This window comes from Bos grunniens, chromosome 15, assembly GCF_055505025.1.
Source record: "Bos grunniens cultivar Pamir isolate PY7600 chromosome 15, Bosgru_T2T1.0, whole genome shotgun sequence".
In the NCBI taxonomy this organism is placed as follows: Eukaryota; Metazoa; Chordata; class Mammalia; order Artiodactyla; family Bovidae; genus Bos; species Bos grunniens.
The window spans coordinates 5,071,319-5,215,497 of record NC_141179.1 but is presented as its reverse complement, the minus strand read 5'-3'; the positions used below and the strand labels follow the sequence as shown (position 1 = coordinate 5,215,497).

Genomic DNA, 144,179 nt, shown 5'->3' with positions numbered 1-144,179 from the left:
AGAGTACTGGAGTGGGGTGCCATTGCCTTCTTCAGCAAACTGAACTAGATGTCTTCAAATATTACCATTTTAACAGCTAAAAAGCGTTGGTAATTTTTTTCACTGTGTCTTCTATCACTAATCAAATAGCTAAATGGTAAAATGTATGTATTACCATATATATACCATATATACACCATAAGTGTATCATATGTTCTATTAATTCCCTTATAGGAATCACCAGAGGTGATTTAACTTCAATTTGAATTAATATGTAATTCATAAGTATTTTATTTTTTCTTAAATTAGCCATAAAAATACATAATAATGCTGTTTCTTACTTATGCATTTAATTGGTGAAAAGTGTCAGTTGTCAGAAGGTTCTACTCTGTTTAAATTAACATATTCTTTCTTATAATTTTTGCCCATTGAGCTTATATTTGCCTTCTTAAATAATGATTCTGCTTCTTCTAGGAACTAATTTTGTTGCAGAGACTAGCTCTGGGACATGAGACAAAAATATCCACAACAGGAGACAAGGGTCTAGAAAAGGGGAACTGAAGCAGGTATTACATCTGAATAGGACAAAAATGGTAATAAAAGTTGTGGAAAAAACCTGATTAGTTGGCTTATAGTAACTGCCTGACTCTTTAAGGGCACCTTCCCTTTCACCAGGCCTGTTTCCAAGCACACAGAATACTGGGTCCAGTGCAACAGAGGTCACTCCATAGATAGGTGGAGGGAAGGCTCCATGGCAGATCAAGATTAGGTGGGCCTAAGTTAGCATAATGTAAGGGCCTCAAAGATAACTGACATCTGTGTTTACTAGGAAATAACACTGTAAGTCTAGTTAACATGTCACCATACATGGGTACAGAATGTTTTTCCCGTGATGAGATCTACTCTCAGCAACTTTTAAATTTTCAATGCAGTATTATAACCATGAGTCACCATGGTGTATATTACAGCCCAATGACTTATTTCATAAATGAAACTTTGTACCTTTTGATATGTTTCATCCATTTTGGTCATGTTTGTTCTCTAAATCTATGCTTTTTTTTTTTTTTTTTAACTCCACAGATAACTGAGATCATATGGTATTTGTCTGATTTATTTAACTTAGTATAATGTCCTCCAGGTCCATCCATGTAGTCACAGATGGCAAAATTTCATTATTTTTTTATTACTAAATAGTATTTTATTGTGTATGTAGCTATGTATCTTCCATTTTCTTCATTGATTCATGTGTCAATGGACATTTAAGTTTTTTCTGTATCTTGGCTGTTGTAAATAATGCTTCAATAAACACAAGGAGGAGGGCTTCCCAGGGGGTTCAGTGGTAAAGAATTCACTGGCCAATGCGGGAGACACAGGAGACATGGGTTTGATCCATGAGTCTGGAAGGTCCCCTGGAGGAAGAAATGGCAATCCACTCCAGTATTCCTGCCTGGGAAATCCTATGAACAAAGGAACCTGGTGGGCTACAGTCCATGAGGTTACAAAAAGTAGGGCATGACTGAGCAACTGACCAGCTGCAAACATGAAGGGGTGAATATATGTTTTTGAATTAGTATATTCATTTTTTCCAGATATATTCCAGTAAGTTAAATGACTACATCATATGATAGTTCTATTTTAAATTTTATTTAAAATTTTTATTTAAAATAGATTTAACATAATAGATTTATTATGTTAAATTAAAAGAAAACAAATTCCATAATATTTTCCATAGTAGCTGTATCAATTTACATTCTGACCAATAATACACAAGGATTTCTTTTTCTACACATCCTTGCCAACATTTGCTACTTGTTGTCTTTTTGATAACAGCCATCCTACCAGATGTGAAGTAATATCTTGCTGTAGTTTTGATTTGCATTTCATTAATGGTTAGTGAGGTTGAGCATCTGGTCATATACCTGTTGGTTACCTGTTTGCCTACTTTGGAAAAATGTCTATTCAGATTCTCTGCCCATTTTTAAATCAGTTTGGGTTTGGTTTTTTTTTTTTTTTATGTTGAGGTATATGAGTTTTTAAAATATATTTTGGATATTAACCTCTTAGCATATCTATAATTTACAAATATTTAATTCCATTTAAGTAGGTTTCCTTTGCATTTTAGTTTGATAAAGTCCCACTTGTTTATTTTTGCCTTTGATTTTGAGTCATATTCAAAAGATCATCATCAAGACCGGTTTAAAGACCTTACTGTTTAGCTTTCCTTCTACGAGTTTTATAATGTCAGATGTTACATTTAAGTCTTTAGACTGAAAGTGAAAGTCACTCAATCATATCTGACTCTTTGAGACCCCATGGACTGTAACCTGCTAGGCTCCTCTATCCATGGAATTCTCCAGACCAGAATACTGGAGTGGGTAGCTGTTCTTCTCCAGGGGATCTTCCCAACTCAGGGATTGAACCCAAGTCTCTCATATTGCAGGCAAATTCTTTACTGTCTGAGGCACCAGGAAAGCCCAAGAATAGCCTATCCCTGCTCCAGCAGATTTTCCTGACCCAGGAATCGAACTAGGATCTCCTGCATTGCAGGTAGACTCTTAACCAGCTAGCTGAGCTACCAGGGAAGCCATAGCCTTCAGTGCATTTTTAGTTAATTTTTCTGTTTAGCCAGATGGTAATCTAGTTTGTCTTTTGAATGTGGCTGTCCAATTTTTATTCATTGAAAACACCATCCTTCCACCATTGCCTATTCCTGTCTTCTTTCTTACAAATTAACTGGTCATACATACATGGGTTTGGGCTTCCCAGGCAGTGCTATCAGTAAAGAACCCACCTATCAGTGCAGGAGACATAGGAGATGTGAGTTCAGTCCCTGGGTTGGGAAGAAACCTTGGAGGAGGAAATGGCAACCCATTCTAGTATTCTTGCCTGGAGAATCCCATGGACAGAGGAGTCTGGTGGGCTACAGTCCATAGGGTCACAAAGAGTCAGACACAACTGAAGTGACTTAGCATGCCAGCATATGGGTTTATTTATGAACTCTCGATTCTGTTCTAGGGATCTGTGTTTCTGTTTGTGAGCCAATACCGTGTTATTTTGGTTACTTTAGCTTTGTAGTATAGTTTAAAATCATGGCATGTCACCTCCAACTTTGTTCTTTCTTAAAATTGTTTTTGTTCATCATTTCCCAATATGTGCAGAATGTGGTAGTTTGACAACCACACAATCCCTGAGGAGGAACCTGTAGCTATTAGTCATTGATCTGTCTATTAATGAATGTACATTTCTGCCTCAGAGGTCCTTCACCCGAACTGTTCCTTTGAAAGTGGGATCATTGTGGGAACTGTTTATTTGGCAGTGAGCAACTAGTGTTGGATTCTCAACATTTTGTAATGCTCTCAAGCAGCTTATTCCTTGCGCCTTCTCCAGCTGTTTTATTCTTCCACATCTATCTTGGAAAATTAAGTTCTATTTCTTTTCTTTTCAGTTAGATATCAAATATATTATTGTATTATAATATTATAATAGTATCACTGATTAGATGCTAAAGTGATCATAATTTACCTTTGTGTTTTAAAAAGTATCTTATTATTCACTATTTTTTTCCCCTCACATACATAGAACCCAATGTCTATAAACATGGACAGTGCCTCAATATGTTTGACTCCTATCACTGTGAGTTCCCCGTGGAAGGAAATAAATGTGTATGAGAGTAATAAATCAGTTTCCTCCATTAAGATTTTACAAATTAGAAATTAAACTACACAGCATTCACACCAGGGAGTATAAATACCAAGATGGACCAGAAATAAGTTTTGTCCATTCATTCATTATGGGTACTAGCTGAGTCGGCCAGGCCCCGCACTAGAGTCTGTGGCTACAGCAATGTGGTCCTTCCTTTCAAGGACCTTACGACATGATGAGAAAGACAGACAATGGACATGTCTGAAGAGACAGTGGGAAGGACAACATTATGATGGAAATTATTGACATTTAAAAAATTGTTAATGGTTGTAATCTTACTGTCTTAATATATAAAATAAAAATGTGTCCAGACTTAATTACATGTAATTAATGAAGGCTATGTACCCAGTGTAAACTCCTTCTGTTTTAATACCTTTTTTTAATATTTCAGAGAATGTCTCCACCAGATGAACTTTGACCTCTTTCTCCATACTAACCCCAAATTGAGTGCAAGTTTTACATCATTTTATCTGAGAAATCCAAAGCAATTCAAAGTAACCTGAATTAAGAATGGCATAAAAGCTGAGGGTTTGTCTGTGTACATTCTGTTCAGTTCAGTCAGTCGTGTCTGACTCTTTGTGACCCCATGGACTGCAGCATGCCAGGCCTCTCTGTTCATCACCAACTCCTGGAGTTTGTTCAAACTCATGTCCGTTGAGCTGGTGATGCCATCTAACCACCTCATCCTCTGTCATCCCCTTTTCTTCATGCCTTCAATCTTTCTCAGCATCAGGGTCTTTTCCAATGAGTCAGTTCTTCACATCAGTTGGCCAAAGATTTGGAGTTTCAGCATCAGTCCTGCCAATGAATATTCAGGACTGATCGCCTTTAGGACTGATTGGTTGGATCAGTCCCAACCAGTCCCAAGGGACCTCAAGAATCTTCTCCAACACCAAGTTCAGAAGCATCAATTCTTCGGCACTCAACTTTTTTATAGTCCAACTCTCACATCCATACACGACTACTGGAAAAACCACAGATTTGACTAGATGAACCTTTGTCAGCAAAGCAGTGTTTCAGCTTTTTAGTATGTTGTCTAGGTTGGTCATAGCTTTTCTTCCAAGGAGCAAGCATCTTTTAATTTCATGGCTGCAGTCACCATCTGCAGTCATTTTGGAGCCCTGCCAAAATAAAGTCTATCACTGTTTCCATTGTCTCCCCATCTATTTGCCATGAAGTGATGGGACCAGATGCCAAAATCTTCATTTTTTGAATGTTTTAAGCCGGCTTTTTCACTCTCCTCTTTCACTTTCATCAAGAGGCTCTTCAGTTCCTCTTCTTCTGCCACAGGGGTGGTATCATCTGTGTTTCTGAGGTTATTGATATTTCTCCTGGCAATCTTATTCCAACTTGTGCTTCATACAGCCTGGCATTTCACATGATGTACTCTTCATTAAGTTAAATAATCACTGTGACAATATACAGTATTGACTTATGCTTTTCCCAGTTTGGAACCAGTCTGAGGTTCCATGTCCAGTTCTAACTGTTGTTTCTTGACCTACATACAGGTTTCTCAGAAGGCAGGTCAGGTGGTCTGGTATTCCTATCTCTTGAAGAATTTTCCATAGTTTGCTGTGATCCACACAGTCAAAGGCTTTGGAGTAGTCAATAAAGCAGTAGTAGATATTTTTCTGGAATTCTCTTGCTTTTTTGATGATCCAATGGATGCTGGCAATTTGATCTTTGGTTCCTCTGCCTTTTCTAAATCCAGGTTGAACATCTGGAAGTTCACAGTTCATGCACTGTTGAAGCCTGGTTTGGAGAATTTTGAGCATTACTCTGCTAGTGTGTGAGATGAATGCAATTGTGTGGTAGTTTGAACATTCTTTGGCATTACCCTTCTTTGGGATTGGCATGAAAACTGACATTTTTCAGTCCTGTACCCACTGCTGGAGTTTTCCAAATTTGCTGGCATATTGAGTGCAGCACTTTCACAGCATCATCTTTTAGGATTTGAAGTAGCTTAACTGGAATTCCATCACCACCAGTTGCTTTGTTGGTTGTGATGCTTCCTAAGACCCACTTGACTTTGCATTCCAGGATGTCAGGCTGTAGGTGAGTGATCACACCATGATGGTTATCTGAGTCATGAAGGTCTTTTTTGTAGAGTTCTTCTGTGTATTCTTGCCTCCTCTTCCTAATATCTCCTGCTTTTGTTAGGTCCATGCCATTTCTAGCCTTTATTGTGCCCATTTTTGCATGAAATGTTCCCTTGGTATCTCTAATTTTCTTGAGGATATCTCTAGTCTTTCCCATTCTATTGTTTTTCTCTATTTCTTTGCATTAATCACTGAGGAAGGCTTTCTTATCTCTCCTTGCTATTCTTTGGAACTTCACATTCAGATTCATTTATTTTTTGCTTTTTCCTTTAGTTTGATTCTCTTCTTTTCTGAGCTATTTGTAAGACCCCTTCAGACAACAATTTGTCTTTTTTGCATTTCTTTTTGTTGGGGATGGTTTTGATTACCATCTCCTGCACAATGCTACGAACCTCTGTCCATCAGATCTAATTCCTTGAATATATTTGTCACTTCCATTGTACAATCGTAAGGGATTTGATTTAGGGCATACCTGAATGATTTAGTGATTTTCCCTACTTTCTTCAATTTAAGTCTGATTTTGGCAATAAGGAGTTCATAATCTGAGCCACAGTCAGCTCCCAATCTTGTTTTTGCTGACTGTGAAGAGCTTCTCCATCTTTGGCTGCAAAGAATATAATCAATCTGATTTCAGTGTTGACCATCTGGTGATGTCCATGTGTAGAGTAGTCCCTTGTGTTATTGGAAGTGGGTGTTTGCTATGACCAGTGCATTCTCTTGGCAAAATTATGTTAGCCTTTACCTTGTTTCATTTTGTACTCCAAGCCAAATTTGTCTATTACTCCAAGTATCTCTTGATTTCCTACTTTTGCATTCCAGTCCCCTATAATGAAAAGGACATCTTTTGGGTGTCCTTTATAGAAGGTCTTGTATCTTCATAGAACCATTCAGTTTCAGCTTCTTCAGAATTACTTGTTGGGGCACAAGCTTGGATTACTGTGATATTGAATGGTTTGCCTTGGAAACGAACAGAGATCATTCTGTCATTTTTGAGATTGCACTCAAGTACTGCATTTTGGAATCTTTCATTGACTATGAGGCTTACTCCATTTCTTATAAGAGACTCTTGCCCACAGTAGTAGATATAATATTCATCTGATTTAATTTCACCCATTCCAGCCCATTTTATTTCACAAATTCCTAAAATGTTGATGTTCAGTCTTGCCATCTCCTGTTTGACCACTTCCAATTTGCCTTGATTCATGGGCCTAACACTCCAAGTTCCTGTGGCTTATTGCTCTTAACAGCATCAAACTTTACTTCCATCACCAGACACATCCAAAACCTGCCCCTGCTTTTGCTTTGGTTCTGTCTCTTCATTCTTTCTGGAGTTATTTCTTCATTGATCTCCAGTAGCATATTGGGCACCTACCGACCTGGGGAGTTCATCTTTCAGTGAGTTCATCTTTCAGATATTTCAAAAAATATCTTTTTGCCTTTTCATACTGTTCATGGGGTTATCAAGGCAAGAATTCTGTGTACATTAGAAAGTGTTCTTTCTGTACAAGGAATCAGGGCCTAGGGACTTCACTTGCAGCTATGGCTGTGGGAGTTTAAGCAAGTTCTTTAGCCATTCTAGTCCTTGGAATGAAACATAATGCAGATGGATTATAACATTTTTAATTTCCTTGCCATTCTAAAAATCAATGATTCTGTGACTTTTAGGGTCTTGAAGATATAACAAGAAATGCAATTTCATAGCAGAGCAAAAGCAACATTGTCAATATTTTCTCTTGGGAATCTTGAGGTGGTGCTATGATGTATATTAGAAAAAAGTCTCCTCACTCAGGGTCTTTCTACCATTTCTTCTTGCCTTTACTTTCTGATTTCAGAACCCAATGCAAGACCTATCTCTTGATGACAGTTACCCTTCTGTGCCCCAGATGGCTAAAAGAACAATGTGAGTTCTAAGTAATTTTCCTTTCTCAAAAGAAGGTATTCTGCCTACGAGATGTGCCAGAGTAAGAACAGTTAGTATACTAGGTAGATGGGTTGGAAAGCACATATAATTTTTAGACCTCCATGGTAAGACTTATTCTGTTTTCATACTTATTTAGAGAGATCATACCTTAAATGTATTTCTTTCCAGCCTTTCATCTGCATAATGTAAACAATCTGGTTTCATCAGGATCAACAATATCTGTTTGAATCTTGATTTTTTAATCCAGTGTATTAATTTCACTTAATCTTTGTTTCTTGTGTAAGTTTGGTCTTCTGTTTTATATCTGGCAAAATTCCATCATATTTAAGGCTCTTGGAGGATAATGTAAGGGCAAACTGGGCATGTATTTCTAGATTAAAATAAGTGAAAACTTTTGACTTGTGAGAGATACCTTATTTTAACATTTTGAAGCTCTATTCCCAATAGAAGAGCTACTTCTACATAATGGTTGAGGCTGGATAAACTCATGGGGTCTTCAAGTATATTTCTAAGCAGTTACTATGTGTTCAGCACTGTTCTAAATCTTAAGATATAGCAAACAAGGTCTCTACCTTCCTGATACCTAATATCCTACGTCAGGGGTCAGAAAGGTACATCTCACAGGCCAAACATGTCTTGCTGCCTGTTTTTGTACTACCCGTGAATAAGAATTATTTTTTCTATTTTAAGATACTTGAAAAAATCAACAGAAGAATAATTTCTTGTGGTGTGAAAACTATGTAAAATTCAAACTGGTGTCCATAAATAAAGCTTTATTGGAAAATAACCATGCTTATTTGTTTACATATTGTTTAGCACTATTTTATTGAAATGGCAGAGTTGAGTAATTCTAACAAACTATATTTAGCCTGCAATGCATAAAATATTTTCCATTTTTTTTGTTGTTTGTTTGCCATCTGCTATTCTAGGGGTAGGACAGATTATAAGCAGGTAATCAGTTAAACAGGATAATTATGGAATTCATTTATGTTAAACCCTTTTTCTGTTTTCCCTTTTTCTCAAACACAATTTTGAATGCCACTTTTTTAAACTTTCCATTTTTAAGGGCTGCATAGTTTTCCATTTTATAATTTATTTTATTTTCCCTGTAATGCTTGATGTCATTCATTTTCTGTGCTCTGACATATAGAAGAAAAAGGAAAGATGTAGGTGATGCTTCCAAGGACCTTGACTGAATGGGAAGCACAAACTTATCTCACAGAGTTGCAAAGAGCATTGAAGAGAATGTACTATGTCTTTATGTGGCAGGTTCACAGCTGGTGTTCTCTAGTAGGTGGCCAGATTATAAGAGGTAGCATGCAGAGTGAAAAGAACATGGTCCTTGGAAGCAGCCCGATCTAGGTTTGAACACAGAGTACTCTGCTATATGGCCTTGGTCAATTTAGTTATCATCTCTACTTGTTTGTGACAATTACAGAGGACATGAATAGAGTAGAAACCTAATAAATGGCAGTTATTATTATTACTGTTAGTCTAGAAAATTATGATTATACTGATAGTTATTTTACACACAAACATCAAACGTGGTTTCTGTCCCTGGATGTGAGGCACGTTTGTGCAGGTGAGTAGGTTGGTGAATAAGCTTTACATATTTGTAAATTGTGTAGAAATAGACAGTAGAGCAGAGAAGGCGATGGCATCCCACTCTAGTACTCTTGCCTGGAAAGTCCCATGGGCGGAGGAGCCTGGTAGGCTGCAGTACATGGGGTCGGGAAGAGTCGGACACGACTGAGCGACTTCACTTTCACTTTTCACTTTCATGCATTGGAGAAGGAAAATGGCAACCCACTCCAGTGTTCTTGCCTGGAGAATCCCAGGGATGGGGGAGCCTGGTGAGCTGCCGTCTCTGGGGTCGCACAGAGTCAGACATGACTAAAGCAACTTAGCTGCAGCAGCAGCAGCAGATAGTAGAGGGAGGGAGAAAACAATTGCTTCTACTTAGCCATTTTTATCTGCAACGATTTTACCCCCATAAATGACTGGGGTAAGCTGCATAGTGGAGAGAGCCCAGGAGAGGGATGGACGAGGCCAGGAAGCCAGTGTCCCAGGCACCGCTGGTTAAAGGGCGGGAGACACATGTGCTGCTTTCCACTTCTGTTTACAGCAAGGTCTATGGCCCACTTCTTCATGAATCATTTGCCGTATTAATTTCCAGGCTTCATTTGGTGGAGGCAGCAATGACCAATACCTGTACGTGCTATATTTACAGACTTCATCAATCCTCAGGTGCCTTTAATCTTTGCTGGGTAATGCAACTTTCATTCTTAGCTCTCACAGAAAGCTGAAAAAATGCAAAATAAAGTATGCCAACTCCTGTGTAGGAAAGAAGAAAACATTTTACAAGCAGCAATCATTTTGCCACTTTATAGTGTGGTAATAATCCTTTTTAGGAGCAGATATTTATATTTGTATAATTGGGGATATAGTATTGCACTTCATTGACTGATGTGTTAAAATTATCTATACTTTTCACTTTTCTGCATGGAAACCTAAATCCTGGATTAAGCCAGAATCAAGGGCAGTCTTGACAAATGCATTATGTTTTGCAATGAGCAAAAACAAACCAACCAAGAAACAGGCTTTAGTATTAGAGAGACGAGTCCTCAGTTCTGCTCATACCATTGGCTAGCTTTGCAGCCTTGAGAAATCTGAGGCTCAGTTTCTCATCTGTAAAAATGAAATATATTTAAAAGTCCCCATAAGAATGTTGTAAAAATTATATATAAGGTAACTTAGCACAGTGCCTGGTCCACTGAAATTTCTCAATAAATGTTTTCTTCCTATTTCACCCTCCCTCCCTTCCTTCCTTGCAACAATTTCTACATGTAAGGCCATTTGTCTACGAGCAGAATTGAAGAGCAGTATTCTCTGTAGCAGCAGGCACTGTTTTGACACGTTTTCCCATAGTGGACGTGGGTCCATTAATTACCTCTTTTAATTTTCCTTTCTATAAAAAGTGGGAACAATACCAGAGTGTCTGGCAACCTAGTTACTGAGGCCTCAGTGTTTCAAAAGAAGAAATGAATGACAAGGTACCTTTTAAATGGTAAAGTCATGATTGCTGTGGCTTTTTAAGTAATCATTCAGGGGCTACAAAAATGTAGCAGATCTTTTCTCTCATAATCTGTTAAGGATTGAATGTTTGTGTCCCTCTGAAATTGCTATGTTGAAGCTATAACCTCCAATGTCATGGTTTTGGAGGTGGACCTTTTGGGATGTAATTAGGGGTAGATTAGGTTTTGAGGGTGGGAGCCTCAAGATAGTGTGAAAGTGAAGGTCACTCAGTTGTTTCAACTCTTTGTGACCCCATGGACTATGCAGTCCATGGAATTCTCCAGGCAAGAATACTGGAGTGGGTAGCCTTTCCCTTCTCCAGGGGATATTCCCAACCCAGGGATTGAATCCAGGTCTCCAATATTGCAGGCAGATTCTTTACCAGCTGAGCCACAAGGGAAGCCCAAGAATACTGAAGTGGGTAGCCAAACCCTTCTCCAGTGGATCTTCCCAACGCAGGAATCAAACCAGGGTCTGCCGCATTGCAGGTGGATTCTTTACCAACTGAGATATCAGGGAAGCTCCATGATAGTATTAGTGCCCTTAAATAAAGAGGAAAAAAGAGATATATATCCTCCACACACACATATATACTGAGGAAAGGCCAAGCGAAGGCATACCCAGAAATCTGCAAGTCAGGAAAAGGGCCTCAGCAGGAGCCAAACTGGTGGCGCCTTGACCTTGTACTTCCCTACTTCTAGACCTGCGAGAAATAAATTTTTGTTGTTTAAGCCACCCCAGTCTGTGGTGTTTTGTTATAGCAGCCCAAACTGACTAATACATGGTTTATTAAATTGCTATTCATTTCCAGTGAGAATTCTTTCAGGGGAAGCCCCTGATGTTTAAGTCTCTAGGGCAGCAATTCTTAACTTTAGCTGTGCACTGGAATCACTGGAGTGCTTTAAAACAAAACAAAACAGAAAAACCAAAACCATTACTTGGGTCCCAGTTCTAGTGATTCTGATCTGAATGGTCTGGGTGTGCCCTGACCATGTAAGGGCTCCTCAGGTGACTACCACGCAGGCACGGCTGAGGAGCTTGTACTCACACAGTCTGAACTGTTGCTTAGACAAGTGCTTTTCAAACTTTTAATGCACTTACAAATCACCTGAGCATCTTGTCAAAATTCTGATTCTGTTCTAGAGTGTTTGTAGCAATGCCTAAGATTCAGTATTTCTAATAGGACCCCAGGCGTTATCCATGTTGCTGGTTTGTGGACCATACCTTGAAAGGCAAGAATTGAGCAGAGGTTGGTGAACTAGGGCCCATGGGCCAAATCCAGCCTGCTGCCTGCTTTTTGTGGCTCATGAGCTGAGAATTCTTTTTACATGTAAATGATGTTTTGAAATTTATTTATTTTTATTTTGTTTTTGTTTTTTTGTTTTTTGTTTTTTTTTAATTTTTTTTTTTAATTTCAGGTATACATGTGCTCCCCATCCTGAACCCTCCTCCCTCCCCCCTCCTCATACCATCCCCCTGGGCCATCCCAGCGCACCAGCCCCAAGCATCCAGCATCGTGCACTGAACCTGGACTGGCATCTCGTTTCATACATGACATTTCACATGTTTCAATGCCATTCTCCCAAATCTTTAATTGGAGGATAATTGCTTTACAATACTGTGTTGTTTTCTGCCATACATCAACACAAATATACATATGTCCCTTCCCTCAATCACAAGAATAAGAATATTTCTTGGCACATGAAAATTATACGCCATTCACATTTCAGCATCCTTAAACAAAGTTTTATTGCAACCTATCTACTTCACTCATTTTTGTGGGTCTACACCTGCTTCTGTGCTGTAAAAGAGTTGAATTGCTGCAACAGAGACCAAATGATCTGCAAAGACTGAAATATTTACTATCTATCTGGCCCTTTGCAGAAAATGTTCACTAGTCCCTGGATTAGGGGGTAACTTGGACTCAGAGAGGATAAATATTATCCTCCCTTTTTTTTTCCATTCTCCATCAGGTTCTCACATCGTCAACCTTCTGCTTGCTGACAGTAGGCTTTGAAGATACTGATCTTTTTCTTCAGGGCTCCATGCTGGGCACATCAGGTGAACAGGTCTGGAAGGATATGTCAGGGTATCTGCAAAGTTTCCTCTCTGGGGAATGACTGATCAGATTGAGTTACTCTATCTTGCTTGTGGTCAGCCTCATACCATGGTGTGGTCTGAATGTCTGTGTCTCTCCAAAATTCATATGTTGAAACCCTAACTTTAAATGTGATGTTATTAGATAGGGGGTCCTTGGGAGGTAATTAGGCCATAGGGGTAAACGCTGCATGCATGGGATTAGTGCCCTTATTAAGAAGACCCTAGGCACCAGCTCATCCCTTCCACCGTGTGAGGGTGCAGGACGCAGTCAGCATCTGCAGCCTGGAAGAAGGCCTTCCCCAGAATCCTGTGTGCTGGCACCTGGAGCCAGCCTCTGAAACTGTGAGAAATAAACTCATATTTTTATAAGCCACTGAGTCTGTGGCATTTTGTTTGAGCAGCCTGAACAGGTTAAGATGTACATCATATCAGCAAGACATTCTCTTTCAATGAGACTTGTCTAGTATACAAAGGAAAACTTTGACAACAAAAACAAATACTTCTATCTACTAATCTACAATCTCTTAAAAACAGACACTAAAATTTATGTCTTTCTGCCTAAAAACAGATTAGCCTAACCTGCTTTGACATAAAATGATAAAACAACTATGGGGATTTTTTCATCATATGGGAGCTTGCTGTCCTCAAACCGGACCCTCAAATTCAGTTCTTTCTTCAGCCTAGATTCTTGGTTTTTCACCACCATGGTAGGCAATGATTTAAGGCTTCTCACTAATATCTTAGTAAATAAATATATTTAGAGAAATTTGTAAGTCAGAACTGTGGAAGAGAAGATTACAGTTAATAAATAAGTGAAAAATAATCTGTGAAGTAGAAATGAGGAAAAATACTGTGTTCCTTAAGTCATAGAATTGGCTACAGTCACACAAACAGTTTCTCTCTTCTGTATCAAAAGGGATGAAAATGCTAATTTTTACAGTGTGGTTACCTTGAAAGTACCTTAAAAAACTTGACTTATGAAAAATCTTGAATCACACCAAAGCAAATAAACCTGTTTTAGACTTTCTCCCTAATGGCTCCAAGTCAAGACTAATCAACATGATCATCTCTTGTTTCAGGGATTGTCAAGAAATCATGACCGCAGCCTTCAAGGGTGAGTTCTCTATTATTTTTGGCTCTCAACAGCCATAACTAGTCCGAACATGTTGACTTAAGCTAGCCATAATAGGGCAGCTTACTTCCAGCTGAATCACTGTAAGATTTAATGTGTCAAGAAAGATTTAGTACCCCATGTTTTCCTCTGAATCCTTGGTTTCCTAGGCACACACTGTTCTTTCTTTGTTTCAGGTACTTGCACAGTTAATAAAAATAGTCATTAAAAAATAAATAAATCATTTATTAGGTAATTTAGGCATGCATTTATAATGATGATCCTCTGTAATAAATGTAATTATTCACATGATAGTTTAGTGACTTGCCCAGGCCATACAGTTATTTCATGGTAGGGGTAAAATTCAAACCCCACGATCAAATGACTCCATAAATGAAACCTTTAATTTGAGTCTGTGCTTACCCCCTCTCACAGAATAATGCTCAAATCCTATTGGAGCCTATTGTCATACTTGGGAAATTCTATGGTCTCTGTCCCCCTCTTGAAGATTATACCCTAGTAATGGGTCCAAGGTTTGAATGGCTTCTCTATATAAATATATTTACTTAACCCTGCATTTCTTTTTCTTTTTTTAAATTATTTTTATTTATTTATTTATTTTTTACTTCACAATATTGTATTTGTTTCGCCACACATCAACATGAATCCGCCACAGGTATACACGTGTTCCCAATCCTGAACCCCCTCCCACCTCCCTCCCCATATCATCCCTCGGGATCATCCCAGTGCACCAGCCCCAAGCTTCCTGTATCCTGCTTCGAACCTGGACTGGCGATTCATTTCTTATATGATATTATACATGTTTTAATGCCGTTCTCCCAAATCATCCCCCAACTCCCTCTCCCACAGAGTCCAAAAGACTGTTCTACACATCAGCACTGTTTATAACTCTGCATTTCTTAAATTTGTTTTCCTATGGGCCCACTCCTCTCTCTTACCTTTTTTCACATAATGACTATTAACAATCTGCACAACACACTTGGGGAAATGTTGCCCTGTATCATTTGGGTCCTGGTGTTGATTCTGTCAGTATTTGACATCAATTGAGAAAATATGCCAAGATGAAAAATTAAGAGAGGAGACAGAGAGAATAAAAGACAAGAGTCATTGTGTTTTCCACAATGACTACAGCAATTTACAGTCCCCTCAACAGCTCACAATAGTTCTCTTTTCTCATATCCCCTCCAATACTTGTTTCTTGCCTTCTTGATGATAGCCATGCTGATAGCTATGAGGTGGTATCTCATTTGGTTTTGATTTGCATTTGCCTGATCAGTGATGTTGAGCATCTTTTCATGTGACTGTTGGCCATCTGTATGTCTTCTTTAGAAAAATGTCAATTCATGTTCTCTGTCAATTTTTAATCAGGTTGTTTTTTTGATATTGAGTTGTATGAGCCTTTTAATATATTTTGTATATCAACTCCTTATCAAATATATCATTTGGCAAATATCTTCATTCATTCAGCAGGTTGCCTTTTTGTTTTGTTGGTGATTTACTCTGCTGTGCAAAAGCTTTTCAATTTCAAGTAGTCCTATTTGTATCTATTTTAAATTTTATTGCCTTTGTCTAGGGAGACACATTCCTCCAAAACATTGCTATAACCAGTGTTAAAGATCATACTACCCATGTTATCTTCTAGGACTTCTATGAATTAATTTTAATTTATTTTTGTATGGTATAACAAGGGGTCCAGTTTCATTCTTTTTCAGTTTTTCCAACATTATTTATTCCCAATTCTGACCTCCTTTGAGTATTCTTATCTCCTTTGTCAATGATTAACTGACTGTATTAGTTTTGAGTTTATTTCTGGACTCCCTGCTAAGTTCTATTGATCTATTTGACTGTTTCTGTGCCAAAACCATGCTGTTTTGATTATTATAGCTTTGTAGCATAGATTCAAGTTTGGGAGCATGGTACCTCCAGCTTTATTTTTCTTTTTCAAAATTCCTTCTGCTATTCAAGATCTTTTGTGGTTCCATATAAATTTTAGGATTATTTCAGTTCTGTGAAAAATTCCATTGATATTTTGATAGAGATTACATTGAGTCTGTAAATTGCATCAGGTAGTATGAACACTTTAACAATGTTGATTCTTCTAATCCACAAGCACAGTGTAGCTTTCCACTTATTTGTATCGGTTTCTTTCTTCAATGTCTTATGGTTTTCAGAGTTTGGGTCTTTTCATCTCCTACTTTTCTATTCTTATTGATTAAAGGGGATTGTTTTCTTCATTTCTTTTTCTGATAGTTTATTATTAGTGTATAGAAATGTGACAAAATTCTGCAATATTAATTTTATATCCCACAACTTTACTGAATTCATTTGTTAGAGGACCGAAATTGACAACCATTAGCCTGACTCATCAAAAAAAAAAAAAAAAAAAAGAACTCATATAAATAAACTCAGAGATGAAAAAGAAGTTATAAGTGACACTATAGAAATATCATTTTGATATTTGGCAAAACTAATACAATTATGTAAAGTTTAAAAATAAAATAAAATTTAAAAAAAAAGAAATACATAGGTTCATACGAGAATACGATAAACAATTATATGCCAACAAATTAGACAATCTAGAAGAGATGTATAAATTCTTAGAAACATACAGTCTTCCAAGACTGAATCATGAAGAAAGAAAATAAATCTGAATAGATCAATCACCAGTAAGGAAACTGAATCAGTAATCAAAATGCTCCCCAAAAGTAAAAAATCCGGACCAAATGGCTTCACAGGTGAATTCTATCAAACATTTAAAGGAGAATTAATGCTTATGCTTCTCAAATTATTCCAAAATATTAAAAATGAAGAAATACCTTCAAACTCATTTTATATTACCCTGATACCAAAACATGCAAAAATACCATAAGAAAAGAAAACTATAAGCCAGCATCCCTGATAAACACTGATATAAAATTCTCAACAAAATATTAACAATCCAAATTCAACCACACATTAGACATATTGCATACCATGATCAAGTGGGATTCATTACAGGTGATGCAAGGACAGGGATGGCTTTAATCTATAAATCAATGTGATTGGCTTTAATCTATAAATCAATCAATCAGTGGCAGATAAAAATCCTATTATCATCACAACAGATGCAGAAAAAGCATTTGACAAAAGTAAACATCCATTTATGATAAAACTCTCAACAAAGTGTGCCGTGCTGTACTCAGTAATGTTCAGCTCTTCACGACCATGTGGACTGCAGACTGCTAGGCTCCTCTGTCCATGGGATTCTTCAGGCAAGAGTACTGGAGTGGGTTGTCATTTCCTTCTCCAAGGGATCTACCAGACCCAGGGATTGAACCGTGTCTCTTGTGTCTCCTGCAGTGGCAGATGGATTCTTCACCACTGCGCCACCTAGGAAGCCCCAGAGGGAATATATTTCAACATAATCAAGGTCATATATGACAAGCCCATAGCTAACATCATACTCAGTGGTGAGATGTAGAAAGTTTTCCTCTTAGTTCAGGAAGAAGACAAATGTGCCCATACTCAGCACCTTTCTTCAATATTATATTGAAAGTTCTAGCTAGAGCATTTTGTCAGAAAAAGAAATAAGCAGCATTAGAATCAGAAAGAAAGAAGTAAATTATTTGCTATTTGCGGATGACATAATACTATATATTAAAAAACCCAAAGACTCCTGCAAAAAACTATTAAACTGAATTTTCAATATGCCAACATTTTGCTATAACAAAAGATTTTGCTAAGTGGCCAAAATACGTTTCATCATGTTTTGAGTTCCTGATGGAGGCTCAATCCACGGTTTATCACTTCTTAGCTGTATGTCCTTAGGAAACTTACTTAACCCCATTTGTGCCTCAGTTTCCTTATCTGCAAAATGGTGATAACAAGAGAACCAATCTGATAGGGGTGATATAAAGGCTAAAGTGCTTAGAACATTCCTGGCACATAGTATGCTTTATAAATATCAGTTATTATGTTTTAAATTACAATTTTAGAGTAAATTGGTTTAAAAAACTGAAATTTGAGAAAGAAAGAAAAGCCTTGGGAATGCCATAAAAAAACTAAGATGTGCAAAGCTGTAAGTCACATTCTGTCCCGACTTGGGAGGAATTCAGTGTTTGAATGGCTGGAGAGAGGCATGTAATTCTAAAACTGCAATATGGCAACTCATAGAAGATAACCAAATGACCAAGTTTCCCCAGTATTGTAGCTAGAGCTGTGCGTAAGTTGACCAGGAACTTACTGGTCAGTTGATTCCTGGCCAGGTAACCAGGAACTTAATGGGTAATAGGCCAGTAAGAAATATCACTTTTATGAGTCCAAGCTATTGAAATCACCTACTTTTAACTATAAGTCCAGCAGCATTGTGCTGATTCCAGCTAATTGCATTTGTGTAAAAAGAAGTGGAGGAGAAATGTAGAGCTCCCCCCACAAACCTCACCTCCCCCCACCAAAATACAAATGCTGTCAGAGGGTGCAGATTTGGAGGAAAAATCATCCTCTCAGAAATGGAGGTTGTCTTGATTTTATTTCAGAAAACAAGAAATATGTTCAGTCAAGAGGAAATTCTGTTTGTATCTTTTGTTGGCAGGGGGTGACTTATCATTGTTTGTCCCACAGATGTGTCTGGAAATTGCCAACCAATTAAAATGCACAAAATGAGCAAAACTGGTTACTCATTTTCCCAAAAATGTATACTGAATGTGCTAAATGAGCTTGTTTTCAAAAGTTCAGTGAAGTATACAGATTCCACTTACTGGTAATGACTTAAAATAAAGCAATAAAAATGCCACAGCTGAGTGTGGTTTTTACCCTTTACTTAAGGTTCTTGATGTGGCTCACTAAAAACTATAATTGAAATGACTAGTTGAGTTATGAATTCCAAAATCTGCCTTTGTTAACATGGAAGTAAGGGAAGGTATGGTGTTAGGGATCAGGAAAAAGGTAGGAGCTGGGGGAGGGAGCAGACTGCTATGGCGAGAGAGAAGATTTCCTTATTTCTGGATTCCTCCTCAAAATTCAGTTCAGTTCAGTCGCTCAGTCATGTCCGATTCTTTGTGACCCCATGAATCGCAGCACACCAGGCCTCCCTGTCCATCACCAACTCCTGGAGTTCACTCAGACTCACATCCATCGAGTCAGTGATGCCATCAAGCCATCTCATCCTCTGTTATCCCCTTCTCCTCCTGCCCCCAATCCCTCTCGGCATCAGAGTCTTTTCCAATGAGTCAACTCTTCGCATGAGGTGGCCAAAGTACTGGAGTTTCAGCTTTAGCATCAGTCCTTCCAAAGAAATCCCAGGGCTGATCTCCTTCAGAATGGACTGGTTGGATCTATCTTGGGGGCTCATCCGGGATCCTTCAGGACAAGATGGGAGCTAACAATTCCAGCCTCACTCCTTTGAACTATGTCTGCCGTAAGCTATTAAAACGGGTGTATGGATCAAATCCCAAGTCCAAGGAGTGGTGGCTGTGTGGGCACAGGAGGGCCTAAAGGAGCTATTCCACATTCAAGGTCAGGAGGGGGGCAGTGAGGAGATACCTTCATCCAAGGTAAGGAGCAGCAGCTGTGCTTTGCTGGAGCAGCCATGAAGAGATACCCCACGATCAAGGTAAGAGAAACCGAAGTAAGACGGTAGGTGTTGCAAGAGGGCATCAGAGGGCAGACACACTGAAACCATAATCACAGAAAACTAGTCAATCTAATCACACTAGGACCACAGCCTTGTCTAACTCAATGAAACTAAGCCATGCCCGTGGGGCCACCCAAGACAGGTGGATCATGGTGGAGAGATCTGACAGAATGTGGTCCACTGGAGAAGGGAACGGCAAACCACTTCAGCATTCTTGCCTTGAGAACCCCATGAACAGTATGAAAAGGCAAAATGATAGGATACTGAAAATGGAACTCCCCAGGTCAGTAGGGGCCCAATATGCTACTGGAGATCATCGTAATTAGTGGTTGGTAAATTCCTGGGGTTTCTTGACAATCTGTCTGTGTCAGAAAGACTGAGATTCAGTTCACTTCAGTTCAGTTCAGTCGCTCATTCATGTCCAACTCTTTGCAACCCCATGAATTGCAGCATGCCAGCCTCCCTGTTCATCACCAACTCCTGGAGTTCACACGAACTCATGTCCATCGAGTCCGTGATGCCATCCAGCCATCTCATCCTCTGTCGTCCCCTTTTCCTCCTGCCCCCAATCCCTCAGAGCATCAGGGTCTTTTCCAATGATCAACTCTTCTCATGAGGTGGCCAAAGTACTGGAGTTTCACCTTCAGCATCAGTCCTTCCAAAGAACACCCAGGACTGATCTCCTTTAGAATGAACCGGTTAAATCTCCTTGCAGTCCAAGGGACGTTCAAAAGTCTTCTCCAACACCACAGTTCAAAAGCATCAATTCTTCGGCGCTCAGCTTTCTTCCCAGTCCAACTCTCACATCCATACATGACCACTGGAAAAGCCATAGCCTTGACTAGACGGACCTTTGTTGGCAAAGTAATGTCTCTGCTTTTGAATATGCTATCTAGGTTGGTCATAAATTTTTCTTCCAAGGAGTAAGTGTCTTTTAATTTCATGGCTGCAATCACCATCTGCAGTGATTTTGGAGCCCCCCAAAATAAAGTCTGACACTGTTTCCACTGTTTCCTCATCTATTTCCCATGAAGTGATGGGACCAGATGCCATGATCTTAGTTTTCTGAACTTTGAGCTTTAAGCCAACTTTTTCACTCTCTTGTTTCACTTTCATCAAGAGGCTTTTTAGTTCCTCTTCACTTTCTGCCATAAGGGTGGTGTCATCTGCATATCTGAGGTTATTGATATTTCTCCCAGCAATCTTGATTTCAGCTTTTGCTTCTTCCAGCCCAATGTTTCTCATGGTGTACACTGCATAGAAGTTAAATAAGCAGGGTGACAATATACAGCCTTGACATACTCCTTTTCCTATTTGGAACCAGTCTGTTGTTCCATGTCCAGTTCTAACTGTTGCTTCTTGACCTGCATACAGATTTCTCAAGAGGCAGGTCAGGTGGTCTGGTATTCCCATCTGTTTCAGAATTTTCCATGTCTCTCTAATATCAGCTAGTTCACTCTGCAATTGCATTCCATTTTGAAGTATCTCCTCTTGAGCAATGTTACCAAGACTTGCAACATAAAATTTGCAATAATTGTAAGAGAAATTTGACTGTTTCTCTGTCTGCATAGGTCCATGTATCCATAGTACAAAATAAAGAGAGATTCATCCCAGTGGATTTTTAAAATAAATTACTGAGAAAACTGGAACAGAATGCTGTAAAGTAAGACAATAGAAAACTCCAAAAATTATACTTGAAGAAAGCTACTCCAAAAAATTGTAACCAGAGCAAGCAATGCCTCCAGTGTTTATCTCTTTAAATGAATGTTTATCAACTGGTAGTCCTACTGGGGGCAGGGAGTGTTACTGGAATCTAGCAGGCAAAGGGTTGAGATCAGAGATGCTGCTATTCACAGGACAGCCTCCTACAACAAAAAACAATCCAATTATCCAGTCCAAAATGTCAACTGTGCCAAGTTGGAGAATTCCTGTTTTATATTATAAAAGATTTATCCAAATCCAATGTTCTTCTAGGTGGAGAAACATTATTGCAGCTATATCATGCAGGTCATTCATAGAATTGTTTCCTTCTCTCTATTTCTTATTTTTTAACAGAATTGGGTAGCATAATATTATATAGAAATTGCTTATTATAAAGAAACTACATAAACTGGCATTAATGAATTACTGTGTAGTGGACACTTACATAACCACCAGTCAGGTCAAGAAAAAGAATTTTGCCAACAACCTAGAACCCTACCCCCTACTCCCAGTGTTTCTTGCTGGGCAGGATCCCTTCTTTCCCCTCATTTTTCTGACTCAGCTCCTCAGTTTTATTTGTAAATTCTGACCCAACTAGTCACCCCTAACCATTTTAATTTTGCCTATTTTTGAACTTTGAACTTTATAATGAAATTATATAGTATGTATTCTTTTGTGTCAGTCTTCATTATTTTGGTGAGTTCCATTTATATTACTCAATGTAACAGTAACATATTCACTTTCATTGCTGTGTGATATTCTTTTGTGTGATGATAATTCATCATTCTTTTGTTAATTGGACATCTGGGTTATTTTCAGTTTGGGACTTCTACAAATAATGTTGCTGAGACATTCTTGTCTACACACTCTGAAACATATATGCACACTGTTTGTTTAGACTTAAGAGTAGAACTTCAGGGTCATAGGGTATAAGGTATTTAACATTAGTAGATAATGCCAAGCTCTTTTTGTCAGTGGTTGTAAAAATGTGTGCTTTCACTTGTACTTGAGAGCACCAACTGTTGCATATTTTCTCCAGCACTTGGCATTGTCAGTCTTTTTTTTTTTTTATCATAGCCACTCTGATCATATGCAGTGGTATCCTATTATGACTTTAATTTGCATTTCTCTGATTATTAAGAGAGTTTAGTAACTTTTAGTATGTTTCAGTTCAGTTCAGTTCAGTCACTCAGTCATGTCCAAACTCTTGTGACACCATGAATCGCAGCACGCCAGGCCTCCCTGTCCATCACCAACTCCCGGAGTTTACTCAAACTCATGTCCATCGAGTCGGTGATGCCATCCAGCCATCTCATCCTCTGTCGTCTCTTTCTCCTACTGCCCCCAATCCCTCCCAGCATCAGAGTCTTTTCCAATGAGTCAACTCTTTGCATGAGGTGGCCAAAGTATTGGAGTTTCAGCTTCAACATCAGTCCTTTATGGATCATTTAAGTGTCCCTTTTTTGTGAAATGCCTTTTCATGTCCTTTGCTCCTGCTTCATAGCAATGTCTTTTTCTTTGTAGTCCTATATATATTCTTGATATGAATGAGCTCTTTGTTTCTTATTAAGCTGCATATATTTTCTGCTCATCTGTGGCTTGCCTTTGCACTCTCATAATGTGTCTCCAATGAATAGAATTTCTTAACTGCAATGTCATGGTCAGTCAAATGTATATATAGGTTTATATCCATTTAACCAATTATTCCTACCTTGCAATCGTGAGAATAGTCATTCATATTATTTCACATAACTGTTATTATTTTTGTCCTTCATATTAGGACTGTAATCCACTTTGAACTGATTCATGTATGGTGTGGGATAGATTTGCTTGTTATTTACTTTATTGCACAGCCTCAACAAAATTCATTGAAAAAAATTGTCCTTTCCCCACTGCTCTGCTCTGCAGTGACAAGGCTGTCATAAATCAAATGTCCATAAATATGTAGATATGTTCTTTTGGCTTCAATTCTATTTCAGTGGTGCATATATTTTAGAGCTAACCCTATACAGTCTTAATGACTACATCTTTATAGTAATTTTAACATCTGTAATGCAAGCCATGACACCATCTTTTCAAGAATGTCTAAAGCTCTTCTCAGCTTTTTTATTTTCATGTGAATTTTAAAATCAGCTTTTTGGTGTTTGCACACACACACAAACTTAGAAATGTTGATTCTACTGCATTTAACCAATAAATTTTGAATATTGAGCTTTCCAGTCCATAACACAATAAATCTCCATTAAGAATGTTTTCTTGAATTTATCTCAATGTTTTATAGTTTGTTGTACAGAGGCTTAATATAAGGATAGAATTGTCAACTCAGACTCACATGAATTGTATATCTTAATAGCAAACATTACTAATAATTCAAAGGATACAAGATAAAGAATATAAGACTCAGGCAAAGTGTTCTTCCTTTGGAAGAATCCAAAAACCATCATCACAGCTCTTCAAGGATTTTTCCTCTTCTGTGGTAGGGTGTGTTCTGGCTCAGATTTAAAATATAATGTTTAAAATTGATGTGGAATAGTGCATATGCAGAAGGGACCATTTTGGCCAGAGACCATTCTCATTTTATATTCAACTGATTATCCAGCTTATGTAACATTTTCCAGTCTGATGTGCCCTTAAAAAGCTGTTTCAGATTTTATTTACAATTGGTAAATAATGATAAAAAGCATTTTATTAGAAAAGTATTCTCAGTTATCTTTCTAGTAAATACCAGTAACATATTTACCAGGAGGTAGGAGTACTACTATGTTTACAAGGAGATTTACATGGTCATTCCTTTTTTGCTGGGCTTCCCTGGAAAACAGAATTGTTAACAGGTTTGAATGTGAAAGTAAAATTCTCTTAGTCATGTCCAATCCTTTGCAACCCCGTGGATGATACAGTCTATGGAATTATCCAGGCCAGAATACTAGAGTGGGTAGCCTTTCCCTTCTCCAAAAGACCTTCCCAACCCAGGAATCCAACCCAGGTCTCCCCCATTGCAGGTAGATTATTTACCAGCAGAGCCACAAGGGAAGCCCAAGAATACTGGACTAGGTAGCCGATCTCTTCTCCAGTGGATCTTCCCAACCCAGAATTGAACCGGGGTCTCCTGTATGGCAAGCAGATTCCTTATCAACTGAGCTATCAGGTCTACTATTACTATTTTCTTCCTTAATATCTTTCTCAGACATACGCCTAATTATTTGATGGTTATGGTGCTATTTTGGAGAAGGCAATGGCAACCCACTCCAGTACTCTTGTCTGGAAAATCCCATGAACGGAGGAGCCTGGTGGGCTGCAATCCATGGGGTTGCGAAGAGTCGGACATGACTGAGCGACTTCACTTTCACTTTTCACTTTCATGCATTGGAGAAGGAAGTGGCAACCCACTCCAGTGTTCTTGCCTGGAGAATCCCAGGGATGGGGGAGCCTGGTGGGCTGCCGTCTATGGGCCTGCACAGAGTTGAACATGACTGAAGTGACTTAGCAGCAGTGGCATGGTGCTATTTTAAATTTTATATTTCTTTTAAATGTCATTTCTAATTCACTGTTAGCATATAAAAATACAATTTATTTTTATATTGATTTTTTCAGTAATTTAAAAATTTATTAATTCAAACAATTTATTTGTAGATTGTTAGATTTTCTACTATGTGGTCATATCATTTGTTTCCATTCTTTCTTCAATTCTTACTTTTTCAAATTTATTTTTCTCATTTTATTTTACTGATCAGGGCCTCTAGGACAATGCTGAATAGAAGTGGTGATAGCAGACATCATTGCTTTCTTCCTGATTACAAAGGCAGATATGTCAATTTTTCATCACTCACTGGGTATTATATTCGCTGTAGTATTTTTTCAGATAGTATTTATCAGAGTAAGGATGATCCCTAATATTCCTAATTTGCTTAGAGGTTTATAGAGGGCATGCACTCATCTTCTCCTGCAAGAACTCCAAAATTACAATCCACTGCTGAACAACCATCAGCAGAATGTTGGATCCCACCAAAAAAAGATACCCCATATCCAAGGACAAAAGGAGAAACTCCAACAAGATGGTAGGAGGGGTGAAATCACATCTAAAATCAAATACCATATCCACCAGAGACACTCAGAGGGCTCAAACAAGGTCTTGTGTGCACCAGGAGATCCCACAGAGACTGAGCCAGACCTGCCTTTGAGTGTTTGAGTGTCTCCTGTGGAGGAATGGGTCAGCAGTGGCCTGCCTCAGGGGCAGGGGCTCTGGGTGCAGCATACTTGGGTATGGAATAAGCCCTCTTGGAGGAGGTTGCCATTAACTCCACCATAGAACTACCAGAAATTACACAGGACTGGGGAAACAGACTCTTGGAGGGCACAAACAAAGCATTATGAGCACCAGGACCCAGAGAAAGAAGCAGTGACCCCACAAGAGACTGACCCAGACTTGCCTCTGAGTGTCCAGGAGTCTCCCACAGAAGCTTGGGTCAATGGTGGCCTGCTGCAGGGTTGGGGGCACTGAGTGCTACAGTGCCTGCATAGGACCTTTTGCAGGAGGCCCCCATTATCTTCATTACCTCCACCATAGTTTGGCCCCAGGTAAATAACAGGGTGGGAACACAGTCCCACCCTTGAAGAAAAACTGGATTAAAGATTTACTGAGCATGGTCCCACCCATCAGAACAAGCCCCAGTTTCTACCTTAGTCAGTCTCTCTCATTAGGAAACTTCCATAAGCCTCTTATCCTTATCCATCAGAGGGCAGACAGAATGAAAAACACAGTCACAGAAAACTATTCAAACTGATCACATAGACCACAGCCTTGTCTAACTCAAAGAAACTAATAGCCAAGGCTTGTAGGGCCACCCAAGACAGACGAGTCATGGTGGAGAATTCTGACAAAACATGGTCCACTGGAGAAGAGAATGGCAAACCACTTCAGTATTCTTGCATTGAGAACCCCATGAACAGTATGAAAAGGCAAAAAGATAAGACACTGAAAGATGAACTCCTCAGGTCGGTAGGTACCCAATATGCTACTGGACATCAGTGGAGAAATAACTCCAGAAAGAATGAAGAGATGGAGCCAAAGCAAAAACAACACCCAGTTATGGATGTGACTGGTGATGGAAGTAAGTCTGATGCTGTAAAGAACAATATTGCATAGGAAACTGGAATGTTAGGTCCATGAATCAAAGTAAATTAGAAGTGGTCAAACAGGAGATAGCAAGAGTGAACATTGACATCTTAGGAATCAGAGAACTAAAATAGACTAGAATGTGCAAATTTAACTCAGATGACCATTATATCTATTACTGTGGGCAAGAATCCCTTAGAAGAAATGGAGTAGCCGTCATGGTCAACAAAAGAGTCTGAAATGCAGTACGTGGATGCAATATCAAAAATGACAGAATAATCTCTATTCATTTCCAAGGCAAACCATTCAATAGCACAGCAATCCAAGTCTATGGCCCAAACAGTAATGCTGAAAAATCTGAAGTTGAATGGTTCTATGAAGACCTATAAGATGGTCTAGAACTGACACCCTAAAAACATGTCCTTTTCATTATAGGGGACTGTAATGCAAAAGTAGGAAGTCAAGAGATACCTGGAGTAACAGGCAAATTTAGCCTTGGAGTACAAAATGAAGCAGGGCAAAGCTAAAGGAGTTTTGCCAAGAGAGCACACTGGTCATAGGAAACATTCTCATCCAAAACACAAGAGGAAACTGTACACATGGACATCACCATATGGTCAACACTGAAATCAGATTGATTTTATTCTTTGCAGTGAAAGGTGGTAAAGGTCTATACAGTCAGCAAGAAAAGAAAAAAAAAAAAAAAACACTTGGAGTCAACTGTGGCACAGATTATGAACTATTTACTGCAAAATTCAGGCTTAAATTGAAGAAAGTAGGGAAAACCACCAGACGATTCAGGTATGACCTAAATCAAATCCCTTATAATTACACAGTGGAAGTGACAAGCAGATTCAGGCAATTAGATCTGATGACAGAGTACCTGAAGAACAAGGACGGAGATTCGTGACATTGCACAGGAGGCAGTGATCAAGACCACCCACAAGAAAAAGAAATGCAAAAAGGTAAAATGGTTGCCTGAGGAGGCCTTACAAGTAGCTGAGAACAGAAGAGAAGAGAAAGGCAAAGGAGAAAAGGAAAGATATATCCATTTGAATGCAGAGTTTGCAAAGAAATAGATGAAAACAATAGAATGGGAAAGACTAGAGATATCTTCAAGAAAGTTAAAGATAGCAAGGGAACATTTCATGAGAAGAAGGGCAAGTAAAGGACAGAAATGATACGGACCTAACAGAAGCAGAAGATAGTACGAAGAGGTGACCACAGAACACAGAGGAACTATACAAAAAAGATCATCATGACTCAGATAACCATGATGGTGTAATCACTCACGTAGAGCCTGACATCCTGGAATGCGAAGTCAAGTGGGTCTTAGGAAGCATCACTATGAACAAAGCTAGTGGATGTGATGAAATTCCAGTTTAGCTATTTCAAATTGCAAAAGATGATGCTGTGAAAGTCCTGCACTCAATATGGCAGCAAATTTGCAAAACTCAGCAGTGGCCACAGAACTGGAAAAGATCAGTTTTCATTCCAGTCTCAAAGAAAGGCAATGCCAAAGAATGCTCAAACTATTGCACAATTGTGCTCATCTCACACACTAGTAATGTAATGTTCAAAGTTCTCTAAGTCAGGCTTCAGCAGTATGTGAAACTCAGAATACCAGATGTTACAGCTGGATTTAGAAAAGTCAGAAGAATCAGAGATCAAATTGCCAACATCTGTTGGATCATCAAAAAAGCAAGAGAGTTTCAGAAAAACATCTACTTTTACTTTATTGAGTATGCCAAAGCCTTTGACTGTCTGGATCACAACAACTGTGGAAAATTCCTAAAGAGGTGGGAATACCAGACCACCTTACTTGCCTCCTGAGAAATCTGTATGCAGGTCAAGAAACAACAGTTAAAACTGGACCTGGAACAACAGGCTGGTTCCAAATCCGGATAGGAGTATATCAAGGCTGTATATTGTCACCCTGCTGATTTAACTTATATTCAGAGTATATCATATAAAATGCCAGGCTGTATGAAGCACAAGCTGGAATCAAGATTGCCAGGAGAAATATCAATAACCTCAGAAATGTAGGTGACATCACCCTTATGACAGAAAGTAAAGAAGAACTAAAGAACCTCTTGATGAAATGAAAGAGCAGAGTGAAAAAGTTGTCTTAAAACTCAACATTCAGAAAATTCAGATCATCACATCTGGTCCCATCACTTCATAGCAAATATCTGGGCAAACAATGGAAACAGTGAGAAACTTTATTTTCTTGGGCTTGAAAGTCACTGAAGATTATGACTGTAGCCATGAAATTAAGAGACACTTGCTCCTTGGAAGAAAAGCTATGACCAACCTAGACAGCATATTAAAAAGTAGAGATATTACTTTGCCAACAAAGGTATGTCTAGTCAAAGCTACGTTTTTTCCATTAGTCATGTATAGATGTGAGAGTTGGACTATAAGGAAAGCTGAACACTGAGAATTGATGCTTTTGAACTGTGGTGTTCGAGAAGACTCTTGCGAGTCCCCTGGCCTGCAAGGAGATCCAAGCAGTCAATCCTAAAGGAAATCAGTCCAGAATGTTCATTGGAAGGACTGATACTACAGCTGAAACTCAAATACTTTGGCCACCTGATGTGAAAAACTGACTTCTTGGAAAAGACCCTGATGCTGGTAAAGATTGAAGGTGGGAGGAGAAGGGGATGACAGAGGATGAGATGGTTGGACGGTACCACTGAATCGATGGACATGAGTTTGAGTAAGCTTCAGGAGTTGATAGTGGACAGGGAAGCCTGGCGTGTTGCAGTCCATGGGGTGGCAATGAGTCAGATATGACTGAGCAACTGAACTGAATTGAACTGAACTGAAGATATTTATAATGAAGAAATATTGAACTTTTTCAACTGTTTTCTTTTTGTATTTGCTGAGATGGTCATATAATTTTTCTTTAGTTATGTAACATATCACATTGATAGATTTTTGAATATTAAAGACATCATATTTTTGAAGTAGTTTAACTTGACTGTGATATTATATTCTTACATAATACGGACTCTAAGTTGTTAATATTTTAATTAGCATTTCTGCGTCTGCTTTCATAGCCTATAATTTTTCTTTCTTGTATTACTCCTTTTGGTGTCATGGCAAGCTTGTACAATGAATGGATAGTATCTTTTCTTTAAAAAAAAAAATACATCAGTGTCTCTTCTGCTGTCTCATATACAGGGTTATTGTTACCATCTTTCTAAATTCCATATATGCATTAGTATACTGTATTGGTGTTTTTCTTTCTGGCTTACTTCACTCTGTATAATAGACACTGATGTATAGAACAGTCTTTTGGACTCTGTGGGAGAAGGAGAGGGTGGGATGATTTTGGAGAATGGCATTGAAATATGTATAATATCATGTATGAAACGAGTTGCCAGTCCAGGTTCGATGCACGATACTGGATGCTTGGGGCTGGTGCACTGGGACGACCCAGAGGGATGGTATGGGGAGGGAGGAGGGAGGAGGGTTCAGGATGGGGAACACATGTATACCTGTGGCAGATTCATCTTGATATATGGCAAAACCAATACAATATTGTAAAGTTAAATAAAATAAAATTAAAAAATAAAATAAAATAAAATATGGTGGAAATTGTTTACATTGCTATTATTTATTCTTTAAATGTTTACAAAACTAGCTGGAGAAACCATCTGGGTTTCAGACTATATTTAGTCCAAGATTCCTAGTGTCAAGTGACTTCAAGGTCAAACCAGTGATGCAAATATACAAAGCAGTAGGAACAGACCAAGAACATTTTAAAAGACTGTTTACTATGATTAATTGGAAAACACCACAATGTATTCAAGAAGAAATAAATTTACACATATGACCATATGCACACAGACTCATGGACAAACAATCTCATTTACAGGTAGCCAACATTTTCTAAGTTCCCACTTTAAGACTTTACCATACAATGAATGCTATAGAATATTGGGCCTTCAACAACCTCTTACTCTCTGCAGCCTTAGTCTTCAACTATTTGTTTCACTTCACTCTACATAATACATTTTATTCTGTTCCTAAACCTATGTACTTCCTAAGAAATTCCATTTTTAGTGACTTCTGTAAGATTGAGGCTGCTGTGAATGAGATTTTCTATGACTTTATTACTTTTCATGTGAGAGATTGGAACCAAAGCTGAGCAGGTAAAGAACTTTGGAGTATTTTGAGCCAAGTTTTTACAAATGACTTTAAAAAAGAAAACGAATGGCTTCTCAATGGCCTTCAATGAGTAAGCCATATTTGGTAGCTGGAGCCCTCAAAGACTAATGCTTATTTTGTTCAGGGATGCCAAAAACATTACTTTACATAATGAATTTTACTCAACAGCTAATGAACACAGGGAAGAACAACTGAGATAAGGAGTAAATTTAATTATTTGCTATAAACTATATAATTAATCTAATTAAAAACTATATAATTATTTGCTGAATTTTTTTTTTTTTTTTTTTTTTTTTTAGCTCTAAACCTTTCCCTTATGGTGGGCCTTTAATTCCAAATATTTTCACTGAATGTAAATTCTGACATTTGTGAATTTAAATTACACCTACCCTACCCTACAGATTCAGCTCAAATTCTGTTTTCTTCTTAAAGCCTTTCTAGGTTACAAGTGCCATGATCTCTTCTGAGCATGCTATCTATATGAACTACAATAATGCCCATGCTGCTGACATACTCTTCATACCTCTGAGACTGTATACACCAAACAGCGAGTAAGTGATGCATGTGACTAAAACTCAAGTCATTTGACTCAACTCAACAGTCTTTCCAATAGGATCCTACTGCTTCGTTGACTTTCTTAACATAATACCTTTAGAGGCCATCAACTGGCTTAATAGAAATTTAGTCCTGACAGGACGTTCGGAGGCATTCTTGTGTTTTGTGTGTAAAGATGATGCTTTACGTTTTCCATGGTACAAAGAAAGAATTCAAGAGTAAAGAGACTTTTCTTCTTTCAAACCTGAAGAATGCACTTTCTCACTTGCCCCAGGGTTTACCTCTTCACCGGCAACAAAGTTATTGACCCCAAATGAAGCCAATACCCTCTCAGAATTGAAGACAATCATCTTCATGGTGATAAGCACCTGGATTTAGGGCTAAAATTCTGCCTTTTACCCTCCTACTTAACAATTTTTAAAATAAAATCAGGTTGTACTAACATACAGGACTGTTTGGCTCTCCATGTTAAGCTCACTTCTGCAGCTTTCTCTTTAGTCACGTCAGTGAGTGGACAAAGCAGGAAGGTACAAAGGCAGCTCACTGTTGTGCTGACACATCTCTCATAAATAATCAAGATTTAATCACAAAACACATATAATGAGGGTTTTAAAGAGCCTATTCATGAATTTGAATCTTTGTTCACCGGATTCTTTTACCAAATGGTGCAGCAGGCAGTGAGGAGAGTATATTTATGGCTCATTAATAAAGATTGCTTTCTGAAAAGCATATCTTTCACATAATCATGAAGATGAGGGAATTTTTAAAGGAATTATACCATTGAAAAGTGATTGATGTGCGATCAGCAGTGATTCCTTTAACTCAACTGAGATTTTATATTTGAATAATTCCTGTAAGTATATCTTTTGTGCAAATACATTTTTGATTGGTAATGAATGTTACTAGTTATTTCATTTTCAGCCTACAGACTGATCTGATATGACCCTGTATCCTTTATATGTGGCCTTGATTGACAATCCAAAAATTCATGTTGGGAGACTGCAAAAGAAATTGTCTAGCATACCACCTGAGGGGATAATGTGAAGAAACTGCAGACAATAGATGAAACAGTCACTCTGGCAATTATGGAATGTGAGAAAAATTTGCTTCTTCCCTGTGTCTAAGAGCAGTGAGAGAAATTTATTCAGCTTTCTACATGATTTATCAGAAACTGGTCCAAAAACCTCTTTTAAAACTCCTGTTTACCATTTTATAAAGTAGAGCTGTTAAAAAACCATTATGAATATTTCCAAAGATGTATGAGTTTCTGAAGGGTATTCCCAAGCTCAAAAAATACATATATGGTTATCGACCTTAACAATTGACTTGTAAGGCTGCCAGGCTATTAATGAGCATCTTTAAAATTTTCATAGTCTTCTGTTATTACTACTACTGATGCTACCAAGTACAGGACCATTATCAGCTGCAATTATTGGAGGCTCACCATGGACCAATGTGATTCACAAACACTGTCTTATTTAATCCTCATCACATATGAGATATGTATTCTATGAACCTTTCATATGTGAGAAATCAGATTTAGATAAGTTAACTAACTTGAGTAAGGTATTCAAGTTGACAGTGCCAGAGATTAAAATAAAGCATCTCGGAGGAGGAGCCAAGATGGCGGAGGAGTAGGACGGGAAGAACACTTTCTCCCCCACAAATTCATCAAAAGAGCATTTAAACGTCGAGTAAATTCCACAAAACAACTTCTGAATGCCGGCAGAGGACAGCAGGCACCCAGAAAAGCAATCCAACTCTTCGAAAGGAGCGCGACTGAACAAAGAGAAGAAATACAGCTCCACCCATCAGAACACCGACACAAGCTTCCCTAACCAGGAAACCTTGACAAGCCACCTGTACAAACCCAGACACAGCGAGGAAAAGCCACAATAAAGAGAACTCCACAAACTGCCAGAATACAGAAAGGACACCCCAAACTCAGCAATTTAAACAAGATGAAGAAACAGAGGAATAGCCAGCAGATAAAGGAACAGGATAAATGCCCACCAAACCAAACAAAAGAGGAAGAGATAGGGAATCTACCTGATAAAGAATTCCAAATAATGATAGTGAAATTGATCCAAAATCTTGAAATTAAAATGGAATCACAGATAAATAGCCTGGAGACAAGGATTGAGAAGATGCAGGAAAGGTTTAACAAGGACCTAGAAGAAATAAAAAAGAGTAAATATATAATGAATAATGCAATAAATGAAATTAAAAACACTCTGGAGGCAACAAATAGTAGAATAACAGAGGCAGAAGATAGGATTAGTGAATTAGAAAATAGAACGGTAGAAATAAATGAATCAGAGAGAATAAAAGAAAAATGAATTAAAAGAAATGAGGACAATCTCAGAGACCTCCAGGACAATATTAAATGCTACAACATTCGAATCATAGGGGTTCCAGAAGAAGAAGACAAAAAGAAAGACCATGAAAAAATACTTGAGGAGATAATAGTTGAAAACTTCCCTAAACTGGGGAAGGAAATAATCACCCAAGTCCAAGAAACCCAGAGAATCCCAAACAGGATAAACCCAAGGCGAAACACCCCAAGACACATATTAATCAAATTAACAAAGATCAAACACAAAGAACAAATATTAAAAGCAGCAAGGGAAAAACAACAAATAACACACAAGGGAATTCCCATAAGGATAACAGCTGATCTTTCAATAGAAACTCTTCAAGCCAGGAGGGAATGGCAAGACATACTTAAAATGATGAAAGAAAATAACCTACAGCCCAGATTATTGTACCCAGCAAGGATTTCATTCAAGTATGAAGGAGAAATCAAAAGCTTCTCAGACAAGCAAAAGCTGAGAGAATTCTGCACCACCAAACCAGCTCTCCAACAAATACTAAAGGATATTCTCTAGACAGGAAACACAAAAATGGTGTATAAATTCGAACCCCAAACAATAAAGTAAATGGCAAAGGGATCATACTTATCAGTAATTACCTTAAACGTAAATGGGTTGAATGCCCCAACCAAAAGACAAAGACTGGCTGAATGGATACAAAAACAAGACCCCTACATATGTTGTCTACAGGAGACCCACCTCAAAACAGGGGACACATACAGACTGAAAGTGAAGGGCTGGAAAAAGATTTTCCATGCAAATAGGGACCAAAAGAAAGCAGGAGTAGCAATACTCATATCAGATAAAATAGACTTTAAAACAAAGGCTGTGAAAAGAGACAAAGAAGGTCACTACATAATGATCAAAGGATCAATCCAAGAAGAAGATATAACAATTATAAATATATATGCACCCAACACGGGAGCACCGCAGTATGTAAGACAAATGCTAACAAGTATGAAAGGAGAAATTAACAATAACACAATAATAGTGGGAGATTTTAATACCCCACTCACACCTATGGATAGATCAACTAAACAGAAAATTAACAAGGAAACACAAACTTTAAACGATACAATAGACCAGTTAGACCTAATTGATATCTATAGGACATTTCATCCCAAAACAATGAATTTCACCTTTTTCTCAAGTGCACATGGAACCTTCTCCAGGATAGATCACATCCTGGGTCATAAAGCTAGCCTTGGTAAATTCAAAAAAATAGAAATCATTCCAAGCATCTTTTCTGACCACAATGCAGTAAGATTAGATCTCAATTACAGGAGAAAAACTATTAAAAATTCCAACATATGGAGGCTGAACAACACGCTGCTGAATAACCAACAAATCACAGAAGAAATAAAAAAAGAAATCAAAATTTGCATAGAAACGAATGAAAGTGAAAACACAACAACCCAAAACCTGTGGGACACAGTAAAAGCAGTCCTAAGGGGAAAGTTCATAGCAATACAGGCACACCTCAAGAAACAAGAAAAAAGTCAAATAAATAACCTAACTCTACACCTAAAGCAACTAGAAAAGGAAGAAATGAAGAACCCCAGGGTTAGTAGAAGGAAAGAAATCTTAAAAATTAGAGCAGAAATAAATGCAAAAGAAACAAAAGAGACTATAGCAAAAATCAACAAAGCCAAAAGCTGGTTCTTTGAAAGGATAAATAAAATTGATAAACCATTAGCCAGACTCATCAAGAAACAAAGGGAGAAAAATCAAATCAATAAAATTAGAAACGAAAATGGAGAGATCACAACAGACAACACAGAAATACAAAGGATTATAAGAGACTATTATCAACAATTATATGCCAATAAAATGGACAACGTGGAAGAAATGGACAAATTCTTAGAAAAGTACAACTTTCCAAAACTCGACCAGGAAGAAATAGAAAACCTTAACAGACCCATCACAAGCACGGAAATTGAAACTGTAATCAAAAATCTTCCAGCAAACAAAAGCCCCGGTCCAGACGGCTTCACAGCTGAATTCTACCAAAAATTTAGAGAAGACCTAACACCTATCCTGCTCAAACTCTTCCAGAAAATTGCAGAGGAAGGTAAACTTCCAAACTCATTCTATGAGGCCACAATCACCCTAATACCAAAACCTGACAAAGATCCCACAAAAAAAGAAAACTACAGGCCAATATCACTAATGAACATAGATGCAAAAATCCTTAACAAAATTCTAGCAATCAGAATCCAGCAACACATTAAAAAGGTCATACACCATGACCAAGTGGGCTTTATCCCAGGGATGCAAGGATTCTTCAATATCCACAAATCAATCAATGTAATACACCACATTAACAAATTGAAAAACAAAAACCATATGATTATCTCAATAGATGCCGAGAAAGCCTTTGACAAAATTCAACACCCATTTATGATAAAAACTCTCCAGAAAGCAGGAATAGAAGGAACATACCTCAACATACTAAAAGCTATATATGACAAACCCACAGCAAACATTATCCTCAATGGTGAAAAATTGAAAGCATTTCCTCTAAAGTCAGGAACAAGACAAGGGTGCCCACTTTCACCATTCCTATTCAACATAGTTTTGGAAGTTTTGGCCACAGCAATCAGAGCAGAAAAAGAAATAAAAGGAATCCAAACTGGAAAAGAAGAAGTAAAACTCTCACTATTTGCAGATGACATGATCCTCTACATAGAAAACCCTAAAGACTCCACCAGAAAATTACTAGAACTAATCAATGATTATAGTAAAGTTGCAGGATATAAAATCAACACACAGAAATCCCTTGCATTCCTATACACTAATAATGAGAAAACAGAAAGAGAAATTAAGGAAACAATTCCATTCACCATTGCAACGGAAAGAATAAAATACTTAGGAATATATCTACCTAAAGAAACTAAAGACCTATATATAGAAAACTATAAAACACTGGTGAAAGAAATCAAAGAGGACACTAATAGATGGAGAAATATACCATGTTCATGGATTGGAAGAGTCAATATAGTGAAAATGAGTATACTACCCAAAGCAATTTATAGATTCAATGCAATCCCTATCAAGCTACCAACAGTATTCTTCACAGAGCTAGAACAAATGATTTCACAATTTGTATGGAAATACAAAAAACCTCGAATAGCCAAAGCGATCTTGAGAAAGAAAAATGGAACTGGAGGAATCAACCTACCTGACTTCAGGCTCTATTACAAAGCCACAGTTATCAAGACAGTATGGTACTGGCACAAAGACAGAAATATAGATCAATGGAATAAAATAGAAAGCCCAGAGATAAATCCACGCACATATGGACACCTTATCTTTGACAAAGGAGGCAAGAATATACAATGGATTAAAGACAATCTCTTTAACAAGTGGTGCTGGGAAATCTGGTCAACCACTTGTAAAAGAATGAAACTAGAACACTTTCTAACACCATATACAAAAATAAACTCAAAATGGATTAAAGATCTCAACGTAAGACCAGAAACTATAAAACTCCTAGAGGAGAACCTAGGCAAAACACTCTCTGACATACATCACAGCAGGATCCTCTATGACCCACCTCCCAGAATATTGGAAATAAAAGCAAAAATAAACAAATGGGACCTAATTAAACTTAAAAGCTTCTGCACATCAAAGGAAACTATTAGCAAAGTGAAAAGACAGCCTTCAGAATGGGAGAAAATAATAGCAAATGAAGCAACCGACAAACAACTAATCTCAAAAATATACAAGCAACTCCTTCAACTCAACTCCAGAAAAATAAATGACCCAATCAAAAAATGGGCCAAAGATCTAAATAGACATTTCTCCAAAGAAGACATACAGATGGCTAACAAACACATGAAAAGATGCTCAACATCACTCATTATCAGAGAAATGCAAATCAAAACCATTATGAGATATCATTTCACACCAGTCAGAATGGCTGCGACCCAAAAGTCTACAAATAATAAATGCTGGAGAGGGTGTGGAGAAAAGGGAACCCTCTTACACTGTTGGTGGGAATGCAAACTAGTACAGCCACTATGGAGAACAGTGTGGAGATTCCTTAAAAAACTGGAAATAGAACTGCCTTATGATCCAGCAATCCCACTGCTGGGCATACACACTGAGGAAACCAGAAGGGAAAGAGACACATGTACCCCAATGTTCATCGCAGCACTGTTTATAATAGCCAGGACATGGAAGCAACCTAGATGTCCATCAGCAGATGAATGGATAAGAAAGCAGTGGTACATATACACAATGGAGTATTACTCAGCCATTAAAAAGAATACATTTGAATCAGTTCTAATGAGGTGGATGAAACTGGAGCCTATTATACAGAGTGAAGTAAGCCAGAAGGAAAAACACCAATACAGTATACTAACACATATATATGGAATTTAGAAAGATGGTAACGATAACCCTGTATACGAGACAGCAAAAGAGACACTGATGTATAGAACAGGCTTATGGACTCTGTGGGAGAGGGAGAGGGTGAGAAGATTTGGGAGAATGGCATTGAAACATGTGAAATGTCATGTATGAAACGAGATGCCAGTCCAGGTTCAATGCACGATGCTGGATGCTTGGGGCTGGTGCACTGGGACGACCCAGAGGGATGGTATGGGGAGGGAGGAGGGAGGAGGGTTCAGGAGGGGGAAAAAAAAAAATAAAATGTAACAGGTACTGTGCTGAAAACCTTACATATATTTCAACAGTGCCTAGGTCACAACGATCCTTAAAAATAAAATAAAATAAAATAAAATAAAGCATCTCAACAATTTTTTGCAGGGAAAATGCTTCCACAGCCAGCAAGAGTCAGAAAATGCTTTCCAAGAGTTCATAAAATCCAGAAGCATAGATTTCCATGCTACAGGGATAAGTAAACTTATTCTTGTTGGCAAAAATGTGATGATTGCAATGGTTCCTATTTTGATTAATAAAGATATGTTTGAGACTTGTTATAATGAGTTAAAATTCATGGTCCCAAACTGCAATTAGATTTGCACCAACTAGTACATATCTGTATTTAAGAATATTAATAACAGTTAATTTAAATGTATTAATTAATTCATAGTCTGTTTTATTTATTAGCGGAAGGAAGAGTAGTATAGCAGTGTGGTTAAACAGACAGACTCTGGGGCCAGATTTCCTGGGTTTCAATTCCAGCTCTTACTTTCCAGCTGGGTGGCCTTGGTTAAGTTGCCTAATTTCTCTAAGTCTCAATGTCCCCTTATGTAAAATGAGTTTATAATAGTAAGTATCAACCTCATAAGACATTTGTGAGGATAAAATAAATTAAATTTCTAGAACACTTCCAAGTTCTTCAGTAAGAATTTCTTTGGGTGCCAAGTGCTTAGTAAGTAGCAAACTATTCTAGGAAGCCTGCAACTATTGTTTGAATTAAGCTGAAAGCAGTGAGAACCACTGCTCTAAAACAGATAATTTGAGACATCTTGCTTGGTTGCTTAAGATACCTTATTTGCATCCTTTCCAAGTGATTATTTCTGTCCTGGATAGTTCAGAATGCTGGAAAAATATCCTGTTGTGAGACTCTACTCTACAGTGTGTTAGGAACTTTCATGCACATGATTTGTACTTAGGACCTGAATCAAAGTCAGTAAAAAAAAAAATGGCACCATCTGTGAAGGTTAGCATTTAATATTGTAAAGACAACATTGCAGACATGATCTAAACACAATGGACAAAGAAAAAATTGAAGGAAATACATCTTTTTTCTGTTTTTACTGTTTTATGTTTATATTTGTCATAGTAGATCATTATCCTCATTTTTAAACTTCACTAATTCAGTTTATATAATGTACTTTTGCCCATACATACATGGAAGTAAATCTCTCATCAAGTGAATTTTGAACTTAGACTCTACACAAATTATTATTTTTACTCAAGTGGAAACTGGCCTATGTTCTGAATGCTATTCAATAAGCTCCTGTATTTATTTGTATTCAAATATTCTGTTGCAGTTTCCTAAATTCTTTTCTTGGCAGCCTTGGGTAATTACAGTTAAAAAGACTGTGAGAGTAATTTTTCCCTTATAAGAAAATGAGAAAGAATACTACTAACATACACATACAAAGCTAGGTAGAAGGATTCCAACCCAGGCAAATAAGGAAATTATTAAAGACAGGAAAAACAATTTGGCTATATAGCATCTTATGCAAATTAGTGGGCCCTAGAATTGTCTAAGACAATAAACCTTCATTCCGTCACCACACACACACATCCCAGCCCAAATCTCAAGCAGAGAAAACTCAGACACTAGCACTCTGAAGCCTGAGAAATGAAGCATCAGTTTGTACAGTCCTCTCTGGGGCAAACTGAGAGTGTCCTACAGGATTTGTTCACAAGCCTGAACAATGAGCAGAATCTCTGTTCAGTTCAGTTCAGTTGTTCAGTTGTGTCTGACTGTTTGCGACCCTATGGACTGCAGCACGCCAGGCCTCCCTGTCCATCACCGACTCCGGGAGCTTACTCAAATTCATGTCCATTGCATCGGTGATGCCATTTAACCATCTCATCCTCTGTCTTCCCCTTCTCCTCCTGCCTTCAATGTTTCCCAGCATCAGGGTCTTTTCCAGTGAGTCAGATTTTCACATCAGGTGGCCAAAGTATTGGAGTTTCAGCTTCAACATCAGTCCTTCCAATGAACACTCAGGACCAATTTCCTTTAGGATGGACTGGTTAGATCGCTTTGCAGTCCAAGGGACTCTCAAGAGTCTTCTCCAACACCACAGTTCAAAAGCATCAATTCCTAAGTGCTCAGCTTTCTTTATAGTCCAACTCTCACATCCATACATGACCACTGGAAAAACCATAGCCTTGACTAGACAGACCTTTGTTGACAAAGTAATGTATCTGCTTTTCAATATGCTGTCGAGGATCTCTGTGAGGTAATGCAAACATGATGCTGAACATTTCCTACTAACATTTCCTCTCATATAAAAGACAATACACTCATCTATGGTGCAGGAACAGAAAACAAAACTGTGTGTCTGACGTACATTCTAAAAGAATGTCTTGTCCACGGCATGTGGAACCCAAAGTGATGGCGCCAGCACCTCCTTGTCCCCCTAGTTGTTCTTCAGAGTGCAATCGTGGTCACACTGATGCTATCTGCAGGCCCCCAAGGATATTTACTTTTCCACCTCCTGCGTACGGTAAGAACAAAAAAGAGGATGAACTACTTCCAAACAATGTCTCTAATACATCATCAAAATGCTCTTTTTGTGTTTTAGAATAATGGTTCTGAAAATTGAATGTGCATTCATCACCTAGTGCGTGCGAACTCAGTCCTTTTAGTCATGTCTGACTCTTTGCAGCCCCATGGACCATAGCCCGCCAGGTTACTCTGTCCATGGGAGTCTCTAGGCAAGAATACTGTAGTGGGTTGCCATTTCCTCCTCCAGAGGATCCTGACCCAGGGATCGAGCCTGCATTTCTTATGTCTCTTGCATTAGCAGGCAAGTTCTTTACCACTGGTGCCACCTGAGAAGCCCAGGTCTAAGGCAGAATCTGAGAATTCGTATTTTTCACAGATTCTCTAGAATTGCCAAGAATACTGGCTATGGGAATGCACCTTGAGAAATACTGCTGTAGAGATTCAAGCAATAGGCCCAATGGGTTCCAAATTTTTCTGCATTTTGGGATCATCTAGAAACCTTGTAAACTACTGAAACTTGGCACAACACCCATCAATACTCGTTTAATTAGTATGGAGTGTGACCTGAACACTGGGATTTTATCAAACTCCTCATGTGATTCTAACAGGTAGCAAAATTTGGGATCTGGTATATTAGGCAAAAACAAGACCAGGAGCTAACTGCGGCTCAGACCATGAACTCCTTACTGCAAAACTCAGGCTTAAATAGAAGAAAGTAGGGAAAACCACTAGACCATTCAGGTATGAACTAAAACAAGTCCCTTACCATTATACAGTGAAAGTGACAAATAGATTCAGGGCATTAGATCTGATAGACAGAGTGCTTGAAGAACTGTGGGCAAAGGTATTTCTGACATTGTACAGGAGGCAGTGATCAAGACCATCCCCAAGAAAAATAAATGCAAAACGTCAAAATGGTTGTCTAAGGAGGCCTTACAAATAGCTGAGAAAACAAGAGAAGCTAAATGCAAAGGAGAAAAGGAAAGACATACCCATCTGAATGTAGAGTTCCGAAGAATAGTAAGGAGAGATAAGAAAGCCTTCCTCAGTGAACAATGCAAAGAAATAGAGGAAAACAATAGAATGGGAAAGACTAGAGATCTCTTCAAGAAAATTAAAGATACCAAGATAATATTTCATACAAAGATGGGCACAATAAAGGACAGAAACAGTATGGACCTAACACAAGTGGAAGATATTAAGAAGAGGTGGCAATAATACACAGAAGAACTATACAAAAAAGAGCTTCATGATCCAAATAACCATGATGGTGTGATCACTCACCTAGAGCCAGACATCCTGGAATGCAAAGTCAAGTGGGCCTTAGGAAGCATCACTATGAACAAAGCTACTGGAGGTGATGAAATTCCAGTTGAGCTATATCAAATCGTAAAAGATGATGTTGTGAAAGTGCTGCACTCAATATGCCAGCAAATTTGGAAAAGTCAGCTGTGGCCACAGGACTGGAAAAGGTCAGTTTTCATTCCAATCCCAAAGAAGTGCAATGCCAAAGAACACTCCAACTACCACATAATTGTACTCATCTCACATGCTAGTAAAGTAATGCTCAAAATTCTCCAAACCAGGTTTCAACAGTACATGAACTGTGAACTTCCAAATGCTCAAGCTGGATTTAAAAAAGCCAGAGGAACAAGAGATCAAATTAACAACATCTGTTGGATTATCAAAGAAGCAAGAGAGTTCCAGAAAAACATCTCCTTTTGCTTTATTGACTATGCCAAAGGCTTTGACTGTGTGGATCACAACAACTGTGGAAAATTCCTAAAGAGGTGGGAATACCAGACCACCTTACCTGCCTCCTGAGAAATCTGTATGCAGGTCAAGAAGCACCAGTTAGAACTGTACAGGGAACAACAGATTGGTTCCAAATGAGGAAAGGATATTGTCACCCTGCTGATATCACTTATATGCAGATTACATCATGTGAAATGCTGGGCTGGATGAAATACAAGCTGGAATCAAGATTGCTGGGAGAAATATCAATAACCTCAAATATGCAGATGACACCACCCTTATGGCAGAAATCAAAGAAGAACTAAAAAGCCTCTTGATGAAAGTGAAAGAGGAGAGTAAAAAAGCTGGCTTAAAATTTAACATTCAGAAAAGTAAGATCATGGCATTCAGTCCCATTACTTCATGGAAAATAGATGGGCAAACAATAGACACAGTGACAGACTTTATTATCCTGGGCTCCAAAATCATTCCAGATGGTGACTGCAGCTGTGAATTTAAAGGCGCTTGCCCCTTGGAAGAAAAGTTATGACCAACCTAGACAGCATATTAAAAAGCAGAGACATTACTTTGCTAACAAATGTCCATCTAGTCAAAGTTATAGTTTTTCCAATAGTCATGTATGAATGGATGTAAGAGTTGGACTATAAAGAAAGCTGAGCACTGAAGAACTGATTCTTTTGAACTGTGGTGTTGGAGAAGACTCTTGAGAGTCCCTTGGACTGCAAGGAGATCCAATCAGTCCATCCTAAAGGAGATCAGTCCTGGGTGTTCATTGGAAGGACTGATGCTGAAGCTGAAACTCCAATACTTTGGCCACCTCATGAGAAGAGTTGACTCATTGAAAAAGACCCTGATGCTGGGAGGGATTGGGAGCAGAAGGAGAAGGGGACAACAGAGGATGAGATGGCTGGATGGTATCACCAACTCGATGCACATGGGTTTGGGTGGACTCTGGGAGTTGGTGATGGACAGGGAGGGCTGGCGTGCTGCAATTCATGGGGTCGCAAAGAGTCGGACACGACTGAGCAACTGAACTGAACTGAACTGAGGAATGAAATAGGGAATATTATTGCAGATTGTGCATGCATCAAAAGGATAGTAAGGAAATACTATGAACAGCTCTACATGCACACATTTGACAGTTTAGAGGCAGTTAACTAATTCCTCAAAAACACAAACTAGTACAATTCACCTAATATGAAATAGATAATTTGAATAGACCAACAACCATAATGGTAATTGAATTTATAACCTTAAAACTTTCATAAAAGAAATTTTGAGACACAGACAGTTTCACTGGAGAATTCTCGCAACCCGTTAAAAAATAACTAACACCAGGTTTACACAATCTTTTCCAGAAAACAGAGAGGAGGAAATACTTTCCAATTCATTTAATGACACTATTATTACTCTGAAACCAAAACTAGATAAAGACATTTATCTCTTTCCCCACAAAATGTGAGAAAAATGCAAGAAAAATGCAAGAAAACCATAGACCAGTATTTAGGATGTAAATTAGTATTGAAATCCTTAACAAAATATTTGCAACAGAATTTAGTGATATATTAAAAAGTATATATACACCATTGCTAAATGTGGTTTATTTCACAGATGCAAGGCTGGTTCAGTATTTGAAAATCAACCAATGGAATCTAGCACATTAACAGGCTGAAGAATATGACCATATTAGTCTATACAAAAAACACTGAATGATATTTAATACTCATTCATAATGAAAATTCTCAGAAAAGTAGAAAAAGAGAAAATTTCCTCAACTTGATTAAGAACAAATACAAAAATCCTACATTCCTATAATGCAACATTATACTTAATGTTGCGAAACTGAATATTTTCCCGCTTAATATAAAAAATAAAATAAGGATATAACTCTCATCATTCTTATTTCACACAATACTGAATGTTCTAGCCAGGGATTGAAACAAGAAAATTAAATACAAGACATACTAACCAGAAAGGAAGAAATGGTGGATAATGCCATTGCCTCAATTAAAAAAAACTCAGGAAATTTAGCAAAAACTCCAAGAAATAAGTGGGTTCAGTAAAGTCACAGTATGGAAGATCAGCACACAAAAGTCCAATATATTTCTATATACTATCAATAAATACATTGAAACCAAAATAAAAAATATGTAACATTTTCAATTGCTCAAAAATTAAATACTTCGCTGTATATGTAATAAAGAATGCATAGGACTTTTATCCTGAAAACTACAAAGCACTTATGAAAAAAAAAAAAAAGATCTAAATAAATGTAAAGAAATACAGTGTCAAAGGATTGGAAGACTTAATATAGTAAAGCTGTCAACTGTCTCCAAATGGCATGCAAATTGAGCACATCTCTTATCAAAATCCTAGCAATGAACTAACTTTTGTAAATATACACAAGAGTATTTTAAAATTAGAATGGTAACCCAAAGGAACTAGAATAGTTAAAACAATTTTGATAAGAGAAAAATAGAAGGATTTACCCAATTTTAAGAATTATTATACAGCTACAGTAATCAGAACTGTATGATACTGGCAGAAAGATAGACACATAGATCAAAAGAATAGAACAGAGAACCCAGAAATAGACCCACTCCAAGTGATTTTTGACAAAGATGCAAAAGCAATTAACTGGAAGAAAGACACTTTTTTTCAACAAACTGGTATTTGATCAATTGGACTTCCATAAGAAAAAATATTAAAAAAATTCGACCTAAATATATTTTAAAAATTAACTCAGAATGGATCACAGACTTAAATACAAAATATAAAGCTACAAAACTTTTGGAAGAAAGCAAGAGATCTTTGAAACCTAGGACTTATCAGATAGTTTTAAAATGACATAAAAAACATAATCCATAAAAGAAAAACTAAAAATTGACTTTATAAAATTAAAGAACCTATGAAAGACTTTGTTGATAGTATGAGAAGACAGGTACAGATAAAATATTGTAAGCTGCATATTTGATAAAGGACTCTCATCTAGAATATATAAAGAAAATTCTAAACTCAATAGCAAAAACCAAACAATCCAATTTGAAATGGACAGAAGTAATAAAGACATTTCATCACAGAGCATATACAGACAGCAAATAAGTACATGGAAAAATGTCCGATGTCATTGGTCATCAGAGAAATGCAATTCAAAATCACAATAAAATATCAGTTTATACTGTTTCTATTGTTTAGTTGCATGGGACATTTTTGTGACTCCACAAACTGCAGTCTGCCAGGCTTTTCTGTCCATAGGATTTTGAATACTGGGGTGGGTTGCCATTTCCTTCTCCATGGGCTCTTCCCAACCCAGGGATCCAACCCATATTCTTGCTTGGCAGGCAGATTCTTTACCACTGAGCCACCTGGGAAGCCCTAATATTAATATACACTCAGTTCAGTTCAGTTCAGTTCAGTCGATCAGTCGTGTCCGACTCTTTGCGACCCCGTGAATCGCAGCATGCCAGGCCTCCCTGTCCATCATCAACTCCCGGAGTTCACCCAGACTCACGTCCATCAAGTCAGTGATGCCATCCGGCCATCTCATCCTCTGTCGTCCCCTTCTCCTCTTGCCCCCATCCCTCCCAGCATCAGAGTCTTTTCCAATGAGTGAACTCTTCACATGAGGTGGCCAAAGCACTGGAGTTTCAGCTTTAGTATCATTTCTTCCAAAGAAATCCCAGGGCTGATCTCCTTCAGAATGGACTGGTTGGATCTTCTTGCAGTCCAAGGGACTCTCAAGAGTCTTCTCCAACACCACAGTTGAAAAGCATCAATTCTTCAGCGCTCAGCCTTCTTCACAGTCCAACTCTCACATCCATACATGACCACAGGAAAAACCATAGCCTTGACTAGACGAACCTTTGTTGGCAAAGTAATGTCTCTGCTTTTTAATATGCTGTCTAGGTTGGTCATAAGTTTCCTTCTAAGGGGTAAGCATCTTTTAATTTCATGGCTGCAGTCACCATCTGCAGTGATTTTGGAGCTCCAAAAAATAAAGTCTGCCACTGTTTCCACTGTTTCCCCCTCTATTTGCCATGAAGTGATGGGACCAGATGCCATGATCTTAGTTTTCTGAATGTTGAGCTTTAAGCCAACTTTTTCACTCTCCTCTTTCACTTTCATCAAGAAGCTCTTTAGTTCTTCTTCACTTTCTGCCATAAGGGTGGTGTCATCTGAATATCTGAGGTTATTGATATTTCTCCCAGCAATCTTGATTCCAGCTTGTGTTTCTTCCAGTCCAGCGTTTCTCATGATGTAGTCTGCATAGAAGTTAAATAAGCAGGGTGACAATATACAGCCTTGACGTACTCCTTTTCCTATTTGGAACCAGTCTGTTAGGATGGCTTAAATAAAAACCTAGTGTCAACACTAAATGCTGGGGAAGATGCAGAGACCCTGGATCACTCATACTTTGATGGTGTAAATGTAACTGGCACAGACACTCTGGAAAATAGTTTGGAATTTCTTTAAAAACTAAACATGCAACTTCCATATGACCCAGTATTTTAACTTCCAGGCATTTGTCCTAGAGAAATAGAGATGTGTTCACACAAAAGAACCAGTGAAATAATTTTTATAGCAGCTTTACTAAAGTAATCCCCAACTGGAAACAAAACAGTTCCAGTTCCAGTTCAGTCTCTCAGTCGTGTCCGACTCTTTGCGACTCCATGAATCACAGCATGCCAGGCCTCCCTATCCATCACCTGCCAGGAGCTGGCATATTGCATATTGAGTGCATATTGCATATTGCATATTGAGTGCAGCACTTTCCACAGCATCATCTTTCAGGATCTGGAATAGCTCAACTAGAATTCTATCACTGCCGGGAGCCAGCGTGAGGCACTCCGCCCGTGGCAAAGGTCATGAGGAAGGAGGCTCAGCGTATGCAAAGGCGGGATCGAGCCTCAGGAGTCCCCCTGGAAATTCTCGAGCATCTACCCCCAAAACCAGAGTCTGCCTACTTTCTGCTTTGTGCTTTCACCTACACCTCTGACTTTATGGGGGGCTGTCCCCCACTACCTCTCTCTGAAAAAAGAGTTAGCTTACAGCTCCAGTTAATAATTCCTGGGTGTGACAGTGTTTCAACCTACAAACTCCTTTGGAAATCCTCTAGCCTGCCTGAATAGGTTTTTCTGGCCACATGTGATTGTTCAGAGCCTCCCAACTGTGAGAGGCAGGAGATGTTCTAAACTGTCTAAACACAGATTCCTTTGAGTAGTTAAAAGATTGATTAGAAATTGTATTGGTGAAGGGTTTTTCACTTACTGGGCCAATGTTTGCTGCTAAGTCTCCATACTCCTTACCTACTGTGTCCTTGGCAGTGTATTGATTGATATAATGGGTGTATAGAAATATAAGTAGTAGCCTCAATGTTTGTAACCTTGGACCCTTGAGTTAATTCTTTTCTTGATTGAGCCCACCTCACCTTTGCCCTATAGGAATGCAGCTTTGTCCAATCCTTTTTTGGAGGCTGGTGCCTGACTTTGGAATAATCACCTTTAGATAAAGATAAGTTTCTTAAAATGTTAACAGGCCTCCTGGCCAGAAGATGATGTAATTCACCTGAACTTTTGCATATGATAAGTTTGAAAGCCTGGCTTCGATTAGGACCAGGAACTGCTGTCCTTGCATGACTCCACCCCTTCCCCCATTATCCTCTATGCACAACTTAAGGTATAAAAACTACTTTGGAAAATAAAGTGCGGGCCTTGTTCACCAAAACTTGGTCTCCCCATGTCGCTCTCTCTCCCAAATTCTGGCTGAGTCTCCATCTGGAGCGCGGAACCTGCCATGCTTGCTAATTATGCCTGTGCTTCTAAGATCCGACCAGGAAGGCCTCAGTGTCTCCTCTCCTTTGGGAGAATGGAAGGATGCCTGCGGCCTACGTAAGTGGTGCAAACTTCTTGTCTTGAAGTTTTATTGGTCTCCTGCGTAAACCAAGCTACTCAGCCTCTTTTCTCCACTGAATTTTCCTACTGAGCTATCCTTATTCTATTACTCTTTATATCCTTAATTAACGTTTAATTAAACAATTGTTTCCTGATCCTCGCCTATGCCATCTCTCCTTCGAATACCCTGGATCAGCCGGGGCTGGACCCCGGCAATCACCAACTCCCAGGGTTCACTCAAACTCATGTCCATCGAGTCCGTGATGTCATCCAGCCATCTCATCCTCTGTCATCCCCTTTTCCTCCTGCCCCCACACCCTCCCAGCATCAGAGTCTTTTCCAATGAGTCAACTCTTCGCATGAAGTGACCAAAGTACTGGAGTTTCAGCTTTAGTATCATTCCTTCCAAAAAACATCCAGGGTTGATCTCCTTTAGAATGGACTGGTTGGCTCTCCTTGCAGTCCAAGGGACTCTTCAAGAGTCTTCTCCAACACCACAGTTCAAAAGCATCAATTCTTCGGCACTCTGCTTTCTTCACAGTCCAACTCTCACATCCACACATGACTACTGGAAAAGCCTTAGCCTTGACTAGATGGACCTTTGTTGGCAAAGTAATGTCTCTGCTTTTCAATATACTATTTAGGTTAGTTATAACTTTCCTTCCAAGGAGTAAGCATCTTTTAACTTCATGGCTGCAGTCACCATCTGCAGTGATTTTGGAGCCCAGAAAAATAAAGTCTGACACTGTTTCCACTGTTTCCCCATCTATTTCCCATGAAGTGATGGGACCAGATGCCATGATCTTTGTTTTCTGAATGTTGAGCTTTAAGCCAACTTTTTCACTCTCCTCTTTCACTTTCATCAAAAGACTTTTTAGCTCCTCTTCACTTTCCTATTTGTCCTTAAATGGGAAATTCGTTGGACGAGTGGTGGAATGCTATTCACCAACCGCACACACACAACCTGGACGGATCTTCAGAGAATATCAGAGAGCGCTGTGGTTCACCCCCTCCTTCCTCCACCCCTGCAGGCTGGCGCAGTAGTAGCGCCCAGGATTGCGGGTTTCACTCCTGTGCCTGCAGCACCAGGAAGAAGCGAGAGAGGAAGAGGGACGCTGAGAAGAGAAGGAAGAGGAGACAGAGTCCATGCATTACAGTAGCCGCAACCAAGCCGCAGCCCAGCAGGACTACTGAGCTTCCACCAGCCACCCCGCTCAAGGATGTGCCCAGACCACCCAGGCATATGGGCAAGGAAGCTATGGGCCCTTTGAACAGCCCCCTGACGTCACCCATATTCAGGATCAGACCACTACGCCCTATGTGCAGACCAACTATGTGACTTCTTATGGTCAGACGCTCCCTGGGCGCGCAGGCGCATTGTCAGCCTGTCCCCGCAGGCGCCTTGTCAGCCCGTTCAGGGGCACAGCACCGGGGCTTGTGATGCCACCACGGCTAGTTACCACCACCTCTCCACTGCCACCCCGGCCTCTTACACAGTTCAGTCTGCATATGGCACTCAGTGTGGGCAACAGCTGGCAACCACGGGGCCTGCAGGACTGTAGGATGGTAAAAAACCCCCTGAGACAAATCACCCTCAGTCTAGCATGAAGGGTTACAAGTACCTGGGAGCTATCCCATGATGCCAGTCCCATCCCCACCGTCCTATCCTCCCACCAGCTAGTCCTCTGCACAGCTGACTAGTTAGGATCAGAGCAGTTCCAGAAGAACATCTGGGGGCAAACGAGCAACAATGGACAGCTCTGTAGCTGCTATGGTTGACAAAGCAGCTCCGGGGCAGCCCCAAATGGGATCCCGTAGTCAGACTCCAAGTCAATATAGCCAACTGAGCGGCAGCTAGGGATGGCAGAGTTCATACCCACGGGACTGCCCCAGGAGCAAGGGTGTTTATGGTCAAGAGTCTAGAGGATTTTCTGGATTACAAGAGAACCAGAGCGTGAGTGACTTCAATAACCCACGCTGGGGAAGAGGGGGATTTAGTTGTGGAGGTATGGGCAGAGGTGAGTAGGGAGGAGCACCCCAGGGAACAGTGATAAGTGCAAACCTTTCCCCTTATGTAAGACATTTATTTCTTCATTTCCATGAATAATCTGATAAGCCCAAGCTGTCCTCCAAAACGTGGAAATGTCATCTCTGTGGCATGTCTGTAGCAGCAGGTTGCTTTCTTCCTTGCCAATATACTTGGTTGGGTTGAAGAGAATAAAGAATGCTTTTGAAACTAGAGCTTTCTGTTCCCTTCATAGCTTCCAGAGGTTGAAATCCTCTGTGGGTAATAGACTTTGGGAAGAACACACAGAACCCTTCTAACAACCCCAGGTTTTTAACTAATTGTTTCTGAGTGGCTGTCTTGAAATTCCTGGAGTGTATACTGCAGATAAGGAGTGCAGCTGTTTTCCACAACGTCTGTCCTCAACTTCTGTCTGTACTTGGGACTGTTGAGTGTAATGATGAAGATCTCGGTCCCATAACCCTTAACTATGGCCTGAGGTGCACCTGGCACACAGAGAAGCTCAAAAGGTTTGTTATTTTTTTCTTTGAAAAATTAATTAACTGATTTTAATTGGAAACTAATAACTTTACAATATTATAGTGGTTTTTGCCTTACACTGACATGAATCAGCCATGGGTGTACATGTGTTCCCCATCCTGAACCCCCTCTCCCACCCTCCCCATCCCATCTCTCAGGGTCATCCCAGTGTACCAGCCCCGAGCACCCTATGTCATTCATCAAACCTCGACTGGTGATCTATTTCACATAAGCCCAAAAGATTTTTACAGAGTATATATATATATATATATATATATATATATATATATACTTTTTTTGCAGAATATATATATATATATAATGATAGGATAACTCTCCCCATTGGGGATTTTGAAAAATCTAAATTGGTTTGACCATTTTGATTGATGGCATAATCTGGTTTAGAAAATTTTATTTAGATCAGTAACATAACTGCTGCCTGTGCCTGCCCTTCCCCTCCGTCCTCCCATACCTCTTCCCCTTCTGGTGTCTATACTCTGATGAAGGTGAAGTATAATGTTGTTTAACATAATCCAGAAGGCTTCATTCTATGTGTGTTTTATCCCAGTATAAACTAGTAAAAAATTATTCAGAATGTTAATATAAGTATAAATTGTATTTGATGCCATGATTGGTTTAAGGAAAAACTGAATAGAATTTCTTTAAAAATATACATCAAGATGAAATACATTAAAAAGTTGATCTTTTCTAAAAAGCCAGTGTCAAAAGCTTACATGAGGAATCCGTGTGGTGGTGTAAATGTGTCGTATCTTGACAGTATCAATGTCAACATCCTAGTTGTGTTACTGTTCTATAGGTGTGCAAGATGTCACCCCTGTGGAAACCAGGTAAAGGATTCCTGAGATCTCTTTGTATTATTTCTTACAACTACTGGAGTGATCTGAAAATAAAAAGTTTAATTTTAAAAGTATTGATCTTCATGTTAACATATAGATATATTGGCTTGCCTTCTGTTTAGCAGAGTGATTAGGTAAAGAGTTCCCTGCTCCACAATCCTCTGCCATATCTGACCTACCATTTATTTTATTACTTTTTTACAATGAAATATAGTTGATTTACAATATTGTGTCAGTTTCAGATATATAGCATAGTGTTTCCACAGATTATACTCCATTATAACTTATTATGAGATAATGGTATAATGTCTGTGCCATATAATATATTCTTTTTTCTTATCTATCTTATATAATATACAGTAGTTCATATCTGTTAATACCACACTGATAGTTTTGTCTCTCCTCCCTTCCATCTCCTCTTTGGTGACCATAATTTGTTTTCTATGTAACCAAGACATGGTTGCTAACCAGTTGTCTGACAAATGAATGGATATGGAAGATACACACACACACACACACACACACACACACACACACGACCTCCCTGGTAGCTTAGATGGTAAAGAATCCACCTACAATGCAGGAAACTTAAGCTCAGTCCTTGGTTTAGGACGATACCCTGGAGGAGGGCATGGCAACCCACTCCTGTTTCCTTGCCTGGAAAATTCCATGGACAGAGGAGCCTGGCAGGCTACTGTCCAAAGGGTCACACAGAGTTGGACATAACTAAAGCAACTTATTAGGCATGCACATGCACAGATATAGACATGTGTATATTACAGAGACACACATGCATAGGCATACTCTGCAGCCTTAGAAAAGGAAGGAAATCCTGCCTTTTGTGACAGCAGTGACAAAATGAGGGCATTATGCTAGGTGAAATAAGACAAACAGTGTAAAAACATATATGAAATGGTAGGCTTCCCAGGTGGCACTAACGGCAAAGAATCTGTCTGCCAATGCAAGAGACTCGAGAGAAGAGAAAATGGCAACCCACTCCAGTATTCTTGCCTAGAGAATCCATGGACAGAGACACCAAGGGGTCACAAGATTGAACATGACCTAGCAACTCGTCTACCGCCATACACACATATACAATTCTGTCATTTGCAGCAACATGCACGGACCTAGAGATTACTATACTTCGTGAAATTTTATCACTTATATGTGGAAATTAAAAAAAAATACAAATGAATCTATATGCAAAACAGATTCAGTGTACTTTGAGATGCTTCTCTACTGCAGTTCCTCCACAACTATTTATTGCCTTAAACTTCAAAGGCCACATCAGCCATTGTGAGATACAATTTTGCACTACAACATTATGATAACTTTGCTAAAAATTGAGGGAAAATTGTGAAACAATTGCTCATTTTATGTAGGAATTCTTGACCTCATTTTTATTGACATTTCGTTTTTGGTATCATACTCTGAGAAAATTGTCAGATATTTTGAAAGAATGATAAGTAATAATGATATGATACTTAAACCTAAAAAAATATTTACTAAAACCGGAGTATAGTCTGTGTTTTTAAAGAAAATGAGTGCAGGGGTGTTTATTTTTGGAAAGACTGAGGTTGTCCAGATGATGGTGCTAGAACAGTGTTTTTAAATCATGTGAGAACTGGAAACTCATTTTGGGTCATTCAATGTCATTGATGGATCCTTATTAAACACATTTTAAAATGATTTTTCCAGGCCAATCATCATTGCCATTGTTTTCATCATCAAATACATATGGGAAAGTTCACAGTCTTTGTGGCTTTCACAGCAATGCCAGAAATCCTTAAAAGGCCAAGCAACCCTGTTCACACCAGGAATTATTAAATTCATTTCACTTATTCATGAAGTACCTGTTTAACTTATTAAAGGGACATACTCATAAATAGAAGAGCTTATTAAGAAGGCCAGCTAGGCATCCCCACTATAATGTAAATATCTTTTAATGAGGTTGTCAGATAGGTTCATAGCCAAGAGATTTTTCATATGTTGTATGTAGAAAAGAAGTATTTTTTAGTTATAATCATTAACATGGGGATTAAATTAAATGACTGAAGAAGAAGTTGATTTTTACATATAAGAAAAGTAACATCTTACTAGTAGTAAAAGAAAATGAACGATATACATGTTTTATATAACTGTAGTGAAAAACAACACGGTCAGAGATCTGACTAACACTCAATGTAGCCATGATTCCACTTTGGTTTATGAAAGAAAGTTGACCTTGAGACTTTCAGAATTGGAAAAAATAAAACCACACAGAACAGAGAACAAATGATAGGAAGAAAAGTCTTTTTTCTTGAGTGTCTTTACGCTTGTAAAATGTACTTTATCGTTTCTCACCTGGGTATTAAGCCTTATGTCAAGCTGAAGAACTATCAGAAGAAAGCAAAGAAACGGCTTCTCAAAATGTGCAATTTTATTGCATACATCTGAACACTGTCTTGTAGGTGTCAGATTACAAAGACTATAGCATATAAAAGTAACCCTTCTCAAAACATGAACTTTTTCCAACCCTCAGAATAAAGGAAAATTGATGCATTTTCACACTGAGTACTGAAAAATAAATTCACATTCCCTCATTCTGTCTCTCTCTTACACACACACACACACACACACACACACCACTGTGAATAATTTAATCTCTTTTTAATTACCATTCTAGTCTCCTATTTCCTACTTGCCTATGATCCAGAACAGAGCTATAATTATCAATTTACACTGTACATTTACAGAGAATTTCATATAATTTAAAGGCTTCATAAACGTATTTTATTGTTTGCTTTTAGCACATGTCTTAGAGCTGAAAATGCTGATCATCTAGTTCCTGGATGTCAGTAAAAGAGAAATGAAGTAAATTGTGCCTCCTGCGAAGTGTAGGGACCTCCAAAGAGGAAAATCCAGAATTGCAGGCATTGTTTCTATGAAGATGACCCTCAGGTTTCTACCCTAAGCTGCCTAGGAGAGGCCCAGCTTTAGCAGTGTGTGCTGAGTAGTTCCATCTGCATGTTCCATTTGCATTTGACCATGTACCTTAACTCAGTTAATATCTCTTCCCCTGTGGTTTCCATATTGTGTTAATTTGCAGTATCTTTCTCCCTGGGACCCAGATGGGACGCTCATACCCTTCTTGCACTCTCTCTGGGAGCTCTTTCTCACATTTCATCCAGTAGTGGGCTAATTCTGCAGATTTTATTCTTTCTCTACAAAATATCTTGGTTGCTTTTCTCTTTGTCGTTCCAATGTTACCTGCTATCAGCCAGGTCTTATTGTTTCTCAAATAGATTGTGGTCATCAGTCTCCTCTACTTTTTTCCGATTTCAGGACATCCACATGCTGTTGATCACTCTCCTAATCACTACCTTCAGCATCTCTCCATCAACTACTGAGTTAAGCCCCAAATCCTCATCATCAGTATGCTGGGTTATCTCTCCTTCAGACTGAGTTATGTGTATCCCAGCCTTGCTGTATTGACTTTTCTGAAGACACCCTAATTTTCCTGCTAGCTCCTGCTCTCTTTGTAGATTAACCTACCAAACCCAACTCCTGTTGAATACCACTTCAGTCTTAGACACATGTTTCAAATGCCACATTCTCAGAAAACCCTCTTCTGCCCACCGTTTGGTCCCTGTCATGCCATGGGAGTTTTGCTCTAATCGTACCTTCCCTCATATTACTGTCATTTTTGCAGGTATCTTTCCTGTCCTGGATTGTAAGCTTTCTGAGGACAGAATCTTTAATTTATCATCACATTTTCCAAATATCCAGGTCTAAGGATTCAGTGGAGAGTATATATTTATTTAACTGAAGTATTAATAAAATGAATTTAAATGAAAGTAAAATTGAATATTTTTGTTGTTAATTTTATCATGAAATTACTTTTCCCTTACCCAGCTTTCAAACATTGCTTCAAAAAGTGTTGCTTAACAAAAACATATTTTAGTTTCCATGAAAGATTTTTATGCTTGAAAGTGAAGGTGAAGTCACTCAATTGTGTCTGACTCTTTGCGACCCCATAGACTATAGCCTACGAGTCTCCTCCATCTATGGAATTTTCCAGGCCAGAATACTGGAGTGGGTTGCCATTTTCTTCTCCAGGGGATCTTCCTGACCCAGGGATTGAAGCCGGGTCTCCCGCATTGCAAGCAAATGCTTTTACTGTCTGAGCCACCACAGACATTTTTTATAAGTATTTTTTATAAGTTGGCTAAAGCTCAGATATCAGTAATATCAGCAAAGGACAGGAAAACATTACAAATGCAAGGACTAACTTGTATCATCAGCAAATACTTATTTGTTAACAGCACTAACCCAAGCAGGGTATCAAATGTAAATCAATGCTTGACTTGGGAATAAAATGAACACGTGTACACCCATGGCAGATTCATGTTGATGTATGGAAAAACCAATACAATATTGTAAAGTAATTAGCCTCCAATTAAAATAAATAAATTTATATAAAAAAAGAAATAAAATGAAAGCAATCCTCAAGTTTTCTCTATTGCACTACTACAGTTTTAGGTTTCACCAGTGGTAACAATTTCTACCCTTAATGTTAGAGAACAGCTTCACAGTTGTTTAACTATCATTCACTTATTCTTTCTTCTTGGTATTTAATAAACATTTATTGGTCAATAGGGCACAGGGGATCAAAATTGTCTTTATTTTGCTCTTACGTCTACTACTATAGCTTGATGGAAATGCGGACTGAAGCTCATCATAATACATGTTAAATTCTCCCTGGGCCTCTAAGTGCTGAAAGGACTGTAGTTTGGGGGAGGAGAATGTAGGTTTCAGTAGGAAAGACAGAAGACCTTTCAAAATTCTGAAACATTTGAGTAGGGAATTGAATTTTTCTAGTTGCCCACCCAGACAAGGAAGGTAACAGCATCCTGGAGAGAAGTAGGTACGTGTGAACAGAAGCAGGGTGGGGAGGAGCCAGGTCAGGCTTGAAGACTGTGGCTTTGCACAGCTAGAGCAGGAGTGAGTGAACGCCAGCCAGGCACAACCTGCCAAGACTTGGGGATTTTACGAGGCCTGCAGATATGGGGAGGTGCCGAGCAAGTGGATGCTTCAGGTGTTACCATAGGAAGAGTTTGGGTAACAGAACAGAAGGATGTGAATGGACAAGCCCACATGTTAGTGGTGAGTCAATGGAAAGTTCATGGGTCAGTGAGATCAACAGATAAACTCTTTACTTAAGATGTAAGAAGGACTTCTATTCAGACCAAAGCTTTAAGGCAGAAGAGAATAAGTTACATCAAAGTGACATCCAATAATATTTACAGTCTGAAAATATTCACGGATTTATCCCCTCTGGGCTATGTAGAATTCATCCCAGATGGGTAAATGCCTCCTGTCTGTTCCCAGACGAGGTTAGGGGAGGAAATGCCACAACCACTCAGGCTTGCAATGTTGCACAGACCTGTCTGGGTGTCCCTTTGGTCTAGCCTAAATTTATTTTCCTGTAGTTTAAGCTCATTTCCTCTTTTCCATCCTTAGGGGAGGTAAAGAACAGATGGTCATAAACCACCAGATAATGACCCTTTATAGACTGGAGACACATATTAAATCATCTCTCAGCCCTCGCTTTCCTGAGTTAAAACAATAGGAACTCTCTATCAGTCTTACTCTTAGGTTTGCTATTCTAAATCTGTATCTTTGTTTTCTTATAGTGACCAGCTTTTTCTCATCTCACTTAGATGTTCAAATACAGATAAGACGAGAATCTTTAACAAATGCATAATTATTTACAATTACATATTTATATATTCAACTACACATTCCATATGGAAGCATTTATTCTGGGATCTCTGATTCTGTAATAATTGAAGATCATGTTACATTAAAAGAATAAAACAAAACACCCTCAGCTTGTTACTTACTGACATCCCAACCACTAGGATTCCACATACTTTTGGTAAACGTACTGAGTCAATCTTCTCATTTATGTTTGTAAATTCTAACTTTTAAAAAAATTGTAGTAGTAATTTGTTTCATTTCTTTGAATCCCTCTGCTCCTTGCCATTGAATTTTTTTTTCCATTTCTGGCATTTTCTCCTTCTTTGGCATTGCTCGACAATTATTATTTATTTTACCTCAAGTAACAGTCAGAAATAGTTCAGATTTCTGCATCTCCTAAGTTTTAAAGATTTTACAACTCCTTGCCCTTTTGAAAGTATTACAAACTTCCGTTTGTACCAGTCTTCTCCAAGAAGATGGGGGCCTTTGCTGTGTGCTATTCCTCTGCCTGCCCGACACACTCACTGAAAGAAGGGCTGAAGGTCGAGTACTGAGCGCTTCCTTTGGGCCAGACTCTGGGGTGGGCCCAGGGACAACTGTGAGTCATCCTGCCCTGCTCTCCGGGGGCTCTGGGCCCTGGGTGGAGGAACTTCTCTGGCACATTCTTCACACGGACTGGATGCAACCGAATATCTCAGAAGTTTGAACTTTAGGTGATTATGTGAAATATGGTATTATTCTTGAAGTTATTTGCAGATCAAGAAAATGTTAGATTTCCACTGATTGTTCCTTCTGAGAGGTTCAAATGCATGCCGCCTTTCTAGTCTATTGCTTGCTGTTGTTGTTCAGTGACTAAATTGTGTCTGACTCTTTGTGACCCTGTGGACTGCAATACGCCATGCTTCCCTTCCCTTCACTATCTCCCAGAGTTTGCTCAAATTCATGTCCGTTGAGCCAGTGATGCTATCTAACCATCTCATCCTCTGCCACCACCCTTCTCCTTCTGCCTTCAGTCTTTCCCAGCATCAGGTTCTTTTCCAATGAGCCGGCTCTTCACATAGGTGGCCAAAGTATTGGAACTTCAGCATCAGCCCTTCCAATGAATACCAGTCTATTAGCTATGACTTAATAATAAGCTAGACTGATTGTCTCATAATATCAGTGTTTAATAAATAGGAGGTTAATACTGGGGTGGATAGTTGAAATATGCTAGGAATAAATCCTAGAGCCTCTACGTGATTATTAACTGGTACCAAAAAAAGAAAACCAAAATGTGACCTTTCCTTTTGTCCCCTCAATCCTCACAATCTCTCTGGATCCTAGTAAGTTCAGACATCTGAGAAGAAACTTTGAACAATTCTCAGAGAAGAGCATTTTCCCTGGTCCTCCATTCACATGAGCCACGTTTCCAGATGGACAACGAGACCCACAGGTTTCTTTCCCACAGAGCCTGACATAGGCAGGCACTGTGACTTTGCATCTACAACCAAGGTTCATGCTCAGTGGAAGTCCAATTGCATGAAGGACTGAGGATTCTCTTAGTCAGGATCTCATTCTAAGGGAAGATGAAGTCCAACATAAGCATTTTGATCTGGTAACCAAGCATCAAAACTGAAGAAAGTGTTAGTCACTCAGTCGTGTCTGACTCTTCGAGACCCCATGGAGCCTGCCAGGCTCCTCTGTCCATGGAATTTTCCAGGCAAGAATACTAGAGTGGGTTGCCATTTCCTTCTCCATCAGAACTGAAGGGGGCAGTAATTAAAACACAAAAGGGTTGTCTCTGATCTGAAGCTATTTCTAGTTTTGTCTGACGGAATCATATCTATCTTCTAGGAAAAGAGAGATCAGTAAATATAACTCTACATGGTTAAGTCTGTAGAAAAATCTCTAAGAATTTAAAAGTAAGCAGCCCTAACACAGAAGCTGAAAAAGAGGCAATATAACAATTATTATAATCTCATTTGGACCAGAGCCCCAGAGAAACTGAAGCATATAATCATGTCATTAAGCTATACCACAGAATCTGAAGCAAGAACAATGAATCCCATTTTACAGATGAGGGTTGGCGAGTGATTATTGCATCACTCCAGGGGCATCTTTCACTGTATTCTATCGAGAACGGTGCCTCGCCCTCAAGAGCACAGCTGGGAGGTCTAGATTTGGATTCCAAGTTTACTTTGTTAAGTGGCCGAGATCTGTCTGGATCTAAGCCACCTGGTTTGTCTGGCGCTAACAGACCCAGAAAGCTAACCAGGAGTTCACAATCAATGGGTTTATAAGGTGTTTGTCAAATCACTGCTAGTAAGGAAGGTCTCTGTTTCCTCTGGTCTCCTATTTTCCCCTAGAAATGGCTTGGGTGCAGGGCTTTTGTTTTGGGCGATCTCAGCCTTGAGCTTTGTTTGCTTGTTTACTTCCTCTGCTGCATCCTTGTTTAGGTTCCCAGCCGTATTTTTCCCCCTCTGCTTATTTGTTTGAGAGCAACTGCCTGTGTCATTTCCTTCATCCTTGGCTTGTACTTTGCCTTTTTACGACCTGCGGTGCTGGAAGGGCCTGTGATGAGGGGATGTGCAGACCAGCGATCAGTGGGCTGGGGACGCCAGGGAGCAGGCGTGCTGCCAGCAGTGGGGCACCAGCTGAGCTCAGGAAGGCAGCAGGGGCTCGGTTCCTGAATAAAAATAGGCCCGAGTTCCTGCTGCAGCCGCCGAGGCACTGCCCGGCTCAGGGAACGGAAGCAGACGCCACACAGGCCTGCACGCTGTGTTTATGTTTGGTGCCCTCACTACTCAAGTGCACGTTCCCACTGGGCCACTTTACACCCACATTGTTGTTATCGCTGTTTGTTTTTTAAGGTCACATTTTATTAAGACAAGAATAACTAGGTTTTTCTAAACTCTTAGCTCACCCATTCTTCCTCTGTTTTGGGTGTTCAGCTTAATGTCTTTTAAAAATCAATTTAAAAATGATCCTTTTCTTAATATAAAAATGTTCATTATAGAAATTTTGAAGAAGTAGCAGTATAAAGAAAAAAAATTCCCTTTGATTCCAGCACCCGAATATAATAACTATCATATCTATATACTTACATACTTCTAATTTGTTCTTAAGGCACAGGCAGGTACCTTAGTAAAGAATGAGAAAGTTTTCATGGTTTTGTTTCAGAAGTTTACTTGTTTTCAACGTTTACATTTTCGCTACTTAGAAAAAACATTTTATAGAAAATACTATGCAAAGTTTCACTCTGTAGTTTTGAATAAAGTAGTATTTTCATACAATAAAATGTAGCAGTTCCCAGTGTTCAAATGCATTCCCTTGTGTAACCATCACAACCAAGATGAAAGCATCCGGGTCACTTCAGCAAGGTGCTTTGAGCCCCCCACTGCAATCCACCTCCATCCCTGCTCCCTGCTGCAGGCAGACACCGCTTTATGTCACTATCAGCTAGACATGCTGTTTCCAGACTTTTGTATAAATGGAATCACAGTATGCACTCCTTTGTGTCTAGCTTCTTTCCCTCAGTGTATTTCTCACACATGGTAATAATCACATATGATTATACTCACATGTACTTTAAAATTTGCTTTTCTTCATTTCATATCATAAGCATTTTCCACATCACTAATTATTCCCTTAAAATTTAATTTCCCATGATTATACATTAATTTGTTTTAGGGATATACCATAATTTATCTCATAATTAAGATCTTGTTGTTAATTGCTTCTTTGTTTCAACAGTTTGATTTTATAATCAAGAATGATTATTTTTGAATTATATATGTTTGTATACATGACCTAATTTCTGAGGGATAAATTTCTATAAAGGGACTTGTTAAGTTAGAAGGCAGGCAAATTAATAAGGCTTTTAATATTGTGCTAGTTTAATTTCTCACAAGCAATATATACAAATATGTGAAGACAAATAACATTTTGAAGTTGGATGGGAACCTGCAAAAATATCAGGTTTGGTGGCCCTTAACCAATGGGTGGACACACCTATGGAGTTCTTTTAACATGCACATGCATTTTATCTAACTTGGTATGTATTTATGAGGCTCAGATCATTGTTGTTTTTGTTTTAAGGTCCTCAGATGATTCTATTGTACACTCCATGTTAAGAAGCACCTTATTTTGACAGATGAAGAAAATGAATCGAAGACAGGCTCACTAAAGCCTCTTGATTGCCCTGTGTTGTTTTTATTTCACTGGGTGAACTTGCCTTTACACTGAATACCCGTTACCTGGAAGACAATCAGGATTAAGCAGCTAGGTCTCTCCATGGTAGATCTGTACCTTAAAAGAACTTACAAGGTGATGAAGTTGATGAAAGTGCCAGGACCACCTCAGTGTTGAATTGCTCAGTCACGTCCAACTCTTTTCAAACTCCATGGGCTGTAGCCCTCCTGGCTCTTCTGAGCATGGAATTTTCCCTGGCAAGAATACTGGAGTGGGTTGCCATTTCCTCCTCCAGGGGATCTTCTCGACTCAGGGATTGAATTCATGACTCCTGATTCTCCTGCATTGCAGGTAGATTCTTTACCGCTGAGCCACCAGGAAAGCCCAGGATCACCTCAGATGACTCCCCAGTGGAAAGGGATCTCAAACAGAATATAACGCAAAAATTTACTTGGGTGCACTGCTCAGATCTGAAGTAAACTTTCCTTGACTTTGTCCCCACTCCCCAATCCCCAACTCCACCTTTTCACATTCCTCTTAGAGGAGACAGAGAAGCAAAGGACTGGCTCACTTGAGCTCAAGAAGGAGTCCTTTAATTCACCACATCTATTGTCCTGGGTTCGTTGCTGGTTTTCCTCTGCACTCCAGCTCCCAGAGTGATGACTATCTGTTTCTGCCATCTTCTATTGCAACCAAAGGGGAACAAGGGAAGCAAGACACCTTCTACAGCTTCTCTTCTCCAAGCGCAGACTGCATCAGCTTGCTGCCCAGGCTACCATGTCTATTCCATAATTTCTCTGGGTTCCAACAGTCTACCTTCAGGAAGGGCAAGTGCCTTTCACCCAATTGTCATTACATAAGCCACAACGTGGGCTTCCCTGGTAGCTCAGCTGGTTAAGAATCTGCCTGCAGTGTGGGAGACCTGAGTTGTTCAATCCCTGGGTTGGGAAGATCCCCTGGAGAAGGGAACAGCTACCCACTCCAGTCTTCTGGCCTGGAGAATTCCATGGACAGAGGAGCCTGGAACGCTACAGTCCATGGGGTCACAAAGAGTCAGACACCTCTGAGCGACTTTCACTTTGAAGCCACAAAGTATTTCTTCATTGAATCGCTGATGTCTAACAAAGATTTTAGTGAGTTGGTTCTTTGAGATTGTATCCACTATTGTCATAGTCCCTCACCCTGTGACTAGGTGAGTCTGGAGAGCCACCTTGTGAATCTGGACCATTCTTTTTTTTTTAAGCTGAGCCACATGGCTTGCAGAATCTTAGTCTGCTGACCAGGGACCAAACCTGGGCCAAAGCTCTGAAAGTGCCAATGGACTGTTTTCCCTTAGAGTGAGTACTTTCTCTCTAGACCCCCTAAAGTAGCTCCATATTCAACAGACAGTTGGCCCATCCTCCTCAAGAGTTCTCTGGGCATGCCTGCTTCCTGGGAGAAACAGTGAGATGTCAAGGTGGGAGTCCTATTTTTACCTGCCTAGTCATTCCTAGACACGATTTTTAGCATAGTGTCATTTCCCATAGCCACAGCACTCCATCTGCAAGACATCAGGACTTCAGTTATAAATGATTAAAAAGCAAAAAAAAAAAAGAACACCCCCTAAAGAGGGACTTTAAGTTTTCGCAAATAAAATTTACAAAGAGAAAAATGTCAAGTCAAATTATACAAGGATCCTAAAGCACTTTTCAGCACCTAGAATGAAGATAGAGTAATTTTTCTCACATAAGAGTCCCTAGAAATTAGTTTGTTAAAAGTACACATCTTCATAAATCATGAAAGGAAGAGCCATTTGCAACACCGCCTCAGGAGACAGGTCCCTTTTAGAGGGTACATTTGCCTCTTCTCCCTGCAAGTCTTTCATTACTGGGGACCCCAGATCTCCAAGTTTTGATATATAATCCTCTTTTACAGGTTCACATAGGAGAGACCCTGATAATCAATCACTGGGCCTTTCTGATTGATTGACAAATTAATCAAATATTAATAGAAATTCCTGTTATCCAGTGAACTCAGGGCTTCCCTTGTGGCTCAGCTGGTAAAAAATTTGCCTGCAGTGTGGGAGACCTGGGTTCGATCTCTGGGTTGGGGAGATCTCCTGGAGAAAGGAAAGGCTACTCACGCCAGTATTCTGGCCTAGAGTGAACTCAAGACCCTGTTAGTAGAATGAAACACATATTGTACTAAAACAAATTTGAGGGCATCAGAAAAGAGATGGAAAAAAATGGGGGCTCTGGATGTCCATGAAGTCACATATGGTCCCCAACTGACCTTTGAAAGTAGGTTTAGCTCATATAACTTCCTCAAGTCACAAATTCTGGTGTGAAAAAAAAAAAAAGAAACAAAGGAAAATATACTTTTCTCTGTTTTCCTAAATTGGACTTAATTTCTACCTTGAGCCCTATTTCTGTAGGTTTCTCTAGGGTGACTCAAGTCGCTCAGTGATTCCTTTACCATTTAAAGTGCAGGTTCAGACAAATTTACGAATTCTATCTTGTCTGAGCAGCAGATCCAAACCGAAACATCGCAGCATTGGTGAGAAGAGGAAATAACCAGTTTACCAAGCAATTTGCTCTAAAATATTTATATCTCTCACTTAGACCAAAGCATTTAAGCTTCAAATTGAGACTATAAATTTTGGGACTTGGGGATTTTGGTTCCCCTTCCCTCTACCATTGGATAGCATCAGCCTCACATCTCCCAGCTAAGGAAAAGGCGGCAGCGGGTGGAGAATGCTGCAGTGTTAAGGAATTCCACATTTTTGCTGTGTCTGCATTTACCTCATCATTTAAGCCTGGTCAAGGCTTATGAAACTGACATGGGGATGAGTAAGCAAGGCTATTATATTATTATGTTAGAGGTCTCTGTGGCCTTTCCTGCAGCTTCCCTCACGTCTCCCCACTTCTCTGCTGATTCCTTGGGGAGAAGACTGGGACTCTCCCAGAGGTGTCTATGGACAGGAGAGTCTGTGTTTTCTTGTCCCCAGTTTTCTCGGGGATGTGAAACGTGCTTCGTCCTAAAAGCACCGGAAGGCAGTTTCCCTCCCAGACTTCCTCCCCTGTAGCTCCTCTCCGCCTGCGTCTTCCCTTGCCAGGTCTCTGCTCATCTCCTCTGCTCATTCCAATTCTTTGCTGCACCTCCTTTTGCATCAAGATTATCACGCATAAATTCAGTATTCTCTGGGTTATTATTATACAATAGATTTTTATTCTATAACCCTTCTTATCTAACTTTGGGTATATTACCATGTTTCCCACATTATTTATTCCGGTTATGACACCTCCAACAAAGACTATGGCGTTGGGATGAATACTGAAATTAGCTGTGGACGCATTTTTCTCCTCCACTCCATGGTGAGTGCCTCAAAGACAGGAGCCAGTACCTGATGCAGCGCCTAATGTGTAGCAGGTATGCAACACATATTTAGTGAATATGTAATGAACGTATCCTTTTGCTAATAAAGGATGTCAGATTTCCTTTTTAAAGACTCATCTGCTTATGGTACATGTACTCAAGGAGAAAGCCAAAGGCAGTCTGCAGTCATTTAAATAATTTATCATTAATTACTGATTTACTGTAAAACGAGGCATTGTTTAATCTTCTTCCAAGCAATGATTCAAAGCCTGCAGATGAAGAGACCTTAGACTTCTACAATAAGATAAGACCCAACTTCCTGCTCGAGACTGTCAGAGACTACCGATTTATTAATATCACAACAGCCTCAATGATACTGTTTCCCAAATAATACTCCAGTTTTTTCCCCATCATCTAGAATACATAACAGTATAAACAAAATTCACTGCTTGCTGTGCATACAACACAGATATCAAAAATGACAAATCAAATGGATAAAATATCAGAATGTCACAATCTTCTGCCTAATATTTGCATTGTGATTTGATTAAAAGATGTGAAGAAAGCTGAACGCGGAAGAACTGATGCTTTTGAACTGTGGTGCTGGGGAAGACTCTTTCGAGTCCCTTGAACTGCAAGGAGATCCAACCAGTCCATCCTAAAGGAGACCAGTCCTGGGTGTTTGTTGGAAGGACTGATGCTGAAGCTGAAACTCCAATACTTTGACCACCTCATGTGAAGAGTTGACTCATTGGAAAAGACTCTGATGCTGGGAGGGATTGGGAACAGAGGAGAAGGGGACGACAGAGGATGAGATGGCTGGAGGGCATCACCGACTCGATGCACATGAGTTTGGGTGAACTCCGGGAGTTGGTGATGGACAGGGAGGCCTGGCATGATGCAATTCATGGAGTTGCAAAGAGTTGGACACGACTGAGCGACTAAACTGAACTGAACTGAAGCACTTTGTGTGTTTATAGATCCCTTTTGAATTCCTTGAATTATATTTTAACTTCTACCTAGAGTTGAATAAAGTAACACCTGTTTCATGAGAAATTTGTCCAGTGTTACATATGGTAGGTAGTTGAGAAAGAAATAGCATCTAAATTCTAAAAATCTAATATTCGCAATCTAGAACCCTCTTTGTCTGATTAATGTTGTAACAGTGATAAAAGCTTTAGCAGTACTTACCAGAAGGGATTAAAAATGGCTAAGTCAATTTTCCAAATGCAGTTCATTTCAGAAGCCAGAACAACTAAGTCTCACCAGCTCCAAAGTTATAACAACTGTAAAATCTATTGCAAATCCTTAGAAGTCATGTTTTTCATTGTGTTTTTATTTTCACATTTAAATTGTCACTGAACACCACTGAGTCACTCCTCAGTGACTTCCTGAAAATAACCAAAAGACGTGACTCAATGCCAAACCAAAACTATAGTCAACTTAGCTGATGAAGTCTTACTAAATAATGTTGGTGAAATATTATTGACATTCAAAATATTAATAAATACCAACTGGCCTTTACTAGGTTGAGGTTAGAGAAAATAAGGTTAAATATTAATGATTTTCTTCCACTAATGAATTGAAACTAATGCTCACCAAATAACATAACATCACTAAGAACTGAAATTTTAGTTTCAGTGTTTAATAATTTCTCAGACTATGTCAACAAAACAGTCAAAACAATTGATATTTGTGTGGCTGTCAACAATTTGGACATTTCCTCAATAGTCAAACCCCTAAAATGCAGTGCCATTACTCACTCTACTGAACTTTACTGTTAGGACTTGTCTAATCTGATCATGCTAGCTTATGCGAATATTCAGCCTCCTCTCCCAGAACATTGCAAGATGCGTGGATGAAGCTGAGCTCAGAGGTTTGGAGCTTGGGCTTTAATCCTAGCTCATCATTTTATTGGCTTTGTGGTCATGAGCAAGTTGCTTAATCTCTTTGACTTCTAGTTTCCTAACTTGTAAACAGACTCTTTGTTCCTCTTTGAGAATTAAATAAAATAATATAAATGAACTGCTCAGCATGGGGATAATTTATCACTCAATAAATGATATTTAGAAAGCAATTTTTTATCTTATGATATGCTTCTCATTCCATATCACTAGAGACAAACATGACAGGGTTTGGTGTCAGCATGAGAAGCCAAGAGTGGTGTAAATGACTCAGTAATGATTTGAGAACAGTCATGTTATGTAGTCACGGTCAGTATCAGAAGGCAAATAACAGGCATGGAGAGGGGTAAGGGGGAAGCATTTTATAAATATCCAAGAAGATTTTAATCTAAAAATCTTTATGGATGACAGTCTCATAGAACCAGAAGAAGAAGTATTTATTGGGACCGTCTACATGCAAGGCCAGATGCCGTAAGAGACATACAGAAATTCATTAATTACTTACTTTACTCCTTGCCAGCTGGAGTAAGAACAGTGAATAACAGAGTCAGATTCTCTGCTCCCATGGAGTTTATATTCTAATGTAAGAAATATACAAATACCATTCCTTTCTTCAAGGCATTTACTATTTATTTAAGGAAACATGAATTTTTACACTAAAAAAGTATAAAAGTAATAACAACAACTATAACAAAGGAAACAAAAATGTTACTAGGAGACTATGTGGAGCAGTAAAGGAACTTACAGTGTCTAAGAAACCTAAATTTAATCCAGGTTCTGATAACACTTTGGGACCTAGGGACAATAAACATTTAGCTAGTCTCATATTCTCATCTGTAAATAAGCATAAAATAATGACTTAATATGGTTCTGATTACTAAATAAAATTACATGTGTAAATCCTAATATACTACATGAATATGTATATGCCTTCATTGAGGAGGAGGCTTGCCTCAAAAGAACAAGTAGTATTCGGCCAGACAGAGAAGAGCAAAGGCATTATAGGCCAAGGAAAGGGCTTGATGAAAGACATGAATTTGAAAAAGTGCAAGGTGTATTTAGAAGAAAGTGAGTTGAACAATTTGGCTACAGCAGAGTTCATGCAGATAAGCAGGTAGGGAAACAACTCATATGATAGATGGGCCTTGGATGACTCGCAAAGGAATTTCTGAGGGTTAGAATAGCTCTCATACATATGTAGACATCGAAACACAGAATGATTAAGTGACTTACACAAGGTTATGTCATTAAAAGTGGAAATAGAATCCCAAACATCCATCTGGCACTCTGTCTCCTTGATGGCCTGGCCAGTGGTTAAGACAATACCTTATCATCTTCCTCGTCAATTCATATCTGAAAGCTTATAGTCTGTTAGACATTTTTCATACTACACTGCAGATATCTTACCCAGCCCTCCAGTTTAAGTGCTGCATTTATGGCAAGAAAAAGCCATTCTGATACAACCAAGGGGAATGAAAAACAACGGTCTGTTTCTCAAAAATGAGATGGTGCTTTGCAAAAATGAACTGACTTTATGATGCCATCTGGAAAATGCTTTTGTATTCCCGATACAGTGTGCTAAGCATAACTTAAAGTTGACTAACCAGCTCTGAAACCCTTTCTTCTGCTTCTTCACATATGGATGTAGCTGACAGTAGCAAATGTTATTAGTCCTTGGACAGGACATCTGGTATGGCTTCCTAGCAGCAAGGTGTGCAATTCTTGGGTGAATTTCAACAGAACACATAAGCCTCACTTTGGAAAATTTTCAGAATTGAGCGGGTCCCTGGTGATTGACTTGGTTCAGAAACTAGTGCTTCCAAACCAAATTGGAAGGAGGGACTATTTTTCCAAACCAAAGGAGGAGATTTTTCCCCCCCTCTTTCCCTATTTCCTTCCCTCTTTCCCTATTTCCTTCCCGGCTTCCCTCCCTTTCTCCTTCCCTTTCTTTCTTTCCTTTTATTTCCTTCTTATTTCTGACATTTAAAGGTTGTCTGTGACGGGTAATGCCCTGTGGTATAGTTTGGACAAAATTATAGTCAGACCTGTCTCCTCTTAGTGTTGGCAGATGTTCCTCACAGTTTCTTCCAAAGTAACAACAATCTTTTCACATAATTTATGGAACTGGATAATGGAATTATGTACAGAGAAATTCTTCGCCTTTCTCAACTTTAGTAATAGAACCTAATTAGCACCAGTAGAAAAGATTTAGAATGTCATAAATAAAAGAAACCTTCATTAATCCGGATAGGAATTAAGCAGAAGCTAACTTTGTTTTATAAAAGAGTTGCAAATAAAATAGCCTAACACTCGCATAGGGGAACATTTAATTTGTTGAAGAGAACAAATTGCTTTAAAACAAATAAAAGCACCAATTTATGGATGAACAACAAGTACGCTAAATACGAATCATTCTTCTCTATTTGGAAATAGCTTTCCAACTCCTTTTCTCAACAATACTTATCTAGCCTCACTTGAATTGCTTTATTTACTTGAAATTAATAGATAATGTTTCCTTTTAAAATGATCATTTTATTGAGACTGATTCCCATATTTGGTATTTGTTGTTCAGTTGCTAAGTTGTGTCCGACTCTGCGACCCCATGGACTGCAGCACCCCTGACTTCTCTGTCCTTCACTATCTCCTGGAATTTACTCAAACTCATGTCCATTGAGTCATTGATGCTATTTGGTATACATAGTTAAAATTAATAAACATGCTTTTTAAACAATTATTTTATTTTTTAAATTAATAATAATGGTCAATACATTGCATTCTTACATGTGTTGTGTTCGCTCACTTTGGTCGTGTCTGACTCTTTGTAACCCTATGGACTGTAGCCCGTCAGGCTCCACTGTCAGGATTCTCTAGGCAAGAACACTGGAGTGGGTTGGCATGCCCTCCTCCAGGGGATCTTCCTGACCCAGGGGTCAAACCTACATCTCCTGTGTCTCCTGGGCTGCAGGCTGGTGCCTTACCCACTGAGCCACCTGGGAAGCTCATATTTACATGATGGCTGATTATCTGGTTAGTTAGTTTTTTAGTGTTTTTGCCTCTTCCCAACTCTGACTAACCATTTTTTTTTTTTTTTTTGAGGGGGAAAGTAGTATACTTAATCACTCCATAGATAAGACAGAAAGTAAATTGAGTTTGCTTAATATTCAGCATCCCATAAAAAGATTTGGTTGGGGGGAATGAAGGTTGAAATGCTATCTGAAATGCTGCTGCTGCTGCTAAGTCGCTTCAGTCGTGTCCAACTCTGTGTGACTCCATAGATGGCAGCCTACCAGGATCCCCTGTCCCTGGGATTCTCCAGGTAAGAACACTGGAGTGGGTTGCCATTTCCTTCTCCAATGCATGAAAGTGAAAAGTGAGAGTGAAGTTGCTCAGTTGTGCCCAACTCTTAGCAACCCCATGGACTGCAGCCTACCAGGTTCCTTCGCCCATGGGATTTTCCAGGCAAGAGAACTGGAATGGGTTGCCAGTGCTTTCTCCGTATCTGAAATGAAATATTAATATTTCAGTTTCCACACTGTGGCACCGTGGTTGATTAAAAACAATAACTAGGTCATAAGTCAGTTTATTTTAAAGATCCTAAATTAAAGGAACGTAGAATTATTATACCCTTTGGTATCAGTTATCTTAGCCTTGATTCCACCATTTCTAACTCTTAATATTTCACGATTCAGACTTGTCTGACCGTCACTTAAATGTGAAAGGCAGATAATAGTTGCTGTTTACTACATTTACAATTGTTTACCATTGCTACATCACGTTTATTGAGTGCTTAATACATAACAGGCACTGTTCTAGGGGTTTTATACATATTCATCCATTTAATCCAACTATCAAGCCTGTAAGGTAAATATTTTTATAAATCCATTTTACAGATGAGGTAACTGAGTTATGGAGACGCTAGCTGACTTGCCTAAGGTCACACAGCTGGCCAGTGGAGGGGCTTAGACAGACTTCACTTTCTAACTAGCTCTGACAGTTTAAGGTTAAAGTGATTAGCCTGCATAACAATTTCACCGTGTGGAATATTTTTAAAAATGACCCAACCAAGCCAAACAAAAATAGACACGGATACAGGAACAGAGTAGCAGATACCAGAAGAGAAGGGGACTGGGGAGGAGAGAGAAATGCGTAAGGGGGGTCAACTGTATGGTGACTGACAGAAGCTAAACTTCTGGTGTTAAGCACGCCGTAGTGTATACAGAAACTGAAATATAAAGTCATACATTGAAACTTATGTAATGTTACCTCAATACATTAATTTTTTAAAAAATTAGCACACAAGCTTGCATATGATAAGGGCTTATTAAATGCAGTTGCTTCACATTTCTGCTCACTTCTCATGCTCCTTTTCCTCTTCTTGGCTTCAACATTTTAGGGTGTCTCAAAGGTCTCTCCTGGTTTGTTCTCATCTCTTCTTATCCACACCATCTCCTTGGAGCCTCCTCCACTCCAAGCATGCAAATACCAGCTCTGTGCAGATGACTCCTGTGAAAAACCAGCAAACCAACCAAACAGAAGCAACAAAAAAAGCATACTCCTTCTGTTTTTTCTCTACTCATAGTACTTCTGACTCATGAATGGGTTTTCTACCCATCAAGCAGTTCTGTGACACCAGGTGGATGTCCTGCAGTTTCACTCAATTCTATCACTGTCTGCTGCTGGAGAAGCATCATTACCCACAGGTTAAGGGCTCAGTCTTGGAAGACGGCCTCTCCCCTCCTCCTGCTTCAGATGCCAGTAGCAAGTCCCACTTGTCACCGGTACTCTGACCCAAAGGATGTAAACTGGCATTCCCACAGCCTCATCTCTGCACTTGACCATTTGCTAGAGCAGCTCACAGAACGCAGAGAAAGACCTACTTATACTTATCAGCCTGTTTTATAATGAGGACTATACTACGCAATACAGATAAACAGCCAGATAAAGAGATACATATGGTAAGACCTGGAAAGGTCCTGTGCACAGGGGCTTCTTACCCCGTAAAGCTGAGGATAACCACCATCCTGGCATGCAGCTATATTTATCAGCCCATAAACTCTCAGGATTCCACAATTTCCAGATTTTTATGTAGGCCTCATCACCTCCATGACTGATCATGAACTCAGTTTCTAGTCCCTCTCGCCTTTCAGAAGGATGGGTGATGGGGTTGAACACTCCAAATGTCTGATTATGGTCCGGGCTCCCATGGTGGCTGGGTGGTAAAAAAACAAACAAACAAAAACCTGCTTGTCAATGCAGGAAGGAAGATCCTCTGGAGGAAGAAATGGCAACCCATGCCAGTATTCTTGTCTGAAAAATCCCATGGACAGAGGATCCTGGTGGGCTATGGGGTTGCCAAAGAGTCGGACATGACTTAGTCACTAAACAACAACAGATCATGGTTTGGTCTTTTTGATGATCAGCTCCCGTCCAGAAACTATCCAGGAGACTGCCAAGGGTCACCGCATTAAAACAAAGGGCACATATCATCCAGGAAATTCCAAGGGATTTAGGAGCTCTAGGTCAGGAACCAGTGTCAAAGCCTAACATATATTTTCTCCCTTAGTTCATGGCTTCCAGTGCTTTGTCTCCAGTCCTTACATCTCCCAGCCCTTCAGATTCACCTACCCCACTGCCTACTCTCTATATTTACATCATGTTTAACAGGCAACTCAAGCATACAAGCCAGAAAATCACACTTGGCTTTTCTCCCGTCCTCAGAAGATGATACTGTCATGGGTCCTTTTGCTCCTTATAAAAATCTAAGATTTATGACCCCACATCACATCCTTCTGTAGGTCCTGCAGATTCTCCACTTTTCTCTGCTTCCCACACCTCCAGTTTTCTGCATGTGTTTACATAGCCTCATGCAGAGCACTCCCTCTTGCTTGACTACCCGGTAGCCTCCTAAGGAGTCTCAGCTGCTTCTCAGGATCTTCATTCACATTCATGATCTTCCCAGAGGCACTGTGCTCGTTTACAAATATAACTCACTCAAGGTACTCTCTTCCTTAAAATCCTCAAACGCCTTTGTATTGTGTTTAAACTCAAACTCTATCACGATTCATAAAGCCACTCAAGATGCAGCTTCTGACAAAGTTGCCAGCCTTGTTCTAATCACTGCTTTCCTGTCCACTACCTCCAACAACTCTGATCTGAATCGCAGATCCTCAGGCACATTCCTGTTTTGAACCTTTGCCCAGTTTTTCCTCTCCTAGAAATGTGTCCTCTTTGATCAGCCAATGGCTGGCTCCTTTATGTCACTTCAAATGTCTCCTCCACAGAGAGACTTCCTACCTCCCAGTTTGAACTAGCTCTTTAAACTCTCTACATTGTGTTACACTGTGCTATTTATAACATGATACTGGTTTTTATTGTCCTTCTTTTCAACAACAACAACATACACATGAATGTGTGCATGCTGGCCTGAAAATATAAGCTCTGTGAGAATGGGAATCCTGTCTTTTTTGTTGTTGTTGCTCTGATTCCAACATTTAATGTGTAGTAGCCAAGGAAAGATAATAATTGAATAAATAAATGTATTAAATTATAGTTGCTGCTATTAATCTTCCTTCTTAAGGTCAAGGACAGCTTGCATCTCCTACCCATCTTACATTCCATGACAGAACTAGCCTTGGCCGAGTTAACTGCTCTAGGTAGATTGAAAGATGAAAAGGGAAAAACAACTTATTTGTGGAAGCTGAGAAACCACCTACAACACCACACAGAATTTAACATTTGGTGCAAACAGCTCGGAATCACAAGTGGTGCTCAGTAAACAATTAGCATCTGTATTCCGACGTGAAGCAAACCAGCGGCAATTTCAGCTCAGTTCAGTTCAGTTGCTCAGTCGTGTCTGACAATTTGCAAGCCCATGGACTGCAGCACGCCAGGCTTCCCTGTCCATCACCAATTCCCAGAGCTTACTCAAACTCACGTCCATCAAGTCAGCAATACCATCCAACAATCTCATCCGCCGTCCCCTTCTCCTCCCACCTTCAATCTTTCCCAGCATCAGGGTCTTTTCCAATGAGTCAATTCTTCACATCAGGTGGCCAAAGTATTGGAGTTTCAGCTTCAGCATTAATCCTTCCAATGAACACCCAGGACTGGTCTCCTTTAGGATGGACTGGTTGAATCTCCCTCCAGTCCAAGGGACTCTCAAGATTCTTCTCCAACACCACAGTTCAAAAGCATCAAAAGTTTAGTGGCAGAGTTTAGTGACAGAGAATTAGCACTAGGTGATGCTGGGATGTGCAGGAGGGCAGGCAGGACAGTCTTTAAACAGGTGCCCAGCCACCCGGGGTTCAGAGGCCAGCTTTCCAGACCCAGCAGGAAACAGAAACGCCAGACACCAAAGGCAAAGCCACATTTCTAGAAGAAATGGGTGTTTAATCTGCTGAGACATTTGAGAAACCCAATTCGAAGAACAAAGTGGGGTTCTGTGAATTAGCATAGTGCACACAAGAGGTCTGTTATTCTGCAGGCAGAAGCCCACTTTCAGGGCAGGAGACGCCGCGGTGACTTATACCGAGTTCCAGGCTAAACGTGGACCAGGGGTTGGGGAGGTCATCACATGAGGCTGTGTTCAAAGCAGGGGGCAGTCCAGTCAGACAGGAGGGCTCCATCGATTGCCTTCTACCACATCATAGTGCTGTCAGATGTGACCGAAAGCCCATCTTTCTGCTGGCTGCTCTCGATCAATGTGATAGATCTGCCCCTCAGAGGCCTGTCTGAATCCTATTATTCTGCCTACACGCATGTGAAGCTAAATTAATGATGATGACTCATGGGCTTCCAAGCATCTGTAAACTGTTATTATCATCATCCACACCAGCACTTTATTGATCTCTTGTATTAGGCACTGACTCCTCGATGACCATTCTTCTTAAGGAAGCCAAAAGTTTAACCATTTTTTCCTTTCTACCAATAGTCAGAGTAAATGTAGATCCAGTCTTTGCCCAAGGCTAGACTAGTGATAATGATTATTAAAACTGTGTGGATTTAAACCTAAACCTGCTTCATAGTCTTTCCTCAAATGCTCCAGGTAAAAAGGAGTTTGCTGGAGATAACTTCATCACGCTGACACATGTACTGAATTGGTTGTCATTGTTTAGTGGCTAAGTTGTGCCCAACTCTTTTACCAAATAGCTAAATAAAACATTACAACTTTTTTGTTTAACACCAAAAACATTTTGTATTAGGGTATAGCCAAATAATAATGTTGTAATAGTTTCAGGTATAAAAGTGAGATTAAAAAAATAAATAAATGGAGATGTGCTCTAAGAGTAAAATACACATCAAATTTCAAACACTTACTGTGGGAAGTAAGGAATATATAATATCTCAAAATAAAAAGTAAATAAAGAAGCCTCAGAGAGCTTCCTTGGCTTCCCAGGTGGCTCAGTGATAAAGAATCTGTCTGACAGTGCAGGAGACATTATGGGGAGGGTGAACATATTCTTGTTTTGAGGGGGCTAAGGGCAGTGGAAAAGTGAGACACTTGCTTTTAATTCTGGCTCATTAGTTCCGGGTATTCGGATATTTCCCCCCCTTTTTTTTTTTTTAAATTGAGATGTAATTGACATATAACATTGTGAAAAAAAAGAAAACCACATTAAAACTAATTATGAATATATAAGAACAAATTTAATTTTGACCTTTGACACTCCTGTTTCATATTCTGTAATCGAGGATGATCAGAAAACTACTTCAGGACTGCTTTTCTGATCTGCTGTAACCTTTATTTGGTGTTTCTCTGTGTGGTTGACTGGGCTTCCTGACTTTCTCTAATAATTCAGGGCTTAGGTATTATGATTTCCTTGCCTGTCCCCACGCTCATATTGGGCCTCAATTAGTATCTGGCATGAAGGGAACACTCAAGAAATAATACTGAAAGAGTAAATGAGTTTTCTTTTCTTGGGACCATTAATCCTCTACTAACATCACCGACTCGATGGACATGAGTTTGAATGAACTCCGGGAGTTGGTGATGCTGACAGGGAGGCCTGGCATGCTGTGATTCATGGTGTTGCATAGAGTCGGACACGACTGAGCAACTGAACTGAACTGAACCATACATAGGCCCTCCGTAATCACAGGCCTGGCCTAAGGTTTTCTGAGCATTGTAGAAATGGAGAAGGCCTGGTGGCTGTGGTATCAGGAAAGTTTGACAAACAGATCTGTAACAACCATTGAATAAAACACAAGCTTCTTAATACTGTGAGGCACATATAGAGATGCACAGATAACGCATGCACAGACAGCAAAACAAGCATGGGGCTTTAGTGAACGTACGCATGCCTGTCCAGTCCATCTTAGTTCACTGATTCCTACAATGTCGATGTTCACTCTTGACATCTCCTGTTTGACCACTTCCAATTTGCCTTGATTCATGGACCTAACATTCCAGGTTCCTGTACAATATTGCTCTTTACAGCATCGGACCTTGCTTCCATCTCCAGTCACATCCACAGCTGGGTGTTGTTTTTGCTTTGGCTCCATCTCTTCATTCTTTCTGAAGTTATTTCTCCACTGATCTCCAGTACCATATTGGGCACCTACCGACCTGGGGAGTTCATCTTCCAGTGTCCTATCTTTTTGCCTTTTCCCACTGTTCATGGGGTTCTCAAGCAAGAATACTGAAGGCCAGTGTATGTACTTCATCTAAGTGGAGGACTAGGACAGTGTGACATTCATCCTTGTTACGACCTCTCCTCCACACAGCAGAGTCATAGGTTGTAATCCAGTTCACCTGCAATGCTCTAGGGAAGACAAAATAATTTTAAGCTTGTTCTTCTTTTTACGTATATCTTTACTCCTTCCCCTTTTCAAACACAGGAACTGTAATCTATATTCTCAAAATTCAAACATTTGTGCAACTTTGTTTTGGAGGAGAACCAACTAGTACATATGCTAATATACAGACATACTAAAGTGTACCTGACTGTGAGAAACATATAGGGTGTTCCCATGAGTCAACAGGATGTGAAATGCATGAGATGCCTTTTTTTTTTTTTTTTGTGGATGATGCAGAGTGAATGCAATGGCATCAGCAAATAAAAGGATCCACATAGCAGGAGATGTATAAGTGGTTTTCAACCTAAGCTAGATGTGGTTATCTAGCCAACGTCCTACTTTATTAAGATATCACCTCTTATTTAACAGGTCATTTAGACATTTTCCACTTTTTAAGGAACTTCCAGTGTATATGATAGATACAGAGATTAGAACATTACAAAAATGTATTTTTCTCTTGAGATTTTTTTTACATTGTTAAATTTGCATTGTGAATGGTAAGTAGGGAGCTTCAGATGCTACATTCTTAAGCATCTGTTCAGCCAATATGTGATTAAATATTATAATCTGCTTCAATCACATTTGCTTCACCATTAATCATAACCCAAAAATTCTGCCTTGCACAATAGTTTTCAGTGTATTCATACTTTGAAAAAGCATAGTTAAATAATTGCTGGGTGATAAGTCCTTATGAAAGCTTCTGTTGTGAAATGTCTGAAACATGGATTAAAAGGTATTAATCATTACCAAAAATAATCTGAAAAATGGGAGAAACGAAAAACAGATAGTTATTATATAATTACTCTTCCCCTCTTGTTTAAATATTAAAAATGAAATTATAAATTATGTGATAAGGACTACTGGATAAAAATAAGCAGAATACATTCATTCTTCATCTCTTTCTTTCTAATTTTTTCTTATATTAAAAATATTTTCTTTAAGTCTATATACTTTGAAAGTTTTCATTTTATGCTGTTTTGAAGAAAGTAAATTGTCAGTATCTTAATTTTGAATTTTCATCCTTGCTTACTAGTCAATATTGATAATGATGGGGTCTCATGGTTAACCCAAATGACAGTATTCTATTAAAACATCAATAGCCATCAGCCCTTTATCAATCATCAATTTCCGGATTTAGCAAATCAGGTGTGTTTTTTTTTTCCCTATTACTTGGGCTTGCTTCTTTGGTAAATTTCTGCAGGAATAATAAGAGCTTCTTTTGTCACTTTCTGCATTGATTTTCCTAGTTTCTTGGAGAACAGGGGAATCATTTTACGCTGAAATTCTCTGAGAACTTACAGGAGTGTGACAGCTAAAGGGAAGAGACAGGAAGCTGCTCCAGGGAGGGACACCTGCATGCAGATGGCTGACTCTGCTGTGGAAAGGGAGTCGACGGCCTTTAACAGCGGAGCCCAAGAGAAACTGACAACTGAAAAGCAAAGCTAAACATAAACCTTTTATCAAACTTGCATTGAAAGAAAAATGTTTGTATATCTATCCGAAACACATTTTTTAGAATCGGAGAGACCGTGGAATTTATTTCTCTTGAAGATGACTGAGGATTTGGGGCAAAGCATCTTCAGACTGAATCCTTTCTGCTCTTTCCTACCTGTGAAAACAGATAATTCTCGCCCATCAGGAAGGGCCTTAATGCTTTTTGAGCTCTATAAAGTTTCCTTAACGAAAGGTCAAATTATCCAGCATTTAGTTTTAACCAAGGATCATTTTATTTTCTCTTTAAAGAATCGTTTTCTCAAAAGTAGAGAACAAATTGCATATAGCATTAATAAATACTGCTTCTCTCCCAAACGCCTCCTCCTTGCCTAAGGAACTGTATAGTTTCTCAAGCATGGTGTGGATGACTGATTAATCCCCACTACTGGCAAGGGGAATAAACAAAGAAAATTTATGTACACCCACAGATTATACACACACATACACACACACACCCTTGGACACAAATAGCAGTGTGCCTGTATAATCCATTTATTGGACAATCAAAACTTGCTCAGATGAAAACAGAGAGCTTCACCATTTTTTCAAACCTTTTGCTTTAAGCCCACTTGGCAGGCTCTTCCCTATCTTTGTCTGGGTAAAATCTTAGTTCCCACTGCACTTGCAGTCCTAATTGGATATCTACTAATCATGTAAAAAACCCAATCATTCTAATATCTACCACCAGAGTTTCATGGATTTAAAGTTCCCTGAGCTCAGAAGGCCCCTGGCCTGCTGAGGAAGGCGGGGTGGCAGTCTCTCTCCCCACACCTGCTCTTCCAGCTCCCTGTCCATCCCCGCTGTCTCTGGAGAGGACTGTATCTCCCTGGGACAGCTGTGCATCTGACTCTGGAGCCCTCTGTACACAACCAATTAGTATTTGTAATAGCTCTGCATACACAACTCAGAGACCTCCTAAAATAAGCTGAACTGAAGTGTGTCTTGATGCAGGGAGAAAGGGCCTGGGGGCCGCAGTGGTGGTCCTGGACGCTCTCTGCTTTGACTCTGCTGTGTGGTGTGGTTACTCATATCCTTACAATTATCACTAAAGCTTGAATCTGCATGAGGTCTCAAATTCACGAAAGTCTGACCTGACAAATTATCACCTATGTTATCTTTGACAGCCTAACCCCTTGCATTAAAAGGTAGGGTTGCTTTAAATCTATTTTCTCAAGTTTTGTGCCTAACACCTTTTTTTTCACTGCTGCTGCTGCTAAGTCACTTCAGTCATGTCCAACTCTGTGTGACGCCATAGACGGCAGCCCACCAGGCTCCCCCGTCCCTGGGATTCTCCAGGCAAGAACACTGGAGTGGGTTGCCATTTCCCTCTCCAATGCATGAAAGTGAAAAGTGAAAGTGAAGTCGCTCAGTTGTATCTGACTCTTAGCGACCCCATGGACTGCAGGCTACCAGGCTTCTCCGTCCATGGGATTTTCCAGGCAAGAGTACCGGAGTGGGGTGCCATCGCCTTCTCTGAATAATAGGGTATAGAAAGTATAAATTTCTTTGGTTTTCTTTGGGGGTTCAAATCTGACAGGCACTCCCTGTATATAAGGTTTTTCCATCTTAAAGGTGGTTCTTTATTTCCACTATGTGACAAATTCCTTAAGGGTAAAGACCATGAATAACTCACCTGCAGATCAGTGTGAATGTACACCTAGCACAATGTAGGTGCTCAAATAAGCGAGTGGTGCTGATCTAAGTTTTTGGCCTTGTCATTTGCTGGAGTTTGGTAAAGAATCTGCCTGTGATGCAGGAGACCCCAGTTCAATTCCTGGGTCATGAAGATCTCCTGGAGAAGGGATAGGCTGCCCACTCTAGTATTCTTGGGTTTCCCTGGTGGCTCAGATGGTAAAGAATCATCTTCAATGCAGGAGACCTGGATTTGATCCCTGGGTTGGGAAGATCCCCTAGAGAAGGGAACAGCTATCCACTTCAGTATTCTTGCCTGGAGAATTCCAAGCACAGAGAAGCCTGGTATGCTACAGTCCATGGGGTCACAAAAAGTCAGACAGGACTGAGCGACTTTCACTTTCATGAATGAGAGATGGGCCTGAGTTAACATTTACTTTTGTCTCAGGGGCTTTATTTTGGGGCTGCAGGAGAAGATTGCAGCACAAGCTCAGAAGAAGAGAAGACAAAAGCATCAGCGAATAGGTGGTATATATTCCCTTGTCAAACACCGTGCATAAATTTCAGCCTCTTACAGAGAAGGGGCTGTCTTCAGAAGGCTATGCTGAGACATGGGGCTTAAGTCATTTTGCTTTGGTCATACATCATGTCACAGGTTAAAGGAGAAAGGCCTTCTCTCCTTTATTCTTGGAGAAGTTATTTTTCCAACAGTGTGACAATTAAAGGGATTATACCACTTTGAGGACTGGCCACTTTGGAAACCCACAGAAAGCCCAGCCTTGGCAGGGATCAGTGTTCACGTGTGGGCAGCAGTGGTTATGGGGAAGGTGCTGTCCTCAAGTAGCATGGAAGACAAGTGTCTATAAAAACAGCATATTGAGAGAATACAAGAGGATTGTTCGTGAGGAGGTAGAAAAAAAGCCTGAGAATTCAAAACACAAATGAATAGATTAGAGGAAGTTTTAATGGGTGGTGTGGAGTGGGTGCGTGGGGTGCAAGGTCCTGCATTAAATAGACGGAAGCAATGAAAGAGTAAACAGTGCATGTTCATGTCCAATTGTCCTTCGCTGTTGGTGTTAGGTGGCGAAAGAGGCCATGCATTTCAGTGGGTATGCTATAGTAGAGCTCCACTGCAGATAGTAGTTTGTACAAAAAATAGGTTTCTTATGATGCACTGGGTGACTTCCAAAATCACTGGAGGCTGTAGAAGCAGGCTCTGGATTGAGCTTCCAGGAACTCCTACCAGTGATGGGAAAGCTTCCACTTGAACTGTAACAAGCCATCACATTAGGAAGCTGCTAGCCACAGTTTTACCCTGCCTCTCACAGTTTACATCAACAAAACGGAGGCCTCTTAACTCTCCACTTGAAAGAGCTTCAAATTCAAATCCCATAATGATTTTACCAGGTTGGTGCAACCTAAGTGATATCTATAATATTAGTTGCAAGGAAATCTGGGAAATACAGTTGTCAGCCTTCCGGCAATAGATTTGATGAAGACACAGAAGAAAGAGATTAGAATGGATACCAAACAAATCAGTGCACAAAAGCCACCATAACTGCATTTAGGAAAGCCACTACTTCATCCTCTACTTTACATAGTCTGCTTATTCAACTATATTTGTTGAACGACTGCTATGTTTTAGACACCATTCCTCGGCTCCAAAAATGAACAAGATAAAAACGTAGAGAAAGCAATTTGGATTCTTTTCCTCTTACTTCTTTTCTTCTGTTTTTTTATTCTTTATTCTACCTTGGAAGCAGGATTTGGGGTAGTACGATTTGGAGCTGAGTGTGTCTTCTGCAGGAAGTGCCTTTGTCTCTAAGAAGGAGGACAGGCTGGGACAGTCCAGCAGAACCAGAGACTGGGGACTGGCTGCTCAGAACTGGCTGTGTTCTCAGCCTCAAGGGGGAGGATGGCAGGGATCATGAGGCTGCTGCGTTTTCTAGCTCTGTTCACCAGGGTAAAGAGGAGAAAGGGATTTAGACACAAGCCCTCCTCGCGATATAACTTACTTGACTATAATGTCTTTTCATTTTATTTCAGAAGATAAGTCTGGCCATAGCAGCTAAAGGGAAGAAACTGGAACACTCAGTTGAACAGAAATGCAAACAAAAACCAGAAGCAACTGGGCAACTGTATCGAGGGAAACTGACTCTAGCCTGGGTGGTTTAGAATGGCTGTGAGAGGCGGAGGGGAAAATCGCGGGGTGCAGGTAACTCACTGATCCATTCAAATATACGCAGGCTTTCAAAAGGTACAAGAAAGCCAACTATTACAAAGGAAGACTCTTCCCCCAAATGTTTCCTTTTTTATATTTTCGGATTTGAACTGGAAATAATATGAAAAAATGTGGATACTGTAAACATAAAAAATATGAGAAGAATAGCAAAGAAATAGTCACAGTTTGGAAATATTTTAAAGTTTGGATGAAATGAATGATTATTTAAAGAAGACCAGCTTATTTATTTATAACTAGCTTGATTTTCTTTTGGGGGCTGGGGCCTGGGGACAGGATTCTGAAAGAACTCTGTTTAATGGAATTGTCCAAAATGTCAACAAAGTGCTCAAGCTCATTTATACCTCCACAGACTTTTTGTAAGATAGAAGAGTTTTTTTTTTGTTCTTTAGTTTCCATTTTATAGATTAGAAAATTATAGAGAGACAGAGATTCAGTGCTGAGTCTAACGTGACATAATGATAATTGCTGCCTTTCACTGAGGGTGTTTTGTAGGGTAGGTGTTGAAAGACATTTACTTTCATTATAGTTAACCCTCATAACACTGCCACAGTAGTGGCTTTCCCCCCTTTTACAAATTGGAAACTAAGACCAAGAGATGCTAAAGAAACTACTAGCAGTTGTGAAGCCACCGAATACTAGAGCCGCCATGTGAAACTAAGCTCACGCGCTTTCAGAGCCCATGTGTTTTCAGTACCCTGCACAGCTGTCACCGGTCGACTACCCTGCCAGCACTAGACCTGCTAATAGAGTCAAAGCCTTGATATGCAGCTCAGCACTTCGCTGAATGACAAATAATAAATGAATACACATCATTATTTGTGTCCCTTTTGGCCCTCCTATGCCACACTTGTAACTTGCATTCTTCTCTCCTGGCAGTTTCCTCCCTTTTCACAGTCTTTTTCCTGTTTTCTTCAATTATGAAATCAGCTGCAACACTGTTCCTTTGCTTAGAAAAATATACTCAGCTATTTGGATTGTGGTTATGATTGTTCTCTCAGAATACTAAACTGTCTCATTGACAATTCATGTTTATACAGTATTTGGATGCATATAGAAAGCTGAGCGCTGAAGAATTGATGCTTTTGAACTGTGGTGTTGGAGAAGACTCTTGAGAGTCCCTTGGACTGCAAGGAGATCCAACCAGTCCATTCTAAAGGAGATCAGTCCTGGGTGTTATTTGGAAGGAATGATGCTAAAGGTGAAACTCCAGGACCTTGGCCACCTGATGCGAAGAGTTGACTCATTGGAAAAGACCCTGATGCTGGGAGGGATTGGGGGAAGGAGGAGAAGGGGAAGACAGAGGATGAGATAGCTGGATGACATCACGGACTCTATGGACATGAGTTTGAGTGAACTCCGGGAGTTGGTGATGGACAGGGAGGCCTGGTGTGCTGCAATTCATGGGGTCGCAAAGAGTCGGACATGACTGAACTGAACTGAACTGAACTGGATACATATAGGCTCAGCTGATCAAGAGTTAGCATGGGCTCTGAATTGCAACACCCTAGAAAGACATGGGGTAGGTTGAATGGCCTACTAAGCAAGAACAAGAGTCTACTCATTGCCACAGGCTACTTTCCTAGCTGCAGAAGTCTGGACCATGAGACTCTGTTTAAACTGTATAGTAGGAATTCAGAAACCATTACTTAATCTCATCATCATATTCAAGTACTGCCAATAGCCAAAGCAGGAATGGAAAAGAACAACTCTTGGTGGTGCAGAGGAATCCTCCAGGAATCTCCCTACCCTATGGTAAGGTCCAATATTCCTTTGGTGGGTCTTCCTTTCAAGGGAGTCGTGCTACGAAGGCAACAACCTAATCCATCCATTGAATTTTTCATTGGCTGGTTCTGCAAACAAAAGCTTTGTAGACAAAAAAAAAAAAAGGGCCTTTTATTTATTTAAATTTAAGATACCAAAATTACACCATTAAAGACAATGTTTAGTTATCTCAAGAGCTCTAAACCTAATCTATATATTGACTTTCAAAGAGTTCACCAGTCCACTGAATTGAAAGGAAGACAGTCTCATTTGTGTAGACATGCATTTTTGGGTGGGCGATGAGGAGAAAACATAAAAAGGTCTGAAATAAAAGAAGGAATATAGAGCTTGCCTGGAAAATCCCATGGATGGAGAAGCCTGGTAGACTGCAGTCCATGGGGTCGCGAAGAGTCAGACACGACTGAGCGACTTCACTTTCACTTTTCACTTTCATGCACTGCAGAAGGAAATGGCAACCCACTCCAGTGTTCTTGCCTGGAGAATCCCAGGGACGGGGGAGCCTGGTGGACTGCCGTCTATGGGGTCGCACAGAGTCGGACATGACTGAAGCGACACAGCAGCAGCAGCAGTAGCAGCAGCAGAGCTTAAAAATACAAAATCCTGAGATAAATCAAAACAAGTATGAACTGTGCAAAAACAATTTTGATTTACAGAGAAAAACAAAAAAACCACTGAATTATTTGATAGCAATAGTATTAAATATGGGAAGAAGATGATAGGAGTTAAAGCAATCTAAAGTCCTTTTGGTTTTCTGAAAGAGGACGAAAATACTAATTTTAGATCATGTAAAGTTAAATGAGCACTAGAATGTTTTAGGATAAACAATAAAAGAAGAGAAATAGAGAGTTTAATATTCAGATTGTAAAGAATTAAGGATAAAAAGCAAACAACCCAAAACAAGTAGTTTAATAGACACAAATAAGATTACATCAATGAATTCAAATAATTACAGCAAATAAAAGAGAATAACTGTTTTGGTGAAAGGTAAACTTGTCAGTCTAGACAAAAAGATAAAAAAAATCTCACTGTGTTCTTTCTGAGAGGTAGATCTAAATCAGAACAAAGAAGAGCTGAAAGAATGAAAAAAGATACACAGCAAAATTATTAAAATAAAGAAGGCTGGTATGACTGATCATAGACTTTAAAGCAAAAATAATTGCTAGAAAAGAAGAGAGAGCATGTATTGTTTAAAAGTGGAATTTTCCAGGAAAATGTAACTATTTCAATATTGGAGCTTATGGATACCTAAAAGTTTTGTTTAAAATAAATGTATGTAGTAAAAATTGACTGACTCCAATAAAAATGTGGTAGATTCACTATTGTGGTAAGAAGGTTCAAGCTATCTCAGTTATCAACACATGAAGCTGATCAAAACTCAGCAATGCTACAGAAAATATTAAAAAATGCAAGCAACACAAATGACCCAATGGACACATAAAAATACCTATTTGTTGTACAGTTCTTTCTGGCACACAAGAAATTTTGCTCAAATTTATCATGTATTAAAAAAGCAATGTGGACAGCGACTGCAGCCATGAAATTAAAAGATGCTTGCTCTTTTAAAGGAAAGCTGTGACCAACCTAGCCAGCATATTAAAAAGTGGAGACATCACTTTGCTGACGAAAGTCTGTAGAGTCAAATCTATGGTTTTTCCAGTAGTCGTGTATTGATGGGAGAGTTGAACCATAAAGGAGTTTTATCACCCAAGAATTGACGCTTTCAAACTGTGGTGCTGGAGAAGACTCTTGAGAGTCCCTTGGACTGCAAGGAGATCCAACCAGCCCATCCTAAAGGAAATCAGTCCTGAATATTCACTGGAAGGTCTGATGCTGAAGCTCCAATACTCTGGCCACCTGATGCAAAGAGCCAACTCATTGGAAAAGATCCCAATGCTGGGAAAGATTGAAGGCAAGAGGAGAAGGGGATGACAGAGGATGAGATGGTTGGAGGCATCACTAACTCAAAGGACTTGAGTCTGGGCAAACTCAGGGAGGTAGTGAATGTGCTGAAGCCTGATGTACTGCAGTTCATGGAGTCACAAAGAGTTGTACATAACTTAGTGACTAAACAACAGCAACAAGCCAAAAACAGTTTTTTAATATTCTAATCAGTATCAAATAGTACATTCTTGACTATGAGATTAATTTAGCTATCAGTAATAAAAATAAAACTAAAAAAATTCCATATACTTGGATGTTTAAAAGAAAACAAAAAATCTCCAAATCAAAGAATAAATTATAGTGGAAAATGGTTAGAACCAAATGATAATGGAAATAAAATATAAGATATGTGGGCTATTGTTGGAGTAAGAGAAAATGTCAGTGACTATTACACTTTATGACTATTAAAGACACAGAAACATAGTTTAAAAGCCTCCTGTAAATAGAACACCAGACACAATTATACAGAAAAGTCTATCAACTATTTATCAAGTAGCTAATAAAAATTGTATAGTTTTTTTTCTGTAAATAAGAAAAAAATAAGAAATGTTCTGAAAAAGCTATTTTTAATCTTAACAGCTATAGCAGAAAGGAGCATATCAAAAATAAGTAGACCTATAACATTCACAAGCATACATGCAAAATTTTTAAAATATATTTGGAGACTGATTTTAGGCTTTCATTTTTAAAAAAGACTTTATGATGAATATGTATTAATTCCAATAGCAGAATGCATCCTTTATGATTTTATGTCTTCTGATTTCCATCATTTTTTGTGAAGTTAACTCAGTCTTTCCTTTTTACTTTGAAAGTATGTGTTTTTCCCCCCTCTAGATGGTTTTAAAATTTTGTACTTATTTTTGGAGCTTTGCGGTTTACTGTGACAAGTCAAAGTGGAAATATTTTGTATTTATGTTGCTTAGGGTCTTTAGAGCAGTTTGATTGGATAAGTAACTTTTGTAAATTTGTTTTGGAAAGTTTTTGGTTACTATATCTTCAAATGTTACTTCTTCCCCATTTTCTCCCTCTATTCCTTCTTGGGTCACCAACCACATAGATGTCACATGTTTTCACCATGTACAGTAAGTGTCTTTAATGCTGTTTTTGTGCTCGTTTTTTTTCTTTGTCCTTGAGTGTAAATATTTTCTACTGGGAGGGAAAACCTGGAAGCTCGCGCCTGGTTTCTCCTGGACCTTCCCATGTGCCTTTTCTCTTTGCTGGCTTTGATCTGCATTCTCTTTCTATAATACATTATAACTGTGAGTACAATAACTTCTAAGAATTTTAAGTCCTTCAAGCATGAGGGAGGTCTTGAAGACCACCAATACAGACACCATTAACACAGAAACAAAGCTAATAAATCAAGGAAGAAATCTAATATGTTCAATACCTCTACACATAAAATTATAAAACTTTAAAGTATGTTTAAACACATGTATACCTGTGGCAGATTCATTTTGATATATGGCAAAACCAATACAATATTGTAAAGTTAAATAAAATAAAATTTAAAAAAAACTTTAAAGAAAAACATTGAATATTTAATTAAGTTTAAAGATGTTTCACCTCATGAATAAGAAAATTCAGTCATATAGATGTCATAAAATTTTGAAGAATTATCAATAGCCATGGTGAAATTCTGATTTAAATTCCAATAGATTTTTAAACAAAATTGATGATTTGGAGTTTTATGTGCAAGAGCAAAGGGAAGGATAAACACATTAGGGGAAATTGGCACAACAAAATAGAGTTATAAATTTATATCAATTAGGACTGGGAGGTTGTGAATCAAGGATAATCTAATTGACCAAAGGAGCAAGAATAGAAAACTCACATGTGAAGCTGTTAATTCTCATCTGATTAATAATTCAAAGTATATGACAAAACTTCTAAATTTTTAGAAAAAAACATTGGAGAATATTTTTTTAGGCTTTGTATGAAAGGGTTTCTAAATTAAAATAATAAACACAATTCATAAAAGAGAGTATTGATAGGTCTACTTTGTGACAATGAAGAGCTTGTGTCCATCAAAACAAACTATAGAGGAAGTGAAAATGTGAGCCATATTGCCAAACATATGATCAAGAAAAGACTAGTGTCTAGAATGTACACACAACTTCTAGAACTATTAGAAATCAATAAGAAGAGGACTGTATCAAGATGGTGACATTGGAGACTTTCCTGCTTCCCACAGATATATCTGATATACAACATGGGTCAATTCTGTCTGATTGAAATCCAGCAGCTATTTGAGTTACTTCTACATAACAGGCAAGTGGGAAAATACCACACTGACTTGCGTGGGTATTTGCCATAAATCCTATTGCCATAATCTCATACCCAGCACAGAGCCTTACAACTGGGAAGGGACTCCCAATATCTAGCTTCTTCTTGAGGAGTAAAGGGTTTGGAACATACATCTAGTGACCTATCATTTAAGGATGCTGTTCTAGGAATGGACCCTCAAATCACATTAGCCCTCACTACAGGACTATTGCAAGCAAGAATCAATTGCTAAACAGATGCACAAAAATTCTATGAGGCTATCCTCCCCAGGCTCAGTGCAAAGGGAGGAGATGAAAATACCCATCTTCCTACTTTTCCCTGGAAGAAGTTTGGCTACATATTTACTCAGCTACAGCCTGAGTATCTGGCTTCTAATCAGCCTGCAGCTAGGTTCTGAGTAAGGCCAAACAATACCTCGGTGGACACTTCACCCGCGTTCTTTCTGCCTCAGTCTTGCTCCAACAATAAAACCAGGTTGCTATCTTCTTAGAAGGAGCTTGTTTACACATCTAACTTTTATGACTGCTACCCAAGCGACAGGACCCTAAATTATCTAGCTCTAATGGTAAATGGAGTTCAGCATTTACAAATACCATATAAGCTTATTAAACAAAAAACAAATGAAAATAATTTTCAAATCAGCACACAAGCACATGCTGAAGCACTCCTCCTGAACTCAGCACAAAAGGAGCAGGCAGAATGTCCATCACTATCTCCTAATTTATCCCTGGAAGAAATAGGACTCTGTACTTTCCCAACTACTGCTTGAGTTTCTGGCTCCTAATCAACTCGCTGACTGGGATTCTCCCAAGGGCCTGAAAAAACTATCTCCTCTGGCTCACTCCAACAGTAAAAGCACACCTTCAGCTTCTCCGTGGAAGGAGCTTCTCCATACATCTAGTACCCAAACTGTTAAAGCTGCTACCTTAGAGACTGGCTCCCAGATCACACAGCTCTGGGAGATGATGAGGCCAAGCATTGATGAGTTCCTCAAGACCACACAAAACAGAAGTGGTTCTATTTGGGCACACAGGCACTTCTAGCATCTATTCCTTCTGGCTTAAAACAGAGTAAGAAGGTAAAAACAACCATCACCAGCTTTTTTCCTGATAGGAAAAAAATCCCCTGACATTCCCATCTCATACTGATGTTGATCTTCAAATTAGCTTTCACTCAGGAGAGGACGGAGAAGGTAATGGCACCCCACTCCAGTACTCTTGCCTGGAAAATCCCATGGACGGAGGAGCCTCATAGGCTGCAGTCCTTGGGGTCGCTAAGAGTCGGACACAATTGAGCCACTTCACTTTGACTTTTCACTTTCATGCATTGGAGAAGGAAATGGCTCTCTCCAGTGTTCTTGCCTGGAGAATCCCAGGGATGGGGGAGCCTGGTGGGCTGCCGTCTATGGGGTCACATAGAGTCAGACACGACTGAAGCGACTTACCAGCAGGAGAGGAAGCGTCAGGCAATCAATAGTCCTTCAGGAGCCTAACAGGTATATGGGTATTTGCCCGTGCTGTTAGGACACTGAAGGACTTCCCTGGTGGCTCAGACGGTAAAGCATCTGCCTAAAATGCAGGAGACCCGGGTTCAATTCCTGGGTCAGGAAGATCCTCTGGAGAAGGAAATGGCAACCCACTCCAGTACTCTTGCCTGGAAAATCCAGTGGACAGAGGAGTGTGATAGGCTATAGTCCGTGGAGTTGCACAGAGTGGGACAAGACTGAGCAACTTCACTTTTCTTTCACTTTAGGACACTGAAGGATCTTGGCACACCATCATCTACTGGGAGCCAGTAAGAACAAGGATGGTGTCTTGAACAATCACAAAGGTTTGAGGGAAATCCATGAGCATAGGTTGCGTTGATTGAAGAGATTCATCTCTTATATGAGGAGAGTCTTTCAAGTGTAAGAAAGATGGAGGTTTTATCTAAGGCATAAACATCAAAACAGAGTCAAAAAAAAGAAAAAGAAAAAATTGCAATAAATTACTTAAATCTATATCTCAAGGAACTAGAAAATGAAGGAAAAACTAGGTTCAAAGCTAGTTGAAGGAAGTAAACCAAAATCAGAGCATAAATAAATGAAATAGAGACTAGAAAGACAGTAGAAAAGATCACTAAAGCTAAGAGCTGATATTTTCAAAAACTGACCAAACTTTAGCTTGACAAGTTCACTGCAAACATCAGACTCAATGGTTAAAAACTGAAATATTTTCCTGCATAAATGGAACAAAACAAGGTTATCCACTCTTGCCATTTTTTTTCATCAGTGTACTGTAAATTCTAGTCAGAAAAACTGGTCAAGAAAAAGAAATAAAGACAACCAAATCAGAAAGGAAGAAGCAAAATTGATTCTGTCTGTAGGTAACATAATCTTAAATATAAAAATACATTAAAAAGAATACATTTGAATCAGTTCTAATGAGGTGGATGAAACTGGAGCCTATTATACAGAGTGAAGTAAGCCAGAAAGAAAAACACCAATACAGTATACTAACGCATATATATGGAATTTAGAAAGATGGTAACAATAACCCTATATATGAGACAGCAAAAGAGACACTGATATATAGAACAGTCTTTCGGACTCTGTGGTAGAGGGAGAGGGTGGGATGATTTGGGAGAATGGCATTGAAACATGTATAATATCATATATGAAATGAGTTGCCAGTCCAGGTTCGATGCACGATACTGGATGATTGGGGCTGGTGCACTGGGATGACCCAGAGGGATGGTACGGGGAGGGAGGAGGGAGGAGGGAGGAGGGTTCAGGATGGGGAACACGTGTATACCTGTGTCAGATTCATGTTGATATATGGCAAAACCAATACAATATTGTAAAGTTAAAAAATAAAATAAAAAAAAAGAATCCACCAAAAATCTATTAGGACTAATGAATAACTTCAATGATTTTGTAGGATGCAATATCAATATACAGAAATAATGAATTATTTAAGAAATTAAGAAAGCAATCCTATTTACAATTGCATCAAAAATAATAATATATTTAGAAATAAATTTGACCAAGGAGGTGAAGTATCTGTCACTGAAAACTATAAAACACTGACAAAAGAAATTGAAAAAGACAAAAATAAATAAGATCATTCATCTTCAAGGACTGAAATAATTAATATCAAAAATGTGTGTACTACTCAAAACAATCTGCGTACTCAATGCAATCTCTACCAAAATCCCAATGACATTTTGTTGTTGTTGTTCAGTCACTCAGTCATGTCCTGCTCTTTGTGGTCCCATGGACTGTTGCACGCCAGGTTTCCCTGTACTTCACCATCTCCCAGGACTTGCTCAAAGTCAGGTCCATTGAGTCTGGATGCCATCCAACCATCTCATCCTCTGTCATCCCCTGCTCCTCCACCTTCAATCTTTCCCAGCATCAGGGTCTTTTCTAATGAGTCAATTCTTCTCATCATATGGCCAAAGTATTGAAGCTTCAACTTCAGCATCAGACCTTCCAAGGAATATTCAGGATTGATTTCCTTTAGGATTGACTGAATTGATCTCCATGAAGTCCAAGGAACTCTCCAGAGTCTTCTCCAACACAACAGTTCAAAAAGGTGTTCAGCCTTCTTTATGGTTCAACTCTCACATCCATGCATGACCACTGGATAAACCATAGCTTTGACATTATGGACGGTTTTTGGCAAAGTAATGTCTCTGCTTTTTACTATGCTGTCCACGTTGGTCATAGCTTTTTTTCCAAGGAGCAAGTGTCTTTTTATTTCATGGTGCAGTCACCATCTGCAGGGATTTTGGAATGCAAGAAAATAAAGTCTGCCACTGTTTCCACTGTTTCCCCATCTATTTGCCATGAAGGGATGGGACCGGAAGCCATGATCTTAGTTTTTTGAATGTTGAGTTTTAAGCCAGCCTTTTCACTTTCCCCTTTCACTTTCATCAAGAGACTAGTTAGTTTCTCTTCGCTTTCTGCTATAAGGGTGGTGTCATCTGCATACCTGAGGTTATTGATATTTCTCCCTGCAATCTTGATTCCAGCTTGTGCTTCTTCCCACCCAGCGTTTCTCATGATGTACTCTGCATATAAGTTAAATAAGCACGGTGACAATATACAGCCTTGATGTACTCCATTTCCAATTTGGAACCAGTCTATTATTCCATGTCCCATTCTCATTGTTACATCTTGACCTGCATACAGATATCTCGGGAGGCAGGTAGGGTGGTCTACTATTCCCACCTCGTTAAGAATCTTTCAGTTTGTGAAAGGCTTTGGCATAGTCAGTAAAGCAGAAGTAGATGTTTTTCTGGAATTCTCTTGCTTTTTCTATGATGCAATGGATGTTGGCAATTTCATCTCTGGTTCCTCTGCCTTTTCTAAATTCAGCTTGTACATCTTGAAGTTCATGGTTCATGTACTATGAAGAATAGAATAGCAAATAATAATAGAATAAAAGAATAGAATGGAATAAGGATAGCAAGATAAATTAGAAGTGGTCAAACAGGAGATGGCAAAAGTGAACATTGACATTTTAGGAATTGGTGAAATAAAATGGACTGGAATGGATGACTTCAATTCAGATTACCTTTATATCTACTACAGTGGGCAAGAATCTCTTAGAAGAAATACAGTAGCTCTCATAGTCAACAAAAGAGTCCAAAATGCAGTACTCACGTGCCACCTCAAAAATGACAGAATGATCTCTGTTCATTTCCAAGGCAAGCCATTCAGTATCACAGTAATCCAGGTCTATGCTCCAACTACTAATGCCAAAGAAGCTGAAGTTGGACAGTTCTGTGAAGACCTACAAGACCTTCTAGAACTAACACAAGAAAAAAGATGTCCTTTTCTTTTTTGATTGAAATGCAAAGTAAGAAGTCAAGAGATACCTGGAGTAACAAGCAAGTATGCCCTTGCAGTACAAAATGAAGCAGGGCAAAGGTTAATAGAGTTTCACCAAGACAATTCACTGGTCATAGCAAACACCCTCTTCCAAAAATACAAGAGATGACTCTACACATGGACATCACCAGATGGTCAATACTGAAATCAGATTGACTCTATTCTTTGCAGCCAAAGATGGAGAAGCTCTATACAGTCAGCAAAAACAAGACTGGGAGCCGACTGTGGCTTAGATCATGAACTCCTTATTGCCAAATTCAGACTTAAATTGAAGAAAGTAGGGTAAAACAATAGACCATTCAGATATGACCTCAATCAAATCCCTTACAGTGAAAATGGCAAATAGATTCAAGGGATATGAAGAGTAGCCCCTGCTCACTGCAATTAGAGAAAACCCATGTGCAGCAATGAATGAGCACAAACAAAAATTAAAAATAAATAATTAAAAAAGTAAAATATGACATATATATGTATGAATATTATTCAGCCTTTAAAAAAAGAAGGAAATAATGACATTTGTGACAACATGATTGAATCCGGAGAGCACAATGCTAAGTGAAATATGCCAGCCAGAGAAACGCAGTTACTGCATGGTATCATATGTGAAATAAGTCAAACTTATACGAGCAATGGAGCAGTGATGGCCAGGGGCTGGGGTAGGGGTGGAGTTGAAATGGGGAGAGGTTGGTAAAAGGGTAAAAACTTCCAGTTATAACATGAATAAGTTCAGAGAATCCAGTGTAGTTCATGGTGATGATGGTTTATAGCCCTGTAACATATACTTGAGATTTGCTAAGAGGGTAGGTCTTAAGCAATCTTACAAAATAAATAAATATGAGAGGGTTACAAATAGCTGTGAAAAGAACAGAGACGTAAAGCAAAGGAGGAAAGGAAAGATATAAACATCTGAATGCAGAGTTCCAAAGAATAGCAAGAAGAGATAAGAAAGCCTTCTTCAGCGATCAATGAAAAGAAATAGAGGAAAACAACAGAATGGGAAAGACTAGGGATCTCTTCAAGAAAATCAGAGATACCAAAGGAACATTTCATGCAAAGATGAGCTCGATGAAGGACAGAAATGGTATGGACCTAACAGAAGCAGAAGATATTAAGAAGAGATGGCAAGAATACACAGAAGAACTGTACAAAAAAGATCTTCACGACCCAGATAATCACGATGGTGTGATCACTGACCTAGAGCCAGACATCCTGGAATGTGAAGTCAAGTGGGCCTTAGAAAGCATCACTACGAACAAAGCTAGTGGAGGTGATGGAACTCTAGTTGAGCTATTTCAAATCCTGAAAGATGATGCTGTGAAAGTGCTGCACTCAATATGCCAGCAAATTTGGAAAATTCAGCAGTGGCCACAGGACTGGAAAAGGTCAGTTTTCATTCCAATCCCAAAGAAAGGCAATGCCAAAGAATGCTCAGATTACCACACATTTGCACTCATCTCACACGCTAGTAAAGTAATGCTCAAAATTCTCCAAGCCAGGCTTCAGCAATATATGAACCGTGAACTTCCTGATGTTCAAGCTGGTTTTAGAAAAGGCAGAGGAACCAGAGATCGAATTGCCAACATCTGCTGGATCATGGAAAAAGCAAGAGAGTTCCAGAAAAACATCTGCTTCTGCTTTATTGTCTATGCCAAAGCCTTTGACTGTGTGGATCACAATAAACTATGGAAAATTCTGAAAGAGATGGGAATACCAGACCACCTGATATGCCTCTTGAGAAATTTGTATGCAGGTCAGGAAGCAACAGTTAGAACCGGACATGGAACAAAAAACTGGTTCCAAATAGGAAAAGGAGTACGTCAAGCCTGTATATTGTCACCCTGTTTATTTAACTTATACGCAGAGTACATCATGAGAAACGCTGGACTGGAAGAAACACAAGATGGAATCAAGATTGCCGGGAGAGATATCAATAACCTCAGAAATGCAGGTGACACCACCCTTATGGCAGAAAGTGAAGAGGAACTCAAAAGCCTCTTGATGAAAGTGAAAGTGGAGAGTGAAAAAGTTGGCTTAAAGCTCAACATTCAGAAAACAAAGATCATGGCATCCGGTCCCATCACTTCATGGGAAATAGATGGGGAAACAGTGGAAACAGTGTCAGACTTTCTTTTTTGGGGCTCCAAAATCACTACAGATGGTGACTGCAGCCATGAAATTAAAAGACACTTACTCCTTGGAAGGAAAGTTATGACCAACCTAGATAGCATATTCAAAAGCAGAGACATTACTTTGCCAACAAAGGTTCGTCTAGTCAAGGCTATGGTTTTCCCTGTGGTCATGTATGGATGTGAGAGTTGGACTGTGAAGAAGGCTGAGTGCTGAAGAATTGATGCTTTTGAACTGTGGTGTTGGAGAAGACTCTTGAGAGTCCCTTGGACTGCAAGGAGAACCAACCAGTCCATTCTGAAGGAGATCAGCCCTGGGATTTCTTTGGAAGGAATGATGCTGAAGCTGAAACTCCACCTATGAGTACTTTGGCCACCTCATGCGAAGAGTTGACTCATTGGAAAAGACTCTGATGCTGCGAGGGATTGGGGGCAGGAGGAGAAGGGGACGACAGAGGATGAGATGGCTGGATGGCGTCACTGACTCGATGGACGTGAGTCTCAGTGAACTCCGGGAGTTGGTGATGGACAGGGAGGCCTGGCGTGCTGCAATTCATGGGGTTGCAAAGAGTTGGACACGACTGAACGACTGATCTGATCTGATGAATGTGTTAATTGATCTGCCTGAGGAAATCTTTTCACAATGTATACATATATCAAGTAATAACATTGTACAGTTTAAATATATTATAATTTTGTCAGTTTTACCTCAAGAGAGTCAAAATATCAATAAAAAGAAGATAACATCCCACTACATAACAACAACAGAAATTTCACAATGAACCTATGAATATATGACCAATCTCACTATTAACCAGAGAAACCCATGAAATAATGAGATGTCATTTCATTCCAAAGAGATTGGCAATAAATTAAGTTGTCTAAAATATTAGGTTCCTTAGAAGATACAGATCAATTGGACTGCATTTTTGGTGGAGAGGCAAGGACAGCCACATTGGAGAACACTTTCACAATAACATGTGAAATTGAACTTTTATATACTCTATGACTCTACCATTCCAGTATTAGTTATATACACTAGAGAAAATTTTTGTATTTGGGTTTAGGAATCATTTACAAGAGTTTTTGTGGGTTTCCTGTTCATAATAGTAATAGCAAAACCTAGAATCAAAGCAAATATCCATTTATTAGAAAGTAGATATATAAATGGATTTCTTATTTGCAATATTGCACAATAGAATGTTATACAGCTAAACCCAACTCACATGGCTGATTCATATGAAGTTAATTTTAGTGGAAAAAAAATCAATTTCCTGAAGACTACAAACATATATGAAGCTCAAAACAAGCAAAAATAAATGGCATACTGTTTAGACTTTAAAACACATGTGGTTAAACATTTTTTAAAGGAAAGAATTGGTGTATGCACGAGATAATGGATGCCAGGGCAAGGAGTAGAATTATCTGGCATAAGACAGCAAGGTAACAGCTTGTGTTCTTTTCTTTTTGGTGGTTGGTGAGTACATAAGTTTGTTTTAAAGTTGTTTTCCAGTCTGTACATGTGTTTATATATACTTATTTTAGTAGGATATATTTCAAAACAAATGAAGAAAAGTATTCTCATAACAGCCATTAAAAAGATTAAATGTGGCTAATTTTCTCAATAATGAACAAATCTCCAGAACAAGGAAATACATTATGAATTAGGGAAATTTCTGTCTATGTTTCTATTGTCTCATTTATTTTATACCATCAAGACTTTCTGACATATTTTTTGAGATTTTGTTTTAATTTCTTTTTCTTTCTCAAATGCACCAATCAATCTTTTCATATTCTGATACTTTAAATTTTTGCCTAAGATATATTTAGCTTTAAAATTGCTATTTTTTCCAAATATAAATACATGCGCACAATGTCCTGCAAATTACTTAGAGGATATTTTCAATCATCTTTTCACTATTTTTTAAGCTAGGGTTATTTAAGTGCCTTAAGTCAAAGGCATTTTTTTGGCAAAATATTTCATAACTAAAGATAGCTTCATCAACAGGAAGAATCACAAAGTTTCCAGGGCTCAAAGATAAACTAATAAGCTTTTTGGCTATCATTACCTGTCCTCCCAAGTGACAAGGCATTTAACAATGAGACCGTGGGTGTTCCCTGAGCACTATTTTCAAACTTTCTCCTCCATGACAGGATTTGCTTCTTTGTCAAGGAACATTGTGCTGAAATGTTAAAGTCAGATGGATGCATTTATTTTTTACTTTAAGATTACTGAATAGAACATATACACATGTCGAGTTGCCTCAGTGGTTTCCTCTCATTGCTGCATAAGGCAGGAAAAAGTGCTCTTAAAGTGATATTCACACGAGGTTTCTCGAAGGATCAGGGGAAGGAAGCTGTCCCATGAGGTCTGTTCTGAGTACTGGCCACTTCGACCCTCTGTGGCTCACTTGCCTCAGTGACACTTATTCAACTTACTCGCTGGGTCTCCAATTGGGAAACAGGCTAAGACTGCAGGAGTCCAGCAGAAGATACATTCACTACCACTCTTAAGTCTTCTGAAACAGAAACTTGTCCTTCTTTGAATGACTATCCCATTTTCCGTGGTAGTTATTTAACAAAGTCATCAGGGGATCATAACATCCTCACATTTGGCTTTTGAGGGACTTACATGGCAGTGTGCAGGGATACAAAAGCCACAGAATAAACATAACACATTATATATTGTTTAACTTCACTCAAAAACTTAGAGGTGAAACTTTGGGTAATTTAATCTGGTATGAAATTCAGATCATTTTTACAGTGAAACAGATAAAAGACTGTTACAAGAGGGTAGTCACAATTTGCATTCTGTTTTAAAGATAAAGCTTCTGGCTTCAAAAAATTTTCCGTTTTATCAAATCCCTTCAGGGATTATGCTCTCAGACCCCCTTAAGCAATCTCCTGTGGTTATGCATGTCCTTTCCTCTGCTTTGATGGGGAAAGTTTGAGATATACTACCTAAGTTATTCCAGGATTAGACAAAACTAGATTTTTTTTTTAAGGAAGAATCTGTGTTAGTGTGTAACGAGACAAGCCAAGGTACTCCAAAGTGTTGATCCTACTGGGAAATTGACTTCAGTCAGTTCAGTTCAGTTCAGTTCAGTTGCTCAGTCATGTCCAACTCTTTGCGACCCCATGAATTGCAGCATGCCAGGCCTCCCTGTCCATCACCAACTCCCGGAGTTCACACAAACCCATGTCCATTGAGTCTGTGATGTCATCCAGCCATCTCATCCTCTGTCGTCCCCTTTTCCTCCTGCCCCCAATCCCTCCCAGCATCAGAGCCTTTTCCAATGAGTCAGCTCTTCGCATGAGGTGGCCAAAGTACTGGAGTTTCAGCTTTAGCATCATTCCTTCCAAAGAACACCCAGGACTGATCTCCTTTAGAATGGACTGGTTGGTTCTCCTTGCAGTCCAAGGGACTCTCAAGAGTCTTCTCCAACACCACAGTTCAAAAGCATCAATTCTTCGGTGCTCAGCTTTCTTCACAGTCCAACTCTCACATCTGTACATGACCACTGGAAAAACCATAGCCTTGACTAGACAGACCTTTGTTGGCAAAGTAATGTCTCTGCTTTTGAACATGCTATCTAGGTTGGTCATAACTTTCCTTCCAAGGAGTAAGCGTCTTTTAATTTCATGGCTGCAGTCACCATCTGCAGTGATTTTGGAGCCCAGAAAAATAAAGTCTGACACTGTTTCCACTGTTTCCCCATCTATTTCTCATGAAGTGATGGGACCGGATGCCATGATCTTTGTTTTCCGAATGTTGAGCTTTAAGCCAACTTTTTCACTCTCCTCTTTCACTTTCATCAAGAGGCTTTTTAGTTCCTCTTCACTTGACTTACTAACATGAAATACCTCCCCCTGCCCTTGCACCAAGAATCATTGTGCTTCCAAAATTCTGTATACATGGACTGATGAATAATTAGCAGGATATTAGAGACAATTTTTACCTCAACAGAAGGCATAGAGAGAATGAAGACTTTTTTTTTAAATTCATTGAAGTTGTCACGACAACTCTTCTTAGGAAGTGAACTGAAAGACAGAGGGTAGAGAGACAGTACACCTTTCAGGCAAGGCAAGGTGACCCGAGACACATTTTATGTGGAGAGGTGGGTGATCAGCATTAGTCCCGCAGAGGCAAAAAACTGTGTATTTGGAAGAAAATGGGGTTGCCGTATGGCAGGGAATAGCAAGATGCCACCTGTCGTTGGTCAGGGTCAGGAAAGAGACATCATACATGAGCCAAGAGGATGAACTGACATACAGAACTGACTTAGAGAAGAAGCAGTGCCTGAAAGAGAAGGACAAGTGCCTGTTTGTTCAAACAAATTATTCAAGATAAATGACAAGGTTTGGGGCAGAATATGAAGTAGTGCTCTCCATGTCTTAACTTCCTCCTGTATGAGAATAATATCGCAGTTCAGGGCCATGTGATTTAAAGAGATAATTTAAATCATCTGGGATAGTTTCAGGTATTAAGCAGACACTCCATAAATGGAAGCTACTGTCATTGTCATTGATATTTACTTGTACAAAACCTATGTTGACTTCTCTGTGGTGAAATAAACCCAAGAGTTTAATGATGTATGTAGAAATGTGTGAAAACTGTCAGTAAGGCACTAGCTGAGCCACCAGGAGGGCTCTGTAAGATGCAACAGGGACTGTTCACTTTCACGTCTGGTGTGGCCCAGTGTGTTCAGTTCAGTTCAGTTCAGTCACTCAGTTGTGTCCAACTCTATGCGACCCCATGAATTGCAGCATGCCAGGCCTCCCTGCCCATCACCAACTCCCGGAGTCTACTCAAACTCATGTCCATCGAGTCAGTGATGCCATCCAGCCATCTCATCCTCTGTCTTCCCCTCTCCTCCTGCCCTCAAACCCTCCCAGCATCAGAGTCTTTTCCAATGAGTCAGCTCTTCGCATGAGGTGGCCAAAGTACTGGAGTTTCAGCTTCAGCATCAGTCCTTCCAATGTATACCCAGGACTGATCTCCTTTAGGATGGACTGGTTGGATCTCCTTGCAGTCCAAGGTACTCTCAAGAGTCTTCTCCAACACCACAGTTCAAAAGCATCAATTCTTTGGTGCTCAGCTTTCTTTATAGTTCAGTGTATAGCCACAAGTAAACCAGTAGATATTTCTTTCCCTTTTTTTTCTTAGATGCTCAGCCCTCAAGTGGCTTCCAGAATCGCCTCCTCTGTACCTCAGTGATAGAGATGTTCTTCTTTAAAAGTTCAAAAATCTAAGAATAGTTTTAACTACAAATAAAGCTTCCCTTTTACCAAAGTTACCTGCCTATCAAGTTATATAACCCCTGTGAACTCCTTGCCGAGAAGGGGTATGAAACTTTTGATGACTCACCTGTGCTTTGCGTTTGCTTCCAGTTGCAGGTCATTATGCCACTCCCTTGATATTTTACCCTGGTCACAAAGATGGTCTTGAAAGCCCAGGCTTGTGGGCACAGCATTCTTAGACAAGTCCTTGTCAAACTTCCCAGTGCACATTAGGATTCCATGAACTGCAGCTGAAATGCAGATGTGACTCAGGAGATCTGGGGACCTGAGAGTCTCTGATTCTAACAGGCACCCAGGCGCTGCTGAAGCTGCGGGTCTGCAGAGCACTCACTGAAGAGTAAGGCTTTAGACTCGGAGAAGGCAGGCTGAGCCAGGCTGGCTCATCGACTGCTTCCTACTTCTTGATTTTATGTCATTTGTGAGCAGCTCAGCAAAGCCCCATCACCACCTTCCCCAGAGTTCTTCCTAGCCATGCTGCTTAGCCAGTATTTAAAGGCCCAGCTAACTCACGCTGCAGGGACTTCTAGATGCACACTGGATTAAAGTAGTGAGTATGTGGATTTTATTAACTGGTAAGGTCTGACCTTATACCTGTTTACAGAGAAAATGACATGCATATTGTACAAAAGCACATTTTGTATCTGTGATTACAAAAGATCAAGAAGAAGGCTATTTCCAAAGAAAATTCTGTTTGTTAGCTACCAAGAATTTAGCTGACTCACTTCATTCCTTTTCTCCTTTTGGGAAAACTTGCCCAGCCAACCACAAAATGGCTCTGGGAGACACAGGTCCCAGCAGGACAAGAGACAAGTATTCTCCTCTTCACAAGAAAGCCCCTTCCTTCAAAGGTATTTATTTGAAATTTCTCTTTGCTATTTTCACATCAATCCTGAAGTTATTTTCCAGCAGAGCGTATATACATTTTAATCAGCATTATCTCAAGAGGAAATGCTATACTGTAATTAATGGCTCAAGAATTGTGATAAATACAATTGCCTGACAGTCATAGTTTTGTGTTAACTGTATGATTGCTGTTCGTGCTTTGTTTATTCAAAAGTCATGTTATTATCATCTGCAGATAATTAGCATTTACTGCCAGTATTCAGAGCATAAGCAAGGCAGTGCCATGCTGGCCAGTGATTTTGTTTAACATGCTGCATTACAGCCCTCACTGCAAGGAGGTCGTGCCTACTCAGTATTACTCTGTGTGATGGAGATTAAGATGATGAAAGGTTACCTTTTGTGATGCCTTAGAAAAATGTAGCACATTAAAGGGAAATCAAAAGTTGCTCAATATATTCTACAAAACATAGCACTTGGTCTGTCTTTGTTCTTATTCTTCCCATATTTTAGCTTCACACAAGAGAAATCACCTCTGGCTTATAGTGAATACTACATTAAAAAAAAAAAAAATTGAACCATAAAACATCAGAAGGCAGTATTGTTTACCAGTGTTGTGTTCAGCCACAGAGGAGCCCAAGGCAGAAGAACTCAACAGTATTGATACTGTTTCTGCTTAAAATGTTGCTACTTTATTCCCTTTTGGAAGGGTTTTGGCATTAATTTAATTTTTAAAGATATCATATTAAAATATTATTTATCTTGATTGCTAGTTTTTTAACATCTGCTTAAATTTTGTGCCAAGACTAGGACCTTACCCTAGGCTTGGCCCTGTCATTAGAGAGGTGATAATCTATTTAACAGCTAAGAAAAGAAGACCACTTATAAAGAAAAGGCTGAGTTGATGCCACTGTGTTTTGAGAAAAAGGGAAAAAAAATGACAGGTTGGATTTTCATGAATTGGAAATCAAAGCTAATAGGATGTGGATGAGGAGCTGACTCTTGAAGCTGCAGGGAGCAGGAGGAATGCTGTGAGCTTTCTCAAAAGGTTCTTCTCTTTCTTAAAATCATCTTGTAAAAGAGAAGCCTTTGCTACAATTCAACATTATTAGTTTAACTGGATTTTGTTTTAATACGTCTTCTATATAGTAATTCACAGCCTGTATCAAAGGTGGCTTTTAATGCCCATGATTTAGAAGCTGAGAACCAAGTGAGGTGGTAGCTATTCTTCATAAATGCCAGGCAATAGGATTGCTGTGAGCTTACTTTCAAACTAAGACTTCATCCTGGGAGTGGTGGCTTCCTTTTTCATTTTCATCTTGAGGCCGTCCTTAGCACAAGCTTAGTTAGGAAGCTGGCTTCGGGGGAGAAACCACAGACTTCTGACTCACAGTTCATGTGATACTGGGCAAAGTAACCTCTAAGTTCACTATGTCTGTTTTCTCTTATGTTAAGAGACAGGAATAATATGTTTCTGACACACATACCCCATCAGGTTGTTTGCAAAGCAGTTCACATGAAGTTGCTTTATAAATTACGCATGGCCTTATTCATTATCATGGGATGAACTTGAAGTCACTAAGTCATACATAGGAAACGCTCACATAGATTTATCTGTATGAAGTAAGCTGTAGTTAAGGAACACATGTAGTTGCAATAAATGTATTGTAATTTTAAATACCATCACTCACCACCTCCTCTCTCTATTTAGTCAATAGAGATACAAATGGGCCCAATCAAGCACAGTTGATCTATACCCAGTCAGTTCAGTGACCAAGCCACCTACCCTGACGTGTGTTATTGCAGTGGCCTCCTACCCGGTCCACCTGGCTATACTCTTGACACACACGCCTCTTTCCACGCTCCAATCTCTGCCTCTGCTTACAATTTCCTTTCCGTCTTGCAGCCAAAAGAAAGATTTTCAAATGTAAGTCAAAATGCATCATTTTTCTGCTCAAAACCTGCCAATGGTTGACCAATTCACTCAGCATAAAAGTTACATTTCTCACAAGGCTTATAAGATTCTCCAGAATCTTATCCCTCATCACTTGTCTGCATTGATCTTCCATCATCTCCCACTTGCTTCCTGCATCCCTGCCACATTGACCTCCTCTCTGCTGTTTGTCTCCATGTTTCCCTTGGGTCAATTACTTAAGTTCTCAGTTCCTCGGTTTCCTCGTCTTTAAAATGGGCTTAATAATAGTATGAACTTCAGGGGATCATTATTAGGGTTAAGTTAGTTAAAATACCTAAAACAATGGTTGCACACAGTATTTAAAATGTTCAGTATTATAATTTTAGTTACCTCCATCTGATTTTTTTTCAGAGTATCTAATGATTTAACTCCTGAACTGACAATAATCTCTGAAAGGGTCATATTATCTTGCTGCTTATTCATATGTAGCATCTTTTAGCTTCCATTACAGGTAAATACCACTCAGAAACTTCAAATACAATAAGATTTTCCTGGCTTAACTCTTGCTGCTGTGTCTTATGTGCATAGTTTTCCCTGAATTCCCTTTTCTTTATTCTTTGGAAAAAGTTTTTTTTTTTTTTCTTTTCTATTTTCTCTTGTATTTTTTCTCTCTAGTTCTGTTCAATGCCATTTTCCATTTTGCCTTCATATTTATAACCCAGTTCCCCCAACATTTTGCACCTTGCCTTCTACTCTCTGTCTTCATTTTTTCCCCACAATTTTCATTATACCTTCTTACTATCTCACATGGGAGCAAGGGCCCATTCATTTAGACTCTCTGGAAATCTTGTATTTTGATAGGAAAAAACTGATTTTTCTGGTAGTGTTAAAAATAGAGTAATTCCTTGAAGGAATGCATGATGGGGCCAGAATATAATCTGATAAGTGAAACTTGAATGCAAGGTAAAGATGTAGTCACAAGGAAAACAAAGACTCACCCCCTGGTTCAGGATTCTGGGTCAGAATAACTCCAGCAGCCACACTGACTAGATTATAAGCTTCAAACCATGGGTCCATCTGTTATGTTTTCTCAGCCGGGGATGAAGACTGGAATCAGGTAGGAACAAAGACTCCAGGTGGTCCTGAAGCATCCCAAAGTGGGATAGGCAGGACTGGGAAAGGCAGTGAGTGCTGGTAGGGGCAAGGTGGTGAAACTGGGCAGGACCTTGTGAGGCCTTCCCAGGGACAGATCCTCCATGTTCCCCACCTCCTGCTTACGAAAAGAACTTCAGTCTCCCAGGACTTCCAAAGGGTAAATTTAATCAGAAAAGTAAAAAAAATAAAAGAAGAAACAATAAAAATAAAATATAACAGGTAAAAGTAAAATAAAAATAAGAGAAAAACACAAAAGGAAAAATCAAGCAAGGCAATAATAGTTTAGCCACAAAACAAAGTCAAGGACATAAGTTCATCCTCAAAGGCTATTGACAATATCCTGAGCCATATTCTTAAGTTACTTTACTGATGCTAAAACCTCCACCAGATGGAAGATGCTAACTGCATTATGATCATGAGCACATAGCCCTCAGACCATCTCAATCCTGAGAACTGAATAAGCTGACCCCCATGACATCACCCAGTTACCTCACCATCAACAAACTGCAGACCTGCTCATGAACTGACCAAGCAGCTTGCAAACCACACCCCTCACCTTGCCTTCAAAACCCTTTCCCTGAAAACATTAGGGAGTTCAGGTATTTGAGCATAAGCTTCCCATTCTCCTTGCTTGATGCCTTGTACTAAATGCTGTACTTTACTTCACCACAGCCTGGTGTCAGTAGATTGGCTTTACTGCATGTTGGGCAGATGGATCCCAGTTTGGTTCAATAACAGTGGCAGCAGTAAGCCCGTATGTTCACTCATTAGCCTTTTCTTATTTTAATAGGAAGGACAGATCTATCTCACTTCATTTATGTTTTGTAAGAGACGAAGATCACGGCATCCAGTCCCATCATGCGAAATAGATGGGGAAACAGTGGAAACAGTGTCAGACTTTATTTTTTGGGGCTCCAAAATCACAGCAGATGCTGACTGCAGCCATGAAATTAAAAGACACTTAAAAGGTTCGTCTAGTCAAGGCTATGGTTTTTCCAGTGGTCATGTATGGATGTGAGAGTTGGACTGTGAAGAAGGCTGAGCACCAAAGAATTGACACTTTTGAACTGTGGTGTTGGAGAAGACTCTTGAGAGTCCCTTGGACTGCAAGGAGATCCAGCCAGTCCATTCTGAAGGAGATCAGCCCTGGGATTTCTTTGGAAGGAATGATGCTAAAGCTGAAACTCCAGTACTTTGGCCACCTCATGCGAAGAGTTGACTCATTGGAAAAGACTCTGATGCTGGGAGGGATTGGGGGCAGGAGGAGAAGGGGACAACAGAGGATGAGATGGCTGGATGGCATCACTGACTTGATGGACGTGAGTCTGAGTGAACTCCGGGAGTTGGTGATGCACAGGGAGGCCTGGTGTGCTGTGATTCATGGGGTCGCAAAGAGTCAGACACGACTGAGCGACTGATCTGATCTGATCTGACTCCTTGGAAGGAAAGTTATGACCAACCTAGATAGCATATTCAAAAGCAGAGACATTACTTTGCCAACAAAGGTCCGTCTAGTCAAGGCTATGGTTTTTCCTGTGGTCATGTATGGATGTGAGATTTGGACTGTGAAGAAGGCTGAGCACCAAAGAATTGATACTTTTGAACTGTGGTGTTGGAGAAGACTCTTCAGAGTCTCTTGGACTGCAAGGAGATCCAACCAGTCCATTCTGAAGGAGACCAGCCCTGGGATTTCTTTGGAAGGAATGATGCTAAAGCTGAAACTCCAGTACTTTGGCCACCTCATGCGAAGAGTTGACTCATTGGAAAAGACTCTGATGCTGGGAGGGATTGGGGGCAGGAGGAGAAGGGGACAACAGAGGATGAGATGGCTGGATGGCATCACTGACTCGATGGACCTGAGTCTGAGTGAACTCCGGGAGTTGGTGATGGACAGGGAGGCCTGGCGTGCTGTGATTCATAGGGTCGCAAAGAGTCAGACACAACTAAGTGACTAAACTGAACTGAACTGAACTGAACTGAAGCTTAATAATTTTAAATCTCAAGTCTGCATTCACCTTTCAAAAGCACAATTAAATGGAAATTAACCTTCTCTGTAGCTGGTATCTACAAGAAGCCAAGTGGTTTGGATCAAAATACTTTTACCAATGCACCAGCAACAGCCGTATCAGTAAAATGATAAGGAGAGAAAGAGAAATTCAGAGGAAAGAGCATAGCTTGGGGATCAGTTCATTTCAGTTCAGTCGCTCAGTCATGTCCGACTCTTTGCAACCCCATGAATCACAGCACACCAGGTCTCCCTGTCCATCACCAATTCCCGGAGTCCTCTCAAACCCATGTCCATTGAGTCGGTGATGCCATCCAGCCATCTCATCTTCTGTCGTCCCCTTCTCCTCCTGCCCCCAATCCCTCCCAGCATCAGGATCTTTTCCAATGAGTCAACTCTTCACATGAGGTGGCCAAAGTATTGGAATTTCAGGTTTAGCATCAGTCCTTGGGGATAGGTCTTAGAAATACAGAATAAGTGAGAGTGAAAACTGCAATATTTAAGGAACCAGTCTTCTGTTCACTGAGCCAAGCTTCAGTTTTCTTGTTCTAATGATGGACATAGTAATTATTAATACCTCAAGAGCTGCTATAGGAATTAGATGAGATAGTATAGGAATGCCTTCACTGTAATGTACATGGTGAGTGCCTGTATCAGTTTTCTATTGATGTATAACAAATTGCTATAAACCTAGTGGCTTAAAATCACAGGCATTTATTATCTCACTATTCTGTCAGGCAGAGATCCAGACTGTGTGGCTGATTTCTCTGCTCAGGGTCCCATGAAGCTAAAATCAAGGTGTTGCCTAGCTCCATTGCCCTGTAGAGACCTGTCTAGAAAATAACTCAGGTCCTCACTAGTTTCACCTGGGAATTGTTCTCGGAACTAGAGGCCATGCTCAAGGATAAGGATGACACGATCCCTTTCAAATTCAAAGGCCAATCAGAGAATACCCCTCATATAGAATCTCTCCATGCATTCAAGCTCTGTGTCTTCAGAGAAGCCTCACCTGATTAGGTGAACCACTAGAATAATCTCCGTTTTGGGTGCCTCAGAGCCAACTAAGTAGTAACCTAATCACAAAAGTGCTATTTCATCATGTTCACAGGTTGACCCACACTCAGGGAAAAGAGATTATATAGGCAAGTATGAGGGAGGGGGTGGCAGTGGGCAGTCATCTTAGGAGTCTGCCTACAACATTGCCCATTAAAGGATTGTTACTGTTGTTTGTTGCCAAGGTATAAATTAAGTAGACTCCCTAGATGAGAACAGTGCTTCCAGTTGATAAAAATTCCATATTGGATGAGGAGGTATTCCATAGAAGTAAAACATGTGTATAACAGATTCTCATAAGTAAGGATGCCTGGAATATTTGAGGGGATTAGCACTTCTTAACTTAGAGGTCTGAGGGGAGACTTAATGCTGAGCCCACAACCAACTGTAAATCATATTTGGCTTCGAATCTGCTGTGGGCAGGAAAGGAGAAAATGTAATCTAGAGCACACAGGTATTATCTGAAGCATGCTGGAGGGGGAGATAAAGCCAGGTATAAAGACTATAAAACTAAATTTAGATGTCAAGGGGGCTGTTCAGTCTCTGAGTCTGGAAATCTTCTAAACTAGGGCAAATTGTCCAGTATTTGAGGTGTTTTGGGTAAGGTGCTACCTGAAGCTGGGAGGGGGACTAAGTGCTGAATTCATTGCTCCAGGACTCTGCACCTAAGGGAGCAACACACCTATTGAATCAGCACTCTCCCCAGGATCCATCCTGACAATGGATTGTGTCTGAAAAAGAAGGAGGTTAAGTCAGGATTCCCTGACTAAAACTAGTTAATGCAAACACTGAAAACCCCAAGTACTACTAACACAGCTTTTGGGAAGCAATAACAGAAAGAAGAGCTTTAAAAGAATAAGAAGGAAAATAACTTCTGAGCCTGTCTTCCCCCTGCCCCCTCAAATCCCATTTGGTGATATGAGGGTCAGAATTGCGCAGGACTGGGATGTTTTTCTCTCACATGTCAGTGTTGTATTGAGCCCTTCCAGGCGTGTGCAGAGCTCGTCTTCAGGAGATTAACTTTCCAAAGCCAAAATGCTTGACCAACTTGAAATCTATTTGTGGAATTTATTGCTATTTTCAACACTGAACCGTGAAAAATAAATTCAACAAATAAATTTCTAATACTCTCACCCATCATGAAATATCTGTAAACTTCTTAAAGTGTCCAAGAATTAGAGAGAACTGGGGAATGTATCATTATCTTAGTCTACTTACATATATTCTTTTGTCTTCTGTATCTTGGATTTCTGACCTGAGAAAGAGGAGTTGTTGTTCTGATTACTGTCAGTGTCTCTGGATAATGTGATTTTCTCACCAGGAGAAGCCTTGAATGCTTTTCTTTGAAACTTGTTAGCAAAGAGAAATATAGTTTCCTTTGACATGATTTGAATAAAATCCATAAAGTAGTAGAACAAGAAGACACTGGGTAAAAGGAACAACTATGTATTTTTTTTTTGTTTTCTCAGGTAGAAGATAAAAAAATTAATTTGTTCCTCCTGAGAATTTTTAGTATTTGGAAAATGAAATGCAACTCTTAGATGGATATTGAGAATCATCTTTAAAGGGAAAATTTTATAGTCATTTTATAAACAAGATGTTTGCAAAGATGAAAGTGTATATTATATACATATTTAATTAAAACATAATGACATATTACATTTGTTTCAGATATACAACATAATGATTCAATACTTGCATATACTGTAAAACAATCACCAAAATAAGTCTAATTAACACTTATCACTATACATAGTTACAAAACATTTTATCTTGTGAAAGAACTTTTTAAGATCAAATTTCTCAGCAATTTTCAAATATGCAGTACAGTATTATTAACCACAGACACCATGATGTACATTACATCTCCATGCCATATTTATTTTATAACTGGAAGTTTGAAACTTCTGCCCTCCTTCATCCGTTTCACTCATTCCCCACCCGCTGACTCGCAACCACCAGTCTGTGCTCTGTGTCGAGTTTGTTTGTTGTTTTTATATGCCCATGTAAGTGAGATCATGTTTCTCTATGTTCTTGATTTTAATGAGGTACATGGTTTTCTCCTACCATTGAAAATTCAAATATCTCATCATAAATTTCAGCAAGCATTTATAACTTCTTGAACTACTTACAAAGGTAAAAGACTATTCTAGCACACATTTTCTCTGCCTTTAATTAACCCACTAAAGAAAGAAAATGGAACATTTTAACAGTCCAGTAAAGAAAATGGAACATTAATGTGAACATGAGAGTAAGAATTTGTGAACACTTAGGAAAAGACTCTGGATAAATGAGTTTTTCTCTAAGGGTTCACAAATTCTTACTGACTATCATGTTCATTGGATAAATGATCCAATAACAAGAGGATTATGAATGTACCTCAGACTAATGATTGACTGGGAATACACTATTGTATTCTCAGAATACACTACTGGGGACAATGGGTTCCAAAGGAAAAATAACTAACATTGGTTAAATATCTACAGCTTGAAAAATCTCTTTTACTTAGACCATCTCCCCTAATTGAAAGATGGTAGAGAGAAGGAGAGAAGGAATGCTTATGAGAGTCAGGGATGTACAGACACATTGCAAGCACCATCCAGGTACCATCTCAGGTGTCACCAGTGTCTCACAATGATCCTGAGTGTTTTTGGCTCTGATAATCTCTCAGAGCCTCAGAGTCTTTAAGTGACTTATTGGCTCTGATTATTACTGGTGTATAAGAATTTGCCCTCAAATGTAGGAGTTTAAAAAACTCTCTCTCTCTCTTCAGATTTGTTGGTCAGGAATTTGGAAGACAATGGCTAGTGTTTCTCATAGTCTCTGAGGTGGTAGCAGCCAGATGGCAGTTGGGCTGAGGTCCTTTGGCTTCAGTTCTGGGCTGCCCTGGTGGCTCACCTGTAGGACTGGCAGAGGCTGCTGGCTTTACGCTGAGAGCTCAGTTCAGTTCAGTTCAGTCGCTCAGTCGTGTCTGACGCTTTGCAACCCCATGAACTGCAGCACGCCAGGCCTTCCTGTCCATAACCAACTCGCGGAGTTTACCCAAATTCATGTCCATCGAGTCGGTGATGCCATCCAGCCATCTCATCCTCTGTCGTCCCCTTCTCCTCCTGCTCCCAATCCCTTCCAGCTTCAGGGTCTTTTCCAATGAGTCAACTCTCTGCATGAGGTGGCCAAAGTATTGGAGTTTCAGCTTCAGCATCAGTCCTTCCAATGAACACCCAGGACTGATCTCCTTTAGGATGGACTGGTTGGATTTCCTTGCAGTCCAAGGGACTCAAGAGTCTTCTCCAATACCACAGTTCAAAAGCATCAATTTTCCAATGCTCAGCTTTCTTTACAGTCTAAAGATGTCCTTTTCATTGTAGGGGACTGGAATGCAAAAGTAGGAAGTCAAGAAACACCTGGAGTAATAGGCAAATTTGGCCTTGGAATACAGAATGAAGCAGGGCAAAGGCTAATAGAGTTTTGCCAAGAGAACACACTGGTCATAGCAAACACCCTCTTCCAACAACACAAGAGAAGACTGTACATATGGACATCACCAGATGGTCAACACTGAAATCAGATTGATTATATTCTTTGCAGCCAAAGATGGAGATACAGTCAGCAAAAACAAGACCAGGAGCTGACTGTGGCTCAGATCATGAGCTCCTTATTGCCAAATCAGACTGAAATTGAAGAAAGTATGGCAAACCACTAGACCATTCAGGTACGCCCTAAATCAAATCCCTTATGATTATACAGTGGAAGTGAGAAATAGATTTAAGGGACTAGATCTGATAGACAGAGTGCCTGATGAACTATGGACAGAGTTTCATGATATTGTAGAGGAGACAGGGATCAAGACCATCCCTATGGAAAATCTGAGAGCTCAGAGGGGACCAATGACCAAAATACCTGCATATAGCCTCTTTAATCATGGCAGTCTCAGTATAACTGGTCTTCTGCCACGATGGCTGGCTTCCCATGGAATAAGTGCTCCATAGGGCTAGTCATAAGCTACAATATATAGCCCTTTCTGACTAACATTGAGAAACACTGGCATCACTTCTGCCTTATCCTGTTGGTTGAAGCATCAGAAGCCCACCAAGACTCCAGAGAAGGGGACATAAATCCTACATCTTGATGAAAGAAATGTCAAAATATGTGAGGGCCATGGTTTAAAATTGCCACACTTGTTCAAAAACAGAAAGAATCCACTAAAAGTTGTTATAAAAAATAAAACTTCTGATTGCAACTCAGGGTGAGTGTATAATGAGATTCTTTAAAATTTAAAATAATAGAAATTTATTGCTACTAAGGGTGAGACTAAAATAATATAAAGGTCTGTGAATCAGATCACAGGAAAAGCAAGATGACTCTGACTTTAGTTAAGAGTGCTACCCAGTACCACTGTGGGAGTTTTATCCTTAAACTACATCGGCTTCTCTGTGCATGTTGGCTGTTTGTCAAGCTCTGCAGACCATTATCTTCACAATACTCCTAGTACCAGCCAGAAGGAAGGGGCTCCTGCTCCTTGGTTTGAATTTGAAATATTTTAGAGAATGATTCAGGAATTCAGTTTTTGTCACATGTATACACTAGTTCAATGACAGGTCCTAGTTGGGTCATGTGGCTAGAACAATCATTACTAGAAAATTGAAAGGTGGATAGAATAGGAAGAAAAATAGTGAAAAATTGTGCACTTTACAGAAATCAAGAGAGTTTACAGTTATTAGTGAGCTACCAAATTATTTTGCAGAGAAATGCTTTGGGAAACTTCCGTAAACCTTGCACATTAAAAAAAAAAAAAAAAAATTCAGTCTTCAACTCTCAGTAAACCTTTTGTTGTTTAGAGAATCCCTTGAAAGCTGAGTGGGAGGTGGATTTAGCTGGTAGAGTAACAGCCAGAAGGTAGAGCTGATGATCAGCCTTCATCACCTTCATTTACAAAATGCCACTCAGATATTTTCACTTGATGATCTCATTTATCCACACATCAGCTAAGGACAGGTTTATCTTCAGTTTCCAGATAAGAAACCTGAGACCTAGAGATTTTAAATGATATCATCCCAGTCACACAGGGAATGAATGGTAGAGGTAGGGTTTAAAACTCAGATTCATCCTCCTAGTCCAGTATAATTTTCACTTTGACACAGATTCTCCTGATGGATGACTTCAGACTCCTTGATGGCATCATAGATGGAAAAAGTATCTTCTACTGGAGGGTCTAACCACTCAACTATTTAACCTTAGAGTAGCTGCCAATTAGAGCAATTTTGGACTCTTTAGATTAGATGAAATCTGCCTTTTTTTTAACTTAATTTATTTTTAAATTGAAGGATAATTGCTTTACAGAATTTTTTTTTTCTGTCAAGCCTCAACATGAATCAGCTGCAGGTATACATATATCCCCTCCCTTTTGAACCTCCCTCCCATTTCCCTCCTCCATCCTATCCCTCTAGGTTGATACAGAGCCCCTGATTGAGTTTCCTGAGCCATACAGCAAATTCCCATTGGCTATCTATTTTACACATGGTAATGTGAGTTTCCATGTTACTCTTTCCAGACGTCTCACCCTCTCCTCCCCTCTCCCCATGTCCATAATGGAGAAACAAACTTGCCATTTTTATAGATGCAAATTATAAAAGTGAATTTCTCTTGCCAAGATTATTCTTCTCAGGTATGTAGACACCTTCTACAGCCTCCCATCACATACATGCTAGAGTTCAACCCCCTCAGCAAAGTTTACAAAACCCTTTATCATCTGATTATCATCACTGTCAAGTTTGTTCTTATCCTCAACTTGCCCTCTTCAGTGGGCCAATCACACGTTCTAACTCTCAAGGAAAACTCAAGGCTTCCTCTATATACCCTGTCAAACTCCTCAGCTCAACCACCTAGGAAAGAGGCCTCTTTATATGTCAAGAATTGAATAGACTTCCAGGAAAAACACTGGATACCATGTTTTCAGAGAGGTCTTCTAGTAGGAAGAGTAAGAATTTTACTATTACAATTGAGGGCCATGCTTGATTCTTGTGGATTGCCTTACCTGCTCATTTATTTTTTGTTCACATTTGACTAAGGTGGTGAGATATGCCTCGGATGCCTGCTGCCTAGAGTGGACACCTGGATGGCCTACTAGGATCAGAAGAGGATCTAGAAGAGAAGGCATGGAGAATACATCTTAAGCTAGCTTTTTCTTAGGCCTCACAGAAAACATAAATGAATAAGCTTTTCTTTCTCCATTCCTTTGATTTTTCTTTTCTCACAAAAAGAGAGGTAAGATCCGGAGGACCAAGCTCAGGGTGTAAGCCCCAAAAGAAGAGCCCCAGTAGGGGTCGTTTAGTCCTGTTCTAGTTACATACTCTGCTAAAGGGCCAAAAGGAGTCCCATAGATGTTTGCAAACAGAAGAGCTCATGAGGTTTGGAAACCCAAGAGGGCAGTAAGGGAAAATGCAGAGCTAGACATAGAACAAATTTCCATTTTCCAATGTCCTGTGTACATAAATGCAAAATACAGAAGCATTTGGATTTTTAAAAAACATAGCAAAGAAATATTCAGCAGCTTTGGTTCATGGAGTGTTTATGATTCCAGACACCCAGTGCTTTGATGGGGGTCCCAGAATAAACTCCAAATCTGATATTTGTGTGACTCATAAATGTTGGGTATATGAATCAACAAATAAATAAAATGCACTAGATTTGGTCAGCTGGGTTCCATGGCAAGGGGAGGAACTGGCCTTGGGCAGACCTCACGAAGTGTCTGTAGCTCTTGATGTGATTGGCTCAGGGCCACTTTGTAGGCTCTTAGATCCTCAGCTAAAAATGAAACCAAGAGGTCCCCAAAAACCTCCTATGCCCAAATCAAGAAACAAGGTCTAAAAAACACTTCATCTGCTTGTGAAAAACTCAATGAAAAGAATATATAGCCACTTTAGCTACCATGGTTTGTATAAAAACATAGGCTATGTATTGTTTTCCTTTTGAGAGATTTCCTAAGAATTAAATGATCGAAACGTGATTGATGGCAACTTTGATATAAACGTAACTGTCATTGAGAGTTTCTTAAATTTAAATGATTTTATAAAAATTTCGATCCATGCATCTATAAGAATTTTGGTTTGGTGAACATAAACCACACTAATCATCTGCCAAACTATAAAGGATGAAGTTTTTCTTTGGGGATCCAAACCTCCCTTTTTTACAACCCACTAGCCTTCTTACTTCCCTTGTCCATTACTGCAGGACCATCCTCCCTGGGAAGAAACTATTCCAATTAAACTCATGCACAGAAGTGATGATAATGGTAACAATTACTATTTATTTAGTGCTTACCATTGACATATTATCTCCTCAAAACTTACGAGCAAGGTCAGGCTTTACCTGCACAATTTCATTTACTCTTAACTACCCTATGAGATCAATATTTAATTTTTCCATTTTACAGATGATAAAACTGACACTGCCAGATGGAAACTATATGTAAAATGTCCCACAGCTGATGAGTGGTGAGCTGAGAGATTCAGTCTCCTATTTATGCAACTCCTCAGTCCATTTTGTTTCTTATTCCAATGAATGTAATAATAGGCTGCTAAACTAGTTACCTCTTTAATATGCAAAGCTTTCATATTAAAAGAGAACTTTCCTGGTGGCTCAGATGGTAAAGAATCTGCCTGCAATGCAGGAGACCTGGGTTCCATCCCTGGGTTGGGAAGATCCCCTGGAGGAGGGCATGACAATCCACTCCAGCACTCTTGCTTGGAGAATCCCCATGGACAGAGGAGCCTGGCGGGCTACAGTCCATGGGGTTGCAAAGAGTCGGACATGATTGAGCGACTAAGCACAGCACAACAGCTGTAGAAAGTGGTGTTTAATAGAAAGTTAAGAATTAGAATCGGTGTGGCTTCTAGCATGAGTAATAGCCAGTGCAGAAAATATTTTCAAATTGCTGAGAAAGGGCTTTCCAGAATCTCCCAAATCAAAAACCATTCCATGCAGAGAAATTTTCTGCACTTTCTGTGACTGAAACGGGGATTAAGTGACTCAAATGGTAGCAACAGTTATGCTGTTACCTAGCTCCAAGCTTTGAGTGTCTCATCTGTAAAATGAAGACAGGAGACTAGATCACCTACAGGGATTGTTCCATCCCTAACACCCTGTTTTTGAAGGCTTGATTGCATATTAAATGAATATAGGGAACCGATCTTAGAGTTATTTGGTAGTCCTAAAATCCTTATTTTTTTTCCTTTCAGAACTCCAGTTTCTTAGGCCTTATATAAGTCTTCTCTGAGGCGAAAGATACCCTGTAAAACACAGTGAAGGCAATTCTTCAGTGAATGTCATTACAAATTACAGCCCTGAAATTAATTCATTTCTCAACTGACACCTAGGAATTGGTAGTAAAGACTTATTGCTTTTTCCAGCCTCTATCATCTTCAAAGCTCTTACTAAAACAACTAATTCATCTTCAAAATGTCACTAAGGTAGGCACAATCCAAGTGTTTCTCTTGCATTCCTGTCATACTTCCTTGTCAATCATATTTTTGAAGTGATGGCATCAGAGGGTACCCGAGAGATCATTTAGTTGAAAATCACATCTGGTGCCTGATTCTCACAAATATTCATTTTTGCCAAGTGCTTGTGCAGTGTATTGGATAATCTGGGGATGTCTTCTCAGCACAGGGACCAAGAATTTCCCCCTCTCTCTATAAATTGTCATCCAAACCAAGTAGAACCCAAGTAGCTCAGTAAGTACACCATGACTCCTGATCTAGTTGATGTTGATTGGACTTTAGTTGAATACCTCCAGCAAACTGAGCCAGAGTACCCTCCTCCTTAACAAAAATGGGCATGAAGTTACTACAGCCTCAGTCTGACTGTTTTCTTGAATGGGGTTGATAATCTTGGAAGTGGTAATACATTTACCTTCTGTGAGCCAATCTGCAAAAGTAAAAAATGAGGCAGGAGTACAACAAGGTAGAGATGTAATATGGAGAGAAAAGCACTCCCTGAATTTCCCATCAGTTTCATTTACTGGTTACAACCCTTGCCTGAACTTCTGCATTTGTGTCAAATTAGTATCTCCATTCATATCTCCAGTCTATGCTTGAAAATCTCTGGTGACAGATGTCACTAGATTTTCTTCTACCATCTCTCACAACTTTTTATTCTTTCCTCCTGAAACCCTTTGGCTGTAGAGTATGACTTTTCCCCCTCTTCTTCCAATTGGTGTTGGGTAGAAGAAGAGATGAGGGAAAGGAGCTGAGTATTTTTCTTTTCCTTTTTCCAAGGGGCTTCTTTTAATTCATTTCTTCCTGATGAACATTATTTCTTGTCTCCTTTCCAGGATGACTGCCACAGAATTATATCCATTCCCTGCAGTATTGTAATAGGAAATGTAACAACATAAACCCACAGCCTAATTGATTTGCAGGTGGGCATATGAGTAGAAAGAGTGGAAATTTTAAAATAGCGATGAATGCTAATATTTTCTCACATTTCCAAATTTATGCTTTGACCTTTCTAGTTAATTGACTCAATCCTTTACATTTTTAGATTGTGCCCAACCATGTCTTAAAATCATGGACTGCCAGACTGAATCAAAAGAAGACCGTTATTTAAAGTCTGCACAATTGTAAATAATTCCTTTCTGAGTCGTCCCCTGTCTGATGTGACTTGGAAATGTCTATCAATAATGCCTGAAGAACGGATCTGCAATTGGTAGCACTGACACGTTAATGAAGTCTGGAAATTTGCTACTTAACCCATGGCTAGGTGTTGAAATGTCCTCTTGCCTGACTGGAATGAACTGTCTCCCCCATCTCTGTTTTGCCACCTCCACTCCCATCCTACCTTTGAGAGTGGCCTAGGAGACTAGATCTGGGTGGTTCCATGCTGGAAGGGACTGGGTAGCATGTGGATAAAGGATGGCAGGAAAAGTATGGGATGGGAGGAGAGGAGGAGAGCTAAAGAAAAGAGGCCTCTGGAGCCAAGTTGAGATTCAAGCTCTGTCACAGTCATGCCCTGCCCTGGAGCAGGGGGCAGGCATCAGAGCTCTGCTGTTGCCCACGTCCGTGTGAGATGTGTCTCCTTGCACCAGGAAGGAGAAGCCTGAGCCTACTCGTGTGGATAGTGAAACGCTCCTTAAAAAGACACAGGAGAGGACATTCACCTGTAAAACCCCACTCAGCATGTACCCACTAGCTGATTTGGCCTTATGACACCTCACTCACTCACTCACCTCATCAAAATATTTTTGTTTTTCTATGGGCACTTGCTATAGGCACCATTGGCTTATTGTTTGTATAAGTGTCTTATAGTCGTTCTTAATGTGTTTTCCTATTTTAGAAGTAGTCCCATTGTCTGGAATTTGTTAGAAATACAATTTATTGGGGCCCATCTCAGAAATTCTGGGTTTGGGGTTGAGTAATCTGTGTTTCAACAAGCCCTTCAGATACCTTAATACCCACTGAAGTAGGGGAACCACTGCATGCTCTGGAGACCATCAATTTCAAGCAGGAAGTTAAATGCTACGCTTCCTCCTTAGGAGTACAATGATGAACTATAGTTTTAGATAGCTTCAGACAAAAGTTAAAATCAATAAACTGACTCAGCCTTTATTTAAAATTTAGTAATTTTGTTCACCATAAATTTTTTACCTTAGTTTTGATTTTTAAAAATATTAGTTTTGACTACTGAGTTTTCTCGGTGACCCTGTAAATTCTGTCCCTGAAGTGAATGCCTAACTCATATATCCTGGCCCTGCACTGTGAGAAGACAGTTGCAGCTGGGAGAGAGAACAGACCTTCAGGGCAGTCAACCTGATGTGGCCCTGGATTGCAGAGGAGAGCAGGACAGTGGTTCTGGGAATGGGTTTGGAGGCCTTGTACCTGGCTACATAGCAGAGACCCTTGCGCACACAAACCTCAGAAGGCCCTGACTGCAGGCACTCGGTTGGAATTTGGTAGAATTGCAAGCTTCGGAGATATATTTTTCCAGGTACTTAAACAGTACTTTCTATTTCTTTTTAGTTTTTTAAAAAATTATTTAATAGGAGGATAATTACTTTACAGTATTGTGCTGGTTTTTGCCATACATCAACATGAATCAGCCATGGGTATACATGTGTCCCCCATCTTGAAGCCCCCTCCCACCACCCGCCCCACCCAACCCCTCTGGGTTGTCCCATCGCACCAGCTTTGAGTGCCCTGCTTCATGCATTGAACTTGCACTGGTCATCTATTTTACATATGGTAATGTACATGTTTCAGTACTAATCTCTCAGATCATCCCACCCTCATCTTCCCCCACAGAGTCCAAAAGTCTGTTCTTTTCATCTAAACAGTACTTTCAAATGCAGTCATGACATCTCTCAGACAGCCTTGCTTATGAGCACAGTTTTAGTCAGAGGTGGGTGAATGCTAATTTATTTGCTTCTGAGTGAACCAATGCTAATCAGGATGAACTAACTTGATTTAACGTGTCATGTGGGCCCATATGCTCATGCTCAGTTGCTCTGTCATGTCTGACTCTTTGCGACCGTATGGGCTGTAGCCCACCAGGCTCCTCTGTCCATGGGATTTTTCCAGGCAAGAATATTGGAGTAGGTTGCCATTTCCTCTTCCAGGGGTGTGCCTATAGTTGCTTCCCATTTTATTCTGCAGGTACAGCTGATTTATCACTGAGCTGTGACAAGAGGGAGGCAATTCATGTTGTGGGCCTGGAACTCATATCCATCTGTATTTTACCCGCAAAAGAACAGAGTTGCCAAAAATAGGGCTTGATAGCCTTATACTCAATAAGCCAACCACCTTCCTTCTGTCTTCTTTTTTTCATTCTTTTTTCATTCCGAACAGCAGGAGCAAAAAGAATACAAAAGCCATGCATGTAAAAACTATGGTTTAATTAAATGAATTAAATGATCCTTTCTAAACAGGCTTCTAGCTTGGAATAGATGCAAGCTGTCAGTATGCCCCGTCCCACCCTCCACAATCCTCCTCACCCTCCTACCATCCCTCCCCCACCCCCCAGCCACACTGTTACCCAGTTAAGCTCATCTGCTTCCCCAAGGGCATGAAACCTATGGGCTTATTCTGGAATCATTTCTGATCCAGACTAGCAGCAAATTTAGTAGGATCTGACTCAGCAGCTATTGGAGCAGTAAATATGATGGTGCTCCTCTCAGATCCCTTGTTTAGATCTGATTCATGCAGTCCCTGAATTCTGGTACTATCAGCTGTTAATGGCTTCAGCTGTATTCCTCATTGGAACCCTCAGTATCCAGGTTCAGACTTGTCCCAAAGCTTCACCACTTACCCAGGAAGCATTCTACAGCCAAAAATATGTTGAGTTAAAGAGACAACCTTTTGGAAACTCAATTTAAGACACTCTGAAAGACATCTCATCTTCAGAAATCAACAGAATCAGCCAAGGCCTTGGTTGCAAATAAGAAACTCTCTTTATGCCCATCTCGCCTTTCTCGCTTTCTTAAAATCTGTCTCCTGCGAGCCCCCGTCTTTCCTAGCCCCAGCACCCCTGACTGACACTCCCTCTCACTGTCTCAGTATCTGTTGCCAGAGAATCCAGAAGTAGATTCTAGGAAGCGGTTCTGGGAAGGGGAAGAACCTGGGAATCTGGGAAGATTGTAAAGGGACTATGGAGATGGATCTGGCTGACTGGCAGTGAGGAATCCATCACTAGAGGTAGGCAGAGAATGAACAGCCCCTGAAATGTTGTAACAGGGCAGTTGTTAAAAGTCTCACTAGTGGTAATTTGGGATAAGATTGTGGTCTAAGAGGATTCATATAATATTTCTGATGCTGAAGGAAGATGAAGAAAATGATAACCATGAGAAAGAACCATGGAGTTGGGGGTTGATATTAAGCACCAATAGTTAATTGAAGAGATATATCAGGCTCAGGGTGAGAAATCACCAATTCAAGTCAGACTGAAGGCAGGAGAGGACTCTGTGGCAGCACTTAAGTCATCTGCTGTGACCAGAAGAGTGGATTGAAGATCAGGCTGAGGACTTGGTCATGGAAGTAGTGGAAATAAGAGAAAATCAAACTCTCTACCACAGCAGGCTTCCTGGGACATAATTAGGGCTCTAATAGGGAAGAAGTGGGACCCCGAGCTTTGGGACAGGGATATCTGGATAGATTCATTTGAGAACTTTGAATTCCCAGATTTCTCTGAGTGTTCTGGGTGTGCAGAAGTGACTCACATTTTCCTTAGAGACAACACAGAACCCTCAAATGAGGAAAATTTCTTAGAAGACAAAGTTCACTTGCACCCTCCCAGAAACCAGACCTAGAACAAGAGTCTAAGACTAAGCCTGTGCTGGGTCTGCTAAGGGAAGAGAGGAATTATACTCTGAAGGAGCTGCAGAATTTGGCTAATACATTCTGTCAGGAAGTAGAAAAATAAATGGAACTGGATCTTGAGGGTTGTAGGTCAAGGAAAATAAAATACAAGGCTGGTTAAGCTAGAATTTATTAATATGAATGTATTCTCCCAAAATATAGGTTATAACACCCTAGCAAGGACCCTAGGAAATGGTGCTAATATACTCCTAGAATGGCTCTTAAAAACTTGGAAAAAGTGACAGCACACACTAAATGAAGTAGAAATGCCAGAATTGCTACGGTTGAGTATAGAATAAGTGAATAAAAGGCTTAGAGAACATTCAAGAGTGGATTTACTGTGTAAAGTTGAAACACCCTCTGGCCAGATAAGTGCCTCAGAGTGGTTCAGAGGACATTCCATTTATCTAGGCAAAATTCAATTTATTGAGTCTAATTATATGGAGCCCATTTTCCAGCAGGATGGTGGGAAGCTGGAGATGTGTTATGTCTGTGGGGAGGGTTAAGGTGAGCTGGTCACCCAGCTAAGGCATGAGCAGTGAACGTGTAAGGAATGCCTGCTCTGGGCAAGCAGTCATAGTGGAGTGCCGCTGGATTTTTACCTTGGGGACTGTTGGAAGCCTTATGGTGGAAGCAAGAAGATACAACATCCCAGAAGCAAGAAGAAGACTCCTTTGTCTTGCAATATCCCTCCTTCACCCTCTACTGACAAAATTTAACATCATGCTTGCTCCAAAGGAGAAATGCTTAAGGGGTTCAACTGCATTATCACAGAGCAGATACTGTATGATAGAATCTATTGTTCTTATTTAGTCGTATCTGACTCTTTTGCAGTCCTTTGGACAGTGACCAGGTAAACATTAATTTCCAAAGGGTCTAAGTTATCAAGAGACCTGCCTTTTTTTGCTACTATCCTTTTCATTAACTTTTTCTATTGGATGTGGAAATAGTAAAAGGCACTCCCCAAAGCCCACTGGATTGAAAATAAAATCCTCTTTGATTTCATTGTGTAGTAACAACTCAATTTCCCCCTGACATTCAGGATTTGTAACTCCAACAAGTAGAATCACTTCTGCCTGTTTGTTCAAGTGGCATAAGGAGCCCAATAATGGTCAGGTTTCATCTTCCAATTCAATGAAGCACCATTGCATTCTCTGACAGAAATATTGTCCCTTTAGATATTAAAGACCTCCAAATTCACAGAGCTCAGTCTCTCAGTTGAGATATTGCTTCTAGCTGACAATCTTGATAAGGATAGAGGGTGTTCCAGGGGTTTTTACTTCATCATTCCTGAAAAGATGATCCTCACCATATGGTCAGAGAATGAATTTAGAGATTAAGCTGAACCCACTGTAAGTCAAATATGAAATAAAGCCCCATCTATTATTTGACCACTGTAAGTCTCAACTTTGATTGTTGGATCATAAAGGTATTTTGAGTCCCCAGGAATTAGCATCAATTGGGGACTATTGTATGATAACCCCTAAAAGATCAGGGAAGAATTCCCCAGAGCACTCTCATGCTAAGGCACAGCTGCAGGATCCTTTATACAGTAGATACTTTCAGCAATGGCATAGGATTCCTCATCAAGTTTATTGGCCTCTCTTTCAATCAAAGGACTCTGGGGCTGTGACTTAACTATGGTCTGGAAACAGTGAGAGACCAAGATTATTCACTGTGGTTACTCAGTTCAGGGTTTTGTCTCCAGAGCAATAATCTTTTCCTATTATATCAGTCAAGAAGTATACTAATAGTTCACCAGTGCATTTAACTCCTAGGCATACTCTGATCAATTATCCAAATTATCTGAATATCCTGTGGATCAAAGCATTTTGATTACCAGTATATCCATGATAGACTTTAAGGTAAAGATTTCCACCTTGTCTTTGTAGCTAAGTGCTGCACTTGGTCTAATATACTTAGAATTCACTCTTGTACATCTTCCCCTCAGTTTCTACTCATAGTTGTAACAAAGTCTTGCAATTCTTTGGTATTTTCTCCTGGGTTGTGGGCCCTAAGAATATGGAGAGATTGGACCAAGGATCTGGTGGCAATAGAGTATGGTTGTGGTATGTTTTAAGGGGAATAAGAGTTCATTTTTCAAGGTCTCTGTCCCAGGTGAGGTTATCACAGGGTTTTCAGGCAAAGGTATGTTATTCTTCTCAGACATGAAAGAGGAAATTAATTCCCTTGGGAAAGGAGAGTCAGAATGACATGAGGATTAATGATTGTCAATTCTATCTGGATCTAACCAGTAGTCCCCATTCTGAGTTTCATGATTCCATTCTTTCCTAATCAATGTGTTAAATTTCACATGAGAAACTTGACATGACTGAATTTAAGTATTGTTGTAATTCAACAGCTCACATAATGAAGTGCTGCATTTTATTTTCAGCTATAACATCCCTGTAGCTACAAGAAAAGGGAACCTTTTCAAAAGGCTGTCATAGATGTGCTCAGACAATAACTTAAGCTAAAAGTCAAAGGAACCAAGCATGCTATTTTCCTTTGATAAATACTAAAGTGCATTGAAAAAAAGTCAATCCTAAACCACAGTTTTTGTAGTCATCATTACTGTCATAAAAGTCAAATGCAGCAACCATTTGGGATCCTAAGGCACTTGTTTCAGTTGGCACTTTATCAAACTCAAACACAGGTTATGACTTAAGTAATTACAGTGTCACTGTATGGCACAGATTACTAGCATCCTATTCCCTATTCTCAAGGAGCTCCACACTACACTTCAGCCTAAGGGCATGACCAAATGAAGTCATTCATTTGTGACTTCATTGTGTCCAACTCTTTGTGACCCCATGGATTGTAGCCCAAGCTCCTCCATCCATGGAACTTTTTAGGCAAGAGCACTGGAGTGGGTTGCCATTTCCTTCTCCAGGGGATCTTCCTGACCAGGGGATCGAACCTGGGTCTCCTGCATTGTAGGCGGACGCTTTGTCGTCTGAGCCACCAGGGAATCCCATCTCCAAATCCCATCTTTGTGAAACTACTACCTCTGCAAGTTCTTTATCAATCAGATTCTGGTTAGGAGGCAGAAAACACACAAGTAAAGTTTAATGCAAGGCATTATTCACTATAATAAAGGAGTGACTATAATTATGGTAAAGAGAACTCTAAACAATTTCCTAGGGCTGAGAAAGAATGCCTAAAGAAAAATGAACCTGGAAGGGAGGTCCCTTCTCCCAGGCTGAGATTTAGACCTTGTTGGAGGTTGAGGGGTGGTTTCCCTATTTGATGGAAAAGTTTTCTGAGTTGCTCCAGTACCAGGCAAGCAGCAGACAACTCTTTGGGGTACTGAGGGATGATGGTGGGGATAGGCAAACAAAAGTCTAGAAGAGGAGCCCCATGTTGGGGCTCATGTTGTCCACACTGAAAGGGGCATGGAGAGGTGGTCACCCGGCCAGAGTCAGGGTAGGTGCTGCCAACTTGACAGGGACCTGAGAGCTCCAGGAAAGTGGCTGGGAAAGAATGCCACTGAATTTTCCTCACACACATCACTAGCAGCTAAGTGATACAAACAAGAAAGAAACAAAACAGCAGCACTCCAGACCCAGAAGGAGAAGCCTTGCCTTCTGCAATACCGTCACACACCCGTGCTCTCTCAGTAAAGTCTAATTTGTGCTGTCTGCAAAAGGGACATGCTTAACGAAGGTCTAGTTCCTTTACTACAGAAGCAGGTAATAAACGGTGGACTTAGAGCTGAGAAGCAGTGAATTGATAAGTAGGGCAGATCTCCATCTTTGAGTCTCTTTTCCTGCTGTAACTTGACCTTGCAGACCTTCCTTTGATTCCCTCTTCCCCTAGTCCACTCCACTGTGACTCTAGTCCAGCCACACATACAAAGATGTCAATGATCTAGTTTTCTGAGTTCAATAAGCCCATCACCTGAAAGGAGACAGGAAGTTAAAGGAAGGAGGCTAAACATATTACTTTTTAAAAGATATTAATATATAATTTCATTAAGTGATACTGAAGCTAAAGTGAAAGTGAAAGGTGCTCAGTTGTGTCCAACTCTTTGTGACCCCATGGACTATACAGTCCGTGGAATTCTGTGGCCAGAATACTGGAGTGGGTAGCCTTTCCCTTCTCCAGGGGATCTTCCCAACCCAGGGATCAAACCCAGGTCTCCCTCATTGCAAGGGGATTCTTTGCCAGATGAGCCACAAGGGAAGTCCACTGAAGCTAAATCCAGTAGTGAAAAAATTGATTGCAATCTTAATTATCTCTTTCTACAACTTTCCTCTACCGCAGATAATAAAATTCTAAAACCCCGAGGATGTCTTTTCCATTCTTTCTGATTTGCAGCAGGAATGATTGGGATTTAGCCCAAAATACTGTTACAATTGGGCTTCCCTAGTGACTCACAGTAAAGAATCTGCCTGCAATGCAGGAGACCCACGTTCAATCAGTCAGGAAGATCCCTTTGAGAAGGGAATGACAACCCATTCTGGTATTCTTACCTGGAAAATTCCATGGACAGAGGAGCTTGGAGAACTACAGTCCATGGGGTCACAAAGAGTCTGACATGACTGAGCAACCAACATACACACGCACTGTTACAATTACCTGGTTCAGGCTGTCCTGTGGAAGTGTTATCAGTTTAACAAGAGGAATTTTCCTAATTCTGGTTGCCTGTTTAAGTAAGTCCCAGAGGACTGGGAGGAGTGTTCACCCTGCAAAATCTACACTTGAATCTTCCCTAACACAAATTACTCATAAACCTTTTAAGAATTATTTGTGGGAGGTCATGACTGAGAAAAGTTTGCAGAAGATTTCTGTGACAGGTCTTTTCTGTTAGACGGTGTTCAATTTGAACTACAAGTAAGCAATTTTCCATTCTGAGTCAATAAGAGAACTGGTTTTCTAGCAATAGAAGCCATTCTCTCAGATGCCCAGCTGAACTCTTGCTATTTCTATGTGAGAAAATTGGGTAGTGATTTTGACGCCATGCTTACTTCAGTAGATGCTATCTGATAGAGTTGCTTTGGAAGGTTAAAAAAAAAAAATTGGACTCTGGATGCTGTGTTTTGGCTTTTATGGTTGTGGTACCAGTGAGGGTTAAATGCATAGCCATTTTCTTTCACTGGTCTTTTCTTTCAAGGGACTCACACAACTTATTTGTGTCAGAGTTCTTGATTGCAATCTGCAGAAAATGTCTGGCAATCTTAAGCCGAAAATATGTTGGAAGAGTAACAGGGACTCACAGAACTGAGACTGGAAACCCAGAGTGGGAATGTGGGTGGACACCACAGTGCTCTGGGGCCCGCAGCTAAGATCATGCAGCAGACGCAAGCTGGTCTGCTGCTACTTGGAAGACGACACCCTCCCCCTGAGCCTCCCAGTTAAAGATCCCAGGTCACTCACTTCAGACTTGCATTCCAGGAGAGTGAGGTTGGTGGGCTGAACTTAACACACAAGCCTGCCACTGATTCAGGGAGTGGAGAGAGCAAGGGGACCCACTGTCTTCCTTTGGAGACAAGGGCACCTACTCACTCAGATTGTAGCCCATGTGGGGTTTCCGGGAGATTTCAGGTGCTAATAGGAATGAAGGATTGGATGTTAAATTGTCAAAGAATGGCTAGGCTCCTCAGGCAGTTTCCATTCATTATACTCCCTCTCAGGTGACAGGGTTATGTTCACTGAAGCAGAGGTGTGGTATCCTCGGGAAGGTTGGCTGAGGTGAAACGATTCCTCATAGTTTGTCCATTCAGTCAGTCAGTCATCCACTGAACATGTGTGCAGTCAACATGGACAGAGTCAGATCCTGTCCTGGGTCAACTGAGCCCTGAGGCACACGTTTACACGCATGCCTGCCCTCCTGTCTTCATTCTTCTCATTCCTGTTCTTAGACTTTCACAAACTCATATAATGGTGCCAAACACTCAGTTACTCAGCCTCTCGTGGATATAATTAAACTCCCTCTGTTCCTCAGCAGCCTCCTCAGCCTCCCCCGTGTTGTCCAGATTTGGTCATTTGGGAGTTGGTCTGAACCTCTGTTCCAGGAAGGACGGGAAGGGAGTGAAGCCAGACACATCCACAGGACTACTTAAACAGTTTGGGCAGGGTATTTTTACACAACAGATTGCAAAAAATAGTTTTGAGGGGTTATTTTTGAATTTCAGTGACCTGTGTTCTCCCTGACCCCAATCATGAGCTAATTGAAAGCTAGTGTTGACACAGAGCCTGTTGGTTAAAGAGGCAGCTGCAGAACTCAGGAAGGCAGCCTTAATGTAATAAAGAATATGAGGCCTAATTCAACTCTTGCTGTGCCTCTTACTAACTGCACAAGGTAGGTATTTTATTGCCTTCAGAAAGACAAATATGGAGAAGGCAATGGCACCCCACTCCAGTACTCTTGCTTGGAAAATCCCATGGACGGACGAGCCTGGTAGGCTGCAGTCCATGGGGTCGCTAGAGTCGGACACGACTGAGTGACTTCACTTTCAACTTTCACTTTCATGCATTGGAGAAGGAAATGGCAACCCACTCCGGTGTTCTTGCCTGGAGAATCCCAGGGATGGGGGAGCCTGATGGACTGCTGTCTATGGGGTCGCACAGAGTCAGACACGACTGAAGCAACTTAGCAGAAAGACAATAAAGTATGATGGGCACAGACAAATATCCATGTGCGTGCTTATTTTGGCTCAAAAGCAGTAGAGGGTAGCAGCTAAGCTTGTGGGATCTGAATTTGGATGGATCCAAGGCTATGCAACTCTGGGCAAGTTACTTACCTTTAATTTCTGCAGATATAAAATGGGAATAATTGCAGCACCTTTTTCATGAAGACATTTCAAGAATTATATAATGCATGTGAAGCTCTTAGTAATCGCTTAGCATATAATAAACACTCAGCAAAACAGTATATATTATTACATACATATTTATATACGTATCTTTGAATTACTAACTTTTAACCTTGAACAATTCTCTTAACTTCTCTGAGCTGCCTTTACAATTTGACATTTATATCTACCTCTCAGGTTTGTTGTAAGAATTAAAGAAAAGGGTAGCTAATGTTTTTTGAACTACTGTATATGAAAGAGAGTCACACAATACAAAGTGCTAGAATGTAGAAAATATTATTGTGCTCAGCAGCTGGTTATAGAAGTCTCAACAGAAGAATGAAATTCGCATTTATTTCACAATCACCTCTGATTAAAATGGCACTTGGGAAGTACAGACCTTTTATCTGAAGTGATCCATGTTCCAAACAGAAGGTTAAATAGCAAGTCACCACTCTGACTTCACAATCAAATGTAAGATCAATCTGTCAGCCTGTATTTATGAAGAAAGAGAGGGAGCAGTGACAGTACTCTGAAATGAAGTTCACCTTGTTCAAAAGGCATTTTTCGTGGAACATTGAAAACCAGTGCTATGAAATCTGGCATGCTGAACTCTCCCTACAGGTGGCAGCAGACCCAACACCACTCAGGAGCAGTGCACAGGTCACAGTGGGCCTGGCAGAAAGATCCTGAAAAAAAAAACAAAGTCTTTAATCCAGTAACTCAACAGTCATGAAGCACTGTTATATGCCAGGTCACTGAGCTGGGCCTTGGGGCTGGACGGGGGTCAGATACAGGGGCTCTTCATGGAAACTATGGATTAGACCTGCAGTTAGGAGAGCTATGCAGTCACTGTACAAAGAATAAGCAGGCCACAGGTGCTGGGAGAAATCCAGAATGATTGCTGTGTTTGCAGAGAAAGCCATCTTCCCTTTTCACTTAAAGGTGTTACGGAGAGGGCATGCCTCTTGCTCGCCTAGATGGTCCTCCTCTCCATCCTGGGGAGAAGGCCAGGGGACTGAGGAGTTGCTTCCCACTCCACTCCAGGGATAAAGGAGATGCTGTATTCACTTGGAGACCTTTCTCTCCTCCAAGTTGTTCCTCATCTTAACTCTAAGCTAAACAAAACTCAAGTGTGTAAGTCAGGGTTCTACAAAGAAGCAGAACCAACAGTATATCTATCTATCATGTACACATATACATATATATACACAAACATGTGTATATAGACTCCCCTGGTAGCTCAGTTGGTAAAGAAACCACCTGCAAATGCAGGAGACATGGGTTCCATCCCTGGGTTGGGAAGATCCCCTGGAGAAGGAAATGGTAACCCACTCCAGTATTCTGCCTGGGAAATCCCATGGACAGAGGAACCTGGCAGGCTGCAGTCCATGGGGTTGCAAGAGTCGTACACGACTTTGTGAGCAAACCACCAACCATCATATGTATATATAAATGGTGGTGTATGTGTGTGGCAGAGGATTTATTTTAAGAAACATTCTCACACAATTATGGGGGCTGGAAAATTTGAGCTCTGTAAGGCAGGCTGTGACCAATACCATCCCCAAGAAAAAGAAATGCAAAAAGGCAAAATGGTTGTCTGAGGAGGCCTTAGAAATAGCTGAGAAAAGAAGAGACACTAAAGGCAAAGGATAAAAGGGAAGATATACACATCTGAATGCAGAGTTACAAAGAATAGCAAGGAAAGATAAGAAAAACTTCCTCAGTGATCAATGTCAGGAAACAGGGAAGCAATAGAATGGAAAAGACTAGAGATCTCTTCAAGAGAACTGGAGATACCAAGGAAATGTTTCATGCAAAGATGGACACAATACAGGACAGAAATGGTATGGACCTAACAGAAACAGAAGAGATTAAGAAGAGGTGGCAAGAATACACAGAAGGACAGTATAAAAAAGATCTTAATAACCCAGATAACCATGATGGTGTGATCACTCACCTAGAGCCAGAAGCCCTGCAGTGTGAAGTCAAGTGGGCCTTAGGAAGCATCACTACAAACAAAGCTAGTGGAGGTGATGGAATTCCAGTTGAGCTATTTAAAATCTTAAAAGATGATGCTGTGAAAGTGCTGCACTCAGTATGCCAGCAAATTTGGAAAACTCAGCAGTGGTCACAGGCCTGGAAAAGGTTAGTTTTCATTCCAATCCCAAAGAAAGGCAATGCCAAAAAATGTTCCAACGACCGCACAATTGCATTCATCTCACACCCTAGCAAAGTAACACTCAAAATCCTACAAGCCAGACTTCAACAGTACCTGAACCAAGAACTTCCAGATGTTCAAGTGGGATTTAGAAAAGGCAGAGGAACCAGAGATCAAATTGCCAACATCCATTGGATCATCGAAAAAGCAAGAGATTTCCAGAAAAACATCTACTTCTGCTTTACTGACTGAACCACAGCCTTGTGGATCACAATAAACTGTGGAAAATTCTTAAAGAGATGGAAATACCAGACCAAATCACCTGCCTCCTGAGAAACCTGTATGCAGGTCAAGAAGCAACAGTTAGAACCAGACATAGAACAACTGTCTGGTTCCAAATTGGGAAAGGAGAACATCAAAGCTATATATTGTCACCTTGCTTACTTAAATTATATGCAGAGTACATCATGCAAAATGCTGGGCTGGATGAAGCTCAAGCTGGAATCAAGATTTCTGGGAGATAATGTTCATCACAGCACTGTTTACAATAGCTAGGACATGGAAGCAACCTAGATGTCCATCAGCAGATGAATAGATAAGAAAACTTTGGTACATATACACAATGGAATATTACTCAGCTATTAAAAAGAATGCATTTGAATCAGTTCTAATGAGGTGAATGAAACTGGAGCCTATTATACAGAGTGAAGTAAGCCAGAAAGAAAAACAGCAATACAGTATATTAATGCATATATATGGAATTTAGAAAGATGGTAATGATGACCCTATATGCGAGAGAGCAAAAGAGACACAGATGTAAAGAACAGACTTTTGGACTCTGCGGGGGAAGGCAAGGGTGGGATGATTTGAGAGAATAGCACTGAAACATGTATATTACCATATGTGAAACAGATAACCAGTCCAGATTCAATGCATGAGACAGGGTGCTCAGCACTGGTGCACTGGGATGACTCAGAGGGATGGGATGGGGAGAGAGGTTCAGGATGGGGAACACATGTACACCATGGCTGATTCATGTCAGTGTATGGCAAAAACCACCACAATATTGTAAAGTAATTAGCCTCCAATTAAAATAAATTAATTAATTTAAAAAAGATTGCTGGGAGAAATATCAATAACTTCAGATATGCAGATGACACCACCCTTATGGCAGAAAGCAAAGAGAAACTTAAGAGTCTTTTGATGCAGGTGAAGGTGAAGAGTGAGAAAGCTGGTTCAAAACTCAACATTCAAAAAACTAACATCATGGCATCTGGTTCCATCACTTCATGGCAAATAGATGGGGAAGCAATGGAAACAGCAACAGAATTTCTTTCCTTGGGCTCCAAAATCACTGCAGATGGTGACTGCAGCCATGAAATTAAAAGATGCTTGCTCCTTGGAAGAAAAGCTATGACCAACGTAGACAGCATTTTAAAAAGCAGAGGCATTACTTTGCCAACAAATGTCCATCTAGTCAAAGCTATAGTTTTTCCAGTAATCATGTATGGATGTGAGAGAGTTGGACCATAAAGAAAGCTGAGCGCTGAAGAATTGATGCTTTTGAGTTGTGGTGTTGGAGAAGACTCTTGAGAGTCCCTTGGGCAGCAAGGAGATCCAACCAGTCCATCCTAAAGGAGATCAGTCCTGAATATCCACTGGAAGGACTAAGGCTGAAGTTGAATACTCCAATACTTTGGCCACCTGATGCGAAGAGCTGTCTCATTGTAAAAGACCCTGATGCTGGGAAAGATTGAAGGCGGGAGGAGAAGGGGACAACAGAGGATGAGATGGCACCACCGACTCAACGGACATGAGTTTGAGCAAGATTCGGGAGTTGGTGATGAACAGGGAAGCATGGCGTGCTGCAGTCCATGGGGTCACAAACAGTTGGACATGACTGACCGACTGAGCTGAACTGAAGGCAGGCTGGCAAGGCTGAAAATTTAGATAAGCATTGATATTTCAGTCTTGCATCTGAAATCTGCAGGAGGAACCTCCAGGCTGGAAACTCACACAAGATTTCCATGCTGCAATTCTGAGGCAGAATTCCTTTTCTAGGAAACCTCAGTCTTTGCTTTTAGGCCTTCAACTGATTGGGTGAGGCCTACTGACACTGTAAAGGCTAATCTGCTTAAGGTAAACTAATCGTAAAAGTTAATCACATCCAGAAATACCTTCATAGCAACATCTACACTGATGTTTGACCAAACAACTATATCCTAACCAAATGGACACACAGAATTAACCATTATCCAGGGGAAAATAGTGACTAACATTGTTTGCTGTGTTTAAGAAATCTCACAGAATGATACATCAAGAGGTAATCAAAGTTTTTTCTGTAAGAAAACAAAACAAAAAAGTTACACTGTCATGTCCAACTCTGTGATCCCATGCAATGTAGCCAGCCAGGCTCCTCTGTCCATGCAATTCTCTAGGCAAGAGTACTGGAGTGGGTTGCCATTTCCTTCTCCATGGGATCTTCCCGACCCAGGGATCAAACCCCAGTCTCCTGCATTGCAGGCAGATTCTTCATCAACTAAGTCACTAACAAAACAAAGAAAGCAAAAAATTCTTGTCAGAAGGAGCCACAGAGACATGACCAAGAGATTGTGCTGAAGCCAAAGGCAACTTCTCAATGCATCTGAGCAGTACACCTATGAGGTGGGGCAAGAAGATGTCAGAGAGGTTGTATAGCACCTGCAATTGCGAGTGACGTGGAAGGCCATTTTTACCAGTTAGAATTTGTTTCACACACAACCAAACATCACTTATAGTCTTTAAGTATGAGAGCACCACACGATGATCTAAGGTCTAGAATCATGACTCTCAGTGGAACACATACAAGAATCACTTAACAGTAGATCACAGTGTCAGTTCTCAGGATGTTCACCCAGATGATACTAGTCTATAGGTCCTGTTCGTGGTCTGGCCATTGAAGAGATTTTGAACAAGCATCTAATGATTCTTATGCAGCTGTTCGGAAGGTCACATGTTGTGTAGCGTTATTCTAGAAAGACACCTCTGGCAGTGGAGTGTGGAATGAACAGAAGGGCACTCAGAGCAGGCTGAGCTCAGTAGATGGGCTTGACTCCTGTGAGGGATTCTGCTCATGTGCCTCCAGCCTTTCAGGGTTCAAGGGCAGGGCAGCTTTCTGAGGAGGCAGACCCATCAGGGGCTCTCTGACTGCTTCTTTCCTCACTTGGCTATCATTTTGTAACATATTAATGGTAAACTATAGTGCTTCTTTTGCTTCAGTATTTTACAGAATGTTCAGTAAAACCATCTTTTGACCTTTTACTTAAAACGTAAACCTCAGACATAAATTCTCAGAAGGACCAGGGAGGGAGGCAAATGCAAGTGACAGAAAATATTCTGAAAGCAGAATCCCTACCCACCTCCATCCAACCTGTCTCATGCTACGTGTATGAGCAGAACTGAATGCCTTGATTCTCTTTTTATAAAACGAGGTTGCTCCCAGATTCCTTGGCTCCTGGTACAAGTAACTTCCTGATGGGCCTTTGCTACTAGTTTATCCAAAATGACCAGATGTTTCTGAATCCGAGTGGGGAAAAGGCTTACACCCTGTGGCAACTCCCAGCCCACTTAAATACCATAATTCTGTACAGCGTATGATGAATGGGTTTGTCGTCCTGTATTTTCATATATATTTTCCTGTCTTTGCTTTAGAACTGAGCTGTTCTAAATGTGGATCTAGAGCCAGACCCACCATCAGAGTCCGCTTTGCCACCCTCAGTACAGCTTGACGGACGGTCTGGAACTTCTCCCCGCTCCTCCCATGGACACCCAGTGCAGCTTGGCCTTGGGTTGCTGAGGGGCTCTCCAGTTTCTTCCTTGAGACGTCAGCTCTGCCCTGAGTGAAGGCCACTTACCTGGGGCCTGACTCACAGCCTAACTCTCTCCAGTTCCCTTCCTCACAGGCTGGACTCTGCTCAAAGCTGAGGAGAACACCCAAGTCTCCACACCGTGATGCCTGCTCCATGCCCGGTTCCTGTCTGGAGCCACACCGGATTACAGCTCTTGGATGATGATGTTGGTCTGGGTGAAGCTGTTTGTTTATTTAGAGCCTCAGGACATTCTAACTCGTATTTCGCCCCACTCCATAGTCCCATTAGTCTGCAGGACAAGCACTACCTTTGGCAGCTCCATCCCTCACGAAAAGATGGAGCTGACGGATTTCACTTCTAAGACTAAGTAGGATGTGGCATTGTGTGAGTGATCAAAATGCTGCTGCCATAGTTCGATATATTAAAGTTTAAGATTATATTTTAAATAAACTTGTCATTCAAAGGCACATAAAATTTCATGAAATACATTGAAGAGAATTCAAATCCTTATATTATTTTCTGGAGAGACTCGGAGCTATCTATTGCTGCTTCTCCCTTTGAAACTGAGCAGGCCCGTGAGCTCAGAGCAGCACACGCTCTGCAAACCTAACTGTCTTAAAGTCAAGGGAGGAGGAAAGGGCTGAGCAGTCAGACTTCCTGGTTTTAATCACGTGCTTCAGCACAGATATTGCTAATAAAATGGCACTTTCCTTTCTGTTTGGTGATTGTTCCTTGTTGTATCCAGCTCTTTGGTTTGGACCGTAGTGAGAGAGATGGGATTAGTGATAGGATTTAGGTACCAAAATCCATCTGTGAACTCTAAGATTACGTATTTGAATGTATTTATTAATTACAGAATTTTCTTCAAACTGTGATGTCATAATTATTTCAGACTCAACATAAAGGCACCAGGAATGGCCAGTCTGTCCCTGTGATATAGCCTATTCTTTGTCTCTGCAAAGTTTTGTCTGTGCCCCTTAAGTCAGTCTTTAGGAGACAGAAGATCATCATTTCCTGTTGAGTCCTAGAGAGGGTATAGAGCAAGGTGACATTGTTAATAAAGGCTATGAAGTCTTTGGCTGGAAGCTACCATCTGAACACAGAGCTTCATTATTACTTTGCAATGTGTACAAAGGGAGTGCCTTTATACCATCACCTTAGAGGCAAAGAATGAACAACCGTTTTACCGGCATTTGGGATGCTCTGCCACAGACTCTCTAGAAAAGCTGTCGCATTTTGATAGACCATCAATCTCAGCTCTCAGGCGATTGGCTCCCACCTACACTGATGTGGAAAATCAATCTTGATTCCCAGAAAGCCGAGCGACTGTTACCAAAGGTCACAAAACAATTGCAGTTGCTTTTCTGCAGCAGTGTGTGTAAAAGTACTTCTCGCAGCCTTGGATAAATTTATTTCTCCGTCCTACCCTATGCTCTTGGCCGAATTAAAAGGAGGAATGATGGATTCCAAATCTCTGATAATGGAGAAGTCAAGCAAAAGGGCTGTCATTAAAAAAGAAAAAAACCAAAACTGTAACAGAGGTTAAACTGAACTTAGAAATATGGAAAGTAATGCTATTTCAAGTTTCCCTCATATATGTCGTGGATTCAGCCTAAAGCCAAATTCAATACACTTCAGTTCCTTCAATACCCTGATTTCTGACAATAGACAGTGTCGCTCCAGTAGGGCACCTAGAGTCACTTGGGGCTTCATCGCCATGCTTTCCTCACTCAGTACAATAGACTGCCAATTTCCATCATTTGCTGTTTCCTCTTTAGAACATCACTCCCATCTATCTCTATTTTCTCTTTTCTTTCTGATGAAATGATAATCTACAATTACACTTGAATTATTGAAATAACTCGTTTCAAGAATCCCAGTTTAACACGTTCCCTTCTCCAATCCATTCATTTAATTCACCATTGCAGGCCTGCTTTGTACCAGGCATTTTTTCCTATACCTTGACTCAGCAAGTTTAATTGTGTAGAACACGCACAGTCACACACCTAACACTCAGCAGGTCCGAATTGGAACCCGGACCTGAGGGGGCCAAGTCTGCTGCTTTCTGCTCTCACAGCCCTGCCCATTCCAGCCGACTCCCCTGCTGATGCGCAGGTCTGTCTCAGCGCTCTCAGGATCTCCAACAGCCAGAGTCTCCCTTGCCGAGACCCTGCCTGCCGTTACTACAACCCGAAAGTGCCCAGAAATCTTGTATTCTTTTCCTCTTTCTTAGGAACTTTTCACCTGAAAAGTTTGTCTATAAATTGCCACATTGGATAGCTTTTTTGCCAATTTCTGGGCCATTGTTTATATAGTCCATCCTTAGTTTGAAAAGTTTTTTCAGTTTCTTTCTACCTATTAAACTCACACTCACCCTGGAAGCTCAAGCTTCTTTCCCTATCTTCCTAGAAGGTTCTATAATTTTTCTGATTCCCAATGACCTCTTCTTGCTCTGAACTGGAAACACTTATTATCTGTGCAGACGGCTGGATTCAGTTTCCACAGACTGGCTCTCACTATCGGTCCCTCTTGGGGAGCATCTTGCCCACAGACCTTCAGTGCCCAGAAGGCACCTTGGTCTGGACAGCTTGATGTTACCTGACATAATGTGACTAATGATTTCCTAAATCCTACTCCCTACATTTCTACAACGTGCTCCTTTTCTTGTGGTGTATCTTTCACTCATTTCCATGAAGCTCACTCAATTATAAAAGAAAGGCCCTGGATATCCCTCTTCCCTTCCATCACGTAAGAATACAGCAAAGAAGACGGCCACTTGTGAGGACAGTCTGTCCCCAGACACGGGAACCTGACAGGACCGTGATCTGGGACCACCTGGCTGCCGGAACTGAGAGAGATGTTCATTTTTGTTGTTACAAACCACCCAGATAATGATAGTTTTGCTATTAGCAGTCCAAATTGATTAAGACACTGATGTTTCAAGCCAGATTGCAGTTGTGTATTTATTGCTGGTAATTCAAAGACAAAAATAATTGCAAACCATAGTAGAAGATGACAATGCAACATAAGCACGCAGAGCAAGAGGTGTCAGAGCTTTTATTTTATGTATGTTTTCTGATAGCTCAATTTTAAAATGTCAGAATTGACAGTTGGCTCAAGAACTGAATCCTCAAACCTAGCAGAGCAGAGTGACGTTTTACTCAAGGGTTGGTTTTAGAGACAGCATGTAAGGTGGAAACTATGTAGAACATTCCTTAGAAAATGTTGGACTGACATGCAGTCCCTCGTGGCTATTTTTTCCTTCTTCTTCTTCTTCTTTTTTTTTTTTAAACTGGCAACTAGATGAAGTAGTTGGCTTGAGTTTAGGACACATGTTGTAGAAAAAAAAAATTGCAACTTTAAATAACTTGCAACATTCAGCTCAGCAAAATGCTACATTATGAAAGTCACATGAGCAGTGATATTGGCCTTGGGAAGAATAGATTTACATTTGTTTTGGAGCATAAATTCATTTTCCTTCTCCCAAAGCCCCATGGAGGTCACACAGCAGGTACTCAGTAAATGCTTGTGATTCAATTCTTTACTGGCACCCTTGCATTTGGGAAATTAGATCCCTTCTCAGTCTCTCCTTTTGCCCTCCTTCATTTCCCACTTTGGCACCCTCATGCACCTGAGGGCAGCAGAGACCTTCAGTGCCACAGCCTTCGCGGCAATGCAGAGGACCTGGGCCCAAGTCAGGCAGGAGTATTTCCTCTGTGGTCTGAGGTGACAGGGACATTTGCACTCATTTTCTTCATTCAAAGGCAGAAAAAAGAAGGCTCGCCCATTAGACTCTGTCAGAAAGTGCTTACTAAGAAGAGAACAGTTTATGGAACTGCTGCCTATTATAAAACTCTTTAATAATATCACTAGTGTGTGGATCTTAGAAAAAGCACATTACCCTCATGTGAGTAACAAAATCCCATGGAACCTTTAAATGTCCTAACTCTGAGTCATGTTCATATCATGGTCATACCCTTAAATTTTCATTAAGGTAGAAATAATTAGATTTTCTTGTCATATCTACATCACTTCAGTTCAGTCGCTCAGGCGTGTCCGACTGTTTGTGACCCCATGAATTGCAGCGCGCCAGGCCTCCCTGTCCATCACCAACTCTTGGAGTTCACACGAACTCATGTCCATCCTGACCCCAATCCCTCCCAGCATCAGAGTCTTTTCCAATGAGTCAACTCTTCGCATGAGGTGGCCAAAGTACTGGAGTTTCAGCTTCAGCATCAGTCTTTCCAATGAATACCCAGGGCTGATCTCCTTCAGAATGGACTGGTTGGATCTCCTTGCAGTCCAAGGGACTCTCAAGAGTCTTCTCCAACACCACAGTTCAAAAGCATCAATTCTTCGGTGCTCAGCTTTCTTCACAGTCGAACTCTCACATCCATACATGACCACTGGAAAAACCATAGACTTGACTAGACAGACCTTTGTTGGCAAAGTAATGTCTCTGCTTTTGAATATGCTATCTAGGTTGGTCATAACTTTCCTTCCAAGGAGTAAGTGTCTTTTAATTTCATGGCTGCAGTCATCATCTGCAGTGATTTTGGAGCTCCAAAAAATAAAGTCTGACACTGTTTCCACTGTTTCCCCATCTATTTCCCATGAAGTGATGGGTCCAGATGCCATGATTTTAGTTTCCTGAATGTTGAGCTTTAAGCCAACTTTTTAATTCTCTTTAACTTTCATCAAGAGGCTTTTGAGTTCCTCTTCACTTTCTGCCATAAGGGTGGTATCATCTGCATATCTGAGGTTATTGATATTTCTCCCAGCAATCTTGATTCCAGCTTGTGCTTCTTCCAGTCCAGCATTTCTCATGATGTACTCTGCATATAAGTTAAATAAGCAGGATGGCAATATACAGTCTTGATGAACTCCTTTTCCTATTTGGAACCAGTCTGTTGTTCCATGTCCAGTTCTAACTGTTGCTTCCTGACCGGCATATAGGTTTCTCAAGAGGCAGGTCAGGTGGTCTGGTATTCCCATCTCTTTCAGAATTTTCCAGTTTATTGTGATTCACACAGTCAAAGGCTTTGGCATAGTCAATAAAGCAGAAATAGATGTTTTTCTGGAACTCTCAGCTTTTTCCATGATCCAGCAGATGTCGACAATTTGATCTCTGGTTCCTCTGCCTTTTCTAAAACCAGCTTGAACATCAGGAAGTTCACGGTTCACATATTGCTGAAGCCTGGCTTGGAGAATTTTGAGCATTACTTTACTAGCGTGTGAGATGAGTGCAATTGTGCCATAGTTTGAGCATTCTTTGGCATTGCCTTTCTTTGGGATTGGAATGAAAACTGACCTTTTCTAGTCCTGTGGGCACTGCTGAGTTTTCCAAATTTGCTGGTATATTGAGTGCAGCACTTTCACAGCATCATCTTTCAGGATTTGAAATAGCTCCACTGGAATTCCATCACCTTCACTAGCTTTGTTCATAGTGATGCTTTCTAATGCCCACTTGACTTCACATTCCAGGATGTCTGGCTCTAGTTGAGTGATCATACCATCGTGATTCTCTTGGTCATGAAGATCTTTTTTGTACAGTTCTTCTGTGTATTCTTGCCACTTCTTCTTAATATCTTCTGCTTCTGCTTAGTATGAAAAGGCAAAATGATAGGATACTGAAAGTGGAACTCCCCAGGTCGATAGGTGCCCAATATGCTACTGGAGATCAGTGGAGAAATAACTCCAGAAAGAATGAAGGGATGGAGCCAAAGCAAAAACAACACCCAGTTGTGGATGTGACTGGTGATAGAAGCAAGGTCTGATACTGTAAACAGCAATATTGCATAGCATCCTGGAATGTTTGGTCCATGAATCAAGGCAAATTGGAATCGGTCAAATAGGAGATGGCAAGAGTGAACGTCAACATTCTAGGAATCAGTGAACTAAAATGGACTGGAATGGGTGAATTTAACTCAGATGACCATTATATCTACTATTGTGGGCAGGAATCCCTTAGAAGAAATGGAGTAGCCATCATGGTCAACAAGAGTCCAAAATGCAGTACTTGGATGCAATCAAAACCAATACAATATTGTAAAGTAAATATAATAATAAAAAATTTTTTTAAATAAATAAAATAAAATATTACCACCAAGAAAGGAAAAAAAAAAAAATGACAGTATGATCTCTGTTCGTTTCCAAGGCAAACAATTCAATAACACAGTAATCCAAGTCTATGCCCCAACCAGTAACACTGAAGAAGCTGAAGTTAAATGGTTCTATGAAGACCTACAAGACCTTTTAGAACTAACACCCAAAAAAGATGTCCTTTTCATTATAGGGGACTGGAATGAAAAAGTAGGAAGTCAAGAAACACCTGGGGTAACAGGCAAATTTGGCCTTGGAATATGGATTGAAACAGAGCAAAGGCTAATAGAGTTTTGACAAAAGAATGTACTAGTCATAGCAAACACCCTCTTCCAACAACATAAGAGAAGACTGTATACATGGACATCACCAGATGGTCAACACTGAAGTCAGACTGATTATATTCTTTGCAGCCAAAGATGGAGAAGCTCTATATAGTCAGCAAAAACAAGACAGGGAGCTGACTGTGGCTCAGATCGTGAACTCCTTATTGCCAAATTCAGACTTAAATGGAAGAAAGTAGGGAAAACCACTAGACCATTCAGGTATGACCTAAATCAAATCCCTTATGATTATACAGTGGAAGTGAGAAATAGATTTAAGGGACTAGATCTGATAGATAGAGTGCCTGATGAACTATGGAAGGGGGTTCATGACATTGTACAGAAGACAGGGATCAAGACATCCCCATGGAAAAGAAATGCAAAAAAGCAAAATGGCTGTCTGGGGAGGCCTTACAAATAGCTGTGAAAAGAAGAGAAGTGAAAAGCAAAGGAGAAAAGGAAAGATATAAGCATCTGAATGCAGAGTTCCAAAGAATAGCAAGGAGAGATAAGAAAGCCTTCCTCAGAGATCAATGCAAAGAAATAGAGGAAAACAACAGAATGGGAAAGATGAGAGATCTCTTCAAGAAAATTAGAGATACCAAGGGAACATTTCATTGGGCTCTCCCAAATTATGAATGGAGGTGTCCCCAGAATTTACTTGTAAGTCACTTTGGAATGTGGAAATATTTTCCCATAGCAACAGTGTAACTTGTGGTATTCAGGTCCCAGGCAAACCCACAGTAGCCTCTTTAACCCATGATGTAGAATTCCAACAGATTTCACACCCTACACCTTGAGTAGTGCTAGGCCCAGCCTTAGAATTAAGGATGAATGCTTGGAACCCAGCCTCCAAACTCCTGTTCCTGAGCCTTGAGTTCTAAGGAGGATAAGATTGGAAACAGGCTGGGGTGTGTGTGGGGGGGTCCCTCAGCTAGATCTCAAGGCAGCCAGAGTAAAAGCCCAATACAAATCTGGCTGGGGAAGCTGCTGGGAGGATCCGGTAAAATGTCCATGACTTCTCTTGCATATGACAGATACTTCAAGCTGCACAATGGAAAGGAATCTCTAATCCTTTCTTCCTATCTTTCCATGTTATTTTTGTTTTCCTGAAAGAACAGATTTTGAAATCTTCCCTTTCTACTGGGGTAACCTTGGTTACCACTTTGATGTTTGTGTTTCCTCTTATGGCAAGTTATAAAAAATTTTAGTTAGTTCATAGCAGTCTTTTAATACATAGTGTCTAGTGTTATTAATGGAGAAGGCAATGATACCCCACTCGGTCCTCTTGCCTGGAAAATCCCATGGATGGAGGAATCTTGTAGGCTGCAGTCCATGAGGTCCCTAAGAGTTGGACACGGCTGAGCGACTTCACTTTCACATTTCACTTTCATGCATTAGAGAAGCAAATGGCAACCCACTCCAGTGTTCTTCCCTGGAGAATCCCAGGGACAGAGGAGCCTGGTAGGAGGTCGTCTTTGGGGTCGTACAGAGTCAGACACGACTGAAGCAGTGACTTAGCAGCAGCAGCAGCAGTGTTATTAAAATTATGTCTATCTACAAAATTACATAAGAATGTTTTAAACCTAAGCAGCTTTCACAGGCAGGTAGCTTCACTATTGTAGTATTTCTTCAAGGTTGATGTATTAGTTACTAAAGTAACACACTGGCAGCCCTGAAGAGAAAAGGGCAGACTCACTTGGAATACAAACGTGTGCATTGAAGTAGCCTTACTGAGGACAACCCTTCTATGTTGCTCATGATGAACAACCTCTCCAAATGAAAGAGACTGTCCTAGTTGGAATACAGGTTCTGAGTTGTTCCTCCATTAGGAGGTTGGGTTGACCAGAACTTTCCATCTCTGTGAGGTGGCCTATGTCTAAGGTCACTTGTGAGATGAAGGTGTGAACCCATGACCCTGTCTCATTTATCCTCGACATGATCTCACCTCCACTGTTGACTTCCTGGAGTGCTGCCCACATCTGCCATCTACACACTGTATTTATCCTCACAGAATTTTTGATTTGACTTCTTTTTCTTACAGGCTTATCAAATCTCTCGTAGAAATAAAACCTTTGGTTCTGATTGCCCTGTATCAGGCAGTCCTAGAAGTTACCACTGTGTAACTTCTTGTTTTCTGTGGTACTGTGTCTGCTGCTCAGAATTCTAAATCTAGCTCTCTTAGCTCTCAATCAACCTGGTCATTTCCACTAACCACAGAGACAGGAACACTGCAAGAACAGCAAGACCCCTAGGGATTGATTAATCCTCATAGCTGAAGAGGATGAACCAGTCACTTTCACTGTTTTAACTTTTGCAGTTGATAACAGAACATCATGTGGCACATAGATGACTGAGAGGTAACAGGTCTAAGCATGAGGTGGTACCAAGGAACAGACAGCCCACAGCCCATGGGTAAGTAGGCTCCATCTCTACAGTCACTGAAGGTGTGGCCTTGAGCAAGTGCTTAATCTCACTGGACTTCGATTTCATTATCTGGATTAGAAATGGTAATAACTGCTCCAACTATCTCTATCGTCTTCTGAATCCAATTTAAATAGGTAATCATATATTTTGGAAAGCATGTGGCATAGTAAGCAAATACAAGGAATTACAAGGTTTATCATCACCATCATTTTAAGCCTATTCCATAGCCTTTTATTTTCTTTGAAGATGAATGTCATGCTGATCTCCACATATACCAGCTACTTGTCCAAAGAATACACTGACCTTTTTGAAATAGTTTTATATTTCTTAGTCCACAGTAGCCCCTGTTTATTGGCCTATGTCCTGCCTTGTCAGCAGTAATCTGGTTTCAGCTTTGTTTGTAAACTTCTAATTCCACCTATTTTTCGTTTACCATATATTAGCATCAATTTGTAAATGTTTATTGAGCATCTACCATATGTGTTGAATACTTTACTGGTTTTTGGGACTCCAAAGATGACTAAGGCACAGCCTTCAAACTTAAATTGATAGTCACTCTAAGGTTGGCCAGTAAGAGAAAGAAAAATAGGAAGCTTATTGGAATATCCTCAAGGGCCATGTCTGAGACTTTCATTGCTTCCATTAATATCCTATTGACTAGGAGTCAGCATTTGACCCCAATACAGCAATAAAGGAAGTTGGGAAATATATTTTCCTCTGTGTCCAGGAAATGAAAACTGATAGGATGTGCTGACTGCTTAGCATCGTCTCTGCCATATGATCATCTAATAAAATATGATAATTGGCTATGGTGTCTGCATAGTGTCCAGGAATTAGAAATGGTGCAGTCACTTAAGTCTGCTCAGGAGTTGGGGAAATTGACGTTAAGGTGGAGCCTTGAACGATAAGTGTGCTTTGCTAGCTGAGCAAAGTGGAGGGACTCTACCTGTCACAGGGGAATAGTGTGGGGCCATTGCTGAGGCACGGAGATGCATGTGCTTTTGGGAGAACAGAAGACTTGTTAAGTTGAATTGCATAGCTTCATAGAATACAGGAAAAAATAAAATGGGAAATACAGGTTGAAAGTAGATTTCTAAGGTCCTTGAATGTCAGGTTAGAATTTATTTTACCCTACCATGGGAAGCTATTAAAGATTTTTAATGAGAAACTTTGACATAAGTTGAAAGAAAAAGTCCTCTGATGGCAGAGTTCAGGGGAAATTATAGTGTGGAAGACTGATTAAAAGGTAAGCAATACTGATGGTTTATAAACCAAGTGACACACTAGAATTTCTTGAGAGGTTTTAAAAACACAGATGTATGGTCTCCTCACTGGACCAATTTAATCAGCATTTCTGGGGCAAGTGCAGTATTTTTCAAAGCTGCCTTTGCGACCCCATGAATAGTAGCACACCAGGCCTCCCTGACCATCACTAACTCCCGGAATTCACACAAACTCATGTCCATCAAGTCGGTGATGCCATCCAGCCATCTCATCCTCTGTCGTCCCCTTCTCCTCCTGCCCCCAATCCCTCCCAGCATCAGGGTCTTTTCCAATGAGTCAGCTCTTCACATGAGGTGGCCAAAGACTGGAGTTTCAGCTTCAGCATCAGTCCTTCCAATGAACACCCAGGACTGATCTCCTTTAGGATAGACTGGTTGGATCTCCTTGCAGTCCAAGACTCTCAAGAGTCTTCTCCAACACCAGGGTTCAAAAGCATCAATTCTTTAGCACTCAGCTTTCTTTACAGTCCAACCCTCACATCCATGCATGACCACTGGAAACCATAGTCTTGACTAGATGGACTTTTGTTGGC

The 144,179-nt window shown here is 39.9% G+C and overlaps 2 long non-coding RNA genes and 1 other non-coding gene across 5 annotated transcripts; 2 read left to right on the top strand and 1 right to left on the bottom strand.

The window, feature by feature from the left end:
- Nucleotides 1-67,524: 67,524 nt before the first annotated feature.
- On the bottom strand, nucleotides 67,525-100,930 carry LOC147357270 (uncharacterized). 3 transcript variants are annotated; one of them, XR_015141424.1, is made up of 3 exons: nucleotides 100,459-100,930; nucleotides 89,533-90,016; nucleotides 67,525-84,444 (listed from the first exon to the last, which is right to left on the bottom strand). It is a non-coding gene; the product is annotated as an uncharacterized LOC147357270 (long non-coding RNA). The 3 variants fall into 3 exon arrangements; XR_015141425.1 differs by lacking the exon at nucleotides 89,533-90,016 and having other exon boundaries at nucleotides 67,525-70,415; nucleotides 71,269-84,444; XR_015141423.1 differs by lacking the exon at nucleotides 89,533-90,016.
- TRNAF-AAA (transfer RNA phenylalanine (anticodon AAA)) lies at nucleotides 89,626-89,698 on the top strand. Its single transcript has one exon. It is a non-coding gene; the product is annotated as a tRNA-Phe (tRNA).
- Nucleotides 100,931-101,116: 186 nt separating the features above from the next.
- LOC147357269 (uncharacterized) lies at nucleotides 101,117-134,230 on the top strand. The gene is made up of 5 exons (XR_015141422.1): nucleotides 101,117-101,239; nucleotides 105,092-105,269; nucleotides 110,728-111,071; nucleotides 113,428-113,623; nucleotides 133,354-134,230. It is a non-coding gene; the product is annotated as an uncharacterized LOC147357269 (long non-coding RNA).
- Nucleotides 134,231-144,179: the final 9,949 nt, after the last annotated feature.